We start from the raw sequence: 124,436 nt of genomic DNA, 5'->3' as shown, positions 1-124,436 counted from the left end.
TCTCCCACCTGCCCAAGTAAAGCCTCCAGGGCTTTGGTGAAGGCTCCAAAGGCTGAACGAGCCAATGCTATTGCTGGTTGCTGCAGGCGGTTGTACAGACCCCGTTCCTGGCAGACGTGGCATCATCTGCTCGTCTTCCCAGACACCAGGCTAGGGCTTGCGTTGGGTCAGCGTCAGAGAATTCTTAAAAACCCGGGAAGATAATTTTCTGGTGAACATCAGCCACTCAGAAGGTTATTCAGATCTTCCAGGTTCTTGCTGGGGTTTGAAAGGAGAAGATGACCTAAGAACCGTAGTGTATTATGAAGATCCCAAAGAAGTGTTGAAAGAGGATGTGATGTGCAAACACCCACTGGCTTCCCCGGTGCAGAGGGGAAGATGGAGTGAAGGAGCACAAAGAGGAGACACGGCATGGCTTCAATACTCCTGTGCTGTCTTTTCCACCTTGCTGCCTCCCATGAGATGGTGACAGAACTAAACCTTGTCCTCAGCAGGAGGCAACGGGTGGCATCTGGCTTCATGCCAGCGCGAGGCACCGGAGGGTTCGGCATGTTGGGGCCGGCTGAGCCAGCTCAGCTGGCTGACGAGATCAAACCCCAACTGAACACCCCCAGGGCTCGTCAGCAACCAAGAAATGCTTTGTAAAGGAGAGAAGCCAAGGCATGGGTAGCTCTTTTCCACCCATATCTTCTTCAGTCATTCTTGGGGGTTTGAGCTTCACCCCCCGCCCCTGCCTCAGTTTACCTACATGAAAAGCAGGTCCAGGCTGCTCAGGGAAGGAGAAGCTGAGGGTTCCTCTACCTTTTCCATCATGACGACCATCCCACAGCCCTCTGGTCACAGAAAGGGGCCTCTTAATTAGGAAAGTTAATTAAGAGTGCGACTGGTGCCAGCAGCACAGGGCTGTGTGTTTGGAGGGCTGACGTCTCTGTGAGATATTAATTAGGGCGAGTGACCATCCATATGCCATGGTCTGGTGGGTCAGGACAAGATGGCACAAGGTGAAAAAAGAAGGAGTAGACAAAGGGGAAACACAGAGCGGTTCCAAAGATACCTCTGCTGTGCTGAGATGCTGGGGAGCGATGCTCACCCCATAGCACCAGCCCCGGGGCCACCGCTCTGTGTGTGCTGGGTGACACAGAGTGCTGGCAGGACTCCACTAAGGACACAGGGCTGCTCCATGGCTTGAGTCCAGTTTCTCTCTGTTTAATGGGATACACGACCCTTGGGAAGCTGTTTGAGGAGCAAGGAGCACCACGCTTCTGCAGGGTGACACATCCCTCTCTGGGCTTTGCAACAGCTACTCAGCAGTAATGACACAGCGGAGAAAAAAATCCCAGGAGATAAACCAGGAAATCCTGGAGGGCAGATGGGGGAATGGCTGCTTCCAACTGATGCTTTCCAACAAGTGCATCTCAGCCCTGTCACCCACAGCAGGTTAACGCGGGTGGGCAGCCCTGCCCATAGAATGGTTTGGAAGGGACCTCAAAGCCCATCCAGTTCCACCCACCCCTGCCATGGGCAGGGACACCTCCCACTGGATCAGGGGCTTCAAGCCGCATCCAACCTGGCCTTGAACCCCTCCAGGGATGGGGCAGCCACCACTGCTCTGGGAAACCTGGGCCACGGCCTCTCCACTCTCACCATGAAGAATTTCTTCCTAGTATCTAATCTAATTCTTCCCCCTTCCAATTTAAAGCCATTCCCTGAGGGGAAAACTGAGTCACGGGTGGTGTCTGTGGTCACTCAGCAAGTGGGTGCCGGTGTGAGGACGTGTCCTGGCTCCCCTCCATGCTGGGTTGATGCCATGTTCACGAGGATTCATGCTCCTCTGGGTGGAGAGGCCAAGCCCTGCTCTGTGCCCTGCCAGATGCCAGCCAGGAGCCGCCTGCGGGCAGCTGGGCTGTAGCCGAGCCTCACCTTGGCACAGCAGGATGGGGCTTCTGCGCTTCCCTGGCTGGGAAGAACTGCTGAGCCATCACTTGATGGAAAGGAAAACACGTCCAATGCCTGGGCGAGCTCTGCGCCAGCGCTGTCCTTGGCACGCAGTGGGGTAGAGCAGAGGTCTGCCCTGCTCTTCGTCTCCGTGGTGCACTCGAGACTGCAGCGGGGTGCCAGCGTCCACCCCCGTGCCCCACTCCAAGCACTTTGCCTTTTCGCCGCAGCATCTTCCTCACCAAGCACCGGGTTTATTTTAATTGCAAGGGAGCCCCAGGAGTGTTATCGAGCCAGGCTGCTGGCCAAGAGTTATTCCTGCCCACTGCTTCAGCAGGCTCAGCAGTGCAGGATGGAGTGAAACCTCTCCCTCTCCACAAATCAATTTAGAGGGGGGTTAAAACCCTTTGCTCCCACTCCATCACCACCCCTTAAACAAATGAAGAGATTGTTAACCTCTCAATTTATTGAAGAAGCCCATGGAGAGGCAGGACGGTGCTTGCTACCTCCAGCCCCACGGGCACCCATGGGGAGGGGCAGGGAGGCTGGTGGTGTAAGCGCTCGGAAGCACGCAGCAGCGATGACAGATCTTTCTGGGGCAAAGACTCGTGTGAAACAGTGACTTCCCAGCAAAGGGGAAAAAAAAAGAGAGAGAGGAAAATGTAAAAGGAAAAACGTGGATTCTGCGAATTCTGGTTTGCTACAAGCAATGTATAGGGGGAACCACTTGCCTTGGTGGATTTCTGAGATGGTGTTGCCATTTTCTGACTGATCTTTGGGGAAATATTGGGGAGGGGTGATGAGCTGTGCCTGGAAGACTCCAATGCAAGCTCCAGATGTGGAGCTGCAGTGGCCTGGGGACAGCTGCTCTTACCCACCCTGTACTCGGTAGAGGAGGTGGAAGATGAGGATTTGGGGCAAAGGAGAAAGCAGGGAGTGCAGGAGTGACAGCAATGGGAGGGAAGCGGCTGAGTTGGGCCTGGCTGGTTTGGTGCTCCAGGAAGAAGCTGGTGAGGTGCCCCTCATGTGGTGCATAATGACAGCCACGTCCCCATGACTGCTGCTCCCAAAGGTTGTTTTTCTTCCTTCAGAAATATATTCTGCATTTCTATTTTAAACTTCTTCACATTTAGTTTCCAGTTGTCCCTCACTGCATCTTTTCCAGCTGCCTGGGCAGCTCTCGATTTCAGTAACAGGGTTTTTTTTCCCCACTCAAATGCTTGCAGATTGTAACCACATCACCAGTCTCCAGCGCAACGGCTCTTCTTCCATCTGATTCATGCAGCCTCCGAGCCCCACGCTCTGCTGCTGCCCAAATTATTTCCTCCCAACCAATTTAAACTGAAATGCTTTATTTCCAGAAATTAACCCAGGACAGAAATCCACTGGACAGGTCCTCTATGTTGTAGGAAAAGCTGCTTAATCCCTTCCCATGTGCCTAAACCTACAGATTCTTATTGAAGAGGTGGAAAATTCCTTATCAGTGAGTGGAATCTACCTCCAGCCCTGTTCCCCTTCTCCCCTTCCAGCTGGGATTGTTTCCCTGTGGCCCCAGAGCCGCACAAACATTACTCGAACCGTCTGAGCACCGGCAAAAACAGCCTCCCAGCCCTGGTCCCTGGGGGATGGCTTCTCCAGGACGGTGACGCTGCAGCAGGACATCTGACATTTTGCATTGCACAGAGCAACCCTGAGATGGTCAGCAGTGATATTCCCACAGCTGGCTACTTTCTTTGGGGACACACGATCAGAAGTTCCCTGCCACGAGCTCAGAGCGTATCAGCTTTGACAGACATGGAGACTGCTTCTCCTGCCTTTTCTCCCCTTGCTTCCATGGGTGGGGAGGATTTGTGGGGCAGGATCAAGCTTAGGGCTCATGCAGCCTCGTGGTGGGATGTCCTTGGATGAATCTGTGCCCTGGGAGGACCTTATTTGCCACAGTGATGCCCCATGGACCTGCTGCCACTGCAGGATGCTGCATGGCTCTGAGGCTTGGAGGTGATGGATAAGTGGGGACCCATCACTGAAGGTCCAGTGCTGCAGAAGTCAGTTGGCTGGCTGCAGCTTTTGGGGTGCCGAGAGCCCCCAGATGCTCTCCTAGCCCCATGGGGCAGGGCCTGGCAGGGAAGGCCCCCCCCTTGATGCAGACATTGCCTTGCTGGGAAAGGAGGGATGGGCCAGAAGAGCACCTGGCTGAAGAGCAGAGTCCTCTGATAGGTGTGGTGAAGGCAGCTGGATATGCAACCCTGAATTTCCTCTCCTGTCCCCCAGGAGCAGCCCTTTCCCATGAAAAGCCCTGGCCAAACTGATGTTTGCTGTCTGTGTCTGTCTCCTCCACCCAGGGTGTAGGTGCAAGGATGGAGCAGGGGAAGGAAGCTCTCCTCCATGTCACAGATCCATGTGTTTTCCTGCGAGGATGAAAGACGTTGAGACCCCATCTCAGGGTCCTGCTCAGCCTTCCCAAAATATTGCAGAGGCCAGGAGCTATGATGCTTTGTCTTTGTGTATTCCCTAGGGTTAGGGGGGAGCAGAAACCCAGCACAGCCACCAAAGAGGCACTGGAAAAGAAGAATCCAGCTCTAGCCCCAGGTGCACCCCAAAATCCCCTCCTGCCAAGGGACCTGCCAAGCCAAGCCCTAGGGGCAACTGGGGTTCCCAGTTTCAACTCCTTAAAAAATGCCCTTGAATATGTGGAGACCAATACGGATGCTGGTGGCCAAGGGGTTCTGCTCCTCCCCACCTATTTCACTCCTCAAAAATAAATAAATCCATGGGGCCAAAGGGACCAGATGTGACACAGGCTCCAGGTGAGAGCACCCTGTGAAGGAGAGAGGACACGGCTCCTGTAGGAGGAATAGAAAGGGTGGAAATGCTCAAAGCACATTCTTGTTCCTCTCCGTGGGGTGAAAGCCAAGCTGCTCCCCAAGAGACACTCAAGAGCAAGCGTGGCTGCTAGAGCTGAGGCCAAAAATCCCTTCTCCGGGAAGATTTCCCCTCCAGTGGAACATACAGATGCAAAGAAAATGCTTTCTGGGAAGTCCTCACGCTTCCCCAGAGCCTCCCCTCCCCGGATTGGGATGTTTTGGCCCAGACGATGAATGAGGGGACTGGGAGGGGGGCAGGAACTGGTGGAAGCCAAACCCCAGGACCTATTTTCAGCCCTTGGGCAGGAAAAACATCTGCTGGGGCCATTATGCCTTGGGGAAAAAACAAACCTCAAGATTTTCTCGCCGGGGAGTAGGAATTGAGTAGCTGGGCTCACCTGTGATGGGGAATTGGTGCTGGATAAGAGGGGGTCACCTCAAGCGTCTCCAGATCCCAATCCCCCTTCTCATCCCTGGTGCAAAGGGCTGAGTCAGCACCCTGGATCCTGCGGGGGAAGGGGGGGAAGGGGGAGGTGGTTCTTTCCCTCCACCCCAAACTGTTTTTAAAGGGTTCTGAGATGAATTGGCCTCTGTCTGGTGTGCTGCCCCAAATTCGGGCTCAGTGTACAGATCAGCGGGCTGCTGGTGCCCTCTCCCGTTGGCTGCACGGACACAGCGACTAGAGGAGCTGATGGTTTCTTCATCCCTTTGGGCAAAGAGCAGGGGACACTCAGTGACCTGGACAGGGAAGAGATGGATTATCGTCAGTCGTAACCCCAGGGGTCCAAAAATTTGCATTTTAAGGCATTTCTCCTCTCAGGCAGACAGGGTTTGCATTTGCTCAGTGATTGAAGTGGGCTAGAAAGAGCTCGACCCTCTGCGATGGGGTGTGGGGAGCCCCCCAAAAATGTCTACGCCTTTTCTGTTCCTTATATCAAAACCTACCAGACTTCCTCACCCCTCCCAGGTCTTCCTCATCCTCCTGGCTCTCATTTTCCCTGGCCAGGGTCCAGCTCCATCAGTTTGTCAGGTGTGGGACGTCCCAACGGTGGGTGGCCCGGGGACCCCCATGGGGTGAGCGCTGCCTGCTTGGCCCAGGGTCTCGCTGCTGTGGGGTCGGGATTGTCCTCCAGCTGCTTGACCGGTGCCGACAGCACGTGCCGGAGCCGCCGACAGCTAAGCACACGAGCGGAGTCAAGGTGTTGCTGAGGCAAGGCCCCTCCATGGGGCTGAACACGCCAGAAATGAGAAAACCATCCTGGGGAGGGGGCACCGTGCCTGGGTTGGGCTGAGCCAACAACCTCTGCCCCCACGGTGGGAATTTGCAGGGTGAGGCCACCCCAGAAGGGCTGGGGGCCCCTCCCTGGAACTGGCTTCTCCAGCATCGCTGCTGGCATGTCCTGGTGAGGGTCTGCTATCCCTTCTCCCCTTGACCACCCCACCCTGAAGCCACAGAATCCCCCCACCTTCCATCCCCAGCTCTCTGAGTTACCTCAGCAGTCACCGTCCTTGTGCTGGTATTTGCTGTCCCATAGGGTGGGGACAGAAAAATGCCGGAGTCACCTGTTGATGTCCTGAAAGTCCCACATCAGCATCACCAGCTCATTTTCCTCCTGTTCACTGGACCCTGATCCCATAGCCCTGATCCTGCTGGACGAGCCCCAGCAGGAACGTGTCCACCATGGGGACAAGATGATGGTCAAACACCCAGGAGACCTGGCTTGCAGCCACCCAGATCCCTCCCAGCCCCCTCCACCACCACGTGGCTCCAGGTGTCCCATCTCAGGGCTGTCCCCTGCCGAGGGACACTGCTGTCCCTGGGTCCCATCCCTGGGCCTTCTGCCATCCCCTGGCCCAGGCAGCTGTCCCTCTCAGGGGTCGAATGGCCACCATATGTTGCTGCTGAATCCCTTGCATTCATGGGTCTTCCTCCAAACCCCCACCTGTCCTCCAGCTTATCCGAGCCAGGCTCTCCCACTCCGAAGAAAACAGCCCCTTGTTGACAACTCGCTTCCCCCCTTGGTCTCTCCGTGACACATGTGGGGACAGCACAGCCCGTGCCACCATGCAGGGGAAGGAGGAGCAGCCTCTCACGTGCCGGGGATGCCACTGGCATGGGGGTCTCCAGATGGAAGAGCTCATGGCGGGTGTTGTGCTGGATGAATCCCTCCTCCCACTGCAATTTGGGGCTGGGGGCTGGAAAGGGGAAGGGCTGTGTCCAGGCCATGGGGTCATGGAGCAAAGGAGGCCATAGCAGAGCAGATTTAGTGCTGGCGGTGGGGCAGAGCACACCACGATGAGTGCGGGCAAGCAGGGACACCAGAGCCCCCCCGGATGGTCCCTGGACTGGGCTCCAGCTGACTAGTGTGTTGGGGTGCCTAGTTTGGTCCCCACACTGGGATCCAGTTGATTGATATGTTGTGACATCCAGTACTGTCCTCAGCCTGTTGAATGAGGGCTCATACCCTGCCCCCATCCCAGCTCAAACCTGTACAATCAAGACCCAAAATAAACCTCCACTCCAGCTAGACCTCCATCACTATCCCTGATTTCCTGATGGGGAAACAGAGGCATGGAGGGTGGTACCTGCGATGGTGGGGATGAGAGGGAAGGTGGGGGCCAGGTACACATGGGGACACGGTGCTACAGGAGCATGAGCAACCCCATCCCACCACCCTCCCAACCCGCCAGCAAACCCAAACTGGGCAAACTAGCACATAGGGGTGAGGAAGGTGTTGTTGGCTAGTCCTGCTACCACTACTCCCATCCCAGGTGGAGACAGACAGCAGGAGACCATCCCCCACTGTTCCCCAGGGGCTGGACTGAAAACCAACCCTGAACCCCAGAAGGCTGAGCGGTGGCTGGTGGGGATGGGGTAGAAGAGGCAGGCTCTGCCTTGGCCCCATCTCTGCTGAGCAGCTGTCACCATCCCAAATCTCCAGTGGACAGGCATGTCGGATATCCCGGGTGTCAGAGGAGAGGTCTGCTCTGCATTCCTCAGCCGGGAGTGGGGAGAGGGCCAAGCATCTCCCCGCCGCCTGCAGCTGCTCCCAAATATGTTATGACTTGTCACTGCGGAAGGAAGGGATGTCGGCAAGCCTGGAAAGCAAGAGGGGATGTGAGGCAGTGAAGTGCCCGGCAAGGTCAGGAAGGTGGGTCCTATTGCAAGTGACATTTTGCTGGGAACCCCTGTCCTGTGGGATCTCTTTGCTGAGTCCTGGCCACCCTCAGCTTCTCTTTCCCCACCAGTGGGATGGTGCTTTCACCCTAAGGGTGTAGAACATAGAATGATGGGATCATTAAGGTTGGAAAAGACCTCTAAGCTCATCCAGTCCAACCATCAGCCCAATCCACCCCACCATGCCCACTAAACCATGTCCCAAAGTGCTACAAGGTTTTTGAACCCCTCGAGGGATGGAGACTCCAGAACTGCCCTGGGCAGCTTCTGCCAGGGTTTCACCACTCTGCCAGTAAAGAAATTTTTCCCAATATCCAATCTAAACCTGCTCTGGCCCAACTTGAGACCATTTCCTCTCATCCTATCACCTGTCACTCAGTAGATGAGCCCAGCATCCACCTCACCACAATCGCCTTTCAGGAGCTGCAGAGAGCGATGAGGTGTCCCCTCAGGCTCCTCTTCTCCAGACTAAACAATTCCAGTTCCCTCAGCTGCTCCTCATAAGTCTTGTGCTCCAGCCCCTTCCCCAGCTCTGTTGTCCTCCTCTGGAAGAGGAATGCTGCCTCCACCGCCTAGTTTGCCTTGCCAGCCCCTAAAGTCTGCTGCTTTTCCTGTCCTTTCTGATGGAAGGAGCCAGCTGGCACCATCCTTCCTCCAGTGTGGGGACTGTGCAGCTCCATGTACCAAGCAGGGACATGAAAACAGTGTGTGCAGCTCTCAGCAACGAGCAGGGATGTGCTCTGGATGTGTTCATCTTGGAGCACTGAGCAGGAACGTGCACTGGTTAAGGATCTGCACATTGTGAGGTGTGTGCAGCTCCAAGCACCAGCCTGGGCTGCAACACCTCCGTGTGCTTCCCCAAAACTCAGCAAACCAAGACCATCAGCCATGGTGGGAAAGCAAAAGAAGCCGGTGCAGACCCTGAGCATCTCTTCATGACCCCATGCCATGGATCTGGCCACCAGTTTGGGAAGGTGCCCCGGAGGAGCAAGGACAAACCCTCCTTGCTGAGATTTTCTCAATGGACGGGTATTTTTAGCTCAGGGTGCATGGCTGCCCATCCCCTCCAGCTGTGACGGGGTGAGCTGTCCCTGTGAGGCCTCCGCCAGCCGGGGGAAGGTCACCCCATGACGGATCACAGCACGTTCTGCCCAGGGCTCACACAGCGTCGCCTTTGTGTGCCTCCCAGCCGCCACCATCCATCACGGGCTAACCTGACAGCCGGCAGCAGAGCCCTAATCCCTTGCCGGCTCCAAATTATCCAGGGCACAGCCTGCAGCCGCCATAGGCACCCATGGGACCCAGGAAAAGACTCCTTGCTCATCCACCCCCACCAGTCATCTTTGTGGGGTGCTCAGGGGGTGTGAGCAATGATGGGATCCCTGTGGTTGCCCAGACACCAGCATCCCTCAGCTATGGCTACTTGCCTGGTGGCTATAGTTATCCCTGATTGATATCTGGCTGGATGAGTCCACTGGGGCCACGGACTCCAGACGCCACTGTGTTCCCCAACCATGTCCAGGATTAGGGTCATATTTGGCAAAGAGGCTCTGATGGAGGAGCCAGCACAGCATTATGCTGGCTCCCCGTATCAGAGGCAGCCTGGATGAGATCATAGAATCGTGGAATGGTTTGGGTTGGAAGGAAACTCAAAACTCATCCAATTCCAATCCCCTGCCATGGGCAGGGACACCTCCCACTGGATCAGGGGCTCCAAGCCCCATGCATCCTGGTCTTGAACCCCTCCAGGGATGGGGCAGCCACCACTGCTCTGGGCAACCCGGGCCAGGGCCTCCTCACCCTCATCGTGAAGAATTCCTTTCTAATGTCTAGTCTAAATCTTCCCCCTTGCAATTCAAAGCCATTCCTGTCACTTGTCCTGTCACTCCAGGCCCTTGTAAAAAGCCCCTCCCCAGCTTTCCTGGAACCCCTTTCAGCACTGGAGGCTGCTCTGAGGTCTCCTCAGAGCCTTCTCTTCTCCAGGCTAAACAACACCAACTCTCTCAGCCTGTCCTCACAGCAGAGCTGCTCCAGCCCTCAGATCATCTCCATGGCCTCCTTTGGACTCGCTTCAACAGTTCCATGTCTTTCTTGTGTTGGGGATTCCAGAACTGGACACAGGACTCCAGGTGGGGTCTCACAAGAGCAGAGCAGAGGGGCGGAATCCCCTCCCTGGCCCTGCTGCCCACGCTGCTTTGGATCCAGCTCTTCATCTCTTTTGATGAGATCCCCAAAAAGGTTCTGGAGCAGGTGCTGGGCCTGCCCCTCAGATGTGGAGTCCCTCTTCCTCAGTCCCCATCCTGCACTGGCATTAGGTGTCCTTTCCTCCCTGAGTCCCTGGGCTGCCTCCTGCCTCTGCTGTCCCCTCGGCTGCGGGGACATGGTGGCCTTGGTCGCCTGTCAGAGCTGGCTTGACCTGTGTCCCTCCCTGTCCCTCTTCTGGCCAGGGAAAGGCCACCAGAGCAGCCAGCACCTGCTCTGCTGCTGCTGCTTCTCCTCTTTTATGAAGTGCTAAATACTTGGCTGCTCCAACGCACAGGTCGGCCACATGCCCCGTGGAGCCTCTTATGTCACCACCGGGTTCCTCAACCTCCAAACATCCTCTTGCAATTAAAAAAAGCCAACATTTATAAGGTAGAGCCAGGGTGGTCTGTCAGGCACCCCTGCCCTGGGACCTGGCTGCAGCTCGAGGGGATCATCAAGGTCACGTCCACCAGCAAGTTCCTCTCAGAACAGGCCCCATGAAAAAACAGCTCGATGTGATGATGGGAAGTTGATGTAAAGCCCTCGGGCTCAGATTATCTCCTCATAACAGCTTTGTGTCTGCCCCTGACTCCTCTGCAAACCCTCAGGGAAGAATCCTGCCCCTTCCTAACTCTTCTAGTGCTTTCACCTAACACTGAGGTCAAGCTGATGCTCTGATGCTCCTTCTTGAGTATTTTGAGGGTTCGCTTGACCCTGGGGAGCACAGGGGCTGTGCTGAGGGTGAACCTCGGGGCTCTGGGTCCTGCCTTCCTTACTGCAGATTTTTTTATAGATGCTAAAACCATAGGGTCAGCAAATCCCCAGGGCTGACAGCCTGTGAGAGCTGAAATCAGGGTGATCCTGAGTTACAAGGATCCTAACCCCTAAAAAATCCCTAGAAAGAGAGAAAAGCATCCTAGTGGGCTCCAAAAAAGCCAGAAATCAACACAAAGTGAGCAAGGGTGTTGGCAAAGGATGCAGGGAACGTGCTGTGATGCTGCCTCTCTGGGGAGGGGGAATTGGGGAAGGAAAATCCCAGCAGGGTTGGCCCTGCTCTTTACTGACATTCTTTCCACTGACCGATCCCTTGGCTGGAATCTGGCCCGGAGCAGGAATAGGAGGAGATGGGAGATGGGTTCTGACGTTCCCAATGGAAAGAAAATCCCCTTCTGAATTAAAGACAAAGCAGAAGGGATGTGGTTGAGCAGTTGGAGTCATGAGGGAAGGGCTGTGGGTGGATTGAAATCCTACCCACGCTGCTGCTTGTGCACGGTCTGTGATTGTGCCTCAGTTTCCCCGCTGGGGAGGTGGGAGCAATGCATCTTTGCTGGGAGAGGGGTGTAAAGGGGTGATGTTGGGGCTTTGGTTATCCACACGTACAGACGTTGGTACTTGAGAAGCCAGAGCCAGGGTGAGAGAAAATCCAGTCCAGCTTGAGCCAGGGTGTGGAGAGACACGGGAAGGGTATCCGTTGGGTTTGGTGCAAATGTGGATTTTGTGCCAAAACCACCATTCTGGGATAAAGGACTTAGCCAGGGACCTTCAGGAAGCCCATGGTGGTGGAAAGGCTGGGACTGGCACTGCCCTACCTGCTCTGTTCCGGTGGGACAGGCAGGAGGGACTGGGAACAGAGCACAGGGGTTGGCATTGGGGTGGGCTCAGTATGGCCAGGGGTGCCCGTGTGGAAGGGTTGGACCCCAGGGTGCTCCTTGCATCCAGACATCCCTCCAGGGGCTGGGTTCCTCTGCTTCTCAGCAGAAGCAGGATCAGGCCCTTACCCTGTGACAGGCAGTGGCAGGATGGGGCCATGCGAAATACGGGGGGGGAGTGGGAGCAGTGTGGGGCAGAGCAGGGTGGGAGGTGGGAAAGGCAGAGTGGCAGAGGATGCTGTGTTGGTGTCGAGTCCGCGTGCAGGGAAGACGCAGATCCAGGGTGCTGTGGGATCGAGGTGGGCAGTCACAAAGAGACAAGGGTGCCCTGGCCATGCAAGCTGGCCACGTGGCCACCATGGGCGCCCCCACCCCTGCTCTAACTGAAGGGACCAGATGATACAGGATCGGTGAGGAGAGCTGGCAGCCCCCTGCGTCACCAGTGCCACCCCTAGGCTCAAACAAAGCCCTTGTTCGTGGGGCGGCCGAGCTGCCCTCCCCTCTGTGCCAGCTCCCCCAGCCCCCCCGGCACGGCCGCCGTGCAGGCAGCGTAATCCCCACAGGGAGAGCACATGAAATCAGATGGACAAGTTTTGATGTGAGGCAGCAGCTTAGGGTGGGCTCAGGTTTCCCTTAGGTTTTCTATATTTATCTCCGTGATTTAATGCCAGCGCCGGGGTTTAAATGGCACCAAGCAGTTGGCGTGGGGAGAGGGAGCAGCCGACCCCAAGCCGCACACACGTCCCTGAGCTGCCCACACGTCCATGGAGCTCTTTGAGACCAACCCTTACTTTTTCCCAGACCAAAGGTTTTATGACGGGGAAAATTTCCTGGGGTCCCGCTTGCAGGGCTATGAGCCAGTGGCGTTCCCCGAGCGGCCCGAGGTGGCCCTGTGTCCAGAGGGCAGGGTGGCTTTGGAAGAGAAGGACTCAGCCCTGCCTGAGCATTGCCCTGGACAATGCCTGCCCTGGGCCTGCAAGGTTTGCAAGCGGAAAACTGTCTCCATCGACCGGCGGCGGGCAGCCACCCTGCGGGAGAAACGCAGGCTGAAGAAGGTGAACGAAGCCTTCGAGGCATTGAAACGCAGCACCCTGCTCAACCCCAACCAGCGGCTGCCCAAGGTGGAGATCCTGCGCAGCGCCATCCAGTACATTGAGCGCCTGCAGAGCTTGCTCAGCACCCTCAACCAGCAGGAGCGGGAACAGAGGGACCTACGCTTCCGTCCTGCTGCTCCCCAGCCTGGGGTAAGTGGCTCTGAGCAACCCCCGGGGCCTCCAGACCTCAACTGGGGACCAATGTGGGGGTGATGCTCCCTAAGGATGATGTCTATGGGGTGATGTTCTAAGGGGCGATGTTCTAAGGGGCTGGTGCATTATGGGGGTGATGTTCTATGGGGGTAATGATCTATGAGGATGTTGCCCTATGGAGATGATGCCCTGTGGGGTGATGCTCTATGTGGGTGATGTTCAATAGGGTTATGAGGATGGTGCCCTACAGAGATGATGCTCTATGAGGATGATAACCTGTGGGAGTGATGTTCTATGATGATAGTACCCTGTGGAGATGATGCCCTATGGAGATGATGCCCTATGGAGGTGATGCCCTATGGAGATGATGCCTTATGGGGGTGATGCTTTAAGGGGATGATGCCCTATAGGGGTGATCCTCAGGCAGAGGCATCACAGGCAGCTCTGGAGCAGTGTGGGAAGCAGGACACCCAGCCCTGGGCAAGGCAGATGCTGGTGAGTGCGTCCTGCATACAAGCTCCAGGTGGTGGTGACCCAGCCCCAGCTGTGTGACGTGCTGTTGCGGTTGCCGTGACACGCTGGGGCATGGGGACTTCTCCTGCTGCTCGTGTTGGCACAGCGCTCCTGGGCAGGGCACGAGGGGCTCGGTGCAGGGCCACCTCCAGTTTCTCAGACCAAAGGTGCCAATGTGAGAGGCAGGCAAGGATGCTTGCAGTGGCTGCATCTTGTCACAGCCTGGGGCAGAGCTGCTGCAAAGCCAGGCCCTGTTGGATCGCAGGGTTTTGATGGTTTAACCAAGTTTTTGGTTAAAACTCAGGTTTCTGGGGTGATCTCTGGGCATGCACTTCCCTTGTGCTCTGAGGCTTTGTATATCAAAATGTATGTAGATATATACACGTACAGATATATCGGCACTGGTATTGATAGAGATGATATAGATATGTGTGATATAGATGATAGAGATTAATGTGGGTATAGGTATTTCTTAGCTACCCACAGGTTTCTCAGTGGGGGATCTCTGAGCATGCACTTTCCTGGAGTTCTAAGGCTTTGTATATCGCAACATATATATATATATAAATAAAATACAGGTATCAGTATTGATATACACAATATAGATACAGATAATGTATTTATAGATGACAGAGAGAGATGTAGTTGGAGGTATAGGTATTGATGGCATAGATATTAGTGATATAGACACAGGTTTTATAGATAGAGAGCTGTAGATGTAGATGCTGTGGCCATGGCTATAGATACAAAAGGAGGTTATAAGAGGCACAGAAAAGTGGGATTCAGGGAGTTTCACCTCCTTTCAGACTCTGGGATTTAAGGACCAAACCTGCAGGTAGCCTAATGTAGTAAATTTAGAGGCTGAATGACTAAAAACAGTCTTACGGGCTCCATCCTAAATATTCTTGGGATTCCCGGTTCAAACCCAATGTATCTGGTGGGTTTGTGAGCAGACCCTGCAAAGCTGAGCTGGGTATCTTCTATGCCACTACTCCTCCAAGGTGTCCGTTCTCCAAGGCACAGCCAGGAGTTCACATATTGAATGCAAAATCCAGTATTTTTCAAGAAAAAAAAACAGATCTGTAAGAATTTCCTATTTTAGTGGGAAATAAATCCAAGGGTTATTAATTTGCTTGTGCTACTGCAAGCTCGTAGATCCACAGTGTCATTTCTAGGCTGCTGCAAATAGCTGGGTCCTTGGGGTTGCTCCTATAAATCTTATTTTGGGTTTAACCTGAGCCAGCATCCACTTCCAGATAAAGACACACACTCAGACGAGCTCATTCAGAGCTTTCCTGAGTGACGCTGTCCTTTGTCAGGCTGGCAGCTTCTTTCTCTGAAAGAGCCGTTCGGACTCAAATTCACAAATCAAGCTGCCAACAGATCTTCCCCAGAAACACTCTGAGACATCTTAGTGTGCCCAGTGCACCCGCTGGCTTTTAGGAGCCTGATCAAGCAATTTGCAGCAAAAAGCTTTTTTACCCAAGGACGTTGATCTGTCCTGGTCCTTTCTCATCCTCACTGGGTGCAGAGATACTTTTTTTTTACCTGCAGAGAGTGGGTGGTCCCATTTCTCTTGTGTGAAGAGCTCGTAAAGGGTTTTTTTCAGCATTTATGGTTCATGAAGCATCTGCTGGCTGAACATGAGCCAGCAGTGGCCCAGGTGGCCAAGAAGGCTGATCTCATCTTGGCTTGGACCAGCAAAGCGTGGTCAGCAGAAGCAGGGAAGGGATTGCACCCCTGGACTTGGCGCTGGTGAGGGTGCACATAGAATCCTGGGTTCAATGTTGAGCAAGAAAAACCTTGAGGGTCTGGAGCACGTCCAGAGAAGTGAACGGGAATGGGCTGGAAAACAAGGATTATGAGGAGTGGCTGAGGGACCTGGGGTTGTTTAGCCTAGAGAAAAGGAGGCTAAGGGGAGATCTCATCACAGTCTACAACTGCCTGAAAGAAGATTGTAGAGAGGTGGATGTTGGTCTCTTCTCCCAAGTGACAGGATGAGAGGGAATGGCCTCAGGCTGCTCCAGGGCAGGTTCAGATTGAACACTGGGAAAAATGTCTTCACTGAAAGGGTTCTCGGGCACAGGCAGAGGCTGTGCAGGGAGGTGGTGGAGTCCCCATCCCTGGAGGGGTTTAAAAGATGGGTGGATGAAGTGCTTATGGATCATGTTCAGTAGTGAACAAGTATGGTTAGGCTCGATGATGTTGACATCATGTTGTAGGTCTTTTCCAACCTACGGATTCAGTGATTCTATGATGTGTCCCTGATGAGTCCTGGGGATCTCGAATGCTGTTGGCCTCCCCAGCAGCTTTGTGGGAAGGACGTGCCCCTCTCTGCAGGGACCTTGTGCTGTGGTGTCTGGCCCCCGCTGGATGGGTTTGGGGTGGCTGGAGGGGTTTTGCTGGGGTGGAGGAGGTGAGACCCACGGGTGGCATCTTATCTCCTTGCAGGCAGCCAGCGAGTGTGGGTCCAGCAGCTCGTCCTGCAGCCCTGAGTGGAGCAGCCAGCTGGAGTTCGGCACCAGCACCGCGGGTAAGGTCCTCCTGACTCGCCCCATAGCCTGGGCTTGGGGGGAGGAAAGAGCATTGGGAGACACTGCAGCCCTGGGGCAGAGCAACCCCAAAAGAACAGCAGAATCTCAGAGAAGAAGACAAAGGGAGCCTTGTCCTCCTCTCCCCACCCTGCTGGTGCAGAGAAATGAGCTCACAAATCCTCCAGTGCTTCCTTGGCCCGACACTCAGTGAGTTCAGGTTTCTCCCACTGCCTGATTTCCCCGTGGTACCTGCTCCTGGTGTGACGAGGCTTTGGACTGCAGCAGCCCGGGGCCCCATCAGCTTGGTCCCCATCAAGGGTTCATCCCTTGGCTTGGCTTTGCCCACTGCGGCGCTGAGCATTGCTGAGCATCGCAGAGCATCTCTGCCCCTCCCCATGCCCCCTCTGCAGCTGCTATTTTTTTTTCCCATTATTGCAGTCACCTCCCCCCAAAATCCACCTGTTTCTTTCCCCAGAAACTTAAATCTCATTTTCCAAGAGAGAATAAAACTAAAAAAACATCAAGAAGTTTGGCTCCCTGTTGCCCTCTCCAGTAAATTGTCTCATCCCCACCAGGGTGGGAGCTGGGAGTTGGTCCCGGGTAACTCCAGACATGTGGGGGATCTTGAGGTCTCCCCTGTGTGGTGACAAGAGCCGTCCCAACCTCTGGTCCCTGTCCCCACCAAATCCACCTCCAGGAGCCTTCCAAAGACACTGGTCCCCATCCCCAGAAGCTGTCCCAAGACCCTGGTCACCATCCCCAGTTCTTGGTCCCTATCCCCAGCAGCGCCATCCCCAGGAACCGTTCCCAGCACCTGTTCCCTGTCCCCAACCCATGTCCCCATCCCCAGTTGAGCCAACCCCCTCCTTGCTCTCTGCAGATCACCTCCTGGCCGACGAGGCAGAGGACCGCAACCTCCACTCGCTCTCCTCCATCGTGGAGAGCATCGCCGTGGAGGACGTGGCTGTGACGTTCCAGGAGGAGCAGGTTCAAAACTGAGCTGGTGCAAACCCCAGCAGCTCTACAAGCTGGTAACTGGGTGGGAATAAGTTGCCAGAAGGAAAATCGTATTTACCCCTCTGGCATCGTGGACCGCATCGCTGAAACCATCGCCTCCTTTCCCACTCCTCGCAAAATGCTCCCGCTCAGTGAACGACGGGGAGCAGTGGGATTTGGGCAGCGCCGCGGCCCCGATTCCCACGAGGACGGCCACCCGGCGTCGGGCTCTGCTTTGCTCCCTGACTGGGGGCGATCGGTTTTTGGGGGCCAATGTGTGTGCTGGGTTCGCTTGCTGATTTTTGTCCAAGATGCTCTTTGACCAACGTCTCTCTCCAGACAGTGTCCCACAGGCGCTGAGCCCTGTGGAGCCTACTTTTTCCTTTTCTACTGAATGCTGTTTGGAGTTGCTATTTTTTTTTTTTAATGATTATTTTTGCTAACTTATTTGTTTGGGGTTTTTTTTGTTTTGTTTTGGTTTGTTTTTTTTTTTAAATAAAGGCATTCTTGTTTGAACGGCTCGGGGCTTCTCTGCACATCTCTCCCCTAATTCCACTTTGGGGATTTTTCCCTGTCAGAAAATCCAGCTGGACCTCAGTGTGGTCACTCAGCAGTGGGAACTGGGTGTCCCCCATTTAAATCAGCCCTGCAGAGAAGAGGGATTTCACTGGTTGGCAACCAGGACTCAGCCCTGTACTCCAAAAAACTCTCAGAGGACCTACAGACCAACACTATGGATGTTATCCAGAGGGACCTGGACAGGCTGGAGAAGAGGGGCTGTGAGAACCTCATGAGGTTCAACGAGGCCAAGCACAAGGACAAACTCCTGGGTTGGGGCAATCCCTGATTTCAGTACATGATGGGGGATGATGTGATTAAGAGCTGCCCTGCAGAGAAGGACTTGGACATGCTGGTTGATGAGAAGCTCAACATGAGCCAGCAATGTGCGCTCACAGCCCACAAGGCCAACTGTGTCCCGGGCTGCATCAAAAGAAGCGTGGCCAGCAGGGCGAGGGAGGGGATTCTGCCCCTCTATTCCTCTCTTGTGAAACCTCATCTGGAGTATTGTGTCCATTTCTGGAATCCTCAGCATGAGAAAGATATGGAGCTGTTGGAATGGATCCAGAGGAGTCTACAAAGATGATCTGAGGGCTGGAGCACCTCTACTATGAGGACAGGCTCAGAGAGTTAGGGTTGTTCAGCTTGGAGAAGAGAAGGCTCCAAGGAGACCTTGTAGCAACCTTCCAGTGCCTGAAGGTGCTCAAAGAAAGCTTGGGAGGAACTTTTTATAAATGCATAGAGTGATAGGACAAGGGAGAATGGTTTTAAATTGGAGAGGGGCAGATTTAGACTGGACATAAGGAGGAATTTGTTTACAATGAGGGTGGGGAGGCCCTGGCCCAGGTTGCCCAGGCTGCCCCATTCCTGGTTCAAGGCCAGGTTGGATGGGGCTTGGAGCCCCTGATCCAGTGGGAGGTGTCCCTGCCCATGGCAGGGGGGTTGGAATTAGATGGTCCCTTCCAACTCAGACCATTCTATGATTCTATGATTATGTCCTTAATTTGGGCTCTAGAAAGAAAGCTCAAGCCAGCACTGTTTTAAAATCCCGTTTATTGGAACACACATACATCCTTTCCTGACCCAATCCAGGGTTTGGAGTCCATGCAGTACCAATAATGTGATGAAAGAAATAGGGCATTGATATAAAGGGCTCACCGACTCTTCAAATTAAAAAAATATTTAATACTGTATTAGGCAAATAATACACCGAAAAGACATCGTGACTGTATAGCCTCTCAGATATTGCACTTCCAGACAGCACATGATAAGTATAAGGTCATTCCAGCCATCAATAAATATCACATCAGAAATAGGGGCCACACAAGGCAAACGTGGCATGAGGAGACAAAGAGATCCTACCCTACAGGGGAGATGTGGGAAGAGTTAAAAGCCTCCTGGATTGATCCCTGCCTGTAGCATGGAGGCAGGAGGGGAGAGCATCTCCCCTGCACCCAGAGAGGAAGGGATGGGCACATCCCAGGGTGGTGGGTGACCCTGCTGTCTCCCCCGTGCCCTGGGTGCCAGATACCGTCTTGGCCGTCAGCAAGCCAGATGGAACAGTTCTAGCCCTTCCCCACGCAACCCTTCATGGAGTCACCATGCAGGTGCAGCCTCCCCACACGTGGTGTCTGGTAGCACCCCAAAATTGCAGCACCCTGGCCAACAGCCACTCTCCTTTCCCCAGCACAACCAGTCCCTAATCCACCCTGTGCAGTGGTGACCCTGGCACTGACCCCAGCCCACCCTGGCGCAGCTCCTTCTTGCCCGGCCGCCCCAACGTGAGGATTTTCACGAGTTTGACTCATCCTTGGCTTCGAGTCCTGCGGGCAGCAGCAGTGTCCCTGACGCGTGAGACTTGGGCGAGTCAGTGCAGCAGCCCACAGCATATTGGCAACAAGAACCAGGCAGGAGAAAGGGTTCCACATCTCGCAGCCCACTTTCAGGGTGGCCCTGCTGGGTTGTACCACACTTCTGCCAGCGATGGAGTGAGCACCCAGTGAGAGCATCCACAGCCCTGCCAGCGTGGGGAGAAGTGGGTAGAGAAGCCACAGGCAAGAGCCATGGGGAACCGGGGGAAGCGGTGGGGGGCACAAGCAGAAGGGAGAAGATCCTTTTCGGTCCAGAGCAGCGCAACTGTAGCGTCTGTTGCTTTGAGCTGAGGAACAGGCGCAGGCTGGGCTCTTGTCCTGAAAGGCAGCCAGCACGTGGCTGTATGGAGAGTGGGGATGTGCTGAGAAATGAAGTGGGAAAGGCCTCATTAGGATGGCAGCTCACCTCTGCCCGTGCACCCACAGGCCAACAAACACAGACGGAATCTGTAAATGGCACGGGGTCCCAGGAGACTCTCTGAAATGCTTGACTATCCTTCCCTCATCCCAGTGGGAATCCCCATCTAGGATTGCATTCTTGGGTCCCCTGGAGGTGTCTGTCCAGGGAATGGACAAACTGGACATGGTTGGGATGCTGAGCATCCCTTCAACATCATCTTAGGGTCCTGTGAGCCTCAGGAAAGAGCGGGCTGTTCCCCCACCACCGAGGTCTCTGTGGTCCTCCATGGCAAGGCAAACCTTGATGAAGGCAGTACACCCTGCCTGGGTGATGCTGGGCAGAGGATGCTGGGCCTTGTGCTCTCCTCTCGGTCCCCATCCAGCTCCAAGGTCTCAATCCTCCTCTCACTTACCCAGGGCCTGGGCTGGTTCCTGTCACGCTGACCCTCAGCAGGAGTATGTCCGGACCGTGGAGGTCTCCAGCCTTGGTGACCCGGAAGTACCAACTGGAAGGGAGTCAAAGAGCAGAGTGTGCAATTAGGACTGCTCCAATTAGCCCTTGGCTTCCCACCAAAACATTTATTAGGTAGGACCTGTGCCCTAAAGCCACAGGAAGATGAGAATCAAATAAGGAGGAACGTTTGGCCAACTCATGCTTCCAAAGCTCTGGGGTAGTTGGAAAGTTGCCGCTTGCCATCGCGACTCTTGAGCAGGTAGTGCTCTGCTGCCCAGGTCTGGGTGCCATCAGACCTCGAGATATAGTTTCAGATTTCATTGTCCACAGCTGGGTGGGAACTGCAGCTTCCAGGGGTGGAGTGGAAATGGGGGAGCAAAAGCTTCACCCAAACCACTGGATGGAAAGCTGTGAAATTTCAGCAAACTTGGAGACAGGAGAAGAGCTGAACCTGGGGTTTGGAGCCAGAAGGTGAAAGCACAACTTTTTAATTCACATTCAGTCATTCCTGAGCCTGCTGAAGCCAGTTCTGATCAGTGATGCGGCAAGTGGCTTAGGACAGTGGCACCAAGGTACCTGAGCCAGGGGACAAACAGAGGTGACCTGGCTGGAGCTTGTGCAGCTTTGGAAGGGACAAAGACGACTTGTAGAAAGGAGCAGTGTGGTGTGGGGCAGAGCCCAGGAGGTGTGTGCTCAGTAAAACACACACGGCAGGCAGCAGCCGGGGCAGCGTCTCAGGACCCTGCCAGCCCTGGCAGAGCAGCTGCTCAACAGCGCTTGCCTGAATTGAGCTGGTTAAAGAGCCCCTTTGGGTACGGATTCCACAAGGCAGAGTGGACAAGCCTGGATCAGAATGGACTGGCTCTGACCTGGATGCCAAACCCAGGGTGGGTGACACATGTCCCCATTCCATGCCCCAAACCAGGCCTCCCCCTCATCCTGACAGCTGGAAACAAAGAAACAGCGACAACCCTCCTGAGAAAAACATTTACAGCAGACACTGGCTCAACTATCACACGGATTCAACATCACAAGTGAGCTTCTCTCGCTCTCCATTCCTGGTGGGACATTGTTCCCCATGCACCCCATACACGAGGTCTGAGCAGGGGTGGGAGAGCACCCCAGGGAGAAGAGGGTGACCTACCTTCTGGGGGCATTTTCTTGGCAGATGGAGGGGCGGACGGAGGGGGCAGGGGCACCAGGCTGGTGACACGGAAGCCAGCGGGCAGTGTCTCGGCCGAGCCGCTGAGCATGTTGATGCTGTGGACATCGCGGGGGCGGAAGCGCTTTCGCCAGGATGGGGTTCGACGGAAGGTTTTGTCGTCGCTCTGTGAGGGAAGAGCAGATTATGGGCCTGGCAGCAGTGGCAGCAGGACACTGCACTCCTAGCAGACACCAGCACTGCTTCCACCTACATAAGCGTGCACCTGTTCATGGAGACCAACTCAAACAGTGCAGAAGCGTGTGATCAAATTGGGCCAAGGACATAGGAGAACCCACCAGCATAACACAACATAGGCTTCATCCTTTGTAGCTTGCCTACTTCTTCTATCCAGGCTGCATGCAAAGGTGCCTTGGAGACACCAACACACAAGCCCCAGGAAAGACACCAAGGGATGCATCTAAGCTTGGAAAGATGATGGAATCTGGAAGTGCCTGCCTCTCCCTGTGCTCTAAAGAGAGCCCTGACCACCTCTGCTGTCAGATCTCAGGTAGGAAAGCCATTCATAGGAGAGATCTGGATGAATTTTCACCTTCACTGTCTCAACATGAACAGCCTTCTGGATGTGTAATGGGGTATCTCCAGCCCAACAGCTTTCCTTGCTGCAGATGCACCATGCCCAGAACATCTGTGACTCTAAAAAGTCAATATGGAAGCAACTGGCAAGGGAAAGTCAGGTGAGCCTACCTGAAATGCAGTGCAATAGGCAGGAAGATAGAAATCATAGAATTGCTCAGTTGGAAAAGACTTTGAGATCATCGAGTCCAGCCACACCTGTCCACTACCAAACTGGATCCCTAAGCACCTTGTCCACGCGTCTTTTAAACCCCTCCAGGGATGGGGACTCCATCACCTCCCTGCACAGCCTCTGACACTGCCCGAGAACCCTTTTGGGAAAAATATTTTTCCTGATGTCCAATCTGAACCTGCCCTGGTGCAACTTGAAGCCATTCCCTCTTGTCCTGTTGCCTGTCACTTGGGAGAAGAGCCCAGCACCCACCTCATTACAAACTCCTTTCAGGCAGTTGTAGACAGTGATGAGGTCTCCTCTCAGCCTCCTTTCCTCCAGGCTAAAATGATGCACAAGGCTCTTCCTCACCTTCCTCCACAGCCTGGCAGCAAGTTCCTTGGGGCCTTGTCTAACAGGTTTAGCTTATTCCACTGATTCTGCTCACGTGACCACTCTAGAGACCCTGCAATGGTCTCTAGAGACCCTATTTCACACCCCTGGAGAAGGAGGGAGAGAGCAGAGGTCCTGCCTCTCCTGTTTCTTGCACAAGAACAGGCACTCGGCATGATTTGAACATGGGAGAATATTGGTACTCACATCATCCAGCCTCCGATCTGTGCCCAAGGCCAGCAGGTTGTTGAACTCCCTCTCCAGCACTTGTCGAGCCTGAAAATAAAAAAAAAAAAAAAAAGAGTATTCCACATTGATGGAAACTGTTTTCAGCACAAACTCCCATCCCAGGATTGCCTGAGAGTGATCGAGAACCCATGCGCCATCTGAGGGCTCCCTTTGAAAGGCAGCACTGAGTTGGTGGCACTGGTGGAGTCACACCAGAGCCGTGTCCCACGCTGTCCACCCTCCTGCCGAATCCCCCAAGGCTGCTGCTCTTACCTGTGTGTTCTGCGTGGGGATTTGCAACACGAGCGCCAGGCTGTTGTGGTCAAAGTTTTCATCGAGGGCCAGGAGCGCCCCGTGCACGCCGCTCTCGACAAGGTTGTTTGCGTACTCGCGGAGCCCGATGGACTGGATCCAGTGAATGACTTGGTCGTTGGTCCACACCAAGACATCTGCAAAAGAGCAAGGGCACGTCTCAGGGCCAGCTCCAACCATACTCTTGGTTGCGTGGGGACCTGATGATGTCCTGAAGCTCCTCCTCACTGCCCCAGGCTGATCCTGGGACTCAACTTCCCAGGCCAGGAGCGATACTGGATCCCTGAGTGCCAGGAGGAGCTCGCTCCAATCAACCCAACTCAATGCCGCACTAACAGGCAGAAGACACCTGTGGAAATGTATCTAAAGAACCCACGGCTGCTGGTGTAATTAGGGGCATTATCTGTAATAAGATGTAACCTAAGCAGCCACCAGATGCACAGGGAATCTCAGGACAGCATACGAAGATGGGGAGGCTGAGAAAAATGGGCCATATCCTGAGCATCTGAAAGGGGTGGGAGAAGCCGATCTGATGCTTGGACTGGATCTTTGCTGTCTCAACACCCTCCTCCCTGCTCACACCAGCCTGGGGGAAGCTGCATGAAGCCCCTTGGAGTGATCTGTTGGGGAAACATTGCAGGGAGGGACCCTAGAGAACATCCTAAGGGCGTGGTTGCTCAGAAATTGTGATCTTCCCTAGGAAAATGGGGCATTAAAAAGAAGGGATAGGAGAGAGACCATCACTGGGCATCTATTGGGAGGTTTCTCATCTCCTTTCTGCCAGAGCTGGGTTGTGTGCACGGCTGCTGACCTTTGATTTCGTGTTGGGTCTCTTCTCGCCTCCTCTCGAGCTCTTTGCGGTCATAGTTGAGCCTCTTCAGGCACATGATGCCGTACTGCAGGCTGGTGCTGCAAGGACATGAGATGTCACCCAGCCCTCAGGAGGGCTCTGCACCACAGGGCAGGTGGCTTGGAGGTCCTGCCAAGGGACACACTTCCCTGCTTGCTCTCCATATCCCCAAAGGACGCTTCAGTTCAGGATTGGGCCAGGACAGACACAACCCAAAGGGAAGATCTTAGCTGGAAAATGGAGGAAGTCCCTCCCTTCTATGGTAATTCCCCACTCCACCAATTTTACCCAGTTTTGCCTGCACATGGATCCAAATGGCGACACTCCATGCTTGGTGGCTGGAGAGGGAAGGGAGAACCAGCCCATGGGGGCTGTTCCAGGCTGAAAAGTTCATCCGCAGGGCACAGATGGCCCTGACAGGCCCATGGACACAGCCTCATGCTTCAAGGTGGGTGGTGGTACCCCACGATGGGGCTGGCCACTGGTGCTTAAGCAAGGTGGTTGGAATGGCATAAGCCTTCTCCAAGTTGGGCTGATGGCAGATGACTGCTCTGCCTGCCAGTGGGGTACCAGGTGGAACAAGCCTCTATTTTTGTCTGTGGTTTGCTCCACAGCCAGGAGAAGGTGTGGTTCTCTGCAATTTTGCTGCAGGGAGTGTGCTGAAGGAGAACATCTGTGCACATGATCTGCCCCAGACTAGATGGTTGAGTTTACCCTAGAAGAGCCATCCTCCAACAACAGAGTAGGCCAAGGTAGGGGAGAATCTCTCAACCTTCCCCATCCTCTGCCCCATGTGCAGACACTGCATGCACCCCAGGGATCTCCTGAAGGAGGGGACTCACCGGTGGAAGCTGTCCACCATCTTCAAGTGCACCCTGAGATCTTTCTTGGTGAGGTGGTCCAGCATCCGTGCATCAACAAGACACTCCATGAAGTAGCTGCGATACTGTGGGAGACCCAAGCTGGGCAGCCACTCATTCCCAATCCACTCGTGGTTCATGTCCCCGTAGGCCAGTGTCTACAGAGAAGCAAACAGACAAGCTAGGAAGAAACCAGGGGTTGGTGGATCTACAGACTCCCAGGAGACCAGTGCTACAGCCTGGGGTCACAGTCCTGACCAAACCTGGGCCAGATGGGTTTAAACCTAGTTTGTACTGAAGGAGCTGGAGGGAACAGTCCTGCTGGCCATGGTCTGTGTCCTACTGCCATGCCCTAAGGAGACAGGACAGCAGCCAAGAAGCAAACACAAAGGACAGTTGAGCTTCATGACCAGCTTCTTCTGGAAAAAGCATATCCATGCAAGCAGAAAGAAATCAGTTTGGGTGCACTCCCAACTGATTTTAAGGAGCTTAGAAATCACAAAATATCTACTTTATGACTTCAAAATTAAACCAGAAGTCAGTTTGGGGCAGAAAAACATTCACTTTCACTGCGAGCTTATTCTAGGTCTGAAAATGAAATAAAATCCACCAGAAGTAAAGCATTTGATCACAAGTGATCAAACCCAGAACAGCTGGATCCAAGCAGGACTTCTTCCTCCCACCTTTTCAGTCCGTGAACATGGTCCAGATCCTGAACTTAGGGGTAAAATATGGTGAAAACTAAATATCTGTGCAGCTAAAAACCTGCATCCCATGCAGGGTGGCTGGTCACACTCACCTTGGGGTTTTAACCCAGGATCTGTGTCTCACATACAAAAAGCCACCCCGCCTGGTGCAGAGAGGGATGCTGCTTGATGCAAGGTCCCAGGAGGACCACCCCACGCTCGAGAGGGAGCTCAGAGGAGCAGTCACAGGATTCAGACTCACAACAAGTAGGACTTGGTCAATATGGATGCCCCACGCTCATCCACCGGGTGAGCCCAGCTCTCCCTCCCACAACCCCCTGTACCACCCACAGAAAAGGTGCATGCGGACCTCACCTGTGCCCAGCTGCCTTCCTCTGTGTCCTAAGAGTGACACATGCAGCATGTCAACAGAAAGGACAGGTAAAGTCAGTACCCGGTGGCCCACGAAAGTGTGTACCATGTTTGCTGAGCATGAGATCCCTCAGCACCGTGCGATCCGGAGGGGATGGGGTCGGTCTCATTGCTTGGAGAGCTCAGCCTTCTTGATAGGATGCTGGGGGCACCTCAGTCCTGCAGGCTGGGCTTCACCCCATCTCTCAGTCAAGTAAGGATACGGGATGAGGATTTTCCCATGGGCCTTGGTCTGGAGATGGCACTGACACTGGGGCTCCTACATCTTTCCTGGGAAATAGGGGCAGTTCTTGGGTCCCCCAAAGACAGATGGACACAGAGAGAAAGCTCAGCTTCAGCTCCCAAATGACAGGCGGTAGGACAAGAGGGAATGGCCTCAAGTAGCACCAAGGCAAGTTCAGATTGGACAACAGGAAAAATGTCTTCACTGAAAGGGTTCTTGGACCCTGGCAGAGGAGGTGTGCAGGGAGGTGGTGGAGTCCCCATCCCTGGAGGGGTTTAAGAGACAGGTGGGTGAGGTGTTCAGGGATCTGGTTTGGTAGTGGACAGGTATGGTTAGAGTCAATGATCTCAAAGGTCTTTTCAAACCTAGGGATTCTATTATTCTACGATTCATGGGTCACAGCTCCCAGAGGGACTGCTCACACCAGTCTGCCAATTTTCTACCTATTTCTTCTCCTGTCAACCTGTGCTGGTTTGGCTCAACTACATGAAACCACATCCTTCCCTAAATCTGAGCTTTCCATCCCCAGGAAACACCCACCAGTTATCGGTGCAATTTACCAGTCTGTGCTGCTCAACCAGCAGACACGAGCTTCATCACAACACCAAAAAGCCGCATCTACTCTGAGACATGGATGTGGGGTCCAGTTGCAGAGGGGCACATGGCTACATCTCTACAAAGGAGTCCGCGCTTTGGGGAGCAAGGCCACAAGGGGCCCAAGCTATCAGCCAATGTAGCAGGGACAGGCAAGGGGGGACAGTATTTGGGTGGCCAAATAGGCAAATAAGATCAGCAGTAGAATAGACAGTGATGCAAAGTTGGTGAAGGGTTTAGAGGGCAAGCCAGATGTTGAGCAGCTGAAGTCACTTGTCTGTTCAGCCTGGGGGAGGCTGCGGGGAGACCTCATTGTGGTCTACAGCTTCCTCACAAGGGGAGGAGGAGGATCATACACTGAGCTCTTCTCTCTGGTGACCAATGACAGGACGCGAGGGAATGGCAGGAAGATGTGCCAGAAGAGGGTTAGGTTGGACATTAGGAAAAGTTTCTTCACCCAGAGGGTGGTGGAGCACTGGAACAGCTCCCCAGGGAAGCAGCCACGGCACTGAGACTGACAATCTTCCAGCAGCATTTGGCCGGTGCCCCCAGCCATGTGGTGTGAATGTTGGGGTGCCCTGAGCAGGGACAGGGTTCAGGACATTCCATGATTCAGGTTGGATGGGGCCTTGAGCAGCCTGGTCCAGTGGGAGGTGTCTCTGCCCATGGCAGGGGTGTTGGAATAAGATGATCTTTAAGGTCCCTTCCAACCCAAACCATTCCACGATTTTGTGGCTTCTTTGGGTGAAGGATAACCAACGTGAGACTCAATCTCATGCATCTATCTATCTGAGATGTCTCCTGGTTTTCGACTTTCCTTTCTTTCCTCTGACTCACAACATCAAGCTACTCTAGAAAGCCAGCAAAACCCACAGGGGCTTGACAAAGGAAAATGTATCTGATGGTCTCTAAGGCAGTTTTAGAAATTGTTGGGATATTAAATGCTGAAAGATGGTTTCTAAACAGGTGCATGGTGCTGGCCAAGAGCTGACACACGAGACGCAGCAAAGATCCCTTTCCCTCATGGGGTTTAGCGCGTTAATGCGTGCCCGGAGCTCAGCTTGGCAACTGATTTGCTGGGCAGTGGCAGTGGGTCCAGCCAGCCTCACCGTTTTGGTGGAAGTCGCCATGTTCTCCATCTCCTCGTGGGTGACCCAGACGTTTCCGGAGGACTGCAGGGAAAAGAGCAGAGTGGTCAGGGTAAACCACAGAGCCATGGCTTTGGTTCACAACCATGCTGAAAACAAGCCCTCATGGAGGATCAAGCCACCTTTGCGCTTGGAGCTGTACTGGGGAGATCTCACAGTATCCTTGCAGCTTGGGTTGGCGGCACCCTGCTGCCCGCAGAGATCCTGTGCAGCCATTGAGAGCACAGCAAAAATCAGCAGTCCTGCAGTTGGCTTTATACTTTGGTGGTGTGCTCATGGAGCCTGCAGGGTTGTCTCTAACAGCTGTGATCCCACCATAGCCATCTGAGGGCACACAGCACCCTTGGGGCCTTTCTTCTTGCTGCCTGAACTTCTCCAGCTGTGTCTTGGCATTACGTGGGTACCAGTAAACTCTTGGGAGTTTAATAAGGACCAGCACAAGACACGATCTCCATCTGCTTCAAGTCCTACCCAGAGCAAGGCTGGGAGCTGCAGTTGCTTTGACTTCCTCCAGGAATTTCACATCGTCCCAGGAAAAGGCTCATATCGAAATGATGGAGGAAATGGCTGTGCATAACCAAGCTGGCCCTGTAAATCATGCACGTGCTGTCTGGGTGACATTTTTATCCTCTCCAGGGCAGCCAGTCACCACCCTTTGCTCTTTGCAGGTTGCTTGGCAGGGTCAGTCTCTTGGTGACAACCTCTGAGGGTGACAAGAGCGTCTGCTGTTGCCTCAAGACAGGAAAGTGCTTTGCACTCAATGGCAGTAAAGGGTGTTTGTGCCTGAGGACAAGCGTCTGGTGGTTTGATGGGTCCCTGAGGGAATGTCACACCCTGCACAGATGCTCTTGCCTGTGACACTGAGACTCCCTGGGGACTGACGGCCACCCAAGGAGTTGGGGGAAGTGGGGAAGCAAGTGTGTCCTGCCTTATGGAGATTCTGTCTGGGGGGAGAGTGGATCTGAGGCACTTACCGTCCGTGAGGTGGGTGGTGCCGAGGGGCTGGTGAGTGAGACCATCTCCTGGATGGCCAGACGCAGCTTCAGGCGATGCAGCGCGTTGCTGATGCCAATCTCCCTCTGGATCTCAGTGTCGGACAGGGCTGACATGATGGCTCCACTCTTCACGTTGGCTCGGCAAGCAGCAACGTACCAGGCTGGCATCCCCACCCAGAGCTGCCAAAATGGAACAAAGCAGTGACTGCCCAGCTGCCCTACCCTAACTCCCTCTAGCAGGATCAAGGCCGCCCCATTTGCAGCTCTCTATCAAAGCTGGATGCTCACATGGAATTCCATTTTTGTTTGTACCTTGCACAGATGGCCTGTGGGCAATTCAGAACATCTATATATGATGGACACAGCACAAGGAAAGAGCGTCCACTGAGCCTTTCAGCTCAAAGCTCTCCTCAAGTCACAGCTCTACAGAATCTGTGAGGGATCTGGGGATCTGCTCTGTTGCCCCAGGTTTTGCAACACCAACCATGGGCATGGATCAAGTGTGGTGGTGCTATAACAAGGTGCTATAACAAGCATTATGAGAAGTGGCTGGGGCACCTGGGGTTGTTTAGCCTGGAGAAAAGGAGGCTGAGGGGAGACCTCATCACTGTCTACAAATGCCTGAAATGCAGAGGCTGTCCAGGGAGGTGGTGGAGTCCCCATCCCTGGAGGGGTTTAAGAGACATGTGGATGAGGTGCTTAGGAATATGCTTTAGTAGTGGACAGGTACTGTTGGACTTGATGATCTCAAAGGTCTTTTCCAACCCAGGGATTCTATGATTCTCTATTGCTGCTGGGGAGGACACCAGGGGCTGGCAGCAAATGCAAAGCTGTTGGAGCATGGGGACAATGCATGGACACACTCTGCCTCACCTCCAGCCAGGAGACAACAGTGGGGCCATCCCAGTGAGCAAAGGGCAATCCTTTCCTCCGAGCTTCTTCCAAGAGTTCATGCCTGGAGGGAATAGAAAGAGAAGAGTGATTTATTGAGGGCTTGGGGACAAGGGAGCAACCCTGGAAAGGGAATAGATCATGGTCAGAAAGAACCAGCTGGCAGCAAAGCAATAAAGGAGCTAACGGGGCTAAAGAAACGGTGAGGAGGAGAAGACTTTCCAGTAGTTTCCAGTCCCATGCCATGGCTTCTCATTTTCTTGCTAGGGCAAGGAAGGAGGTTCACTCACTTCTTCCGCAGGCGCCGATCCTTCTCAGCCTGAGCACCCAGCTTGCCAAGTCCCAGAGGGTCCTGCATGCCCACCTCCACATCCGTCAGAATCACTGTTGGGCAAGCGAGACATCCAGTGGTCAGTGTGACATCCCCAGGGTGAGCATGACACCCCCAGGGTCGGTATGGGCACTGCCAGTCACCATGTCAGGGCGTTGGGGATGCTCAATCGCAGCACAGGAAGTGAAGGTTTCCATTTCCAACCCACCCCCAGTGCTCTCCTGCATCCCTGGGAAGCCCATGAGGATTCCCACCTGCCATCCCTCCCGTTTCAAGACAATCAACATTGAAGCAGAAAAGGATTTAGGAGGGGAAAAGCAGCTCCCACCAAGGGGCTGTGCAACCTCAAGAAGGTCCCATGGGGAGGGAAGCAGATTTGGGGACGTTAAGATGCAGTGATGAGGGTCACTGTCCTCGCTGCAGCTCTTGTAGAGCTTCCCGAAGGACACCACGCTCATGCCAGAAAGGGCTGCAAGGCCGAAAGCACCAGGACACGACTGCCCTGAAGTGCAGAGCCAGTGGCCACCGTGTTCCCAAACCAGCAGGGGTGTCCCTGCTCCTGTCACCCCCACAGCTCCCAGAAGCCTGACAGCGGCAGGGAGCGCGCAGAGAGCTTGGCCCGAGGGACGCCCGCCCGCCCCGATGGGATTGGGCTGCTCACGGACCCTGCCCCGTGGCCCCTTCTCTGCTCAGCTGAATCAAGCGACCCTTCTCTTTTTTCCCGAACAAGCGCCCGATGGAGGATTTGATCCCCTTCCTCTTGGAGCCCTTGTGCAGGGAGTCCTGGCTGCTGTTGCTGCTGGGGTTGCTGGCCTGCTCCTCCAGAGAGCTGGGGATGGAGGAGGGAGAGGAACAGCAAAGCCTTTAGGTTATTCCTGAGCAGCACCCAAGCCATGGCAAACCCCAGACCGTCCCCCAAGCCCGTGCTCGCCTCGGGTAAACCCTCAAACCAACGGAGCTGGGGTGGGATCCAAAAGCACTGCCCATACCTCTTCCCATCCTCCTGACTCAGCGCAGGGTGGCCCAGCTTCTCCAGCCGCAACGTCCTGGGTGAGGATGGAGGGGATGTCTCGCATTTGATGGTGGTTTTATCCTCTCGGCTTTCATCCCGAGCTGCAGGCGACTGAACAGGAAGAGATGCCATTAGGCTGGGAGGTCCACATCCAGCTCCATCCTTGCCCTGCCGCCTGCCTCTCTCTTGCTCAACAGAGGCATGGCTAAAAGAGCCACCAGGGCCCTGAGGCTTTGCCACGCTCCAGGATGAGCCTCAACTAGAGCTCTGGCAATGGCTCGAGATGCCCAAGCAGATGGGGACAATGTGGCCGTATGGCCAAGATCCTGGGAACAGGGAGGAGAGAGGATGCGGCCCCATAATCCAGGTCAGGGTGTGTGGACAGAAGCTGCTGGCTCTCAGCAGAAGGCTCCGAGGAGCACAGATGGGAAAGTTCCAAAGACACCCTGTCGCCAGAGGGGGCACACGATGTTTGAGGACCCAGTGGCTTTCTGAACCTCCCCATGTCCTGCTAGCCCACCCAGGCTGCCAGCCAGAACATCTCCAAGCACCTCAGGGGATCCCCACGATCCTCCTGCTGAATCCCTGGGGTCCCCAGCTCCATCCCACGCCTGCTGCACCCTGACCTGGTGTGGACAAAGCCAGGAGCAGGCTGGAAAGGGGGCTTGGACAAGACCCAATGGGATGGGAGCCACTCACTAGCAGTTTCCTCCGGTGCTTCCTCAAGTCGCTGGGCTGATTGCAAGGGGGAAAGCGAGAGAGACACAGAAAGGTGGGCAGTTAATGGAGAACCCCCCCGTAGAGCAGTCCCGGGGCCAGGTGTGCCAGGCTGGAGACAGCAAATGTGGGCATCCCCGTTCCACAGCCCTCTCCCGCATGCCCGTGTGGATGCTGAGCATCGCTCCCACCCCAGGCAGCCACGTGCACATCCTGTCCAGCCCCTCGTCCACCGTGAATCTCCTCACCAACGTCATGATCCCCATGCGGTCGAGGTCCTGAGCAGCACTGCGGGAGGAGAGCTTGGGTGTGGAGCGGCCACTGAGTGGTGGGGAGGAGCTGGCCAGGGACAGGGCCGTCAGCGAGGTGGGGATGGAAGCCCTTTTGCAGAGCTGGGTGAGGTTGAGGCCCTCCATGCTGCCGCTCGTCACACGCGTCTCTAGTTCTTCTGCGCGGAGCTCGGTAGACTCCTTCTCCTCTTGGATCATCCTGGGGGAGCAGCGGGACTCCTGGTTTCCCACCTTTTCAGGTGGGAAAGGATCAGGACTCCTGGTTTCCCACCTTCTGGGGAGTCACCTCACACCTCCCAGCTGAAGGATTTCCCTACCCTGGGAAATGCACCTTGGATGCTGTGATTGGAGCTCCCTATCTCCAGGAATGGCAGCAAGATCCATCAGGATCCACATAAACCAGTGCTCAGGGTGACTCTGATTTCTTTTAATATTCATCGCGGCTTTTTATTAAATTATGATCCTTTCCATGGGCCAGCACTGGTGCAGCTGAGAGACAGGGAGTCACATGCAGGAAAAGCCAATTTCCCTGGCTGAAACTGGACCAAGACCTCAATTTTTGGGCAGGAGAGACTTCTCCCACCACTGGTGGCAGCTCATTGACAGCCTCCCACCTCCTCTCCTGAACCGTTTCATAGCAAGGCAGTGGTGGGTTTTGCCCATGGCTGCTACCTGATCTCCTCATTGATGGCATCCAGCTGCTCCTGGAGCATCATAGCCAGCGTCTGGGCATCCGAGTGCCCACTGGGAGACAGCACATCCATGGAGCTGAAGAGCGTTTCACGGTCATCCTCGTCCACATCAGAGATCTCAGGGTCGCTATCGAAGGCGTGAGGCCCCGTGGCCAGGACACTTCCTGCCTGGGCCGGCTCCCAGTCCTGCGGGAACAAGGTGCACTGGTCCTACATAGCATCCCCATGACTCCAAAAGCCAAACTGCCCCATCCCTGGAGGTGTTCAAGGACAGGTTGGATGGGGCTTGGAGCCCCCTGATCCAGAGGGAGGTGTCCCTGCCCACGGCAGGGGGTAGAACTGGATGGGCTTTGAGGTCACTTCCAACCCAAACCGTTCCATGATTCTGTGAAACCAGAGATCTCCATGCAACAGTCACACCTCAACACAACCGCGATGGGGAAACCCTTCCTACCACGTAACCCCCCTCCATGCATCTGGCGAAGGAAACTGCCCTTTGTCCCCAAATCGAGGACGCATGAGACCTTCATGCATGGCAGGAGGAGCCGCCCCACCCCAACCCCGACCCCACGGATGAGTTACCTTGGCTGGCTCCTCTCGCCGGGGCGCGAAGCGGCCCTTCTGTGCCCGAGGCAGGCCTGGGGCTGTCCCGAAGGGCTCGGCGGGGGCATGGACCACGGCACTCAGTGGGAAGCGCAGGTCCGTGGTGCTACCCATATGGGACCTGGGGAGAAAGAGCCCTGGTGTGGACACGGCTCCTTGCAAGAAATCCACAGTCCCTAGGCTGCTCCGCTTGCAGCCCCGGGTAACTGGGCAGAGGAAGAGGAGGCCACAATGGGATGCCCGCCCCAGCGATGCTTGCCTGCTCCGCATGAGATGATGCAAACCCAGGCTCTGGAGAAAGGTGCCCCATTCTCCTGGCTCTGGCGCTGTGCGCTCACAGGCTGCAGGGAGCTCAGCCCTGCTGCTGCTCCCCTGGGACATGCAGCCAATTCTGGCCAAACCCACCCAGTGCAGCGGGGCTGCCGTGAAGCTGTGGGCCGAACAGCCCTCTCCTGGCCTCTCTTGTGAAGAGCTTGCATCTCCTACCATGTACAGCACGTTTTGTGCCTGTCTTCTCCATTCCCATGGTACAGAACAGGGGCAGCCAGGAAGCCTTCTCCTTTTTTTAATGTTTTCTTCAACATTCTCATGAAAAAAAACTCTGATGTGTAAAATCCTGTCTGAAACAGATCTGTCAGGTGTGGGGACATGAGCATTGTTTGGGATCTCCCAGCAGAAACCAACTGGGACTCCTCCAAGCTCAAGCCGGTGTTCGAGCACAAGTGCCCATGTTGGGCAGAGAACACAGTGGCTGCTGTTGGACACAAGGTCACCTTTTGCCACTCGTGGTACTCATTGCGTACCTCCCCATTGCCTGGTTGCTCCTCCTTGCCCTGAAGGCTCAGCCACACAGCTGAGAAAAGGGTTTTCCTGAACCCCAAGGTGGTTATCCCCAATGTGCATCACCACAGGAGACACAAGATGTTTGTAAGACTTTTCCAGAGCAGAGGTTTTCCACCATGGTGGACCTGGTCTCCAGTGCAGATACAGGCCTGGGCTCCTCACCCCAGCTTCCAACACACTCAGATGGAACTGCTAACATGAGCAGCTCAGCTTCCTATCAGCTTGGTGTCTGCAGATGAAGGCACAGCCCACGTTTCAAGGGGTTTTAAGATGTGGAGCTGCTGACAAGCAGCTGTAACTCAAATTTTCTGCTGAATTTCCCTCCAACGAATGAATAAAAAAATACAAATCACCCATCCTGTTGTTACGGACCCGTACAAGGAGGTCCCACACATGCTCTAGACACTCTTCCAGAAGTTGGCAATCCTTCATCCTCACAAACTCTTGCTTGCTCCCCCATTTCTTTTCTCAACAATGGATATGGGGCCACCAGGCCTTCTCCTCTCTGCCACAGCTGCTGGCAGGTTTGAAGCTGGTTGCCCTGGTTCCTTTCCATCTTGTCCAGACTTCCTGAGAGGTGAATTCCCCCACTGGTGGTAACCCCCAGCGAGCCCATGCTGGCTCTAACCCATGCGGCGAGTGCTCACGAGAGGACATGGTCTCCCAGGCAGGTGCAGTGACACAGTGGGGTCCACACCAGGCCAGCACCCTCCTTTTCTAACCCCCTGGTTTCTCGTGGTAGTGCTGGCACCCCAGGCTGGTGCCAGAGGCTGAGACCCAACGAACTCACGTTGCCTACTGGTGCTCTGAGCTGGGACTTCCCCATCTCCCATGACTTTAAATGAAAGGGTGCAGGAGGACCATGGTATCGAGGAGTGTGAGAACTATTCAGTCCATTCTCCTTTGCCTGCAACACCTCAAAAGCACCGTGGCAGAGCTGAGGACTATATTGGAGTCTGTGCCAATGGGTGTCATCATAGAAGAGGTTGCTCCTTCCTTACCAGCTCATTCCCAGGACGACAGAGGGAAAAAGGCATTTGGTGAGATCAAGTTTTCACAGGGACATAAGCCCTAAGACCTCTGTGCAGATAAAGAAACAATGCCCGGTGTTTTTTTACATCCCTAGAAGAGCAAATTTTGGGCCATTCAGCTGGGTTGGGATACTATCAACATTCTGCGTCCCACCCCAGGACAAATCCATGGTGAGAACAGCACAGCCAGAGCTGACCCTGCTGCCATGAAACTGAGGCTTGGTGAGACCATAAATGCCTGAGGCCAACAACATTCTGGGGCCTTAAAAGCAAAAAAGAATCACAGAATCATGGAATGATTTGGGTTGGAAGAGACCTCAAAACCCATCCGGTCTCACTCCCTGCCCCGGGCAGGGACACCTCCCACTGGATCAGGGGCTCCAAGCCCCATCCAACCTGGCCTTGAACCCCTCCAGGGATGGAGCAGCCACCGCTGCTCTGGGCAACCTGGGCCAGGGCCTCCTCACCCTCACAGGGAAACATTTCTCCCTAAGATCTCATCTCAATCTCCTCTCTTTCAGCTGAAAACCGTTCCCCTTCATCCTACCCCTGCACTTCCTGATGAAGAGTCCCTCCCCCAGCTCTCCTGGAGCCCCTTTCAGTACTTGAAGCTGCTCTAAGGTCTCTGTGGAGCCTTCTCTTCTCCAAGCTGAACAACCCCAACTCTCTCAGCTTGTCCTCATACGGGAGGTGCTCCAGCCCTCAGACCATCCCCATGGTCCCTCTGGATCCATGTCTTTCCTGTGCTCAGGACTCCAAAACTGGACATAGGGCTCCAGGTGGGTCTCACCAGAGTGGAGCAGAGGGGCAGAATCCCCTCCCTTGCCCTGCTGGTCCCATGGCTTTGGATGCAGCCCAGGACACGGTTGGTTTCTGGGCTATGAGTGCACGTTGCTGGCTCCTGCTGAGCTCCTCATCTCCCAGCAACCCAAGTCCTTCTCATCAGGGCTGCTCTCAAATCATTTTCCACACAGCCTGGATTTGTGCTTGGGACTGCCCCGCCCCGGGTGTAGGACCTTGCCCCCAAAGCCAGAGGTGCAGGATGCAAGTGGGGTGCGTGCAGTCTGGCAGGCAGCTCTTACCTTGCATGCACGCTCTCCACGAATGTCCCACTTCTGGTCTTGAGCTGATCGACCTCCAACCTCAGTTTGTCGATCTCATCAGACAACCGTCGCTGTTCAAGGCAAGACAAGTGATGGGCAGGGGTTGGTTTGGCTCTGAAGAGCAGCCAGGTTTGAGGCAATCTGCATCCTTAGCTATTTCCAGGTTTATATTCCCTTTAAAAATCCCCATCCCAGGTTCAAAGCACCTTTGCCACGTGGGTAAAGAAACAGCTCATGCAGGTGACAGTGGATGACGATGCCATGAAGGGAGGAGGAATCACAGGTCAGACAGACACGGGCATGCTCGACGTGATGCTGGTTTGAGATGAAGGACGATTGGTGCCACTAGGAGGCTCAGGTTTTGCTCTGGATCACACACGTGCACTTGTCTTTGCAAAGGGCTGGTAGTGAGGGACCTGCTGGCCAAATCTGACACTGGTCCAGTCCCTCCTGCTTCCAGCCCCAAGCTCATTGGGAAGCTGTGCCTGCACTACGTGGCCGTGCAGTCCTGAGGGAGATGTGCAGGGAGAGGCTGTGTGCAGCCAGAGAGGCAGGGGAGGTGGGATCCTCAAGGCACAGCAGGATCCAGTCCTGTGGGTAAACAGGTCGAGCCAGGGTGGGCAACATGCAGGCAGCATCACGCGAGTCTCAGAGCTCTGCCCCGAGCTGAGCAGCCCTGGCTGGGAAGCACAAGCAGTGCCTGCACATCCTCGCTGCAGGCAGGGAGCCCCCGTGAGAGCAAAGAGCCTGGGCAAGGGGGAAAGCAGCCCCCCTGATCCCCCCAAACATGCAGGAGACACGGAGCACATCCCAAAAGCTCCCATTGCTTCAAAAAGCTGCAACCCTCCAGCTCTCTAGAACAGCCCAATGTGGACTCCTGTTACAGACCCTTCCTAGATGCTTCTTCTGAGAGCAGGGGAGGTGCAGAGACCTCCAGGGCCTTCTGGAAGCTGGGCATGGATGAGATCTTTGCCCCAGTTTGAGTGAGGGGGTCCAGAAGGCCTCAGGCAGCGCTGGCCCTTGCAGCTGGGCTGCACCAAGGAGCACTGGGTTAAAACCTCCTCTAGGGACACAGGTGAAGCGACCCTGGCCTCACTGCTGTCCTCAGCAGGGGTCACGGATGGATGAGCGTGATAGAAATACAGAGATGGGACTGAACATGCCAGTTTGGGAACCAAACCAGGGGTCTCCGGGGAGGTGGGTGGCAGCTTCAATCCAGCCACTGCCTGAGTTAGTTTGTGGCCTCCTGCTGCTGGGCACTTTGGGATCCCAGCTCCTCTGAAACTGGGGCATCTGGGGAGGCGCAACCGCTACAAGCCAGAGATTAGGAGCAAGGAAGCGCAGTCACTAGGGCAGGCTCCCTGCAGCAGCATTTACCTTGTCGTGCTGGTGTTCCTCTATCTGCTTTTGGGTATTTTCCAGCTCTTGTAACAATGTGTTCTTTGAAAAAAATCAAACAAAAGAAAAGGGAACAAAAACAGGAAAGAAAAAAGAGAGATCGTTTAGAAAACAGCCGTGCAGGCTCCTGGGAATGGCCAGCACGGATTGTGGTGTGGATGGTGCAACAGACACCTGGCAGGACAGAGGGCAACTGATACAAGAAGTTCCTGTTACAAAAAGTGGAATATTCTGATTTAAGCTAAAGTAGAGTAAAGTTTCATCTAAGTAATTGTGTTCTTTGAAAGACAGACAGAATGTCCCTCTGAGAGCATGGTTTCTTTCCAACAGTGTTTTCCCAGACACTGTCCATTCTTTGGAGATGATAAGGTCTTGTGTTCAGCGTGATCTATGCCAAACAGAGGTGTCTTCTTCTGTAATCACCTCTGTTTGCAGTATTCCCTTTCTCAAATGCAAGGTCAGGCAGAACAAGAGCCAGCTCCAAATCAGCAAGAGTTTTAACTGTTGTGAAATTCATAATAACATTAAAATTAGACCTTGGAAAGTAATAGAATATGCATAAGATTTCTGGGAGACTTTATACTCATGCATGTAAAATATACATATATTCTGTCCCCAGCTCTTGTCTCGCTGCATGACTGATGGAGATCACTCCCACATGCAGCCCAGGCCTGATAAATAGTGCCTGCTGTCTAAAGCTCCAAAATGAGTCTTACAGAGTTTATCCGCTGGCATTTTCAGTCCCACGACAGCTCCCTGATCTGTTCCTCACCAACATGCCTGCAAGCTGGTCTTCTCTGCAAGCCTTCTGCGCCTCAAGCCCGGCTGCCACAGCTCAACTCCTGCCCCACCCCAGGGCTGGGACACATCCATGGTGGGTAAGCGGCAATTAGGGATTTGATGAGCAGGGCTTGAATATTAGGAATTGTGTCTGAGAGGAGATGAGCTTCTTGAGCAGCTGGATCGAGGACGAAAACGTCCCCTACGGCTAAACTAGGGAATGTGTAGGGGGAAAAGATGTGTTTGTAACTGCCCGATCTAGTGGGAGGTCAGTGATCTCTATTTTAGGAGGTGATAGCTGCCCAACAGGATTGTTGTTGCCTGTGGAACACCTGGAGAAACTCGAGGTAAGAACCAGGCTGGGGAGCAGACGATGTCCCTTTGCAAGGTGACACCGCTCTGGGCCATGTTGCTGGCTGGGGTGGGAATTTGGACTCAGTCCCCTGTGCTGGGTCCTGCTCTTTATCCAGAGCCACTCAGACCTCTCCACTGAACGACTGGCCACGCTGGCACAGCTGGAGCTGCTTGGGCAGAGGAGATGCAGGACAGGCAGACCCAGTCCTGGAGGCATCACCTGGGGCTCACAACCCTTCTGTGCTCTGACTCACTAAGGGGACCCTGGTCCCTGCAGAACCTAAACAGAGGTGGATCCTCAAGGTCTGACCTCCTGCTGGCACTGTGAGGTTGATCCTTGCTTGGAGATGCCTGTTCTCCCAGGCAATTGCACGCAGCAGCAATGCCCGCCACCCAGTTCCCCAGGAGGAGCAGGGTGGGAGCTGGTAGGCTGCTCATGGACTCTGCCTTGGCTTGGAGAAGGCAGATCAGCCCAGGTTTGGAAGACAGGAAGGTTTTAAGACACCACATGTATGGGATGGACAGCTGGGAGTGGACGAAGGCTGCATTTTCTTCTGCAAAATGCAGATGGGTTTTGCTCCGACAGCCAGGCGCAGGCTCAAATCGAGGCTGCGCCAGAAGAGATACAGGGAAGTGAAGGAATGAAGCAGGACAAATCCTGCTGCTGTTGGAGCTGAAAGGTCATGGGGAGTGAGTCTTACAGGGCAAGGGCCAGCTGAAGGCGAGGGTGAGATGCAGAGCACGCTTCCCTGCACTCCCACCAGCCCCAGCACCCAGCTGGCATCCTGCATGTGCCCATTTCTCCATCCCTACAGAGGTACTTCCAGACCCCTGCACTTTGTATGGGTGAAGCTCCATGCTGGAGGGCTGCATACCCCTCAGCCCTCTTCCCAGCTCCCCAGACACCCCACTGCTCTCCAGCTTCTACCTTCTCCTCCAAGGCTGCCATCCTTTCCTTGAGGTGCAGCTGCAGCCGCTCGTTGGACTCACTCAGCAGTCGATCCACAGTGTCCGAGAGCCGCTTGTTGTGCTCCTCATTCATCTTCTCCCGTTGGCGGGCCTGCAACGGCAAACAGTGAGTGGCTACGTGGGATCCAGAGGATCTGCTCCTCGTGCCATGAGGGGCTCAGTGCCCCCCTGCCAGCCCGTGCCTGCTGGTGGGGACAGAGCTGAGCCAGCAGGCTCAGCTTTTGGGGACAAATCAACCCCTTCGAGCACAGATTGGACCCTATGATGTGGCTCTGCTGGTCTCTGCCATTTCACAGCCAGTGACAAAGAGGAAAGAGGACAGAATCCAAAGAGATGCTGCCTGTCTGCTCCTCAAGAGACCTTCACCTCCACAACCGCCAGGGGCAGCCACACTGGGGGCACGATCCACACCCCAAAGGCTGCTGATGCTCTGGGTTTGCAAAGGTCTCTCCAAATCTCTGCCCTAGGCCAAAATGACCAGTAATGCCATCTAGGCAACTCACAAAATGGCATCACAACCTCCTGCATGGACATCCCAGCCACTGTGTCCCGTGACACACTGGCCACATCCCTTTCTTTTTGAGGGGGAGCTTCCTTCGCTCTCGGCACCCATCTGTCTTGCCCTGCTGCTGACCCAAGCTGGGGAAAAGAATGCCTGGAACTTCCTCCTCCACGCTGCGTTTGGCATCCAAGCTTTCCGCAGGAGGTGATGCTTGGAGAGGATTAGATAATGCACGCTAAGAGCAAGACTTGGATGCCTGGGAGAGGGGGAAAAAACATAGCAGAGTGTCAGGAGCTCCTAGGTGGCTCTAGCTGAAGAGATCCTGGATGGGGAAGTATTAGCCAGGCGCCTACTCCCATCCTGCTTCAGAGATACTAGCGAGCCCACCCTTCATGCTGGGGAAGGGGCTGGAGAACAAGTCCTCTGAGGAGCAGGTGAGGGATCGGGGGGAGAAGAGGAGGCTGAGGAGAGATCTCAGCACTCTCTGCATCTCCCAGAAAGGAGGTTGTAGTGAGGTGGGTGTTGGTCTCTCCTCCCAAGGGACAGGTAAAAGGATGAGAGGGAATGGCCTCAAGTTGCACCAGGGCAGGTTCAGATTGGACATCAGGAAAAATGTCTTCACCAAAAGGGTGAAGATCAGGACCCACAAGGAATCCTTGGTTCAGGCTAAGCAGCACTTACCCTGGCCAGCTCCTGGTTCTTCTCCTCTAGCTGGCTCTCCAGCTGCCGGAGGTGCTCCTCGATGCTCCCATGCCTCTCTTCTGCCTGGGAAAAGCAGAGCAGCCCTCTTGGAAGACACCCCCTAAAACCATGTAGGTCCTCTTCCACCCCTGCATCTGCAACCTTCCCCGGGAGGCTACCTGAATTCCCACTACAGCTCACTGCGTGCTGTGAGCCCAATCCAGCCCTGTCAGCAAGGTGAGGGGAGGTGAAGGGGCTCTTTGAGCAACTTGGGACCTATGCCAGCACTCAGGAAGGGGAGAGCTGGCTGCTTCCGCACCTTCCTCCAGGCCTGCACCTTCCCAGATCCAGCCTGAGTTCTTTCTCTTCCTCCTCCTCATTTTGCACAGACAAGTCGTGACTGCCCCATCCCTGGACATTTTCCAGGCCAGTCTGGATAGGGATTGGAGTTCAGTGGGAAATGTTCCTGCCCATGAGGGCAGGTGCCTTCCAACTCAAACCATTCCACGATTCTATGATCCAAACACAAGTCAAAGATCACCCACACCAAGAAAGCCATTTTTGCCTTGGAGAAAGGAGCTGTGGAAAGTGAGCAAACTGCATGTGTGCAGGACATACTGGAAGCTTTAGAAACTCTGCATTGTCCCTGCAGCCATGGAGGAGGCAGAGGGCAGCAAAGCTCAGGGTTTGAGAATGACAGCAGGGTTCCTTGAGCCTGCCAGGGGCTCCATCACTGGAGGGGTCGGCCAAACCTGCCTCTTCCTTAGAGGAATTCTGTCTGGTTCCCCTGTTCCAGCTGTCTCAGAGCACCTCGCTCACTTGCCTTGGTGAGGGCAGCAATGCGCTGGGCCAGCTCCGCTTCCACCTCGGGCAGCGTCTCCGCCTTCCGCATCGTCTGCTGCAGCTTCTGCTCCGCCAGCTCTAGCAGCTCCTGCAGATGCCGGGCTTTCTCCTCACACTGAGGGACAGGGCAGGATGAGTGCCTGGCATCAAGACTTACCTTCCTGTCCCATCCCCAGCACTTGCTTCTCCCTCCCCAGGTCCCCGGGGTGGTGAGGAGTCTTTGGGTCTGAGCTTCGGTACCTGGCGGTGCAGGGACTCCTTGTTGGCCAACTCGCTTTCCAGCTTGTCGTTGAGGTCATGGATGGAGGTGGCTTCTCGCTGGGCTGCCAGATAGCGTTTCTCCAGTGTAGTGATCCTCTCCTCCATGTCCTCTTTCTGAGCCAGTGCCTGGGGAAGCGATAGGGCTGTCACATGCTAACCAGTGACCACCAGCTGGACCCCCCAGCTCCTGTGAGACAACCCCGAGACTAAGCATGCAATGAAAACCCTGCTCTGCAAGGGAATGAGGGACAGCAGAGCTGGAGATGAATAAAGGGAGAGTCAGGCAATCACAGAAAAAACTTCTAGCATGGACCCAACTCACTGCTCCGGGTGTGCAGCACCTGGGTACCTTGGTGTCTGCTTATAACCGCAGGGAAGTCCTGCTGATGGACCTGAGGACAACCTCCCAAAGGCCTCTTTTGGGGAACACTGGCCTTCACTCTGCACACATGGATTACAATCCCTTCCCAGCCCAGAGCACATGGAAGCTGCTGTGAATGTTTCTGCAACTGCAACAGGCTTGGCAGCATGAGAGGGCAGTGTCTAACCTCCCGGAGGTCCCTCTGGTACTTGCTGCTCATCTCTTCCGATTTGATAAGATCCTTCCTGGCGGTGCCCAAATCCTCTTCCAGCTCGGCGACACTGGCAGCCAACGCAGAGATGCGCTCCTTGGCCTGGACCACTTCGAAATTCTGCTTCTCCAGGAGCTCCTGCAGCTCCACCACCCGCCCTGCCTCATCATCCGGGTGGACGGAGCCGTTGGAGAGCCGCTGCAAGGCAGCAGAGAGGGAGGCAGATGTAGGGCTGCCCAAAGCACGGGCTGGCACTGCCTGCAGCCACCCAAAGGGGGAACTGGGACCCAGTGAGGGGGTGGGGAGCGGACACACAGGACTCTGGGACCCCCCCATCAACATCACTGCTAGTCAGGGCATGGCTTCTCATGAGCAAGGTAGAAATAGGATGGCTGAGGGTTTCCTAGAGCCCCTAGGAGCATCCGAGCGGGAGCACAAATTCCCTTCCGCTCAGGAATGCCCTGTATCCACCAAGAAGGGCTTTTCCCACAAGGTTGGAGCAAGGGGAGAGGGGAAAAAGCTTTCAGCCCCCTGGAGTGAGTAACAAGGGGGTTGGAGAAACAACAGCCTCAGCGAGCATGGTCAGAGCAGGGGTTTCTGGGGTGCTCACCTTCCAGGGAAGCTTCTGTGCTGGCTCCTTTGGCTCCCTCTCGTCCCGCTCTCCGGCTGGGGCCTCCCGCGTGGCACCTTGCTGCAGAGCTGCCACCTGCATGACAACAGGGCTTAATTAATGACAGAAAGGAGATGAGACCAACGAGTCTGGGTGTGGGTGAGGCCAGGGCTGGTGCATCCAGGTCTGCAAGCAGCCACCTGCTGGCTCGCTCTGGTGTCACATACAGCTGGAGTCTAGGGATGGGGAGGAACTGGAGGGACAAGGTGAAGAAGAGAGGGGAAGCAGGGATGCTGTGGAAGGGGAAAGCCTTCCCAGCTTGCATGGACAGGGCAGTGCTCACTACAGGTGTGCAGAGAGTCATGTTTTTCTGGTAAGCACTTGGTGACTGGAGCCCTGCATCCCTCCTAACTCATTTCATACTCCATTTCTAACTCATTTCATAGAATCATAGAATAGAATCACAGAATAGTTTGGGTTGGAAGGGACCTTAAAGATCATTCAGTTCCAATCCCCCTGCGATGGGCAGGGACACCTCTCACTGGACCAGGGTATTCAAGGCCCCATTCAACCTGGCCTTGAACACCTTCAGGGACGGGGCATCCACCACTTCCCTGGGCAACCTGGGCCAGGGCCTCCCCACCTTCATTGGGAAGAAATTCCTCCTTATGCCTAGTCTAAATCTGCCCCTCTCCAGTTTAAAGCCATTAGCCCTAGTCCTGTCACTCCATGCCTTTGTAAAAAGTCCCTCCCCAGCTTTCTGTAGCCCCTTTGGGTACTGGAAGGTCACTATAAGGTTTCCTCAGAGCCTTCTCTTCTCCAGGCTGAACAAGCCCAACTCCCTCAGCCTGCCCTCATATGGGAGGTGCTCCAGCCCTTGGATCATCTTTGTAGCCTCCTCTGGACTCGTTCCAACAGCTTCCTCTTAACTCCTTCTTATGCTGAGGATTCCAGAACTGGACACAACACTCCAGATGAGTTCTCACAGAGAGGAGTAGGGGAGCAGAATCACCTTCCTTGCCCTGCTGGCCACGCTTCTTTTGATGCAGCCCAGAATATGGTTTGTTTCTGGGCTGCGAGCGTACATTGCACCCCAAGTCCTTCTCCTCAGGGCTGCTCTCAAACACATCTTTCCCCATCGTGTACTGAAACCACAGATTGCCCCGACCCAGGTGTAGGAACTTGCCCTTGTTGAACCTCATGAGGATCTCACAGCCCCACTTCTCCAGCCTGTCCAGGTCCCTCTGGATGACATCCCGTCCTTCTGGTGTGGCAACTGCACCACTCAGTTTCAATAGATTGCAGCCAGAGAGCCTCCAAAACCAGCACAGACCCAGCCAGCAGGAGCAGGGGGAGGATGGGGAACAGTACCTGCAAGGTGACCAAATGCTGGGCATGGCCTCCCCGCTGAGCCTGGAGAAGGATGGTGAGACACTGGGACCCTCACTCCAAGAAGGACATTGAGGGGCTAGAGAACGTCCAGAGAATGGGAACAGAGCTGGGGAAGGGTCTGGAGCCCAGGGGTTCTGGGAGTGGCTGAAATACCTGGGGTGGTTTAGCCTGGAGAAGAGGAGGCTGAGGGGAGACCTCATCGCTCTCTGCAGCTGCCAGAAAGCAGGTTGTGGTGAGGTGGGTGCTGGGCTCTTCTCCCAAGTGACAAGGGATGGGACGAGGAAATGGCCTCGAGTTGCACCAGGGGTGGTTTATATTGGATACTGGGAAACATTCCTTCCCTGACGGATTGATGAAAACCTAGCAGAGGCTGCCCAGGGCAGTGGTGGAGTCTCCATCCCTGGAGGAGTTAAAAAACTGTGTGGCCATGGCTCTTCATGACATGGTTTAGTAGGTACAGTGTCATTGGGCTGACGGTTGGACTGGATGAGCTTAGAAGTCTTTTCCAACCTTAATGATTCCATGATTCTATACATCCTGGGAACTGGAAAGAGGAGCAAAATTTGGCTGGGCAGGGGTTATAACGGTGTCTCTTCCCTTTTGGCAGTGGTGGCTGAGCACAAACTTCAGGAAGGAAAGCCTGCTTCACCATCTCCAAGATGAACAGAGATAAGTGTTGGGGACAGAGAAGTCCCCGGGCCAGGGCCCGAGCAGGGAAGGGAATGGGGGATGCAAGGAGGGGGTGCTCGGAGCAGCGAAGTTTGGGTCTCTGCTGAGGCAGGGGAAGAGCCAGAAAGCAAAGTCACTCTCAGCCCCCTCAACTGATTGGAGTTCAAGTTGCTTTTGTCAGCATAATGAGCATCAGACTGCAAAACAACACAGGGAACCTTGCCTGGGAGACAAAAAGTTTCACAATATTTACAAGGTTTTCTTAAATCCAGGCAAGGTTTCATGTAAACAGGAATTTTAGCCTTTATTTTTAAAAATGTCCAAAAGCTGCTTCTCCAACCTGCACCATCGTTTGAGAGGGGTATTTCAGCAAATTCAATGTGAATTCAAAACCATAACATGGAGCAGTCCCAGCCCCTCCGGCACTCCAGCAAGGACCCAGACTGCCAAACACCTCTTACCTGCCGATGGGCGTCCACCAGCTGCTCCTCCAAGGTTGCCACTCGCTCCAAAGCTGCTCGCAGGCGTTCCCTGACCTGTGGCCACAGAAGATAAGAGAGAATGCCATTATTTATCTGTGACGAGGGTGCCCAGGCAAACTCCCAGCCCCATTTGTCCACCTGAGAGCCAGGCTCAAGTGGATTCACATCCAGGACATAGGTTCAGGGATGCTCCAACCCTTTTTTCTGGGAGAGCAAAAGCACATTGGAGAGGAACACCCTGGACAAAACTGATTGTTGCAGGAGAACCATGGCTAGGGTAGCTTGAAGATGTTTTTCAGCAGAGCAAGGAGCTGCTCAAGGTAAAGGAATCGGGAGGAACAATAGGAGTTGTAACATAGACTGAACCATGGTGGCCAAATGCCAGCGCTCACCACAAGAGTGACCCAGGGAAGCAAGATTCCCATCCCTGACAGCTTCAAACCCACAGCATCCACCCAGCAGCCCCACCAGCTCTGCAGCTTTCGGATACCCAAGACCTTCCTCCTGAGGGACCCTGTGTCATCACTCAGCTTAATGAAGAATGGCATCCGGTGGGAGGGCTGGGAGAAGGTCAATTCTGAGCCAGAGATGCTCATGGAGTGCACCAGGGAAGAGGTCCCAGCAGCCTGTCTCACCTTTTCATCTAGCGCCTTGTGATGCTCAAAGAGTGACTTGAGCGCCTTGAGCACCTCGACCTCACTGGAAACCCCGGACGGTGACTGGGCCTGACGCTTGACCACGGTCATCCTCAGGGACCGCTCATGCCTCGACACCAGGCACTCCAGGTGCTCCAGCAAGAGCTGCAAGAGGGCAAGCATGAGGCTCTCGCCACCCCAAGGGCTGGTGAAGCCGGTATCGGCTCAGCAGCCTGTGGGGTCCCATGTCCATGGGGACTGAAAGCCAGAGAGCAGGTTTTACATGCTTACCCGGGTGTTATTGCGCTCGGCTTTCAGCTCCGAGATCTCCTCTTCCCTCTCCAGGAGTTGCTCCCGGCATGCGCTGAGCTCCCGTGTCAGCGTTGCAAACTCCTGCAGAAATCCAGGCACAGCCGTGAGCAGGGAGCACAGGATGGAGATGGAGCCAGCATCCCAGCCCCACTCCCAGGATCTCCAACACTTCCCATCTGAACCCAACCAGTGAGAGATGGGGACACCAAGGGCAACACTGAGAAATTGGTGGAGAAGCACAGCCAGACTTAGAGATGATCTATTCCTGGTTTACTTAAATGCTTTGGAGACCAGAGAATGCAGCATCCCAAAACTTTTCCATTTGGCTTGATGTCCAATGAAACAAGAAGCTGCTCTACAACTTCAGAGGTGCTTGATGGCATTTAAAGCATCCCAGCCATGGCCACCAGCATGCTCCCACCTCCACTATCCCCTGGATGCAGCCAGCAGAGCACACACCTTGGAGCAACCCGTCAGGCTAAAACTCACTGCCACAGCCAGCCAGGATGGGTGCCCTGGCTCCAAGCCAGTCTTTGCCATGGCCTCAGGACCTGCCATCATCCAAAATCTCCTTCCAAAGCAGAGTGAAATATGCCCCAGTCCAGCACGGGAGGCACCATCCAAGCTTCTTATGAGGCACCCTCAAGCCCCAAATCCCAGCAGAGAGAGATGGGGCACACCAGGAGATGGAGCCAGCAGTCCTTGCTCTGTTCACCAACAGCAGCAAGGAAAGCAGCCGGTCAGGAGCAGTGTCCCCAGGGCTCAGTGTTGGGGCCAGTCTTGTTCAATATCTCTATCCATGATCTGGATGAGGGGATCGAGTGTTTCCCCAGTCAGTTTGCACACAACACCAAATTGGGCAGGAGTGTCGATCTGCTGGTGGGCAGGGAGGCTCTGCAGGGGGATCTGGACAGGCTGGATCCATGGGCTGAGGCCAACAGGATGATTTTCAACAAGGCCAAGTGCCAGGTCCTGCACTTTGGTCACAACAACTCCATGCAGTGCTTCAGGCTTGGGGAAGAGCAACTGGAAAGCTGTCCAGATGAAAAGGACCTGGGGGTGCTGGTTGACAGTGGCTGAACATAAGCCAGCAGTGGCCCAGATTGCCAAGAAGGCCAACAGCATCCTGGCTTGGATCAGCCACGGTGTGGCCAGCAGGAGTAGGGAATGGATCATCCTTCTGGTCTCGGCATTGGTGAGGGCGCACCTCAAATACTGGGTTCAGTTTTGGGTCCCTCACTCTAAGAAGGATATTGAGGGGCTGGAGAATGTCCAGAGAATGGGAGCAGAGCTGGGGAACGGCTGGAGAACAAGCGTTCTCAGAGCAGCTGAGGGACCTGGGGCTGTTTAGTCTGGAGAAGTGGAGGCTGAGGGGAGACCTCATCACTCTCTGCAGCTCGTGAAAGGAGGATGTGGTGGGGTGAGTGCTGGGCTCTTCTCCCAAGTGACAAGGGATGGGACAAAAGGAAACGGCCTCAAGTTGCACCAGGGTAAGTTTATATTGGATATTGGGAAATTTTTTTCCCATGACAGAGTGGTGAAGCCCTGGCAGAGGCTGCCCAGGGCAGTGGAGGAGTCTCCATCCCTGGAGGGGTTCAAAAACTGTGTGGCCACGGCACTCTGGGACACGGTTTAGTGGGCTCAGTGGGGCTGGGCTGATGGTTGGTCTTTTCCAACATTAACGACTTCATGATTCCATGGTTCCATGAAGAGCCGTGCCCAGAGCGACGCTGAAACAGAGCTGCAAAGCCAGCACATCCTTTAAGATGGGATGGGCTCCTCAGAAAAAGCACAATCACACTTGTGATTGTGTTGGACAGGACAGAAAACACACTGCGAAATTCTTAGGATGTAGGAGAGTTCATTTTCCCTTAAAAAATGAAACCAAGGCACCAAGTGTAGCCCAGGAGACCTCTCTTATTGCTCCCAGTTGTTCTTTCAGTTGCCAAGCGGTGCCAGGAATAAGTCACACATTGCAGCTGGGATTTTTAGGGTGAAAAATGCAAATGTGGGCATGCTTCATGAATTTATACCAGTTTCACAGGGCTGTTGAGAAAAACTTAAAAAGGAAAAAGGTTTCAGAAGAAGCTGAGAATGATTTGATTGAGCATTAACAAACCAAATTTGAACTGGGGGCTGAGAGCGGTTTTACAGCATGAAATTCTCTTGCACTCAATTTTCAAGTTAAATAAATAAAATCCCCTTCAAACTGAAGCAAAATATTTAAGCTCAGGTTGAATCAAATGCTCTGCTCAGCTCAAAGCAAAACGTCTTGCAAAAGATGACATCCAGCCAAGAAATCCAGAGCTTTATAATCTGTTTGTCCCAATTGGATTTTCTTTCTCTCTTCCCATCTCAAACCGCTCCCCCAGTGTGGTTTTCAGCCTGGGTTGGTGGGCACAGAGGTGTCACTGGGGATGCTGGACTGAGTCCAGCCATGGAGATGATCCGAGGGCTGGAGCACCTCCTGTATGAGGACAGGCTGAGAGAGTTGGGCTTCTTCAGCCTGGAGAAGAGAAGGCTCCACAGAGACCTTAGAGCAGCTTCCAGTGCTGAAAGGGGCTCCAGGAAAGCTGGGGAGGGACTCTTGATCAGGGAGTGTAGGGATAGGATGAGGTGGAACGGTTTTCATCTGAAAGAGGGGAGGTTGACATAAGATCTTAGGGAGAAATGTTTCCCTGTGAGGGTGAGGAGGCCCTGGCCCAGGTTGCCCAGAGCAGAAGTGGCTGCCCAATCCCTGGAGGTGTCCAAGGCCAGGTTGGATGGGGCTGGGAGCCCCTGATCCAGTGGGAGGTGACCCTGCCCATGGCAGGAGGTGGAACTGGATGGGCTTTGAGGTCCCTTCCAACCCAAACCATTCCATGATTCTATGCTGAGACCCCATCACATGACAGGACCGGAGTATGTGGAGGACGAGCAATCACAGCAGTGAAGTCAGTTCTCTGCCCATCACCACACCTCAGGGCAGCTTCACCCAACATCCTCACCCCAACTACGTCCTAGGGCCCAAGCCCCCAGTTCCTTTCCAGCCCCACTCCTGCCCCATTGCTTCTCCAGGGACCAGTTCTACCCTGGCATCACCTCCATCCCTCAAATGGGTCACAGCACCCAAAACCCCCATCATTAACCCCTGCCATTCCCAGGCACCACCCCACACTTGCTCTTGCGTCATCTCAGAGCCCCCCCAAAGCACAGGGAACCCCACTGCAGAGCAGCTTCTCTGGGAGATCGCTGCTCCAGCCAAGCCTCTCCCAGAGCTGTGCTCTCCCGGCCAGTGGGGATTACGGCTCGGTGCCGCCCAGCGGCTCACGCATGTGCATACGCACCGCTGGGTTATGCAAGTGCTGTGTGCAGGAGCGAGCAGCCCAGGAGCATCCCCATGGATTACGCCAGGGCCGGGAATGCCAGGGAGTGGAAAGCATGCGAGAGTGGGAGCTATAGGTACCAGATCAGCCGCCCACACACTGCTGGCTGCTTCAGATTTAGGAAGATCTCGCTCCCCTCACCCCTCGATAGACCCAGGGAGGTGGTGGAGTCCCCATCCCTGGAGGGGTTTAAAAGATGGGCAGAGGAGGTGCTCAGTTATGGTTGGACTTGATCTCAAATGTCTTTTCCAACCAAGTGATTCTATGATTCTATGATTCTACGAAGGAGTTCAGCAAAAGTATCCTCACAGCTGTGCTGGACTCAGGGAGGTCTTTCAGCAGCCCAAACAATACGGGTGATGGACTCTTTCAATTGTTGGGGCGTGGACCCTGTGGATCCAACATCCCCAGAGCTGCAAAGGGTGGATGGAAACCTCCTGCTCTGCCCCGTGGCCGTCAGGGAAGCCGGGGCTGTGTTCTCCCTGGTGGAGTGAACAGGGCTACATTCAGCACGGAATGGAATGAGACAAGGCATCGGAGGCAGCCCGGGAAGGGGGATGTCAGGCTGGGGACAGGGATGGGCAGCGCTCAGCCCTCTGCACCCCGCATTGCCAGGCTGGCCAAACTGTACAGATTGCACTCGCAATCAGGCTTTCATCGCGAAAGGCCAGGAGATTAAAAGAGAGAGAAAATCCGGTGGAAAGGGACAGGCAGCCCCCACTCTGGCCAGCCCGATGCAATCCACGGGTCAGCAGGGCAAAGCACGGTGATGGCTCCACTTTCAGGCACAGCATGAAGCCCCCACTGCCCCCACCCCATTGGGGTGCTCCTCTCCGAGCCTTCCACCTCGCCAGGAAGGGCTGGGCAGATCCCGTGCTGGCCCCCCCGGCGAGGCTGCCAGGCCTGGAGAATCCCATGGGAAATAAAAGAGCCCGCGATACGTGTCCTTCCTTGGGGAAAGGCTGCAAAACGAGAGCTTTAGCCACCAAAAATAGCAAGATGCCTGCAGCGAGACGGGAGAGCAGTAGGGGTTAACTGAGCACACAGGGGCTGGGTGCACTTGCAAGACTGACTTTGATGCTTTGGGAATAAAAATATAGGAATAAATCCATCCAGCCCCAGCCTGGAGCTACCTCCATCAGCCCCAGCCATATGCCCTAGCAGGGCCACCTTGCTTTGGGGCCACCAGACGACACTAGGCAAGGTCAGGGACCATGAGGACAAACTCTCCCCAGGCCCCAGCTGCAGGGTCACACCACGGAGCACAGCTACACAGCTCTGCCATCGCCCCAAGTCCCAGTGAAGTGGGGATAAAGAGGATCTGAGTGATTTTCGTCTGCCCTGGCCATGGACAGGACCCTTCCAGGAGCTGCAGAGGCACCTGACCCAGCTCCAATAATATCTTGGACTAAGCAGAGACACCTATAAATGGATTAGAAAGTGAAGGAGAGGTTCCTGATCTTCAATCAAAGCATGGATGATGAGACACAGCCCTGGGAGTCCTCAGGAGCCCTGAGGGAAGCCCAGCAGTGTGGGAAGTGGCTAATTTGGATTAAAACCAAGCCACCCAAAGCGTGACTGGCTGGGCTCAGCCCCAAGCCGTGGAGGAGGAGGGAACAGGGTGGACGGGTGCAATTTTCACTGTCAGAGCAGGAAGAGAGACCTGGAGCATCACACAAGGTATTGAAATGGGGCACTGTGGCTTGGGACTCCACTCTTTGGTCAGATCCGGGCACGTTCAGGGTTCAGGGTCTTCCCCTTGACTGCATCCTTGGAGAAGGCAGAGGTAAGAGCTGTAGGGAGGCCAGAAACCAGCTACATGGAGACAGCTGAGAAAGCAATGAGAGCTTTAGGAAGCTCAAGGAGAAGGCTCATAGCATGAAAAAGCTGAAACAGAGAAGTCCTCCGCCCAGAGCCATCTTCTGCCTTTCCCTGTGCCGTCTGCAGCACAAAGACGCAATAAGATTGTACCAAATTGAGTAAAATTCCCCATTCATGGCAGGAGCGCGGCTGCCACTCAAACACATCAAAGCCTTGGGAACAAACTGGCTCCAGCTGTGAGATGAATGGCATTTTAGAGCCCCTAATTGATGTGATTGCTCCTGATGGGCCAGGTGTGTGCTGGAGGGTGATGTGGCAGGGATGCCGGAGCTGGGAAATCAGCACTGCTGAGTGAGCATGTGAGGGATGGAGCCCACTCCATCCATCTGTCTGCTCTAGGAGTTGGCAGACCCATCCCCTCAGTTTCTCCTTGCTGTCCCAGGAGCAGCCCAAGTTACAGTCGAGGGGATAAACACAACCCCAGCAGTGTGCAGCATGGGATTATGAAGATTAAACCCTGCCAGGTCAACCCAGGTTCTCAACCATCACCCACCCTTGGCACCAAGCAAAGCAATGGCACAGCCTGGATCTGTTGGCCACAGCACTGTGGCTTTGCAGGGACCTCCCATGGGGAATTGTGTCTTCTCACCTCAACACGTGGTCACAGCATGTACTCCCACCCACATGGAGGAGCATCGTGCAGTCAAGCAAGCAGGAATCCAATGTCTCAGTGCCCTGTTCTTGTTGGATTGCGACCAGCTCCAATGGCTCAAGGTTGAGCCGCCAGATCCCTCCATCCTTCCCCAAAGTCTCGAGACACTTTAAAGGTCTCACACAGTGGTGCTTTCCCCTCACTTGGGGATGCCATGGTTCCCATTTTCACGCTGCTTTTTGCGAGCTTTTTAAGTAAAACTGGAGGAATCAGGGGTCATTTGATGCGAGGAGCTTTCCTAGCTCCTCAGGGACCTCCAAGGAGCTCAGGAAGTCTTTGGGAGCCTGTCCACCCCCAAAGGCCCAGGTCTCAGGTCTCCAGGAAACCTCAAGAAGTGGCGAAGGTGCAGTAGAGCGGGGCCTGGATGGAAGAACTGCTGGAGGATTCCACAGCATCAGTAGCCTTCAGCAACTGCTCTCCTCCTGACAGAGCTGGAGACACGGAATCCTGCCAAACCCCATGCCCTGGCAGGGTAGGGAGCAGTGCCATCCCTTGCAGGACCCCACTCCAGAATGCATCTGGAAACACCAGATGGGCTGCAGCCAAAAGGATGAGGTTCAACCAGGCCAAGTGCTGAGTCCTGCACTTGGGACACAAGAACCCCGTCCAGCTCCAGGCTTGGGGAAGAGTGACTGGAAGCTGCCTGGTGGAAAAGGACCTGGGGGTGCTGGTTGACAGTGACTGAACATGAGGCAGCAGTGGCCTAGGTGGCCAAGAAGGTCACAGAATCACAGAATCACAGAATAACCAGGTTGGAAGAGACCCACCAGATCATCGAGTCCAACCGTTCCTATCAAACACTAAACCATGTCCCTCAGCACCTCGTCCACCCGTGCCTTAAACACCTCCAGGGAAGGTGACTCAACCACCTCCCTGGGCAGCCTCTGCCACTGCCCAATGACCCTTTCTGTAAAGAATTTTTTCCTAACGTCTAGCCTAAACCTCCCCTGGCGGAGCTTGAGGCCATTGCCCCTTGTCCTGTCCCCTGTCACTTGGAAGAAGAGGCCAGCACCCTCCTCTCTACAACCTCCTTTCAGGGAGTTGGAGAGAGCAATGAGGTCACCCCTCAGCCTCCTCTTCTCCAGGCTAAACAACCCCAGCTCTCTTAGCTGCTCCTCATAAGGCCTGTTCCACAGCATCCTGGCATGTATTAGAAATGGCACGGCCAGCAGGAACAGGGCACGGAGCATCCCCCCTGTTCCCAGCACTGGTGAGGCCGCAACTCAAATCCTGGGTTCAGTTTTGGGTCCCTCACTACAAGGACATTGAGGGGCTGGAGCGTGTCCAGAGAAGAGCAATGAAGCTGGTGGAGGGGCTGGAGAACAAGGGTTATGAGGAGTAGCTGAGGGACCTGGAGTTGTTTAGCCTGGAGAAGAGGAGGCTGAGGGGAGACCTCATCATTGTCTACAACTGCCTGAGAGGAGGTTGTAGAAAGGTGGGTGCTGGGCTCTTCTCCCAAGTGACAGGTGATAGGAGAGAGGGAATGGTCAACTTGCACCAGGACAGGTTCAGATTGGGCATCAGAAAAAATGTCTTCACCGACTGGCAGAGGCTGGCCGGGGAGGTGGTGGAGTCCCCATCCCTGGAGGGGTTTAAAAGATGGGTGGATGAGGTGCGCAGGGATCTGGTTTAGTAGTGGACAGGTACGGTTGGGCTTAATGATCTCACAGGTCTTTTCCAGCCTAGTGATTCCATGATTCTGTGACCTGGAGCACTGCACAACCCATCCTCGAGTGGCACCAACACCCAGGAGAGCTGGGGGGTGCTGAGCCGAGTTGGCTAGGCAGGAGGGAGCTGGCAGCTGTGTCAGGGCTCCGGGGGCTGCTGAGAGCACCCAAACCCTGGCCAGGGCCCGGTGCTGAGCCGCACGCCCCAGAGCAAGCAGGGAAAGCAGAGGGATTGGAGCTGAGAGCTTTCAGACCGATTAAGTCGCATTCAGCACTCCCATATGAATAAATAAATCATGTAAGAAGCATTAAAGCAGCTTAGGCTCCCCAGGAAATTGCCCTGGAGTTCGGCCTTTTGGGGGCTGAGGGATGTCCCCATGGATTAGGGGGGAGGCAGCTTGGCCATGTGGCAACCAAGCCCCACACAGGCAAGGCAGAATGGGAGGTACGGGAAGGAGCATCCTTGGAGCATCTCTGCCTGCTCCATGCAGGGTTTTGCCCCAAACACACTCCTGCCTGCTCCATGCAGGGTTTGCCCCAAACAAACACACTCTTGCCCTGGACACATTCCCTCCCTGCCCCACGCATGGGCTGGTGCCAGACACACATTCCCTGTCCGGCTCTGCTGGCTGGAATCCTTGCTGACACAGTAGCATCTGCCACTATGCCCTGAAATGATGCAAATGCCACGTCCCCAGGCTCCATCCATCCAACCCTCCCCAGGCAAGAAATCCTCCCCACAGCCCTCTCCCTGACTCATCGGTGATGCAAAGGAAGGGCTGTCAGCCTCACGGAGGATCCTGGATGCCAAGCCCTGTCCCAAAGGGTTTCTTCAAGTAATCCACCTTGGATCCCATCCCAATGGGGTCTGACACGTTGCCGTAAGCTCCTTGGCAAAAGGGTTCACCGAGGAGGAGGAAGAGCGTGCGACGGGTGCGTGGAATGACCCCACGCAGTGCCCTGGGGAAGAGACCCAGCGCGCCCCGCTTACCTGGTACATGCACATGCTGGGATTAATCCCATTGGGCAGGTGAGCACCTTTGGGTTTGCTCCCCGTGTTCATGCCGAGCCCTCATCTCCCTCGAGGGCAACCAGCACAGCCCCACGGGCAAGCATCACGGTGGGCGCCGGGGGCTGCCGGGTGCGGACGCAGAGCCCCCCTGCCCACGCAGGGGCAGCGGGAGCCAGCGGGAGCTCAGGGCAATTCCCCATCTGCTGCCCACCCAGATCGCATCCCTCGGCACAGTGCAGGGAGCAGAGGTAGCCCTGGGCGCCCGGCGGGATCGTGGGTGCAGGCGCTGCCACCGAGTCCCTTTGCGCTGACCCAGTTTGCTGCGTCTGCACGCTGCCCGTGCCGCGGCACCGAGGACCCTTTATTGGAGCAGGAACAGAGACTAAATCCGCACAGTCTCCTAATCCGAGGCGGCTGCAGCGGGGCGGGCAGCGTGCGCTCAGGGTGACCTGGCTTGCTCTCTCCGGTGTGCGCTGGCTGGACAGCCCGGAGCAGAGGGAACGCGAGCACCTGGCACATGGAAGGTGGTGGTGGCCCTGCCTGCACCCAGCACTCGGGCAACCTCAGCACATCTCTGAGGACAGGGAGAAATTGGGGTGCTGATGAATTAGAAGATCAACGTGAGCCAGCAATGTGCACTTGCAGCCCAGACGGACAACTGTGTCCTGGGCTGCATCAAACGCAGCGTGGCCAGCAGAGCGAGGGAGGGGATTCTGCCCCTCTGCTCTGCTCCTGCGGGACAGCACCTGGAGTATCATGTCCAGTTTTGGAACCCTCAACATAAGAAGGAGATAGGACTATTGGAACAGGTCCAGAGGAGGCTAAGGAGATGACTGGAGAGCTGGAGCACCTGCCATCCATGGACAGGCTGCAGGAGTTGGAGTTGCGGTGAAGAGAAGGCTCTGGGGAGACCTTAGAACAGCTTCCAGAACTGAAAGGGGCTCCAGAAAAGCTGGGAAAGACTCTTTACAAGAGCGTGTACTGGTAGAACAAAGGAGAATGGCTTTAAATTGGAAGGACGAAGATTTAGACTTGGCATGAGGAAGAAATTCTTCATGATGAGAGTGGGAAGGCCCTGGCCCAGGTTGCCCAGAAAAGTAGTGGCTGCCCCATCCCTGAAGGTGTTCAAGGCCAGGTTGGATCAAGCTTTGAGCAACCTGATCCAGTGGGAGGTGTCCCTGCCCATGGCAGGGGGTAGTACGGGACGGGCTTTGAGGTCCCTTCCTTTTTGTGATTCTTTGATTCTATAGTAATTCATCCCCGGGGACCCCAGGAGCCCCCAGGAAGCAGTGCCAGGGGTTTTGCTCTGAGACGCCTGGGCAGAGCCAGGACCAGCCAGCTCCATGCACAAGGACATGTCTGGCTGCCTCCTGAACTGCTTTTCCACTTCCAGAGTGGAAGAGGGATGCAGAGAGCTGGCTGGCCACTAGCCCAAGTTCTATCCTGGCTTGAGCCACTAGTTTTGATCCATCGGTCACTTCCCATCTTGCTAGGATGCCCCAAACCTCAGCATCCAGGCAAGGGCACTGCAATTCTCAGCACCAGCACAGTCGGAGCAGGTAGAGATGTTCGAAACCTCCTGCTTCTCCTGGCTGCTGCGCTCCTCTCCACATCAACACCTACAATGGAGCAGTGCAGAACCCCCCAGACACTGCTTCCCACAGGTGTGGGCCCCGGGACAGCGCCTGCTGCCCCACAGGGAAGGTGGGCAGCTCACACCCACCCCGTGCAGCCCCGCGAGGCTGATCCATCCCAGCCAATTCCAACCTGAGCATCTTTGCTTGTGGCTGTCAAGCTGATGTCCAGGTCCCCAGAGGACCTGGAGCGGTTCCTGCAGGTGAGAGCAGAGCAGAGCAACACCAGAAACCTCATCAGAGTCACGACAAGCCCCAGTTCCCCCATGCCCTGGGCTGTTCCCTCAGCACAGACCCCTGGCAGCCTCCCTGCCTGCTGTCCTTCTGCTCCGTCTTAGGGAATAAATGGACCCATTGCAGTGTTCCAGTCCCTACTCTGCACCCAGCTCTGCCACCAGCGTCCCCTCTTAGGACCAAGCTCAAGACAAAGAAAGTTCCATCACCCCACTACGTTGATGGAAAGGAGCTCTTCCGTCAAAGGAAGAAGCAGGGAGCAGGGGCTTCCCTGCAGGGAAAGGAACCTTCTTAATGTCCCCATCTGGGGACTCTCTAAGTGCCAGTGTGGTCTCTGTCTCTGCCTCGCTGTCGCCCTGGTGCGGCCTCAGGAAGGTTTTGCCCCTTCTCCATACCCGTTCCCCAGTGAAGCAGGGACTGCAGTCCTGCACCTCCCTGCACGGACTCACAGACCACTGGGGGTACCGAGTGGGTGTTGGTCTCTTCTCCCAAGTGACAGGACGAGAGGGAATGGCCTGAAGTTGCACCAGGGCAGGTTCAGATTGGACATTAGGAAAAATTTCTTCACTGAAAGGGTTCTCAGACACTGGCAGAGGCTGCAAAGGGAGGTGGTGGAGTCCCCATCCCTGGAGGGGTTTAAAAGATGGGTGAATGAGGTGCTGGACAGGTATGGTTGGATTAGATGATCTCAAAGGTCTTTTCCAACCAAATGATTCCATGATTCTATAAGAAGGAGAGATAATCAAGGTCACATGGCTTGGGAGAACCTACAGCTTTTATTGGGTTGAGGTGCAACACCCCTGGCAGCATCACCGCTATCACACCACGTTGACCTTCCTAAAGGCAGGAGCTAAAAATCACACCCAAGCAGCCAATCATCCTCATAGGTCTCGATGAAGGCTCCTGCTCATCCCAGGGCCAGATCCTTACCTGTGGGAGGGCCGAGTTGAGTTGCCTCTGGAGCTGGTCACGTTCCCGTAGGGTCTCCTGCAAGCGGCTCTGGGTGACAGAGAGCGTCTCCCTGGTCTCCCGCAGGGTGTCCAGCAGCTTGTCCCTCTCATCCAGCATGTTCACCATCAGCTGCTCAAAGTCGGCGTCCGCCTCAGAGCCCTGGGGGGGACCCAGAGGGTCCCCCTCGCTGATGGTGGGCATCACCTCGCACATCATGGCGAGGAGCAACAGGCGGGCAAGGGTCCTGGAAGTGCTGGAGGGGGGCAGGCAGTGGGTGCTGTCGAGCCGCGGGGCCCTGATCACATTGCTATGGGCTCAGCGGAGCCAGCACAGGAGGGGACAATGGGGTGGGGAAGGTGGGGGGGGGATACCCCATCCCTTCTTCTTGAGTGCTAAACAGAAGCTGGCATCACTCTGGCAGGGACAGAGGATCGTCCTTGGCACCGACAAGGCCTTCACAGTCTTGTATCCCCCGGCTTGGCTGCTTGTCACTGCCAGGGTCCCTTGTGTCACCTCTCTGATCTTTCAGAGGTGCTGGAGCATCAACAAGCCATGGGGATGTTCAGAAGGGGACAAAGCAGCTCTCAGGGATTCATCATGATGGGGAGCCCAAGCTGGCAGCAGCACAGGGAGGGTCCGGGGGATATTTGGGCTGCCCAGGCATGCTGAGGGGTCTGGTGACGGTGGGCTGCTCTCCCCAAGGCTGGATGAGATGCTCACTGCTGGAACAGGAATGTGTCTTTGTTTGGCACCACAAATCTTCAAAGACGTGGCAGTGACCTAGAGGAGAAAGGACAGTGATCAGATCCTTCCTGCTGTCCCTAAAATGCCCAGGGCACCTGCCCAGCACCCTCAGCCCCACATCAAACCCTGGGCAGCTGTAAAAGGTGAGCTCAGCCCCCCAGGAATGGGCTGTGTCAGGCTGTCCCACCTTGCACCCATGTGGTCACTACACTGCATCCAGGATGGCACCAAGGTGCAGCAGCCCACACAGCCCCACATCATGCAATTGTCTTTGGCTTCACTCAGCCCGGGTCAGGATCCTGTCCTCTCCATGGAGTGCCTGGTGCCCCAGGGACCCATGGCCCAAGTATCCTCCAGCAACACAAACCCTCTGTTTGCTTAAAACCGGGCTCAGATCTAGGTTTGGCCCAAACCTGGCATGAAGTCACAGCAACAAATCATAGAATCATAGAAACATGTAATGGTTTGGGTTTGAAGGGACCTCAAAACCCATCCAGTTCCACACCCTGCCATGGGCAGGGACACCTCCCACTGGATCAGGGGCTCCAAGCCCCATCCAACCTGGCCTTGAACCCCTCCAGGGATGGGGCAGCCACCCCTGCTCTGGGCAACCCAGGCCAGGGCCTCCCCACCCTCACAGAAAACATTTCTCCCTAAGATTCCATCTCAATATCCCCTCTTTCAGCTGAAAACCGTTCCCTTTGTCCCATCCCTGCACTCCCTGATCAAGAGCCCCTCCCCAGCTTTCCTGGAGCCCCTTTCAGTACTGGGAGACAGAGATGAACAACCAGATTAATGCTGATCTCTCCCTGCGGCACAAATGGGGACGAGTCCAGCAGGACTGGCTACTCTGTGTTAACTGAACTACAGCACATCCTCTGTTGGGGAAACCTCTGCGCAGGGGATGGAGGCAGCAGCATCCCCGAATCACTGCCCAAGCACAAGCACCGCTCCCCAGCCAGGGCCAGGGATGACAACCTGGAGGGCAGAGGCACAGCCGCCAGTTTGGGCAGCAGGTGGGATCTAGGCTGGATTAAAGCATGACTCAAATGGACACTTGGATACAGGGTTAATGCTGGTACCTGCAGCCTCACTTCCACTTCTGCAGCCCAATCCCACCTGGATGAGAGGCTGGGGGTGTTTAGCCTGGAAAAGAGGAGGTTGAGGGGAGACGTCATCAACTGTCTGAAAGGAGGCTGTAGAGAGATTGGTGCTGGGCTCTTCTTGCAAGTGACAGGTGATAGGATGAAAGGCAACGGCCTCAAATTGCACCAGGGCAGGTTCAGACTGGACATCAGGAAAAATTTCTTCCCCAAAACGCTTCTCAGGCACTGGCAGAGGCTGCCCTGGGAGGTGGGGGAGTCCCCGTCCCTGGAGGGGTTTAAAAGATGGGTGGATGAGGTACTTAGGGATCTGGTTTAGTAGTGGGCAGGTATGGTTGGACTTGATGATCTCAAAGGTCTTTTCCAACCAAACGATTCCATAAGGTGCCAGACAGGGTTTTCCACTGACATGGCCCTTTGCGTGAGCTTCATCCACCACAAATGTACAGGGGTCCCCAGCACCGGGGGTTAGTGTCACCCCTGGGACCTGCCTACCCTGGACTGCCATCTCTGCCAGGCTCTGTCCAAGAGGAGACTTCCATGCGAGGTCTGCTTATCTAACACTGGTTATGGGATGTTCCCCCTGAACTTAGCGAAGTTTTAAATCTTATCAACAGATGAAATGCCTGAGGCTAGGTCTGAAGATCCCTGCATTATTCTGTTTTCAAGCCAACATACGCACATGGACTAAAAGGACCTGCATGCACTCACGGGCTGGATCAGCTCGTTCTGGCCCTTTGCACAGCTTTCTCAAACAGCTCGGCAGCATGGCAGGGCACATCTCCCCGTTCAAAGCCATCATGGTAAGGAGATGCTTTTTTGTGCACCCAGATTCACAGACACACGCTGCCAGGGCTGGGGCTGTAGCTCTGCTCTTGAGATGACATTGGCTCCTCAGCTGATGGGAAGTTTGACACAGAAACCCTCTAAAAATAGAGAAGCTCTAGCAAAAGCAGCAGCCCCTCAATGTGCATCCAGCGCCTTGTGCTGGAAGCTGCTCTCTGTACGCTGGGTATGTGGGACAGGGTGTCCCACAAGTGTCTGTTCCACCTCCTCCTCCCGGGCAGATTGAATTTGTGTTCCTCAAGTGGGATAAAACCTGTTATGAGCATGTAATGCTTTTCTGAACCTTCAAGGCTTGGTCACGCTCCTTCCTGGCCACTGGGAGATGGATGATGGGATAACGGTGACTGATATCCTATGCCCAGAGCATCCCTGCAAAAAGGAGGCTGGTAGAGGAAAAGCACAGAGTGAGGGACCACTCCATCTTCCTCTTTCCTTGGGCTGAGTTGGACATGAGACTCCTCCCCATAATTAAGCAGGTAAAGTGTTTTCTAGTCCTCCTTCCCCTAATTAGCAGATCCAGGGGTGCCCACAGACGAGCACAGCCTCGCTGCCTGCCACCCCAGAGGGCAGAAGCCCCAGGCTCTAGGGGGAAGAGAAGAAATCAACCTTAACCCAGGGCTGAGCCCTAGTAACTTGGGTGCAAACCCTGAAAGAGGTGACTCCCATGCCTCTTCTTGCTCCTCTGCCTCTGTGGGACGAGCACGGAGAACGCGTGTCTGTGCTGCCAAAGCCAGACGGCCCCACAAGAATAATGTGAATGGCAAAATCAGCCACGTCCCCAGCTCAGCTCCGGTGAGGAACTGGATGAATTAGCAGGTGAGTTAAGAGAGATCAATCAAGGCATGGATGGGAGAGCCCTGCAGGCCCTCAGGGAGGGGAAATGCTGCTGGGAACGGCCAAGACATAAATCTGACGTGAGCAATAATGAGATGGAAATTTATCCCAGCTGCAAAGGAGAGACTCGCTTACCACGAGGAGGCTCTGCAGAGTCCCAGTGGGGCCATGGTGGCTCCCCACACCCCGTGGAGGTGATCCAAGGGGCCAGACGCACATGGCACAGGAGGAGGCACAGGTTTACCCCATGCATCACCCAAGGGATAATTTTCTTTTTGCTTCCCCCTGGTTTGGGCTCATGCATGGGTGGCTGGAGCAGTCTGGGTAAGTCTATGCACTGCTGCACTTCACCTGTCTCGCTGGTCCCTGAAAGCATCTGTGGGCAGCCCTCCTAACACCACAAAGAGCAGCCAAAGCCCCCCAGGTCCTGTCCTGAAGCCTCCAGGAAGGTGGTGGGCAGCTGACCCAGGGCTTCCAGGGCTTTGCACACTCCCCATGACTTCACTGTACCATGAGCATCCCTCTGCCAGAGGATCCCTGGCAGGTAAATCCAGGCTGACTCTCTGCCACCTCCCAGTGTGGCTCTGGAAACAATTCAGCCACAGATGCTCACCTCCTGCCTGAAACCAGGGCAGACCCCAGGAGTGGAAAAGTCCCCACACTACGGAGTCACTGGTCACACCCATAAATGCTACCGACAGGCAATGAGCTGCCTTCAGTGTCCCTGAACACAAAACCACAGCAAGAGCAAACCCACAAGCTCCAGGAGCAGCTCAGCTCATGGGAATGACTGTGATCTGGGGTCAGGGTGGTTGCAAAGGTTGTATTTTTTGATGCTAAGTGAAAAAGCCAGGAGCAAGCTGGGTTTGCTACCTGCTGTCTTCAAGCCCTTCAAGCCAAGACACGTATTTGGTGAGCACAGGCACAGGGGATTGTGCAGGGCTGTGTGCACACACCGGGACGTCGGAAGTGTTCAAGCCCAGGTTGGACGGGGTCTTGAGCAGCCTTGTCCAGTGGGAGGTGTCCCTGCTCACGGCAGGGGGTGGAACTGGGTGGGCTTTGAGGTCCCTTCCAACCCAAACCATTCCATGATGCTACGAAATCCACATTTTTCTGCTCTCCAGGCATGGTCAGGAGCTAACCGTGTATATAACTCACATTCCTGACTATACCTCTCTCTCAGTGTTTCTTAGAATCATAGAATCACCAGATTGGAAGAGACCCACAGGATCATAGAGTCCAACCATTCCTATCAAACACTAAACCATGTCCCTCAGCACCTCATCCACCCGTCCCTTAAAGCCCTCCAGGGAAGGTGAATCAACCCCCTCCCTGGGCAGCCTCTGCCACTGCCCAATGACCCTTTCTGTGAAAATTTTTTTCCTGATGTCCTGCCTGAACCTCCCCTGGTGGAGCTTGAGGCCATTCCCTCTCGTCCTGTCCCCTGTCACTTGGGAGAAGAGCCCAGCTCCCTCCTCTCCACAACCTCCTTTCAGGGAGTTGGAGAGAGCAATGAGGTCTCCCCTCAGCCTCCTCTTCTCCAGGCTAAACACCCCCAGCTCTCTCAGCCGTTCCTCATAAGGCCTGTTCTCCAGCCCCCTCACCAGCTTCGTTGCTCTTCTCTGGACTCGCTCCAGAGCCTCAACATCCTTCTTGTGGTGAGGGGCCCAGAACTGAACACAGGATTCGAGGAGCGGTCTCACCAGTGCCGAGTCCAGAGGGAGAAGAACCTCCCTGGCCCTGCTGGCCACGCCGTTTCTGATCCAAGCCAAGATGCCATTGGCCTTCTTGGCCACCTGGGCCACTGCTGGCTCATGGTCAGTCGCTGTCAACCAACACCCCCAGGTCCTTCTCCTCCAGGCAGTTTCCAGCCAGACTTCTCCTAGTCTGTAGCTGCCCAGGGTTGTTGTGCCCCAAGTGCAGGACCCGCCATTTGGCCTTGTTAAACCTCATGCCATTGGACTCAGCCCATGGATCCAGCCTGTTCAGATCCCTTTGGAGTCTCCCTACCCTCCAGCAGATCCACACTTCCACCCAGCTTAGTGTCGTCTGCAAACTTGCTAAGGGTGCACTCGATGCCTTCATCCAGGTCATTGATAAAGACATTGAACAGGGCTGGACCCAGCCCTGAGCCCTGGGGACACCACTTGGAACTGGCCTCCAGCTGGATTTGATGCCATTTCCCATCAGTCTCTGGGCCCAGCCATCCAACCAGTTTTCCACACACATTAAAAGCATTGACCCAGTGGGAGGTGTCCCTGCCCATGGCAGGGGGTGGAACTGGATCATCTTTAAGGCATCTTCCAACCCAAACCATTCAGTGACACGCACGCATGCAGCAAACATCATGCATGCAGGGATGTGCATCCCAGTTCACGCAACAGAAAAACACACAGACATGTGCAGGAAGTTCCAGCTCCCTGTGACATGAGCATCCCTTCATTTCCGTGCCACCCCAAACCTTGGGATTTTCTCCACTCCCCAAAAGCAAGTATCACTCATTCCCACAGCCTTCTCCCCCAGGTGCCCAGCTGGCGGGTGCAGACCCAAGATCCATCCCTGCGGCATTTCTTAGGCAGACTTGCACACCCAAGCAGTCACTTTGAAGGACCTTGGGGATGTCTGTGTGAAGGACAGCCTGAATGCATCCCACACTTCGCTGGTGACTTCAGCAGCAGTGAGGGCAGAGCAGAACACCTCTTCAGCACTGGATGTCGGAGGAGGCTGAGCCTGCCCGCAATTAGAAGCAGAACGTTGGCTCTGAATCCCAACCTTTCAACACGATCTGGTAAAACTAAGGAAATGCTGCTGCCCAGGTTTCGAGGGCCTTAACTGATGACATAATCATTGGGTAGAGGAGATAGGATGCGAAGAGACAGCTGGTGAGCTGCGAAAACAGGCATTGCACAGCTCTAGCCCTTTGCTGGGTATTTTTAGTCCCATGGGGCTGCCAGGCACAGACTTGCTGGAAGCAGGTTTGTCGCCAGTGAAAATGCGCTTGCTTTACTATCCCTTCCCCGCCCCCCGCCAGCCAAAATGATGCTTTCCTCTGTCTTTGGGATGGAAAACAGCACTGTGCTTGGAGAGTCCAGCTTGCAGTGATGCTGCCCAGATGTGGAGCAACCTATGGAGAGCAGAGCAGGGTTTTTTTCGCTTTTGGGAAAATTATTTGCTCGGTGTGACTCTGTATGGAGTCAATCTGCCTCCAGGATGCTCAGTTTGTGGTGCACAGCACAGCCAGCACCCAGCACCCAGTGAGCACCTTGGCTTTCCCATATCCCCCAGGGTGAGAAGCACACATGACGTTTATCCACACACAAACCCTCCCATGTGCACCAAGGCAGAGACAGGCTGGTGATTTTTCACTGAGCAGCTTCCCTCTCGTCTCAGCCCTGACAGGAGAAAGAAAAAAACTCCCCAGCTCTGTCAGCAAGATCATCGCCCCAGCAGGCAGCTGGCAAAGAGGGTTTAACGTGCACCTCGGAGGCAACAAGCTCACAGAGATTGATCATCCCATAAAAACGTCAGTTTGATCTTTCCCGCTCCTAGAAAATCCTCATCAGCTGCCCAACCTGGCCACAAAACAGCAGCACAGCTAGGGCAGCTGAGACCACAGCAACGGCCGTGGGTCACAGCTCAGCGGTGCAAGGATGGTTTCTACTCCGTGGAACCAGAGAATGGGGTCCCAGCATCCCGCACTGACCCTTTCCCAGTCAGACTTGGAAGGAAGAAGGGAAGTGATGCCCTTGTCATAGAATCATAGAGCCACTTGGTTGGAAAAGACCTTTGAGATCATCAAACCCAACTGTACCTGCCCACTACTAAACCAGATCCCTGAGCACCCCATCCACATGTCTTTTAAACCTCTCCAGGGACGGGGACTACACTATCTCCCTGGGAAGCCTCTGCCAGTGCCTGAGAACTCTTTCCATGAAGTTTTTTCTGATGTCCAATCTGAACCTGTCCTAGTGTAACTTGAGGCCGTTCCCTCTCATCCTATCACCTGTCACTTGGGAGAAGATGCCAGCACCCACCTCTCTGCAACCTCCTTTCCGGGAGATACAGAGAGCAATAAGATCTCCTCTCAGCCTCCTCTTCTCCAGGCTAAACAACCCCAAGTCCATCAGCTGCTCCTCGTAAGACTTGTTCTCCAGCCCCTTCACCAGCTTCTCTGGACACCCTCCAGGACCTCAATGTCTTTCTTGTAGAATGGTTTGTGTTGGAAGGGACCTCAAAGCCCATCCAGCTCCAACCCCCCCTGCCATGGGCAGGGACACCTCCTACTGAATCAGGTTTTTCCTTGCAGCATTTCTTTTTTCACTTTTTCCTTGTGACGCTGTGTTAAACAGGATTGCACGGACAGGCTGCTAAAGGTGGCATCCTCACATTTCTAGCAAGCTCATCCCTGTTGCTGTTCCTGCAGATGGTCTCATATCCCAGCACAAGTCCTTCCCACCCTTGCTGAAGTCAGACCCCGCTTTGGAGCAGCCAGGACAAACTCAGTCTGCGTCCCCCCCATCTGCTGCATGGAAGGTTGGTCTTGACCCACTGAGCCGTGGGATGGGTGGCAGAGCAGGAACATCCTCAACATCTCCGTCAACCCAAAGAGCCAGTTTTCTGTTTTATCCTCAGCATGAGACACGGTGATTAAAGACTGAGAAAATTGAAATTATTCCTGTGCACAAGACAATGATGCTGAATTGCCCTGGCTCAGCAGTGGGAATTGCTGTTTGAAGCACAGAGCCTGGAATGGAACTCTTCATCCACAGCAGGTCCCTCAAACACTTTTGCCACATGCTTGTGCAGGCCACAGCCTGAGATGTCACCTCCCAAGCCAGTTCTGCCCTGAGACCACAAGAGAGCTGCTGCTGGTGCCACAGCATCCATATGTGGTTTGTCTGCATCAGAGACAGCCAGCTGAGCTCCACGTATGCCAGGAGCTCCTTGCATTCCTCTCTACAGCTCCACAGATCCCTCCTCACCCTTCCTTTCCTCAGCCCACCCCCATGCTTGGCCACAGACCCTCTCTATATGCTCCACAGATTTCTTAGTTTTACAAGCCTACACCTGAGCCATCCCCTCTACAACCTCAAACACCATGGCTTCTCCATCCAAGGTGATCCACAAGGAAAAAGCTGCATTTCAATAAGAAAACCAATCAGCAGATACAGACTCATCCCAGCATCTCTCCCGAATCCTCATATTTACTCCTGGGATGCTCTGTGGCCTCTGGAGACCTCCAGCCCCCTGAGAAGGCCAAAGAAGAGCCAATTTACCATGGGGCCCATATGGTGATGGTGATCCACATTCCATTAGGAGCCCCGCCGACAGCAGGGGACCACGCAGATGGTACCTGGCTGCTGCCAGGGACAGCCCGTGGCCAGGACACCCAGGGATAATAAGGGAAATGAAGCATTCTGGCTAGAAATAAGGTGCCAGTTTTTAGCAGCAAAGGATTAGATTCACATGCTAAAGGGGGAGATGGATTCACAGAGGGAGTCGCCGCTGTGAAGATCTGCACTATGGATGTGATTGATACCTGAGAAAAGATGTGGCAGTGCCTCCTCTCCCATCCAGGCCCGTGAAGTCAGCTGGGGTCCCCCCACCTGCAGCAACAGCTCCCCAGGGGACAATGCCCACCGTGTCTCGGAATCACACTATGGCTTGAGATGGATGGGACCTTAGAGATTATCTAATTCCAAAACCCCTGCCATGGGCAGGGACACCTCCCACTCAATCAGGGGCTCCAAGCCTCATCCAACCTGGCCTTGAACCCCTCCAGGGACGGGGCAGCCACCACTGCTTCCCCACCCTCACTGGGAAGAAATTCTCCCTTACGTCTAGTCTAAATCTTCCCCTTCAATTTAAAGCCATATCTCCTCATCCTGTCACTCCAAGCCTTTGTAAAAAGTCCCTCCCCAGCTTTCCTGTAGCCCCTTCAGGCACTGGAAGATCATTATAAGGTCTCCTCGGAGCCTTCTCTTCTCCAGGCTGAACAATCCCAACTCACTCAGCCTGTCCTCATATGGAAGGTGCTCCAACTCTCGGATCATCCTTGTAGCCTCCTCTGGACCTTTTCCAACAGTTCCATATCCTTCTTACGTTGAGGATTCCAGAACTGGGCACCGGACACCAGGTGGGAGTCTCACAAGAGCAGAGCAGAATCACAGAATGTCCTGAGTTGGAAGGGACTCCCAAGCATCATCGAGTCCATGAGTCCAAGTCCTCTCCCTGCACAAGACAATTCCAACATTCACACTGTGGGGCTGAGAGCGTTGGCTAAATGCCAATCGTCAGGAATATTGCCAGGCTCAGCACCATGACTGCTTACCTGTGGAGCTGTGCCAGTGCTCCACCACCCTCTGGGTGAAGAACCATCCCCTAATGTCCAGCCTAGCACTCCTGGCACATCTTCCTGCTATTCCCTCAGGTCCCTTGATGAAGAAACAACCCTGGCAAGATCGGACATTTGGGCAGCGTCTCTAGGATTTAGACCTGTCACAAAGGTGGCAGGAAAGTAGCGGGTACCCCTAAAGCATGGGGACAGAGGACACTGCAAGCGAGAAGAGACACCTCCTCTCAATATCTTACCTTAATGGGCACATTTCTGCCCCAAAGGCTTGCTCCGAAAACCAGAAAGTGGTTCCCATCCTCAGCCCTTGCTCGCTCCAAGCCGCTAAGCCAGAGGAGAAACCAGGAGGAAAAATGTCCAGATCTGGCTGTTTCTTTGCAAGGAGAAGTAAGTGTTAGTATTCATCCGGTATTTATAGTTCCCAGTGGGAGGGGAGGCATTACACACAACTTCCAGTGGTATTTTCAGAAAGCCACCTGCTCCTTTGCCATTGTGCAGAAACACAATTGTTCTGCAACAAAACGCTCATCAGACCACGAGCAGAAATCCCTGCTGTGTCCTCGGGACAGAATGGGGTGCACAGTGCGGAGGGCGGTGAACACCCCTGACAGGGGTGGCACCTACACTCCGATTACAGGTCCATGTTACCCCTTGGAGAGTGCTGTATTGGTCATGTTATGGTTCCTGACTCAGTTTCCCTGTATCTGACACCGTCCTGACTTGGATCAGCCACGGTGTGGCCAGCAGGAGCAGTGAAGGGATTGTCCCCCTGCACTCAGCACTGGTGAGGCTGCACCTTGAATCCTGGTTTCAGTTTTGGGCCCCTCACTACAAGAAGGGCATTGAGAGGCTGGAGTGTGTCCAGAGAAGTGAACAGAGCTGGGGAAGAGGCTGGAGAACAAGGGTTATGAGGAGCAGCTGAGGGACCTGTTTAGCTTGGAGAAAAGGAGGCTGAGGGGAGACCTCATCGCTCTCCTGGAAAGGAGATTGTAGCAAGATGGGTGCTGGGCTCTTCGCCCAAGTGACAAGCAATAGAACAAGAAGAAATGGCATAAAGTTGCACCAGGGCAGGTTTAGATTGGATATTGGGAAAAATTTCTTCCCCGACAGAGTGGTGAAGCGCTGGCAGAGGCTGCCCAGGGCAGTGGTGGAGCCTCCACTTCTGGAAGGGCTGTGTGGCTTTGGGACACAGTTTAGTGGGCACAGTGGGGTTGGGCTGACAGCTGGATTGGATGAGCTTAAGAGGTTTTTTCCAACCTTAAGGATTGCATGATTCTACGATTCTATCCAATACGGGCTACGTGTCCTCAGCTGACCCCAGAGAAAGGTGCAATGTCAGTTTATTGCAAGGAAGAATCCACCACAGGAAGGGACTGCTGGGGTAGGGCCACACCAACATGCAACCTTTCTGCCTTTACACGTCGGAGTGAGATGACAAACAGGAATGAGCCTTGGAGGGGCTCCAAGCTGGGTGACCCCTCTGACAAGTGAGATCCCAAAGCCCAGCCAAGAGACTCAGCAAATCCAGACTCACCTTCAGACTTCTCTGGGTTTGCAACAGTCAGAAACATGACTGAAGGGAGACAGGACAACGTGTCTGAGGCTCCTGCTAAATCCAGGAGGATCCCAGGGTGGTCAGGAGCTCATGTGGGTGCCCAGCAAGCATGCTGGTGACGCAAGGGTGCACAGTCTCCATCAGAAGCCCACGGGCTGGGTTTCCTCCTGTTGCAGATCTCCTCCAGCAGGCAGAAGTGGTTACCCAGAGCCATTAGAAACTTGAACCGGATCCTCCAAATCCCATCACCACAATCCCACTCCAGTCACCTACACCAATAATGTGGAGCATATTTCCACAAAAACCTGGCAGTGTCACTCAATGGGACTGGTAGCACCGCTGGAGAACACGGGCTCCGCCAATGGCTGAGAGATTGGGAAACCACTCTGTGCTGTGAGCAGGACTCCCTGGAAGGGAGGAGAAGGATGAGCCTGAGGCACAACATCAAGCTTGCATCTCTCTTCCCGGATGCGGTTTCCACTCAGATCCATCTACAGAGACAAGGACGGCATTAACAGCAACCGACCCAACACAGAAAAGCTACAAGGCTGGTTACAACTACTTCCTTACACCGTCGCTGGTCCACCTGCTGTCCTCCTGCATGCACGGGGCTCTTGCATCCTTTTCTCCTTCAGCTTTGCAACCAAACCCTACGTCCTCTGCTCCGTCAGGACAAAGCCTTGGACTCCTGCTTCATTCAAGGTGAGTTTAAACAAGCAGCAGAGGGAAATGCAATCACCGCAGCCACCCTAGAAGCAGCACATTGAGGTGAACCAGCTCCTAGATGAATCCACAAGTGAAGGTGAGGCTTCACCTGGCAGTGGGGCTGGTTTCCAGGTTGATACAGCCTCTTTGAGAGGGAATAAGGCACAGGGAAGCAGTCTACAACCATGGGGAGAAAAATCCTGTGCTCATCACAGAGGCCGCATCACAGCAAAACTCCCCTCACCATTGGGAAAGAGAGGCTTTGTGCCTCAGTTTCCCCACTAGCAGGGTGTAACTACAACCGTTGCTGAGACTCAAAGGGCTGGCTGGTGATTTTCCATGATTTCACTTGAGGTTTTGCCACGGGTACATCCCTCCCGCCCCCTCGACACTTCTGATGAGGAGTTATTTCATCTGGGAGCCTGACGCCCCAGAGCTGGGGGCCCTCCTCCTCCCTGCCAAACCAGCCCCTGCCCTGTTTTAGTCACACACCTCGAGCACTTGCTGGTGCTAATTTATTCAGCGATGGGGGAAGAATCACCAGCACAGGGGGATGCTGAAATCTGTGCCGCAGGGGCACCTGAGCTCCATGAAAAGCTGCAGAGATGCCTTTCACCCACCCAGCCCCTGGTACCCAAACTACAGCCTGCAGCTCAGGCTTCTGTGCCCAGCCCATGGCAAATGGGAGGCTCCTGCTTGTAAAGAAACCTCGTGGCAAACACTGTGTGCATCCTAATGCAGTGGCCACTGACCCTAAGGAGCTTACATGTCCCATCTGCCCAAGGTCCAGGTTTCCACCATGTTAGCCAGCTCACTCATGGCTCTTCCACATCCAAGAGCATCATCTGCACCCTGATCATGGATCTCCGTGCAATGAGCCTCAGCAGTAATGGTGAGGACAGCTCTACAACACTCACTGGATAAGAGCTCCAGACGTAGAATCATGGAATGGTTTGGGGTCGAAGGGACCTCAAAGCCTATCCAGTTCCAGCCCCCTGCCATGGGCAGGGACACTTCCCACTGGATCAGGGGCTCCAAGCCCCATCCAACCTGGCCTTGAACCCCTCCAGGGATGGGGCAGCCACCACTGCTCTGGGCAACGTGGGCCAGGGCCTCCCTACCTTCGCAGCAAAGCACTTCTCCCTAAGATTTCATCTCAATCTCCCCTCTTTCAGCTCAAAGCCATTGCCCCGTACTTTGTCCCTGCACTCCCTGATCAAAAGCCCCTCCCCATCTTTCCTGGAGCCCCTTTCAGCACTGGAAGCTGCTCTAAGGTCTCTGCAGAGCCTTCTTTTCTCCAGGCTGAAGAAGCCCATCTCTCAGACCTTCTTTTCTCCAGGTTGAAGAAGCCCAACTCTCTCACCCTGTCTTCATATGGGAGGTGCTCCAGCCCTTGGATTATCCCCATGGCCTCCACTAGACTCAAGATACACACCCCATGCATCTCAGCCCCTCCTGGGACAGATGGGTGGATGGGATCTCAGCGCTGTGGTTGCTCAACTTTGTGTAAGGGCAAGGCAGGATTGTGGGGCTAAATCCCCACCACCTGGCTGAAAACTCCCAAGCCTCCTCATGTCAGGGATAACCACGACCTTCCCTGGCCAAGTTGCGTTCCTTTGATATCACGGCCATTCCCCTACATAGTTTGGAAGGGGTGGATGAAGCCAGCAGAGGAGTGTAGAAGGCAGGACTGGTCCCAGAAGCAAACTGCAGCCTGGCCCTCGGGAGGCCCCAGCCCAGGCTGGAATAACCCTGCAGTCACTCCCACGGTGCCCGTGCCCGCCAGCGCGCGGCAGCCGGGTGTCACCTCCCACCGTCTCATTCCTCCGGTTCATGGCAAGTGACAGGACACGGCATGGCCACGGCAGAAGCAGCCGCGTGGGAACATCTGAGGACAGCGACATTTAAAAGGCAGTCGGGGGCAAGGCACAGACACCGAGCTCTGTCTGCTTCCGTCTAAGCCACACCGAGCAAGTCCGCAGCTTCAACCCACGCTCTTAATTATGCAAAATTAGCCCACAGATGAAGCTCGCTCGGCTCGCAGCCTCCAGCCACAGCAGCAGGAAAGTGCCAAGTGCCAGCCTCGGCTGAACGGTGCCGCAGAAAGGCTTCTCCTGCACTTGTCTGGCATTTTAAGCTTTGTTTCTTGGAAGAAGGTAGTTTTGGTGGTGACTCTGCCCCTGCATGTCCCTAAACATCAACATGAGCCAGCAGTGACCCAGGTGGCCAAGAAGGCCGACAGTACCCGGCTCAGATCAGCCACGGTGTGGCCAGCAGGAGCAGGGACAGGATTGTCCCCCAGCACTTGGCGCTGGTGAGGCCACACCTTGAATCTTGGGTTCAGTTTGGTCCCTTCAGTGTAATAAAGACCTTGAGGGGCTGGAGAGCATCCAGAGAAGGGAATGGAGCGGCTGAGGGACCTGGGGCTGTTTAGCCTGGAGAAGAGTAGGCTGAGGAGAGACCTCATCACTCTCTGCAGCTCCCAGAAAGGAGGTTGTGGTGAGGTGGGTGCTAGGCTCTTCAACCAAGTGACAGGTGATAGGATGAGAGGAAATGGCCTCAACTTGTGCCAGGGGAGGTTTAGATTGGATATGGGGAAAATTTCATTTACAGAAAGAGTGGGGAAGCCCTGTCAGAGGTTGCCCAGGGCAGTGGTGAAGTCCCTGTTCCTGGAGGGGTTCAAACACCATGTGGCCGTGGCACTTGGGGACATGGTTTAGTGGACTGATAGTAGTTGGGCTGATGGTTAGACTGGAAGAACTTAAAGGTCCTTTCCAACCTTGATGATTCTGTGATTCTATGATTCAAACACCGTGAAGCAGATGCCTGTGTTCCCAGCTCTGTTCCTCTGGTTCAGGGGATTTGGTAAAACAGCACAAGCTTCAGCTTGACAGAACACAAACCTGCTCCGCAAAGTGTGGGGAGCACCATGGTTTGCAATGGGGTGGCAGCTCTTCTCTGTGTCAACAGAGCTTTCAATGGAGCTTTTATCATCACAAAAAGCAGCACTGGGCATTAGTTCAGCTCAATTTCCAACTCATTCCCTCTTAAAATGTCAGCTCTGTGGAGCTCAGCTAATGCAGTGAGCTCTGCGTCCTTGCCGCCAGCACCCAGCGCACCCTGGGCAGAGCCTGGCACCGACAGCCCAACGAGTTTCTGCCCTTGTTCCCACTGTGGTTTTCCACAAGGTCTCATGGCTGTGCCCAGCTCACCCAAGAAGACTTCAAAGGTGGTGGCCCCAACCATGCCATCATTGAACCTGGCCTGTGTTTATGTCTGCTATTCCCAGAAGGTGTCCAAGAAGCATCCACCCCGTTACACTCATCGGCATAAAGCCCTTGGTGCAGCACTGTGCTGCTGTCCCATCTAGTGAAGGGATTCTGCACACACTGAGTTGGGGCAGATAGCTCCACGGCACCAGGGATGATCACTGGAACCACCCTAGGAGGAGCTGAGAGCAGGATTTGGCTGATCCATGTGAGACTTAACCAGGACAGGGATGAACCACATCTGCAACTCAGCAAGCTTTTAAAGAAATTAAATGTAGGTAATTGTGCACAATAGGCTGGAAGAGATGCAGGTGAGGTGGGGTTCATCCTGGTGCCTCCATTTGAACAGAGCTCCTGCAAGCACTGAAAAGCATGGTGACCAGGAAAACCAATAAGTTGGCAACACATCTGCTGCCTGTTGCCATAGAACCATAGAATCATGGAATCATGGAACGGTTTGGGATGGAAGGGATCTTGAAGTTCATCCAGTTCCAACCCCCTGCCATGGGAAGGGACATCTCCCCCTAGATCAGGAGCTCCAAGCCCCATCCAACCTGGCCTTGAACACCTCCAGGGATGGGGCAGCCACCACTGCTCTGGGCAACCTGGGCCAGGGCCTCCCCATCCTCATCGTGAAGAATTTCTTCCTAATGTCTAATCGAAATCTTCCCCCTTCAAATTTAAAGCCATTCCCTCTCCTCCTATCACTCCATGCCCTTATAAAAAGTTCCTCCTGGAGCCCCTTTCAGCACTGGAAGCTGCTCTAAGGTCTCCCCAGAGCCTTCTCTTCTCCAGGCTGAGCAACCCCAACTCTCTCAGCCTGTCCTCACAGCAGAGGTGCTCCAGCCCTTGGATCGTCTCCGTGGCCTCCACTGAACCAGTTCCAGCAGTTCCATATCCTTATGTTGAGTATTCCAGAACTGGACACAGGGCTCTAGATGAGGTCTGACCAGAGCAAAGCAGAAGGTGATAGCAACATTGTGCACCCTTTTAATAGTAAAAGCAAGCAGCACATTAAAGCTCATGAGCTGACAGGATGCACACAGAGCTGGGAGCAAGCACAGAGGCCAAGCCAAGCTTGCTTAGAAGGTTTGGTGACCATTTTTGCAGGCAGCTTTAAACTCCTGGCTTCTTTATGGCACAATTTTGGACTCTGGGCATCCCACAATCCATCCTACAGCTCCACCGGCACTGGCTGAGGGATGGTTCAACCCCACCACATCACCGTCGCAGTGCCAGCACTGTGCTGCTGCAATGCTGCAGTCCCTCCAGGGCAATGTAGGAGAAAAAAAACCAACATGTGTCAGGGGTTGTTGGGATGCTCACCCGAGCAGAAGTGGCTCCCATGCTGTACCCTCCTCCACCTTCCCAAGCTCAGATGCTGCCTGCAGCCACCAGCCCACCTGAGATGACCTTTACCTGCCAAGCCGATGCAGGGGTGTTCACCCAGGCGATGCTCGGGACGTGCACACCTGATAGAGCTCTCTGACCTTGTCTCCACTAGGGAAATGCACTGATTTATCTTAACGAATTCTGGGAAGGTTTGGACGGCTGCAAGCCCTTCCCTGCTGAAATACCATAATTCATGGCCAGTTGTCAGAAGTGATGCTTGCTGCTGGGATTCACCTTACTACCACCCACGTTAGGACCGTCAGTCTGTGCAGACAGAGCAGCAACACCTCCCTGATGCAGAAATCCACCCAGGGTAGGAGCTCAAAAGGGTTGAATTCACCCTGGACCCAGCATCCTGAAATCCTTCGCAAAGAGCTTGGCCCTGCTGCGGGACGTGGTGGACTTCAGGCTTGGCTGGCCTCCTCTCCAACCTCACAACCACAGCTGCTGGTCACCATGTTGCAGCTCAGCAGAGCCACCTCCACCTATCTGAACCTGCTCAGAGCTGACACCCCAGGGTAAGTCAAGGGTTGGGCTCATATCCAGCAATGCACTGTATCCTTACAGGTGATGCAGCACACAAATATTTTCCAGGGTGCTCCCATCCCAGACATGGAGTCAACTTGAACAAGACTCGTCTCTCCCTGCAGCCAAACCCACCTTTTTTCTCAGGCACTGGGTCCCTGTGGCACCTTTGTAGGTCCAAATCATTCCACGCATGGAGCAGGCATAGATATAAACCCACCTTGCTCCTAGATCTCAAGGGATTTCCAAAGTCCATTGGCCAAGCCTGAGGTCTGTAAGAAGGTAAGGACCTTCCAGCGATATGGAGGAATCTAATTCCTGGGGCCCAAGAACCAAATACTCTCACAGATTGGGCCTCATCATCTCCTCTGCCCTTTGTGAAGCATATGGCCACCATCTAGCTGTGTCTGGTCAGGGGAACACGGGACAGGACAAGAAAAGAGGCCTTCTGGGTCAATCTTGGTCTCATGAGAGGGAACAGATGGGTTTTCTGGTGGTGGGACTGATGTTCTGAAAAGCAATTACACATGAAGACATCCCCAACAGACTATGCTGTGCTCTGGCCCAGGGCCCAAGTCATCCTGGGTTTGGATTTTAATTAGCACCGTTTGGGTATCTGTTCTCTACTTCCCTACAGATAATGATTTAATTATTACAGACATGTCTTCAAATTAGCAGCTTCCTCAGTGGATTATTCAGCTGGGACCTCCTCAATTAGAGAGCCCATCTCACCACCATCAAAAGACAGGCTAGAGAGAACAAAGGAAAACCAAAACCCTTCCTAGAAAGAGAAACCATACAAGCACCAATATGCTGAGCAGGGGCCACTGATGAGCCATGCTCCTATCTTCATCCATGTCTCACAACTGGTTAAGAAATCTCACTCCGAAACATACCCCAAACATCTGCATCATGCATGGCCATAGTGGCATCAAGGTTGGTCTTTTCTCCCCACCATCAAGCCTTCTTACCCAGTAGACCACAAGGAGGTGGAAAGGCCAAGCAAGGTGAAAGGGATGCACCACGAGCTGGGCCGTAAGAGCTATGGCTGTGCACCCCTCCTAATGGGCTTCTTCCTACCAAGGAGAAGAAAGCCCACGGGGACCTGGTGAGGAATTCACCTTTTGCTAGGCTACAAGTGCCCTCGTGCTCTCTGCAGGGTTGGCGCTACCAGAGAGCCTCCCATGCCAGGAAGGACCATAGGGCAGAGGGGAAGGCAGGTGCCTGGTGGGACCAGGCAGAGAACAAGACACGGCACCATCTCCTTCTCCGGCAGTGGGACCATAGGGCAGGGGCTATGGTGAGGTTCAACACGGCTCCAAGCCTGAAGGACAAAAGCAGCAGAACAGATTGCCCCAAAGAAATAACAGATGTACATACAAAGTGAAGAACATGGCACAGTGAGGCTGAAACCTTTAGAGTGCAGCTCTACAAGAAGATTTGGTGTCAATGAGTCGTAACTCACCTACAGCAAAGCGAAGTCCCCAGCTAAATTGCCAAGCAGACAGGTTGGTTCCCCAGTGCAAGACTTGGGCAGAGCATCTCCATGCTGTAGGGCTTCAGCAAACCCTCCTTGCCAGCCTGGCATGATTCCTCTCCCGAGGCTACACTGGGAAAGGAGGGGATGTGCTCATAGAATCATAGAATCCCTAGAGTGGAAAACATCTTTGAGATCATCGAGTCCAGCCATAGCTGTCCACTACTAAACCAGATCCCTGAGCACCTCATCCACCCGTCTTTTAAATCCCCCCAAGGAATGGGGACCGGGACTCCACCACCTTCCTGGGCAGCCTCTGCCAGTGCCTGAGAACCCTTTCGGTGAAGACATTTTTCCTGATGTCCAATCTGAACCTGCCCTGGTGCAGCTTGAGGCCATTCTCTGTCATCCTATCGTCTGTCACTTGCAAGAAGAGACCAAGTCTCACCTCTCTACAACCTCCTTTCAGGCAGTTGCAGACAGTGATGAGGTCTCCCCTCAGCCTCCTCTTCTCCAGGCTAAACAGCCCCAGGTCCCTCAGCTGCCTCTCATAACACTTGTTCTCCAGACCCTTCACCTGCTCCGTTCCCTCTGTTCCCCTTCTCTGGATGCTGTTCAACCCCTCAATGTTCTTCTTGTAGTGAGGGGCCCAAAACTGAAGCCAGGTGAGGTGTGGCCTCACCAGTGCTGAGTACAAGGGCACAATCACTTCCCTCATCACCCCATTCCCTCATGAGGTACCCCACGCCTTGTTGCAAAGTGCGATGAGCTCCAAGGACACACCAAGGCGCATTTTGGTCCTTTATCATCAACGCACTTGAACAACCAGCCCCACACTGTGCTTCTCCCAGGACCCCTACGATTTCCCTCACCAGCAGTGTTACAATCCCTGTGCTACTGCCAGGGAACCAGTTTTGCAGCAGCCACTGGAAAACCTCTACCGTCTCTCCCTGCTGTAGTACAGAGAGCAGTGGAAAATCTCCACTGGCTCCTCTGTCACCACAGTTCACACTTGAGCAGATCAGCTGAAACCAGCTGCAGCTCCTGCTGCTGCAGGAAGAGCCCTCTAGCAGAGCCACGCACGAGTCTGCAGCTGAAAACACAATCCAGGTCTCTCAAAACCCAGACTAATGCTCCATTTGTGAGGCTACGACAACTCTCCTCTTCTGATTCCCTTCCTGAACCCAAGAAAAGCAGCAGGCAGCAAAACCAGCCAGGCAATACTGCCCGTTATCCCAGCTCATCATAGACTCATGGGATGGCTTGGGTTGAAAAGGACCTCAAAGCCCATCCAGTTCCAACCCCCTGCCATGGGTAGGGACATCTCTTTCTGGATCAAGGGGCTCAAAGCCCCATCAGCCTGGCCTTGAACAGCTCCAGGGATGGGGCAGCCACTACTGCTCTGGGCAACCTGGGCCTCCCCACCCTCATCGTGATGAATCTCTTCCTAGTGTCCAGTCTAAATCTTCCTCCCTCAATTTAAAGCCATTCTCCCTCATCCTATCACTCCATGCCCTTGTAAAAAGTCCCTCCCTAGCTTTTTTGTAGCCCCCTTCAGGTACTGGATACAGCCCCAGTGCCCCTCATGCTCCTGGTGGGATCCACAGCCCAGTTCTCTGGGAATGAGCCCCAGCCTGCTCCACCACCACTGGCCCCTTGCACTGGAGCATCACCAGGCTCTGCCCTCCCCACCAGCCATCACAACGCCTCAAGCATTCCAGACGCTTCACCTCATCAGATTTGCAAAGAGACCAACACATTCAAGAGCGAGTAGGGGGAGAGAAAAACACATGATGACACAAGCCCTTTAGTTTCATTTCCTTAAGAACCAGGCTAAAGAAGATGGGATTGGAAGCAACACACAGGAGAAAGAGGGAAGGATTTTCATTAACTCGATCAAACCTCCTGGAATATGATAACAGAGGTGATAACAGACACCTCCCCTCAGGCTGAGGACAAAGAATGGCTTCGAGTTATAAAGAGGAGGAAGAAAATTGGAGTAGAAGAAAGGAAATTACTCAAAAACGGCTGAAATGTCAGATGTTATTAAAAAGCCTTCTCCTAGAGAGAAATAATGACTGATGAGGAAAGGGATGTGGGGAGGGAAGCCAAACAGCTGGAGAACAAGCAGGATATGGACCGAGGACCTGAGAATGGCTTGGCTCACCCTTGAAAGCCATCCTGGCACCTCCAGTGGAGGGCTGACTTCTGCGGGTGTGCTTGGGGCAACCTGTGAGAAATGTGGGGTGCTGAGCCGCCGTGCTAGAGAGGAGGGTGACAGCGGCTGCTAGAAATGGCAGTCCCAGGGGAGCCTCACCCCACTGCAGACCAGCGAGTCCCCAAGGAGTCCGGGTTAAACTCCTCTGTATTTTGAAGCATCCTTTCTAGAGGGTCGTCCTGCTCTCCTGCCAGCCCTGGGCTATGCTGCCACTGTCCCACATCACAGTGTCTCTGTTCTGCCTGCCTGAGGAGAGGAGCAAGGATGCTGCCTCGTCTTCTCAAGGTACTTGTGGTGCCATCAGCATGGCCGGGAGCCCATCTGACAGAAACCTGTGCGGAAAAGCAAATAGAGCAGTCCCTCTGGCATCCCTGTGAGCACCACCTGTGAGGGGACACCCACATCTCTGACCCACCCAGAGACCAGCGCACCTTCAGAGGAGCTGAGCCAGAGCATCTACATCTCCAACACACCCAGGGACCAGCCCACCTTCAGAGGAGCTGAGCCAGAGCATCCACAGCCAGGGTCACTCAGGGACCAGCCCACCTTCAGAGGAGCTGAGCCAGAGCATCCACATCTCTGACCCACTCAGGGACCAGCGCACCTTCAGAGGAGCTGAGCCAGAGCACCCACAGCCAGGGTCACTCAGCGCCGTGGCCACGGGTTGTAGCCAGCAGCAGTTGGTGCCTCTGTTAGGCAAGCGTGGCCTCGCAAGGCCCTGGCTCTTTCAGGCTGCGGTGGTGGCGGCCGCGGAGAGGAGCGTCTGGGCTGTACCAGTGTCATGCAGCATTGCAGGCCTTGCTGCCTCCCGCTCCAGAGCAAAGGCAGCTCCATCGCAGCCCAGGAGGTTGAGCTGATGTCACGCCGCTCTTGCTTTTCCAGTGCTGACACAAAGCCCCCTCCCTGTTCCCACAAAGCCGCTTTCCTTCTTGCAGCGCGGGGACGAGCTGGCCCTCCCCAGCCATTCTGCCTCTCCGGCGTAAGCAGCGGCGCAATGAGTTTTGCAGGCAGGAGCGACTCAGACTCCCTGCAGCAGCCTCTCCTCTCGGCATCTCTCCCCACCACTTCCCCGGCATCCATGAGCTGCATTTGCAGATCCTGTCCCTCCAAACCTCCCCCTCAGCGTGCACATACACGGCTCCCACCCTGCTGTCTGCGGAAGCAGACACGTGCCCAGCCTTTGGCTCCACATTTACATGCACAAAATACGGCCAGAGGAGCTCTGAATCTGACAATATTCATTCTTCGGAAAACAACAAGAAGTGAGAACCAAACTGAACACATTTCCCTGCCAGAGCATGGTCGAGGCTGGCAGGGAGCTGGGAGCCACGACTGCACCAAGGCTGGACTCTTTCAAACCCAGCCCATCATCTTCAGAAGAAGATACAGAGGCAATAAAGCTGTAACAGTGGCCACCATCACCTCCTTAGCAGCATCCTTCCACCATCACCAGTTCAGCCTGTGCTGGTTACTGGTGTTATTGCACCCATCCTGTAGCTGCGAGTCCTCACCAATTTACAGAAGCTTTGGGTACCACCAAAGTTGCCTCAAAGCTGATCAGCCTCAGCCTAAGCCAACGAGGGTGGAGAAGGGCAAAAGGAGACCATGAAGGGGCTTTGAGCCCCTCATCCAGTGGGAGGTGTCCCTGTCCATGGCAGGGGTGGAACTGGATGGGCTTTAAGGTCCCTTCCAACCCAAGCTATTCTATGATTCTATAGTCCAGCTGCCCCAGGGCCCAGTTGACCCGGCTGCTCATAAGCACCTCCCAACCATTTGGGGCTAAGTCCCGCATCATCTCATGATTTTAGGAGAATGAGCTCAGGCAAACCTCTAGCTCGCCAGCAACTCCTCGAGTGCTGAGCCATGGTTGGGCTCCTTGTGTACTCACCTGCCCTGAAGCAAAGAGGGAAACAAAATTCAGGGTGAAGGCAGCAGCCTGGGAAGACCCTTCCTCCCATGCAACAGGTTTTTGGCTTTTTTAAGGCACACAAGGCTAGACCGTGTGATGAAGGACATGTCACAACTTGGTTTCACAGACCAGAGTGGCTCTTCCTGGGTCACTACACTGGTCCCCACCCCGGGGCAGTGCAGCACCTCCCTGGCATCTTCAGTGGCTGGATTTCCTCCTATTTGAAGTCGAAAGAGGAGAAAACCAAGCAGCCTGTGTCTGTCAGCTCCATGGGGTTGGTGGCTGGTTTCCTCACCTTTTCATCCTCTAAAATATACATTTACAGCTCAGAAACCACCACCCCCAGCAGTGTCTGGGTTCACTGCACATAGATGGAAAAAAGAAAATCCAAATACCTTCAATCCAAAGTCTCCTAAAGAAACACACCTACTTGGAACATCATTCATGTTTTATAGACTCAGCACCTCCCAGGTGCGCTGAACTTCAATTTTCACATCCATCGCACCCAGCACTGTGCCAAAATCCCCTGGTCAATGCCACAAAGCCAGTAAACCAGGTTGCTGCTTCACTTCAAGATCACAGCACATGACATTAGACCTTGGCTTCATTCATAGACCAACTGACGAGCTCTCCCTGCCCTGCCATAAAGGTCAAGAGGCTGAAATCTGCTGGAGAAAAGCCTGCTTGAACCTGCCGAACACACCAGTCTGTCCAGTGCCCTGTATGAACTGAAAACACCAGCATGTCCTCTGCATTCACCCATTAATCAGGCTGGGGGACAAAGGATTGAGAGCAGCCCTATGGATATGGGCTTGGGGGTACTGATGGATGAAAAGCAACCTGCACTCACAGCCCAGGAAGCCAACGGTGTCCTGGGGGAAGGAGATGATTCTGCCCCACTGGTCCATTCTCGTGAGGCCCCAGCTGGAGCCCTGTGTTCAGCTCTGGAGCCCTCAGCATAGGAAGGACATGGATCTGTTGGAGTGAGTCCGGAGGAGGCCACAGAGATGATTCAAGGGCTGGAGCACCTCCCATAAGAGGAAAGGCTGCAAGAGTTGGGGTTGTTCAGCCTGGAGAAGAGAAGCCTCTGAGAAGAGCTTAGAGAAGCTTCCAGTACTGAAAGAGGTTGCTAAGAAGATGGGCACAGACTTTTTTTGCAGGGCCTGCAGGGACAGGACAAGGGGTAATGGCTTTAAATTAAAAGAGGGGAGATTCAGATTGGATGTAAGAAATCTTTTCCTGTGAGTGTGGGGAGGCCCTGGCCCAGGCTGCCCCAACCCTGGAGGTGTTCAAGGCCAGGTTGGATGGGGCTTTGAGCAACCTGATCTGGTTTAAGATGTCCCTGCTCCTGCAGGGGCGTTGATCTGAATGACCTTGGCCCCATACAACTCAAACCACTCTGATTCCAGATTATAGAGACCTGGCTGCTCAAATCAAAGCAAAACCCTTCCCTGTATTGCACCTCTCAAGGCCAGACACAGAAATGTAAACAACACCTTTACTGCACAGAGAAGGAACAGACGCACGGGACAAACAAGGCGTGAGCACAGTATCCTGCCTTTTCCAATAGCTTCCAAAACATGCAGCTATTTGGAAACAAGAGCATCCCTGTCGGTACCATTGGTCAAATGGGCTGTTGACCTCTCTGCGCACTACGGGGACAACCCAGTGGCTGGAAGGGCTCCCGCGATGGGCTGGAAGGGAGTTTGGAAGTGCCTTTCCCATACTCAGTCCTGAGATGGGAAATATTCTTGCGGGCCACTGCCAACCCTTCCCTGAGAAGGTACCCAGCAATGACAGCATTTTCTTTGATTGAGGGTCCACCTCTTTGGTGAAAGGATGAGTTTTGGGGACTATTTTGCCTGATGCCACATCAGAGATGAGTTTCTTCTCTTACACCCTCCTTCCCTGAATATCCATGACGAATACACTTTGCAGCATGGAGAGTTAGAGTAATAAATGTTTGTTTAATCCAAAGATCGACCCAGCCTCTGCGTTAGTTAAGGACCAGATCTTAAAGACCCAGCCGTTGCGTTACTTAAAGACTGGGCATACGGGAAAGCTGGGGAGGGACTTTCTGCAAGAGCTTGTAGCGATGGGATGAAGGGAACGGCTTTCAGTTGGAAGGGGGAAGGTTTAGAGTAGACATTAGGAAGAAATTCTTCACAATGAGGGTGGGGAGGCCCTGGCCCAGGTTGCCCAGAGCAGTGGGGGCTGCCCCATCCCTGGAGGGGTTCAAGGCCAGGTTGGATGGGGCTTTGAGCCCCTGATCCAGTGGGAGGTGTCCCTGCCCATGGCAGGGGTGGAACTGGATGAGCTTTGATGTCCCTTCCATCCCAAACCATTCCATAATTCTATGGTTCTGTGATCTCAGGAGCAGAATTTCACTCTTTGAGTGTTAAAAGATGTCCTGCACCAAGCCATGCAGAAAGATTTAAATAAGAAACAGTGGCTGTACAATAGCCAAGTCATTTGAGAATTAAAACACCGGTATTTTTAGGCATTGGGAGGACGTGTGGGAGAGATCTCAAAGTGCAGGCTGATGCCATTTGCTGCAGGGCAGTTTGAATTAGATGTATTGACGATGTGTGACTTGAAAGCGACACCAGGCCTCACGAAGAGCCATGCAGCGATCAGCAATGCTGGGGCTTACTGCAACCTCATTTGAAGAGACAACATTTCTTTATACATGTGTAAACACAAAGGTCATGCAAAATGCAAGCCATTTCTGCATGCAGAGATGCTCTGATTGCCATCTCCAAAAACGGGCAGTGCAAAAGTCTTGTAATTAAATTAACTGGAATCAAAAGGGAGAGCAAAATGCTCTCTTTTTAATATGGCAGCCCAAATTGTTGGCAATAAACAAATGCCTGTCATCCAGGTTTTGATGCTGGGAATGATGAAAGAGAAGTCTCTCTCCATCAAACACCAGCTGCTCTCTGGGTGGCACACCTGGATACAAGACAGGTAAGATCAGCAAAACAAACCTTTGCTGGATTTGGGCTTGAGGAAAAGCCAGCTCGGATCAGAACAGATGAGCCTTCTGGCTGCAATTAAACACTTAATGGATCAAAATGATTTAAGTCATGTGATTCTGCACAGGGTGACTGGAGAGTGCAAGCCCCTAGAAGGGTTCAAGGAGGCATCTCTCTGAGGCATGCTGACAGTGACCTTAGAGATTCCACTCTGTCCTCTGCATCCCTAGGAAGCTCATGGGCATCCAGGGGCTGTGATGCTAGGGGAAATGGCGGCTGTAGCAGGTAGATGGGAATCTCCAGGACTTCCACCCATTGCTGTCCTGCACAACCAGGTTTTCTCAACGGCAAAGCAGCAGCCAGCATTGGTTTGCTCAGCACCTCCACAGGTCCTTCAAAGGCTTGGGTTCACAGCCCCTCTGCCCCACAAAGCCTCCCGCAATCTGCCCCAGCCTGCCTTGGCTCAAATACTCATTTGATTTCACCATGCAGACCTGGTCCTGCCTGCCTCCTCACTGCAGGGGATGCAGGGATCACATTCCCCTGCCTCCACACCAGCACTGCGTCCATGGTTGGACATCACTACCACCCCAGCTCCACAGCAACTATGAGGGTGGCAGGGGGCTGGGATCTCCACTGCAAGCAGCACCTCTGCAGAGGGATGCAGCTGATGGTGATGCCATACCCATTTGGGGTGGGAAACACATAATGGGATGGCAAAGGCACCAACAGCACCATGTCCTGGTGGTGTCCACCCTGGCTGACCCCCACTAGCTCAGGCCAGAAACAAGCCGCAGCGACACTGGAAAGCTCCACAGAAAAAAATTCCTGTATAGACACAGGAGAAAAGCAGGATTTGGCTGTGCCACTCTGACAGTTCATTCCCAGCACCCCTGCCCTAGAGCCGGGAGCCGAGCTTCACAGCATGCCAGGGAAATCAAACACAGGGAGATGTTCAGCAGCATCACAGCTACCTCCTCCTGCAGAAAAACCAGCCAAGACATCACAGCACTTCCCAAGACCTGAGAAGAAGCCATGCCCAAATGAGCCTGGGAACACCACCCTGCACTCCCCAAACTCACATCTCACCCAGAGAGAATCACAGAACGGTTTGGGTTAGAAGGACTTCAAAGCCCATCCAGTTCTACCTCCTGCCATGGGCAGGGACACCTCCCACTGGACCAGGGTCTCCAAGCCCCATCCAACCTGGCCTTGAACCCCTCCAGGGATGGGGCAGCCACCACTGCTCTGGGCAACCTGGGCCAGGGCCTCATCACCCTCATCGTGAAGAATTCCTTCTTAATGTACAATCTAAATCTCCCCCCCTCCGATTTAGAGCCGTTTCCTCTTGTCCTGTCATTCCAGGCCCTTGTAAAAAGCCCCTCCCCAGCTTTCCTGGAGCCCCTTTCAGTACTGGAAGCTGCTCTAAGGTCTCCCCAGAGCCTTCTCTTCTCTAGGCTGAACAACCCCAACTCTCTCAGCCTGTCCTCACAGCAGAGGTGCTCCAGCCCTCAGATCATCTCTGTGGCCTCTGGAGTCACTCCAACAGATCCATGGTCTTCTTATGTTGGTGATTCCAGACCTAGATGCAGAACTCCAGCTGGAGGCTCACAAGAGCAGAGCGGAGGGGCAGAATCACCTCCCTAGCCCTGCTGGCATGACCCACAATCTAGCTGGTTGCTCCCTCGGATGGAGCAGGAATTTCAAGGTGTGATGCTCTCCACCACCCCAGGGCCACAAAGCTCAGGTCTTTGCCCCACAAACCAAGGACAGGAGAACACAGAGCCTGTATTCCCTGGCTGTGGGGCTCCTGCCTGCCTGGAGCTCTCCAAGCGGAAAACAGAGCAATGAGCCATCAAGGTGCGTTATGAGAGTTCTTTCCCCAAAACGATAATGTCATCTCACAACCTTGCCTGGAGAAATCACACTCGCACAAGGTACTTGTGTGCTATGTGGGACAGTTTGGGACCAGAATAACTTCCTCTCCTGGCTGATCAGTGTGCGAATAAATCAGCCACAGCCAAAAATAACCTCTGCACCCCTTTTAACTTCTTCCTGCAAGCCAGTTTGGGGGTGATGCTAGAAAGAGGCCAAGATCTTGCTAGTACAGCTGCCAGGCACTGAATTACAGGGCAGATTAACTGGATTATTGAGGCTGTAAACTTTGTACGAGCCCATCCTACCCCCTCCTGCCCACAGCCCCTGGCACCATGAGTTTCTGCACGGGAAAGGCAGTAGGATCAGGTTTATGACACCTGTGTTCATGCCACAGCAAGGCTATAAACACCCTGCCTGGTTTTGGAAGCCAGAAAGGCCAGGCTCTGGCAGGATCCATTTACAGACACCCTGTACTAACAAGATTTCCAGAAAGTTGAGTGTTGTGCTGACAGTGAGGCTGAACAATCCCCTTTCCCCAGGCTCTGGCCATCCAACGCACAGCCCAGCTCCAAACACTTGGCTTTCAAACCCCCAGGGTACCACGCGGCTGCCAGCCCCCCAGCAGCTGATTTCTTCTGTCCCAGCGCATCAGCCGCATCGCGAACGATGCTCACTGGGAAGGTAAAACCCATCTGCAATCATAGAGAGAAATCATTGCTACAAAGAAAGGGTGGAAATGAGAGCTGAGAGAGTTGGGGTTGTTCAGCCTGGAGAAGAGAAGGCTCTAGGGAGACCTTAAGGCAGCTTCCAGTGCTGAAAGGGCTCCAGGAAATCTGGGGAGGGGCTATTTACAAGGTCCTGGAGTGACAGGACAAGAGGGAACAGCTCTAAATCAGAGGGAGGAAGATTTAGATTGTACATTAGGAAGAAAATCTTCATGATGAGGGTGGGGAGGCTCTGGTCCAGGTTGCCCAGAGCAGTGGTGTCTGCCCCATCCCTGGAGGTGTTCAAGGCCAGGCTGGATGGGGCTTGGAGCCCCTGATCCAGTGGGAGGTGTCCCTGCCCATGGCAGGGGTGGAGCTGGATGGGCTTTGAGGTCCCTTCAAACCCAAACCATTGCATTATTCTATGATTCTATGAATGTGCCTGCTGGGTGGGCAGTGATTTTGGGAGGGGGGCCTTCCTCTCCAATGCGTTCCTGCCCTGGTGAGGGATCCTTTCCTCTCTGGGAGGCTGGATAGAGAGTCCAGGCAGGAGGAGCATCCCTCCCTGCTGCACATCCACAGCACTCGCTATTTAAAGAAATCGGCCATACGCTGTCACCATCTCACCTCCCTGTGGAGGAGCTGGGACCAAGCCCCAGCATTTTCCAGTGACAGTGACCACCAGCATCGCTGGCTCGGAGCAGGGAGAAAGGCATCATGCACGAGCATGAAAAAACCCTAGGAACTGCCCTCTCCTGGAAATCGCTTGCAAAGGACAGGAGGATGGGGGAAATGAGCTCTCATCTGCCACTTGTTTTCTTCTCCTTTTTTTTTTATTGGATGCAATTAAAGGCAGCCACCCAGCCAGTATCTCCTCGTGCTTGTGAAGAGAAGTGTGGCAGAAACTGAAAACCATGGAGCTGAAAAAAAAAAAAAGAATCTGCATTTCAGATAAATTCCACCCTTGTCAGCCCTGCAGGATTACAGTGCTGGAGACAGCGACCCGTGAGCTGATTTCAAACACTAGGGTGCAGATTCAAGAAAGGAAGGGCAACTCAGAGGACACAGGGTCAGCACATCCTGGCCAGCAGCTTTCGGCCCTGGCTCTTGGAGAAGGTTTGGCATCCAGCTCCAAGATCCCTCCACACCCCTGCTGTGGGATGGGAATCGCTGCACTGCTCAAGGGCTGAGGGCAGGCAGGGCTGCTCCATCCATGGCTTTGCACTACAGAGATCATAGAATCATGGAATGGTTTGGGTTATAAGGGACCTCAAAGCCCATCCAGTTCCGCTCCCCTGCCGTGGACAGGGACACCTCCCACTGGATCAGGGGCTCCAAGCCCCATCCAGCCTGGTCTTGAACCCCTCCAGGGATGGGGCAGCCATCACTGCTCTGGGCAACCTGGGCCACGGCCTCCCCACCCTTATGATGAAGAATTTTGCTCTAATGCCTAGTCTAAATCTTCCCCCTTTCAATTTAAAGCCATTAAACACCCACTTCATCCCTTAGGTTCCCCTCACCATGCAGATTAAACAGAGGGCTTTATGATGTCTCCACCTGCTTGAATACAGCGCAAACAGAAGTAAAATCCAATCATATCAGCACAACCCTTTTTTTTTTATCAGCAAAGGGTCTTGAATCATTTTTCCCTACTCCTGCTCCAGATGGGCCCAAACACAGACCTGCCCCCCAATGCTGCAGTTGTTCCATGTGATATTTTCCCTTCCTCTCTCCCAAATGCCAGCTCGTGTGAGCACACCCACACGTGCACCCACCTCCAAGCCTTTCGGCATCGTTTGCTCACAGATAAGCCCTTTCAGCCCTGGAAATCCCAGCCATGTCCCTCAGGAGCCTGATCAGGGCTTGGACCCACCTGCAGAGCCCAGACCAGAGCCCTCACCCTGGGTCCCTTCTGACCATCACGTGGTGTTCAACATTTCACAGAAAGCATCTGTAACATGGGGTGGTTGTTACCATTTTTAATACCTCACAGGGAAGAAAGTCAGGTGAAGGATCCATTAACAGCCCAGAGACCTCCCAGCTCACGTTTGGGAATTGTCTGGGAAACCCCAGACTCAATAAAGCATTTTTAGGAATAAATTAATTGTATAATAAAGTTTCAGGATTTGCTAAAGAATCCAGGACCTTCCTGCTTTGATAGAAAATATGAAATGGCACCACCCAGGCAGTGGACAGACACTCGTGTCAAAGTTTCTCCTTGTCCCCAGAGAGTGGAGACCTCTGGGAGCATTTCCAGTTGGGTCCCAGTTTGGGTTCAGCATCCTCTGATGTTCCAGGGCTGCCTGCCCCAGCTTCAGCACCAACCTCCACCTCCTACACCATGCCGAGCTCTTCCCAGGCACTGATTCACGTCCAGGATCTCCCCACCCAGCAAACTACAACACCATCACCCACCCAACTCACACTCGCTCAGCCTCCTCCTCCTCACAGCACCAGCCTCATCCCTGTCTCCATCCCCCTGCACCCAAGCAGGGGCTGCTTGAAAGAGTGAGGCTTGCAAAAAGAGCCCTCAAAACATACAGACAGGGAGGTTTTCAGGGTGGTTTTTACTCCCAGCACCTTTGAGACACTTGAGACAGGCAGCATCTGCATTTCACCTGCTGGTGAGCACTGAGGGGACCAAGCCACAGGTCCAGAGTGAAACCCGCTTGCCCTCACCACAAAGCCACAAAGCTACACAGAGACGGATGAGTCTTTTAGTCCCTCAACTGCCAAACCACAGCTGAGGTGACCACCTCAGGAAATCTCATCCCTTAGTCTCACCCCCTGTGTCTCAGGAACCTCCCAGATGGTGGCTCCCCCCTACCCTCCTGCTGGTAATAATGGTCCTGGACAACCTCCAGTCTGTCTCCTGGTAAAGGGATGTCAGGAGGAGCCTACACCAAAGCCAGTGAGTCATCCACAAACCTGAGCACCTCTGGGCATCGTGGGACAGCACCAGTGACTTGTGCTGGTGGATCCCTGACAAATCTCCAGGGAATTCCCCAGAGATCAATCCTGTTTCCCAACCAGCATCGCCCTGAGACACCACGCAGGGAGCAGCATATCTTCAACGGTACAGACACTCAAGACTTTCAGGCCATCAGAGCTAAGACAACACCAACTTTCCACCTCCTCTAAAGCCCTGGCAGCACTGCAACCAAGAATCTCCCGAACCACACGGACACTTTCATCCAGGAACCAAACACCAGCTCACACCTTGCCTCTGTGTCAGCTTGCAATTGCAAAGTGGCCTGGTGGTGTCAAACCCACCAGGAGAACCTCATTCCAGCGTTTGAGCAGATGGTGGCAAACGAGCTTAAATGAATGGTTTGCCAACCCTGACTTGGCCAAAACCAGGGCATCCCCACAAGGTTTTGCAGAGCTTTAACAAAACCCAGCCTCCTAAGCCAATTGCTGTTATAATGATGCAATTTAGAGGATAAAGGAGTCCTTAAAGGGCTGGTGTTATTCAGGAGAAAATAATGGTGTCTGGACCCAGCTTATGAGGCTGTGACTAGATGGCACCAGCAGACAGAGGATGGGAACCAATGTGAGCACAGCTGGAGCTGGCCAAGCTGGACAGATGCTCACTGGCCTGGTCCAGCCCTGAGCACAGTGGGCATCCACCCAGTGCCAACATCCAGGCTGGACCAGCTTGGTGGGCATCTGTCCAGTGCCAACCTCCGACCTGAACCAGCCCCACAACGATCTGCCCAGGGAGCATCCCCATGAGCCGGTCCAACCTGGAGCTTGGTGCCAGGCAGATGCTGACCAGGGCTGATCCAGCCCAGAGCTCGGTGCTGGATGGATGCTCATAGGGTGGATGCTCATGGGACTGATCCAGCCCAGAGCTCGGTGCTGGGCGGATGCTTGCGGGCTGTAGACAGTACGGAGGGAGGCAGGAGGATGTGGCAATGGGAAAAATCAGAGCAGCAGGAGAAGTCCATGGTAGGACCAGTCTCACCAGGATGCCCGCCCTCCCCTCAGAATCAGCTGGAAGCGTGGGGCAGGGAGGGTGAAAAGGGGCAGCTCGGGACCATATTCGGGGGCTGCCAGGGACACAAAGCCCCTGAAAATCAATGAATGTCCCTCCCCACTCCTGGGTCACAGGAGTCGCTGCCCACCCCGCCCCCAGCATGCAGCCTCCAGGCGGTGAATGTGCCTCCCCTTCACCTCTCCTGCCCCCACACACTGCGGGGATGGGGCAGCACACCCACTGCTCAGGCGCAGCCCCCAGCCTGGGGACAGCGATGTGGGGTGCAAAGCAGCCCCCCGGCTCAGATGCCAGCATATCCCCCACAACCCAATCCGGGGGTAAGGATGACACCTCCCAGCTCAGACCCAACCCAAGGCAAACTAGATAGCTCATCACCACCCCCTCCCAACTCAGATACCACCTCCAAGGGGGAACAGGGAGGGAGACAAAGCACCCCCGGACCGAGCAACCTGCTCCCAGGGAGCTGAGCATCCCCAGCCCGGCCCCACCCGGGAGCAACGGGGCGCAAAGCCACACTGGCCCAGCCCCACGGGGGAACGGAGCATCCTTTGGGGGCAGCGAAGCATCCTTAGAGGGAGCAGAGCATCCCGGGGGCAGCAGAGCATCGCCGGGAGGAGGCAGAAAGGGCAGATACCTTGAGTCCAGCCCATGGGGGGAGCAGAGCATCCTTGTGGGCAGCAAAAAGGGCAGAGCCCCTCCAGTCCAGCCCCCCCCCACAACCCCCCACGGGGAATAAAGCATCACTGGGGGTAGCAAAGCATCCCTAGGAGGAGCAGAGCATCCTTGGGGGCGCAGAGCATCCTCGGTGGGGAGGCAAAAAGGGCAGAGCCCTCGGAGTCCAGCCCCACGGGGGGAAGAGAGCATCCCTGGGGGGAGCAGAGCATCCTGGGCGGGGGGAGCAGAGCATCGCCGGGGGGGAGCAGAGCATCACTGGGGGGGAGCAGAGCATCGCCGGGGGGGAGCAGAGCATCCTTGGGGGCGAGCAGCATATCCTTGGGGGGGAGCAGCACATCCTTGGGGGGAGCAGAGCATCCTTAGGGGGAGGCCAGGCGGGCAGACCCCTCGAGTGCAGCCCCGGGGGAGGCCGAGCATCCCCTCCCGGGCGCCCCCCGCCCGGCCCCGCCCGCACTCACCGCCCGCCGAAGCCGCTGGAAGCCGCCGCTGCCGCCCGGCCCCGCCCACTGCGTCACCGTCCCCGCCTGGCCACGCCCACCGGCCACGCCCTGTCCCCCCTGGCCACGCCCCCCGCCGCGTTGGCCACGCCCCCACCTGGCCACGCCCGGGGGGGGCCGGGGGGCAGGGCAGCACCTAGGGGACAGGAACCCCCTTGGGGGACAGGAACCTTGGTGTGGAGGGCACGAACCCCCCTGGGAGGGGCAGAAAGCTTGGGGCGGGGGCAGAGAACTCTCTTGAGGGGCAAGAACACCCCTTGGGCGACGGAAAACTCGGAGAGGGGTCGGGAATCCCCACCCGGGCAGCGAAGAACTCAGAGGGACAGCAAGAAACCACCTTGGGTGACACAGTAACCGGGGAGGGGCAGGAATCCCCCTAAGGGAGCAGAGAACTCTCTAGGGGGCAAATGCCTCCCCACCCTCATCAGGAAGAATTTCTTCCTGATGTCTAATCTAAATCTCCCCCCTCCAATTTAAAGTCATTCTCCCTCTTTCATAGAATCATAGAATCACCAGGTTGGAAAAGACCCACCAGATCATCGAGTCCAACCATCCCCAGCAATCACTAAACCATGTCCCTCAGCACCTCACCCACCCGTCCCTTAAACCCCTCCAGGGAAGGTGACTCAACCCCCTCCCTGGGCAGCCTCTGCCAGTGCCCAATGACCCTTTCCATGAAAATTTTTTTTCTGATGTCCAGCCTGACCCTCCCCTGGTGGAGCTTGAGGCCATTCCCTCTCATCCTGTCCCCTGTCACTTGGGAGAAGAGCCCAGCTCCCTCCTCTCCACAACCTCCTTTCAGGTAGTTGTAGAGAGCAATGAGGTCTCCCCTCAGCCTCCTCTTCTCCAGCCTAAACACCCCCAGCTCTCTCAGCCGTTCCTCATCAGGCCTGTTCTCCAGCCCCCTCACCAGCTTTGTTGCTCTTCTCTGGACTCGCTCCAGAGCCTCAACATCCTTCTTGTGGTGAGGGGCCAGAACTGAACACAGGATTCAAGGAGCGGTTTCCTCCATGCCCATGTAAAAAGCCCCTCCACAGCTTTCCTTTCAGTACTGGAAGCTGCTCTAAGGTCTCCCCAGAGCTTTTTCCAGGCTGAACAACCCCAAATCTCTCAGAATAGCATAGATGTTCTACTCATAGCAGCGGTTCTCCAGCCCTCAGATCACCTTCGTGGTCTCCTCTGGACCTGTTTCAACAGTTCCATCTCCTTCTTACATTGGGGATTCCAGAACATGACACAAGGCTCCAGGTGGGGTCTCACCAGAGTGGGGCAGAATCCCCTCCCTCGCCCTGCTGGCCACGCTACTTTGGATCCAGCCCAGGACACGGCTGGTTTCTGGGCTGTGAGTGCACGTTGCCAGCTCCTGTTGGGCTTCTCATCAACCAGCACCCCAAGTCGTTCTCTGCAGGGCAGCTCTCAATCACATCATCCCCCAGCCTGGATGGAAATCGGGGATTGCCCCAACCCTGGTGTAGGGCCTTGCACTTTGCCTTGTTGAATCTCATGAGGTTCTCACACCCCCACTTCTCCAGCCTGTCCAGGTCCCTCTGGATGACATCCCATCCTTCTGGTGTGACAACCGCACCTCTCAGCTTGATGTCATCTGCAAACCTGATGAGGATGCACTCATAGCAAATGCACAATTAATCTGGGGCCCCTAGAACCACAAGATGCTGCTCTGACCCTCCCATAGCCATCAGCATCCATGGGCATCCCCCCCCAGGCCATCACTCAAGAGGCTTCTCAGTCATGAAGCCGGGAGCAAGCGGGGTCACTGCTGTCACTGGCGAGCAGCACCACTCCTGCCTCTCACCAGTTTTCTTGTGGACATGCAGGTAATCCCTCAGCATTTTGGATGGAGGGTTTTTTCTCCCCAGTCCGCTGAGGGAGCGAGTGTGCTGGATCCAAATGCCAGATAGACTGGGATACAACTGCCTTCATGTTGTTTTTGTCACATCCTGGTAAAATTTCCATTTTCCATGTTTTCCAAGCCAAATCGACCTCTACTTTTTAAAAATAATACTGTTTTACTGATGGATGAGGAGCTCCACATGAGCCGGCAACGTGCGCTCGCAGCCCAGAAACCACCCATGTCCTGGGCTGCATCCAGAGCAGTGGGACCAGCAGGGAGGGAGGGGATTCTGCCCCTCTGCTCCGCCCTGGTGAGACCCACCTGGAGCCTTGTGTCCAGTTCTGGAGTCCTCAGCACAGGAAGGATGCAGATCTGTTGGAGCGAGGCCAGAGGAGGCCAGAGATAATGAGAGGGCTAGAGTACCTCCTGTACAAGGACAGGCTGAGAGAGTTTGTGTTGTCTCGCCTGGAGAAGAGAAGGCTCCAGGGGCACCTCAGAGCAGCTTCCAGTATAGAAAGGGGCTCCAGCAAAGCTGGAGAGGGGCTCTCGATCAGGGAGTGCAGGGATGGGATGAGGGAGGACAGTTTTTCAGCTGTAAGAGGGGAGATTGGGATCAGATCTTAGGAAGAAATGTTTTCCTGTGAGGGTGGGGAGGCCCTGGCTCAGGTTGCCCAGAGCAGTGGTGACTGCCCCATCCCTGGAGGTGTTCAAGGCCAGGTTGGATGGGGCTTGGAGCCCCTGATCCAGTGGGAGGTGTCCCTGCCCATGGCAGGGGGTAGAACTGGATGTGTTTTGAGGTCCCTTCTAACCCAAACTATTCCATGATTCTATGATACAGTTCTCAAGTAACACCGATGAATGGCATTTTCCAAGGAAAATATGATTTCAGGGACTGAAGATGTCTGTAAGGCCGTCGGCACCACGATTGGGCTGCATGACCTACCCTGAATACCTGTTAATTGTTTTAAAAACAGATGAATTAGAAATAACATTTCTGTCAAGGAACAGCCTTTCCTCTCTGGGACGATCAAAACTCTTTTCAATCATCAGATATTTTTTTTGCTGAAAAAAATGCTCTTAACGTACGTTAAGAAACACTGAGAGAGAAAGGTACAGTCAGGAACATGAGTTATATACAATGTCAGCTCCTGACCATGCCTGGAGAGCGGAAGAAATGTGGATTTCATAGCATCATGGAATGGTTTGGGTTGGAAAGGACCTCAGAGCCCATCCAGTTCCACCCCCTGTCATGGGCAGGGACACCTCCCACTGGATCCTGTTGCTCCAAGCCCCATCCAACCTGGCCTTGAACCCCTCCAGGGATGGGGCAGCCTCTCATTACTGGGACGACTAGGGAGACTGGAGGGGCACAGGTGCCTCAGAGCCCCTCGCTACTGGGAAGACTGGGAGGTGCACAAGTGACTCATGGTGCCTTTGATACTGGGAGGACTAGGGAGAGGGGCAGGAGTGTGTCAGAGCCCCTTATTACTGGGAAGACTGGGAGAGGGGCACGAGTGCCTCAGAGCCTCTGGATACTAGGAGGACTGGGAGGGGCAAGCACCTTGAAGCTCAATGTTACTGGAAGGACTGGGAGGGGTACACAGTGTCTCAGGCCCCCTCACTACTGCGAGGAGAGGCACAAGTGCCTCAGAGCCCCTGGGTACTGGGAGGACTGGAATTGGGGTACAAGTGCCTCAGAGCCCCTCCTTACTGGGAGGACTTGGGGGGGGGGGTACGAGTGCCTGAGAGCTCCTGGATTCTGGGAGGACTGGGAGGGGCAACCACCTTGAAGCTCAACGTTACTGGGAGGCGTACACAATTGCTTTGGAGATCCTTGTTACTGGGAGGACTGGGAGGGGGGCACCAGTGCCTCAGAACCCCTCATTACTGGGAGGACTGAGGGGCACAACCACTTTGAAGCTCAATGTTACTGGGAGGACTGGAAGGGGTACACAATCTCTCAGGACCCCTTGTTACTGGGAGGACTGGGATTGGGGCACGAGTGCCTCGGAGCTGCTCCTTGCTGAGAGGACTAGGAGGTGCAAGCACATCAAATATCAACGTCTCTGGGAGGACTGGGAGGGTTGCATGATGTCTCAGGTCCCCTTGTTACTGGGATGGGGGCACAAGTGCCTTGGAGACCCTGGATACTGGGAGGACTGGGAGGGGGGTACAAGTGCCTCGGAGCCCTTGCAGCTTGGAGGACTCAGAGAGGAGCATGAGTGCCTCAGAGACCTTGGATACTGGGAGGACTAGGAAGGGCAACTACCTGGAAGCTCAATGTTACTGGGAGGACTGGGAGGGGTACACAGTGTCTCAGGGCCCCTCACTACTGGGAAGACTGGGAAAGGGGCATGAGTGCCTCAGAGCCCCTTGCGACTGGGAGGACTGGTATTGGGGTACAAGTGCCTCAGAGCCCCTCCTTAACTGGGGGGACTCGGGGGGCACGAGTGCCTCAGAGCTCCTGGATTCTGGGAGGAGCAGCCACCTCGAATCTCAACGATACTGGGAGGAGTACACAAGTGTTTTGGAACCCCTTGTTACTGGGAGGACTGTGAGGGAAGCACCAGTGCCTCAGAACCCCTCATCACTGGGAGGACTGGGGGGAAAAAACACCTCAAAGCTAAATGTTACTGGGAGGACTGGAAGGGATACACAACGTCTCAGAGCCCCTCATTACTGGGAGGGGGGCACGAGTGCCTCGGAGCCCCTTGCAGCTTGGAGGACTCAGAGAGGAGCATGAGTGCCTCAGAGAACTTGGGTACTGGGAGGACTGGGAAGGGCAACTACCTTGAAGCTCAATGTTACTGGGAGGACTGGGAGGGGTACACAGTGTCTCGGGGCCCCTCACTACTGGGAAGACTGGGAAAGGGGCATGAGTCCCTCAGAGAACTTGGATACTGGGAGGACTGGGAAGTGCAACTACCTTGAAGCTCAATGTTACTGGGAGGGGTACGCAAGTGCTTTGGAGACCCTTGTTACTGGGAGGGCTGGGAGATGGGCATAAGTGCCTTGGAGCCCCTCGTTACTGGGCCGCTGGGAGCGCTGGGAGCGCAGCACAATGTCTCAAGGCCCCCGGTTACCGGGAGCGCGACCCTCGCGATGGGGAGAGCTGGCGGCGCGCGGAGGGAGGGGCGGGGTGTCTGCCGCCTCCGTGACGTCATCCCTCCGCGCGGTCGCGCTGCGGTGACGTCATGGCGCGGGGCGGCGCCGTCCCCGCTGTCCCCGCGGCGCCGCTGCGGCCCGGGCGGGACATGGCCCCTCGCGGCCGGCCCGCCGCCGCCGCCATGCCCAAGCGGGGCGCCCGCAAGCGCCTCAAGTTCCGCGCGGACGACGTGTGCTCCGAGCGAGGTGAGGGGCGGATGCGGGAGGGGAGCGGGGGCGGCAGGCCCGGGGCCTCCCGCGGGGTGGGGGGGGAGCTGGGCCTTAGGGAGCGCGGCTCGGGGACAGCGGGGCCGGGTTGTCCCGGGGAAGCGAGGCCGGGGCTCGCGGGGGAACCCAGGCGTCCCAGGGGGAGAGGGGCCGGGGTTGATGCAAGAAATACTTCGGTATCAGGGTTTCCGGGGGAGGGGGGTGTGTGTGAAGCGGGGTTGGGGCCTGAGGGACGGAATGGCCTTGCCCTGGGCTTGGCCCGGGGAAACGGGGAGCGGCCTGGGGGAATGGGCCCCGCCCGGGTGTGTGGAGGCAGAGCTGCCTCGGGTGCCAGGGGTTCCAGCCTGGTGCGGGAGTGGCGAGTGAGCCAGGGGGAGCCTGGGCTTGGGGAAGCAGTCACACCCAAGTCAGGCTGAGCGTGAGGGGTGCGGGGGCTGCTGTGGGCTGAGATGGAGAGAGCCAGGTGGGCTGAGCAGAGGATGCCCTGGGCCCGGTAGCCTGATTGGCCAGAGGCTTGTGCTTGTGCACCTGCAGCAGGAGCCTCTGTTCTAGGGAGTGTGGTGGCTCTTAGCCCTTCTGTCCCCTCCCCTGTAATCCATAATCCCACTGACGCTGTGTCTCCTGAATCTCCTGCAGTGACGGTGGCAGATTATGCTAACTCAGACCCAGCTGTTGTGAAATCTGGGCGTGTGAAAAAAGCTGTGGCCAATGCAGTTCAGCAGGAAGGTGAGTGTCCCGGGGAGCTGACTCTTCCTGCCAGCTTCTGCAGGACCTGGGAAACTCTTTTTCTGTGGCCTGGGAGAATCTCTATCATCTGGTGCCTGAAAATGAGTCTGTGTTCCTCTAGAACTGGGTTTTTAAGATCTTAGGAGGTTTTGCAGAAAGCCTGTTGGAAGTCCAGTAAGAATTGCTGAGTCTTTGTTAGTGTGTAAAATGGAAGGTGTTTTTCCATTTAGTATTGGGTGTAATCTTCTGCTCAAAGCAGAAAATAAAGTGATGGCTCTTTATTATCCCATATAAAATGGTAGACAACTTTATTAAGAGGTAAAATTCTTTGCGGTTCGAATAAGGCGATGGTAGTTCTGTCCATTGTGTCCCCTCTGTTCTGCAAGGTCTTCTGAGGGTGGTGTTATTCTCTGGGTGATCTCTGTAAACAAGCGGTTTCTTGGAAAGGTGCTGCAATATTTTATCTACTTCCTCCTTGTGTTTAGTTCTGAACTTGCACACTCTGTTTGCTCCAGCAGTGTTAATCTTTAGACCTCCACTCTTCACTACAGCTGGTCACACTTGTGGGGGGTGTATGTTATTGCACTGGCAGTGACAACTGGACCCTTCATGTAGGAAAACTTGTTAACCTTGCTGAAATCTCCCAAGTTTAAAGGAAATGTTCTTCTTGCCTGAGTGCCTCTCATGGGCAAATTGCAGTGATGGTGGTTGGTATCCTTTTTAGCTGCTACTTCTTAGGCTTTTAAGATTGAGGCGCCTCCCTCTTTTGCCTTCTCTTTTGCCTCCTTTGCAATAGGCTGGGAGCTTCCCTTCCCCAATTCGCTCTCCTGTTCCCCCTTCTGTATGCTCTCTCTTTGAGGCACTGCTGCAAAGTACCTGGAAAACTGTTTATTGTCTTTTCCCTCACCCCACCCTGAGTCCTTCCTTGCTTCCAGCATCACCTGCTTTGTCCGATTTAACCCCTCCCCTTAAATCCTGCCTTATCTCATTGCTATCCAGGTGACTCCAGGTCACAGCAGATCCCTGCCCACACCTTCCTCAGGTCTTTGCAGTGCGGAGTCACTGAGTCTTTCCCCTCCTTACAGGGGGATCCTCGGGATCTCTTCTCAGCTCCAGGGCTGCGCCACAGCCTTATCTGGTGTGGTTATGACGTGTGCTACAGCCTTATCTGCTGCAGCGTGCAGGGCATGAGGACAGCAGGCAGCCTCTGCCCGGGGAACTCGAGCCTTTGGCCTCGCTCACTTCCTCTCTTTTGGCTCCAAGTAAACATTGCTATGCTCTGCAGAGGCCAGGTGGATGTCATAACTTACTGCCGTTCCTATTGCCATCTTTTTGTCTCTCTTCTTGCTTGTGAAAGGTCACATAGAGAGGGCAGTACCATCTGGCAGTGTAGGATACCGCTATAGTGAATGCATGCAGCTTACGGAGTCAGCTGCAAAGCGAGATAGAACTGGTGTGACAAATGTCTGACAGTGTCTCTAGTCAGGGGGTGTGGTCTGGCTCTGCCCAAAGCCTCTTTCCGTCGGCTGTATGACCATTCCAAAGCCACCTTCTGTGATTAGAAATGAGAACGTCTCACCTAAATTTATTTACGTTCAGTTCCTGATCTTCCCCATCCCCCTCTACTCTCTCCCTTTAATTCAGGTAGCATCTTTTGGTGACCGTAATGGTGATGTGGATCCTGGGCTTCAGTCTGTGCTAGGCTAGAAAAGCTTGAGCAGTGCAATCCTGGTGTGGTCAGGTTCCTCCTGGTAGAAGTACTTTTCTTCTTCCGAGGACATTAGATTGAAATTTGGCTTTCTGGAGTGAGTTTTCCAGACTACTTGCAAGGTGTTTGCAGTGCTGTTACCATGCCGGTCTCTTTGACAGTGCCCCGTGCAGCTGTAATGTAGGACTGCACCTTTCTTTTTCAAGGCTGTCATTACTGCCTCACAGGTGAATTTTTCTGCCCTGATGAGCCCTCAGTTTACAGATCAAGTTTTAAATAGAACTTTTCCTATGAGGGATGTGTTTGAATGTCTCCCTAGAGGCAGCAAAAACCCCTGAAACACCCCATGCCCCTCCAAAGAATCATCCAAAACAACACCTGACCCGACTTGCTGTTTTCCTCGTTAGGTCAGAGTCTTTCCCTTCACTAAATTCTAGGATAGATGGAGTTTGGCACCGAGATCTATTGCTGGTGGATTGTGTGCAGTCAGCAACAGGATCTCTTTATCATCCTGAGAAGGGAGTGCATCTTCTCTGTTGGCAGCACCATCGCAGAGTAGGTGCAGGCTCTGTACAGCGGGCAGGGCAGTCATGCGAGGCAGCTCTGGTATGTGGGGGAACCAGTCGGCACTGTAGGAAAAGAGCTGGCTTTGTTCAGAATTGTCAACAGCTTCAGCTAAACCAATGGCATCTTCCGCATAATGTGCTGGTAACGATCCTCATTGTTTGCTCTTTGAAAACAAGCAGCTGAATAATTCTGTTTCCAGTTCATTCACCCTAATCGGTCTCTGACAAGGTGAATCTCTGACAAGGTGAATCTCTGACAAGGTGAATCTCTGACAAGGTGAATCTCTGACAAGGTGAATCTCTGACAAGGTGAATCTCTGACAAGGTGAATCTCGGCCATGGATTTACTCGCCTTAGTCACTCACCAGGAAGCCTTAATGCAGTTTGTTCTTAGCAGTGGCTGTGTCAGGCTTCCACTAAAGTATGCTCTGAACTTGGATCACCTTTTTCTCTCTACTGCGATACTTACTGTGTGGTTGCTTGTCGTTCTAGTAAAATCCCTCTGTGGTTTGGAAGCTTCCTGTGTTCCCGCTGAGGAAGTTCTCTCCGTATCGGGAGAGTCTTGTGACAGCAGCGATGAAATGGATACAAAGGAAAGTGTCAACGGGCGAACTGCATCCAGAAAAAAGAAAAGCAAAAGGCACAAAGGTATCATCCCAGCCTCTCCTGGGGGCTCTCGTGGGCTGCTTCTGCATCTTGGGTGGGTGGCCTTAATGATTGCTATTCACAGGCCAGTCGTGGCTCTTGGGGCATCTTGTAACTTGTATGTACACAAAGAAATGCCAAAGGTCAAATTGCTTTTAAACCTGCTGGGACTCTTCAGAGGTGTTGACTTTTCACAAAGGCAGAGCCTTGGGCTCAGAACCAAGGCCTGAGAGCTTATTGCTTTCAGTAAACTTCTCTCAGCCTTTGGAAACAAATGGAGCTCTTGGAAAGAGTTGTAAAACTTTGCCACTGGAGGTGTTACTTCATTGAAAACAGGTTGGTGAAAGCAGGGTTTGCTTTGGGACAAAAATAGAGCTGTTGTCTGTGATGCATTTATTGGGAAAACCCAGGCTCTGTTTTCGGGACGTTTCCAGGGCTGTGGTTTGTTACAAATGAGTTCAGAGGGCTCTTTCCAGCAAGCAAGTGAATCTGGCCCTAGTGGCATCGTAGTAGGTTGCTTCCAGCATTTACACTGTGTGCAATTCCACAGAAAGCAATTTGCAACGCAGTGTAAATGCGAGACTGTTCTCCTGCCCTGTGGAATCCCACAGGAGATTCAAATGGCAAGTTGCTTTCAGCTTGAGAAACACATTCTAAACTTGAAGTTTTTTGAACTTCAGAAAATCATAACTTTATTAATACTGATACCAGTTTGTGTAACACATGACCCTCCACTATGGATGCTCAGTGCTCCTCTAGGACAGGAGGGTAATCCCTTTTTAAGTTATCCCTGTGACTTCTGGGAAAATAAGAATATGTGAGTGGCTTGGGTTATGGGAGTTACAAGCCTGGACAGACAGCGTTCTGTCCTACCACAACCTTCTCTTATTTCTGTGATGCGTTTAGGGAAGAAAAAATGAGAACAGACTGATGGTACTTCTGGCTGTGAAGTGAGGATTTTGATGGCTTCTTGAGCCAGAGCTGAAGCAGCAGCGTGGATGTTGCAGCCCATTGTGGGTGTGCCTGCCATCACTCTATGGTGGTGCAGGGAAACGATCATCACATCCAGAGCTTTCCTTGGCAGTGAACGTGGCAATTATCACATGAGGAGAAAGCACCAGCCTTTGTTATTAACCTGCTGTCTCATAGTTAGTTCTGGCGCCCTCCAGTTCTGAAATGCCTCCTTTATGCCACTTGTTCATAAACCTCATAGCACTTTTCTCTGTCAGTGCTGTGTACCAGGTCTGTGCTTTTTTTCTCTTTTCTAGGCATTCCCACTGCTTGGTATTTAGCTCTTTATGTTGGAGCAGTGTCCGTGGAACTCAAAACCACTGTTAAACAACACTGCAGGAATGAAAGGAATTTCTGAACCTCCAGTTCTGGTTGAGCAGTTCTGACACCACTGAGAGGAGGAATAGGTCATTCTGTTGTTCATCTATCAATTGCATTAAAAGTTTACCATCCAAGAATCTTTTACAAAATTACAGATTTAAGAAAAGCAGGTGCTTAGGCAGTTGCCAGAGAGGATTGCCTGCCTTCCCTAGCAGAGCTACAAAAATATTGTGGCCATTTGAACAAAGAATTGACAAGCTGGACAATATCTTAATGTTAAGGGACTCCTAGTGTAAAGCATATTTTGATGACCCGTTAAATGAGCAGTTTTGGTAAAAATATCAGCTTGGCCCTCATTTATATAAAGTTACCTCTGTATTTGGTGTCCAGTTTTTATTTCTCCCCTTAAGTGTTATTTTTCAGCTGTGAAAGGGTCAAACATTGAAACAGGATCCAGAAATGCTGTGGGGTTTCCATCATTGGATGGAGTCAGAACTTGGACAAGGTCCTGAACAAACCAATCCAATTCAGCCGGCCTCGAGCGGGGCTGTTCATACCAGAGACCTCCAGAGAACACTTTCAGCCCCAATTAATTCTCTGAATCTGCCATTCTGCATATTTGGGCAGAGAGAGCAGCAGGGATAACTGATGGCACGTGTCCAGGGAAGGAAAGGAGTGTGCTATGGCTGTGCTGATGGGTGGGTGCGTGCTGGTGGAACCCGGTCGCAGGAATAAAGCAGTCGTGCTAACTCAGGCTTGTTTGGATGGCGCTGTGTGTGTGTGTTTTTCGGCTGCATAGCCATTGCTACCAGTAGTAAAGCACAGGCCTCTGGATGTGACCTGATAAAGAGGTGATTTACTGTGCTAATGTACTTTCATTGCCTTTAGAAGATCCTGATGGGGGTGATGGAGAAGAATATCCCATTGATATCTGGCTGCTGCTGGCTTCCTACATTCGCCCTGAAGACATCGTCCGGTTTTCTTTGATTTGCAAGAAAGCCTGGACTGTTACTTGCACTGCTGCCTTCTGGACCAGGCTCTACAGAAGGTGAGACTAACGAATGCTTAAACTGTTTGCATGAGGCTTCACCAGGGACCAGTTCTCTGTGGAGCTGTAAATAAATGAATATTTCCCTGTAGGACAGGGACCTAAAGTATTTGTGTATTGACATGGTGGTCAGTGTTTGGCAAGGGGTTGCGATATGTCACATCTACTTTGGATCTTTAGCATATTCCCATATGCCCCATATAAAATCTCAAAGCATCGTGTGCTTCCCTGCTTGCCATGGCTTACACAATCCCGTTAGTAACAATGTGGAAAGCCCTCAGAGTGCTTACAGTAAGATTGGTGCCATTACCTGCCTGAAAGACAGGCAAACTTCACTGAAAGAAAACTTGCCCTGCCTCAGGCTTTGGTCACAGTCACCTTTCTGTAATCAAGGTGGCATGAAAGAAACTGAGGCCTTCTGGAGCACTCTCAGTAGCTGAAGTAAATTAGAAATGAAGTACAAGAAGAGGAGCAAAGGGGAGGTGAAAACTTGAAACAGATCTTCTGTCCTGGTGCACATCACTTTGTCTTCCCTTCAGGGCAGAGCATTTTCCTTATGTTTTTATATCTGTTGCCCAGGAGGTGCAAGCAGCAGGAGTACAGAGCAGATAGCACCTGTGGGCACCTTTCCTCCTTGATTTAGCTTGCAGTTCCCTAGCAAAGGCTCCTTTGGTGTCTGATCAGAGTAACCCTTGAGCAGAGGCATTCAGGTTGCTCAGGCAGCTGTCTGCAAGCATACAGGCAAGCCCAGCTAGGGTGAGTCCTCAAGAAGCTGCTGGAATTCACAGCCGTTTGTGCATCCTGCAGCTAAAACACCACCTGATCTCTCTGGGCTAACTGTCCACGAGGGATTGTTGGGGAATTGTAGTGTGATATGCTTGTCATTGAACGGAATCACAGAACTATTAAGGTTGGAAAAGGCTTCTAAGCTCAACTGTCAGTGCAACTCTACTGTGCCCACTAAACCGTGTCCCAAAGTGCCACATGGTTTTTGAACTGCCCCCAGGGATGGAGACCACCCAACTGCCCTGGGCAGCTTCTGCCAGGGCTTCACCACTCAGTCAGGGAAGGAATTTTTCCTAATATTCAATCTAAACCTTCCCTGGCACAACTTGAGGTCATTGCCTCTCATTCCATCCCTTCTTACTTGGGAGAAGAGACCAGCACCCGCCTCACTACAACCTTCTTTCAGGTGGTTGTAAAGAGAGATGAGGTCTCCCCTCAGCCTCCTCCAGGCTAAACAACCCCAGTTCCCTCAGCTGCTTCCAGAAACTAGGCTCCAGTGCTGTTCCCCTTTTCCGAATGCACTCCAGCTCCTCAATGTCCTTGGAGCAAGGGACCTAAACTGAATCCAGGACGTGAGGTGCAGCCTCACCAGTGCCAATTCCAGGGGATAATTCCTTCACTGCTCCTGGTGTTCCTTTCCTTGGCCACACCATGACTGATCCAAGCCCGGATACTGTTGGCTGCCTTGGCTGTTTGGGCCTCTGCTGCCTCATGTTCAGCTGCTGTCAAACGACGCCCCCAGGTCCTTCTCTGCCAGGCAGCTTTCCAGCTGCTCTTCACCATGCCTAGAGCTGCACAGGGTTGTTGTGACCAAAGTGCAGGACCTGGCACTTGGCCTTCTTGAAAATCATCCTGTTGGCCTCAGCCCATGCATCCAGCCTGTCCAGGTCCCTCTGCAGAGCCTTCCTGCCCACCAGCAGATCGACACTTCTGCCCAATTTTGTGTCATGTCCAAACTGACTGAGGGAGCACTTGATCCCCTCATCCAGATCATTGACAGATCCTCCGTGTATGCTGGGAACCTGTCTGAAGCACAAGTCTTTGAGCCTGGGATGTGGTTTTACGTAGAGCAGCACCAAACCCTGCAACACTAAGAGCTGATCTAAGGTCCTCTGATCAATCAGATGTTCAGTTTTCTCTATGTTGGTCTCTTCATAGCTCTCTTCTCCCCGTCTCTGGCATTCTGACCCTGCAGTGTGTTGGGTTTGTGGTTGGCTTTGCAGGCACTACAGTCTAGGTGCGTACCTGCCTCTCCGCTTGCGGCCAGAGTCCATGGAGAAGCTGCACTGTCTCCGTGCGTGTGTCATCCGATCGCTGTACCACATGTATGAGCCTTTTGCCTCTCGAGTCTCCAGGAATCCAGCTATTCCAGACAGTACTCCCAGCACTTTAAAAAATTCCAGAGTAAGTAGAATCACTAAGGAGGTTGGATATGTCTGAGATGTTGCTCTTTCCGGTTTTTTGTTCCTTCTCTAGAAGGAAAATATATGATGTTTAGATGGTGGCCAGTGAAATCTTAGTGTAGGGTGATTACTAACTGGACAGTGATTTTTAAAAGCATGCTGGTTACTTGTGTCTGTGGAGTTGCAGAGTGTTCTCATTACTCTTCAGGGTAGCTTCTGTCTAAGCCCTACCACAACACCTTCGTGATCAGCAAAAACGCCCTTGCTTCACTCAGTGTCAGAATTGCTAGGGAGGTTTCCAGCTCTCACCTCCTCTGTTGCAAATCTGTTGCTGAAAGAAAGTTGCAGTAGGATCAGCTTTTACACCTTCTGCTTTGTTCTGAAGCTGTTTGCCAGAATACATCTTTCCTCTGTAGCAGGCAGCTGGAGAGATGAGGATTGACACTGACAGCCTCTGAAAGGGAGTCACTTCATCCTGCGTCCCTGTAGGTCATCGATCATCTTTGGTGTCTGGGCAAGGGAGGGCAGTGAGGCTGTGAGCATGGCAAGCGTGCAGAGTAATTGTTGCTTTGGGACTGGGGCTGCAGTTGAGTTGGGTCATAAAGGGTTTGTTTCTGGTGTGGGTAGGCAATTCCCTTTGCTGTCCCAGCTTGGAACACTTGCATATCTATTCCTCTTTAACTGCTGTTGGCCATTAACTCTGAAATGTCTCCGTGTCTCTTGTTTGGTTTTAGCTTGCAACTGGCTGATACTCTGTGAGCAGCTTAACCAACAATGTGAATTCTCCATCCTCCAAATCTAAAGTCAGAAGCTGTTGAATAGCTTTTCTGGAGACAAACCGAACTGAAGCGGGTTTGGTTCTAGAGTTGTACTTTCTCATGCAAAATAGAGCAACCTCCTCTATCTATCTGTATGTGACATCCCTCCTTTCTTTCTTCCTTCCTCTCCCTCGGTGGATACTGGAAAAGTAGCACTGCTTTGGGGAGGATCCAGCAGTTTCACAAGCAGGTGGTGCTGCAGAGCAGGAGGACAGCCCACAGTTCTGTGTGTACTCCTGTCTGTGCATGCAGAGCTTTTCATTCTCCTCCTGGGTTAGCAGCTGGGGTAATGTCTTTCTTAAAAAAACAAAAAAGCAAAACATTTCTTGGAAATTCTAACTTAATCCTAGCCCTGCTGAGCCTGATTTCCTACTGCTGCTCGCATCTGGGAGCGTAACTGGTAGCAGAAACCCCGAGACGCTACTGGCAGAGTTGGCAGTTTGGAAGCATTCACGTTGACATCATAACGGCTTTGGTGCCCACTGCTAGTGCTTCTGTACTAACGGTTTGAGGAAGATTCTTGAAGTGCAGTCTCTTACGATTCAGCTTTTTAAAAAGGAAATTAAACGGTGTTGAGGCTTTGCTAGGACTGTCGAGGTTTAACCTAACCCCTTGGAGCACAGAAGAGCCACATTGAGTCACATCTTGCTGCACTACTGTGCTGCAAGACTCTGAGCTCCACTCTTGTTACTGTGCATGAAAATGCCTCGGCACAGTGGTTATGGAGGAGGATCTAACGTTGCCTCCCCACGTTCTTGCTTTGATTATGCCTTTATGGGTTGTTGAAACTAATGGCAAGTGCCTACACAAACTGCATGTGGCCAGAGGAGACCCCAGTCCTGGCTGTTATCAAATCCAGCTTTACCTCTTTAATTTCCTTTTTTCTTTCCCTAGCCTAGCTTGTGTGGGACACTGGAGCCGTTATGGTGTCAGCAGAAGTGTTTGCCCTTTAAAGACACCCCCATTATTTTTGGTGGAGCGGCAGGCCGTACGGCGCGTCTGAAGGGCAGGACGGCTGACCCGCGGACGACATCCTCTGCCCCTTAGGAGGTACTGACCGTTTTGTGCTTCACTACTTGCCATCACCAAAGCTGCTAGCCCAGGCTGGCTCTGCAGGTGAACCACAGATGCCACTAGTGGTGGAGTTAAACTCCGCAGCATCTTCTGGGTCAAAAAGTGCTGGAAACCATTTTTATTGGTAAAAAATGAGGGCTCCTCCCAGGTGAGGGTTACTTGGTACATGTTTCTGAGCATAACTCCACATAGCTTTGTTGTTCCCCTCATGAAAGTCGTGGAGGTAAAGGTCCTTTAAGGACTCCGTTGATGGAGATGGAGTTGACTCGTGTTGCCTGGAGTCTCCAATTACAGAGCTCTTGTGGTCAAGGCCGGCTCCGGCTTTGTTTCATTTGTGATCACAGTATACTGGGATTAAATGGAACGTGTGCTTCACCTGGCAACCCAGCCAAGCCTTCTCTTGGCATGGGGGAGGCTGTGTATGGGTCTTGAGGAGCTGTCCTTGTTACTTGTATCATCCTCCTACTGACAGTATTAAAAGATAAGACCGGCTGTGGTGAGCTGGCATCTGTGGTGTGGAAACATTCCGTGATGGCGGGGCTGATTTGCAATTCTTTTCCGAGCTGTTGAAGGCAAGTTGCTTCTACTCACTGGTTTAACTGCTACATTAACATAGAAGTGCTGCTGAGACTCCTGCCCTAGAATGAAGCTGCGTGCTGGGATGGATAATGTGGACCACACAGTGATAACTGGATTAAATTGGAGGACTCTCAGTATGTGTTTGCACGGGAGGGCAGTGCTGGTTCTCTCTGACTGTTTCAGGCCCCTTTCTCAATTTAATTTAAAGCAGGGACAGTAGGTTGGTTGAGCTCTGCTAACTTGGCAGAGTTTTCATACTCTGCCATATGACAGTCAGCGCTTCGTGCTATCAGGACCTTCTTTTGACACCAAAGTAGCTTAGGAACTCTCATCCATCACCTTATAGCTCACGCATCAGTCTTTGCGTTTCCCTCTGGATTCTCTCCTTCTCAATCTTCGTTCTATTTTCAGTTGTTCCTTGCTAGTTTGGAGTCCAATTTAATGCGAGTTCTCAGTGGGCAGGGGAAAATAGAGCTGAGTTTGTACCTCTCTGCCCTATGAGAGGGACAAACTGTGCAAGGGATTATTCTGCTGGGTATATCAGTGGCTGTGTTGTGTCATCCAGTTGCATGATGACTTGGCCAGCTGGAGACTGGGAGACATAAACTGTTGAGTGTGTTCTTTGGACATAATTAATTTAAATAAATGACTCCTAATGGCTCCTATGTAGTTGTGTTTGTAATTGGAAACTCTTATGCTCTGCTAAAGGTTATTTAAAGCGGTGCCTCTAAGGGTTTCATAATTTTATGCTTCTTTTTTTGTTTCCCACCTCAGTGTCTGCTTTTCTGGTGCAAAAAGATTGAAGGGAACAGACAAGAAGCGATGTGGGAATTCAACTTCAAGTTCAAAAAGCAGGTACGAAAGAACCAGAATGACTGGGGCTTTTTCTTTGAAGCTGTAATGACTTTTCTGAGTGATAGAAAGAGAGATGCAAGTCTTTATGCATTCAGGCAATAAATGGAAGCTCTGACTCCCTTGACAAACTAAAGCACACTCTGAAACCACACTCAGCTTTCAGTCTGTGTTGCCAAGACATTTAGAATCCTACATTTTTATTACCTCATGTTGTAGTCTTTCTCCACTTTAAGATGTGGATCATTTGTTACCCCAAATCTTTGGGACTTTGCTAAGGATTACTACCATAAACCAGAATATTTGACTATAATGGTCAAAACACAGATCAAAATCTGAAACTTCTGGTTTTGTCACTTCCCAGAGAAGTGAAAAAGCCGGCACTGCCAGTGGGAACCTCCAGTAATGGGTCTTGGGAGAAGCAAGTAGCTTCAGGCAACCTTGGGCATTGTGCAGTTTTCCACTCTAAGGAAACAGTCCTGCAAATTGCATGTCCTGAGCGATGGCTTCTTTGTTGTTCATGGCACACAGGAACGTGGTGAGAAGCTGCTAGTCAGCACTGGTGGGAAGCTGCCAAGCTCTCTTCATAGGTTTCTGCTTAGCTGAGTAAGTCTCTCTTTCTTTCAAGGCTCCCAGATTTAAGAGCAAGTGTTGCAAAGGTCTTCAGCCCCCAATTCAGTATGAAGAAGTCCATACAAATCCGGATCAGGATTGCTGTCTGCTGCAGATCACCACCTTCAACTTCATTTTCGTGCCAATTGTCATGGGCATGACATTTACCTTGGTAAGTGTTGAGAAATCTGCCAATTTCTGTAAGGTGATGGAGAGGACACTGCTTTGGTGTTGTGTGAACCACACTGCTGTGCCAACAAACCAACTCTGCTAATCTGACATTTGATCAGAGGAAATGAGCCAGCAGTGGCCCAGGTGGCCAAGAAGGCCAATGGCATCTTGGCTTGTATCAGAAACAGTGTGACCAGCAGGTCCAGGGAGGTTCTTCTCCCTCTGGACTCAGCACTGGTGAGACCGCTCCTCAAATCCTGTGTTCAGTTGTGGCCCCTCACCACAAGAAGGATGTTGAGGCTCTGGAGCGAGTCCAGAGAAGAGCAACAAAGCTGGTGAGGGGCCTGGAGAACAGGCCTGTTGAGGAGCGGCTGAGAGAGCTGGGGGTGTTTAGCCTGGAGAAGAGGAGGCTGAGGGGAGACCTCATTGCTCTCTCCAACTACCTGAAAGGAGGTTGTGGAGAGGAGGGAGCTGACCTCTTGTCCTGTCACCAGCCACTTGGGAGAAGAGGGAATGGCCTCAAGCTCCACCAGGGGAGGTTCAGGCTTGACATCAGAAAAAAAATTTCTCACGGAAAGGGTCATTGGGCATTGGAACAGACTGTCCAGGAAGGGGGTTGAGTCACCTGCCCTGGAGGTGTTTAAGGGACGGGTGGATGAGGTGCTGAGGGGTATGGTTTATTGATTGATAGGAACGGTTGGACTCTATGATCCTGTGGGTCTCTTCCAACCTACTGATTCTGTGAAATGCTGAGCATCTCCTCAGTTCAGCTTCTGCCTTTCCATCAGCTCTTCCGTATTTGGAATGGGTCCAGAGGAGGGCTCCAAAGATGATCTGAGGGCTGGGGCACCTCATACAAGGACAGGCTGAGAGAGCTGGGGTTGTTCAGCCTGGAGAAGAGGAAGTTCTGAGGAGACCTTATAGCGACCTTCTAGTACTGAAGGGGGCTACAGAAAAGCTGGGAGGGATTTTCTACAAAGGCATGGAGTGACAGGACAAGGAGGAATGGCTTTAAACTGGAGAGGGGCAGATTTATGCTACACGTATGGAGGAAATTCTTCACAGTGAGGGTGGGAATTGGAACAGGTTGCCCAGGGAAATTGTGGCTGCCCCCCATCCCTGGAGGTGTTCAAGCCAGGTTGGATGGGGCTTTGAGCACCCTGATCCAGAGGGAGGTGTCCCTGCCCATGGCAGGGGAGTGGAACTGAATGATCTTTAAGGTCCCTTCCAACTCAAACCATTCTATGATTCTGTTTGGTGCAGCAGGTACAGATGATGAATTTGTGAGAAGCTGTGGTTGTGCAGCAGTTAGAGCAGAACAGCAGGGTTCAGGAGGTAGGGATGTTGGAGAAAAAGAATCTTCTGCCCCTCAAGTGAATCTCTCCTTATTTCAGGGCAATAAATTCTGAGAGCACAAACCTCTGTGAGCAAACTCTTGCAATATGTTTGCATTCCCTGAGTGCTGGGAGAAAGGGCTGTTTTTGAGCCAGCTTCCACAAACTCTTCTCCAGTCTGCAACAGAGGAGGCGTGTGTAGGCATGAGTGGTAGTAAAGCGTGGGGCAGCATGTGTGGCAGTATTTGTGAGCCAGGGTTTCAGAAGGGATCTGGCGTCACTTACGAGTAGGGCAGTGAGTTCCAGCCTTCCTCTGAGAGCTGCTTGCTTTCAGGTCCATTCCTGGCATTACTGGTTTGCCGGCCAGAGAGAACTGGTTTGGATGCAGTGAATCTAGATTCAGAGCGTAATTTTTCACCTGAAATCTGTTAGATTTTTACAATTTAGAAGAACTTATTCATCGTGTTGATTTTCTGAAGCACTCCTTGTCTCTGTCCTTGCAGTTCACCATCAATGTGAGCACAGACATGAGGCATCATCGCGTGCGCCTGGTGTTCCAGGACGCTCCGGTTCGCAATGGCAAGAAACCTCGCCTTGAGCAAGGGGTGCAGGTTGTGCTGGATCCTGTGCACAGCGTGCGGCTCCTGGACTGGTGGCACCCACAGTACCCCTTCTCGCCGAAAGCTTAGCGTTCTCTCGAGTCAGCAGCAGCCAACGGGTGACTGGATCTGGCAGCCTGAAGAGAATCGCTAGGAACCAGGAAATCCCATTTTTATTTCTTAAATAAATTCTCCGGTCTCGTTGCAAGTGGTTGCAGCTGCTGCGCTAGTCTGTATGTATATAACTCCGGTCAGTGACAGGCAGAGCTGAGTGCAAAGCAGAAACTATTTGTAAACACACTTTTATGTAAAATTTTATGATTTGAAAGGAGCTCCCTGGGACTGTTCATTTAAAATCTTTTTGGTGCTAACGAAAGTGGTCCTGTTTTCTGTTCGGGAAGAAGCAGGAGGTTTTGCTTTCCAGCTTTTATATGGCCAGAAACAATTTACACGCACTCTGCCCCGTGTTGGTTTTCCAGCTGCGCGATTGCATTTGCACAGTGTGGTGTTTCGGTGTCTGAGCTGCAGTGAGCAAAGCAGCAGTGCTCAATTGTAATGCTAATTCACAGGTAGGAGTTTAAGAAAAGCATACATGATCAAATGAAGGAATTATTTCAAAGAGGATTTGTAAGGCAAAACTCTTTCTTGAATGTAGAGATGCTCAAAGTTCTCACAGTGATGTTTCCTTTTTGAAAAGAAGATCCAAACCTTTGAAGCCAGAAAGTGCTTTTCAGAGAAGATAAACGAAGGGAGAGGAGATGGAGGGGATGAACTGAAATAACTGGAGCAATGAAGGACTTTGTCTCCTCTGAGAGTGGCAATGTTGGCCTGTTGCCACTGGAGGCCTAGAAGCGATCAATGATCTGGTGCTTGACTACACGCATTGATTTCTGTGAGGAAGGAGCAGCACTGAATTTTTCTGGGGCTTGGAATTGATTGAGAAGGGGTGGCACAGAGGTGGGGCCTGTCTGTTGTGTCCAGAATGAGCCGGGCTGGAAATTTAACTTTACGAGTGCATGTGCTGCGGATAGACGGGAGCTCGTGGAGGAGCGGTGGGAGGCAGAGCAGGTGCTGGAGTGCAGGGGAAGCAGTGACCCTGGGCTGAGTTTGGCTGCCTGTTGGTGATGAGCTCCTCAGTCCTGTTCCATATCACATCATGACTCGGGCAGGAGTAGTAGTACTTTTCCAACTGTAATGTTTAGTGGAGCTGCTGGAAAGAGGGAGTTCTGTCATCTCAGCTTGAAATTTAACATGCGACTACCCCACAGTTCCTGTGTAGTCGCTGCCTGTGTGGAGTTCTGTGCCTGAGCTGCTCCGTAAGCCACCGCCAAGGACACCTACCCCAAACCTCGATCTGTCAGAGGCTCCGTGATGCTGACTTCAAACAAACATTTGGGAAAATGCCTTGCGCTTCCACTTTTCCCTGCTGCTGCACACGTGTTGATGCCAACAGGTATGTTTTGAAACTGGCAAAGCAGAGATAGAGGACAAGAAAAAGGTGCTGTAGCTGCCGTGGTGCTGGAGCCTGTTCTGAGCTTCACACGCTGCTAGTCCGGTGCTTGCCACCCTGCCCTTCCCCTCCTGCACCACAAAGGCAACCGCGGTTGCCTTTGTGGTGCAGGAGGGGAAGGGCAGGGTGGCAAGCACCGGACTAGCAGCGTGTGAAGGCTGCAGCTCCATCCGAGGGCTGTGCCATGCGGCAGCAGAAGGACGCTGATCCAGGGTAACAGGTGAATAACGCTCTTGGTGGCTGGGTGACGCGTCCCCAGTGCGTTTGTGGGGGAGCTTTCACCCTGGGGTTCAGCAAGGAGAACATGGTCAGCGTGACCTGTTGTCTTGGGTGGGGGCTCTCGGCTGGTGCACACTCTCAGTCGGAGCCTGTTTTCCAGGCACTCCCAGGTGCTCTGAAGCTGCACTTTTCCACTACGTACCTTAAACTCTCTCTTTTGCGAAATGATGCTAGTGTCGTGTGTGTGCCTGGTGATTACTGCTTGTGATATGGAGGGTGGGGACACAGATGTTGGGTTCCTTGCTGAGAGCTGGCTGACAGGAGGACAGGGCACACTGTCCTCTGTCTCAAGCTCTGCCCTTGCCTCCGGATAGCTGATCCGGCTAAGTGGGGATGGGAATACCACCTCTTGCTCCTGTGAACAAATACAGAACAAAGTGTAGGGCTGTGTGTTTCTGAGATCTGTGGAAGCAGGGATGTGCTCCAATCAGGCGTATGGTACGTCTGGGATGTGCTCCATGTTCTGGGGCAAGAGCTATTCTAGCAGCAGGTACTAAGGATGCCGGTCCTCGAATGATGCAGCTGGAGGGGGCTGGAAGGGCAGGAAGCAAGGCAATGGGATGGTTCCTGCTGCCAACAGACTTGCTGGTTTCAAATCATAGAATCATGGGATGGTTTGCTTTGGAAAAGACCTTAAAGATCATCCAGTTCCACCCTCCTCCCATGGGCAGGGACACCTCCCACTGGACCAGGCTGCTCCAAACCCCATCCAACCTGGCCTTGAGCACCTCCAGGGATGGAGCAGCCACCACTGCTTGGGGCAACCTGGGCCAGGGCCTTCTCACTCTCATCTTGAAGAATTTTTTCCTCATGTCCCATCTAAATCTTCCCGCTTCCAATTTAAAGCCATTCCCCCTTGTCCTATTACTCCAGGCCCTTGTAAAAAGTCCCTCCCCAGCTTTCCTGGAGCCTCTTTCAGTACTGGAAGCTGCTTTAATGACTCTCTGGAACCTTTTCTTCTCCAGCCTGAACAACCCCAACTCTCTCGGCCTGTCCTCATAGCAGAGGTGCTCCAGCCCTCAAATTGTTTTTGTGGCTTCTCCTGGACCCATTCCAACAGTTCCCTCTCCTCATTATGTTGTGGATGACATGAGGATATTAAGGAAATATATTAATTAAGGACAGATGCTCCTAACCCAACAAGGTGCCCTCCCGTGCCAGTGTTTTTCAAGCCTGAAATGTGTAAAGCATTGAATGATTTTCAGTCTTCTCCTTTGCAGGAAGCAGACACGACTCCAGCGACAGAGCGGTGCCAATCAGCAGTGTCAGCAGGTACCAGGGACCTGCTGTGATCCACCTGGGGAGGCCAGTGAGGTGGCAGCGATGCTGGGAAGGTTGGGCTCTGCTTCCCCACATGCAGAGCTGCAGGGGACTGTGTTTTCCCCTTCCTCCCTTACCCGGTTTGAGGGAAGGCTGCGTCGAGGTTTGCTCAGTGATGTGTGTGACCCCTGGCCGGTCTCAGCCCCACGTGGGGGGTTTTCACCCTCTGTGCCCCAAACCCAACCTCCCTTGAAGGCTCCTTGCCAAAGCACCCTTTGTGTTCTCCAGCGATGCCGTCCCTGCCAGGGCTCCAGGCTGTGGTGTGGTGTCACTTTTTCCTGTGGGATGTGACTAAAGGGACCCTGGTGGTATGGAAATGGAGCCCCAGCTCAGCACCGCGATGGCTGGAGCCCTGGTGCATTCTCTGTGCTGCGTGGGGCCACGTTTTACCTCTGCTTTGTCCTGCTCCACCTCCTGAATAATGGAAGAGCTGTAAGCAGATCCAGCCCGGCTCTCCGATTTCCCTGCGGGAAAGACAGAGCCTTGGACACCACGCTGGCCTCGCCCTGTCCCTCTCCTTGCTGGGGATCAGGTGTCGGAGGGAGCTGAGCTGGGCAGGGTGAGGGCTGGGTGCTGCGGGGAGGTGGCCGGTGCCTGTGTGGGTCCCCTTGGTCTGTCCCACCCCAGAGCTCAGCGCCAGCCCCAGCTGGGGGTACTGGGTCTCCCTGGACCCAGAGCTGGGGCTGTTCCCCTCTCAGAACAGCCTTTATACCAGGGGTGTCTTTCTCTTCTCCTGTTTATTCCAAGAACAAGCAAGAGTAGAACACGATATTTCAGTTGGAAGGGACAAAACTGTGCCTTCTAGACCCATTTCTTCACAAGGCTATGAAGATGATCTGGGGGCTGGTGCAGCTCTGCTGGGAGGACAGGCTGAGAGAGTTGGGGTTGTTCAGCCTAGAGAAGAGAAGTCTTCAGGGAGAAATTAAAGCTGCTTCCAGTGCAGAAAGGGGCTCCAGGAGAGCTGGGGAGGGACTCTTTACAAGGGAATGGAGTAACAGGACAAGGGGGAATGGATTTAAATTGGAAGGGGGAAGATTTAGATGGGACATTAAGAAGAAATTCTTCAAGGTGAGGGTGAGGAGGCCCTGGCCCAGGTTGCCCCAAGCAGTGGTGGCTGCCCCATCCCTGGAGGTGCTCAAGGCCAGGTTGGATGGAGCTTGGAGCCCCTGATCCATGGGAGGGGTCCCTGTCCATGGCAGGGGTGGAGCTGGATGGGCTTTGAGGTTCCTCTGACCCAAACCGCTCCACGATTCTACAAAATTCTGCCCTGTGCCCACAGATGGCGGGTGGGGCCCAGCGGGGGGTTGATGGTTCTGCTCTGCCCTAAGCAGTGCTGCATGTTCCCCAAAAGGCATGATCCCACGGCAGGGCTACTGGCTGCCCGCAGGAGCGCTGGGGACCCAAGGGCTACGTGGGACGTCACAGCCCTGCCCTCCCCTCCCTTCCGTCCTGTGGGGGCAGGAAGGGCCCCAGTTCCTTCCTGTGCAGGAATGGGAGTGATGGGTGACTGCGGTGAGAAAGGCCCCCCCCATCTGCAGCTGCTGCCGGTTGTTTTGGCACCTCGTGTGAGCCCCTGCACCCCACATCCCTCCCATGCCCCCACGTGCAATCAAACAGCTTATCTCTGTTGGGTTGCACCATCTCATCTCCCTTGGCCCCTCTGGCGTGTTCTAGTCCTGTGCAGGTGCCAATTTCCCCTCCGATGCAGGTGTCCCCACTGAGCTCCTTGTGGGGACAGAGCCACTGGCATCCTGTGATTGGAATTTAGGATTTAAAAATCAAACAGCGAGAGGAAAGTGAAAGCCAGCAGATCCAGGAGCCTGGTTCCTGCCCTACATTATCTCTCCATGGTCACCTTGTCCTCCCAGATGTATCCAAGTGTGACGGTTCCTTCTGAACCCACAGCAGCAGCCGACACTGCGGGCGATTTGTAGAAGACAGGGCCTGAGAAGAGTTGTTGAGGTGTTTGCAAAGGTAGAAGAGATTCAGGACAGCAAGGAGAGGAGGGAAATGGGGTCAGGAGGATGGGGTGGAGGGGATGCTGCAGGTGAGCTGCTGTGTCAGAAGGAGATGATCCCAGCTCCAAGCAATGATGTTGGGTGACTTGTGGGCGCTCCACGGCTCCAGGTCTGGAGCAAGGTAGCGGTGGGGGAGAAGTGAGGCTTGGAGAGTGCAGGAGCTGGGGCCAACCCAGGCCCTGGGAAGGGCCCCACGTTGGCTCATGGGGATGGAAGAGTTCCACATTTCCATAGGCAGTGTCAGAGGCTGCTGCACAGAGGTGGTGGAGTCCCCATCCCTGGAAGGGTTTAAAAAGACAGGTGGATGAGGTGCTCAGGGATCTAGTTTAGTAGTGGACAGGTATGATTGGGCTTGATGATCTTAAAGGTCTTTTCTGAAGTGGCTTAGTCCCCAGCCAGGGCTGCGATACCCAGCGTCCTAGGCTGTGTGGGGAACCTTGTGTGGGGGTGCAGTTCTGGCACTGAAGGGTTCTGCTGTGTATGAGAGTTTGACGTGATGGGGCTTGATGAGAGCCCCCAAGGGGTCTGAGACTGCTGGGGGGCCTGGGGCTGCCGACAGGGATGGTGGGAAGCAGCCTGTGCCATCGTGGGACGCCCCACAGCAGGGCTGCGGGTCCTTCGCCCCATCCCACCCAGGGTCCCCACCAGCCCATCCAGTTCACCCAGCACTCACTGGACTGGGGCAGAGGACGCCGGCAGACGCTCCTCCTCTGTGAGAGGCAGGCGAGGACTCGGGGTGGGGCTTTGCCGAGCAAGAAACCACAGTCCTGCCAGCCCTGGGGAAGCTGCCAGGGCTGAGCACCCCGGCGAGACAGCGAGGCTGCCACCTCCGTGCACCCACACACCGGGCTGCCCGTAAGTTCCTGTTGCCTCACTGAATGCGTCCCGAGCGGTGCTGGGCATGAGCCATCACACCGGTGTCATGGGTTGGGGCGACACGGGAAAGGGACGCCAGGGTCACCTAGGGACTGGGGGGTGTGGGCAGGGCAGTGCAATGGGGGTCCCCACGCTGTCGGCATCAGGGCCTGGGTTAGAGCCGAGACCCCTGTGTGCCGTGGGGCTGTAGGACACCTGGGTTGACCTAAGGCTTTGGCTCCCAGAGTACTGTGCTGCTCAAAAGTGGCTTTTCCCCTCCTTCCTCCCTGCAGGGTAACATTTGGAGCAGAGGCACCTACAGCACTGGGGCTGGACCCCAGACTGGCTCTGGAGAGGTGGCCACGATCACCCTGCCCACACAGCCCTGAATGGCCACCATTTGCCCATCAGGGCCACTGTGGTGCCAGTTTGCCTCGTCCTCCCCTGAGCCAGCGGCAAATTGTGGTGCTGGCTCAGATCCTGCCCCTCTCTGTCCTGGGGATGCCGTGGGGGGGTGGTGGTGGGCACTGACCTTTGACTCCAACCTGCTGCTTCCCCCTGGGTGACACACGGTCTTTCCCGTGCCTCAGTTTCCCACCACACGACAAGGCGCTCTGGGCAGTGGGACAGCGAGCCCAGTTGTTCCCCTCCTGCCCAGGCAACCAGCCCCGCTCTCCCCTGTGCTGGAGGAAGCAGCGGGGCTGCCTGCACACAGGAAGCATCTGGCCCATCCTCGTGGCCTCGTGGGACCGAGGCTGCGTATTTACTCGTCCTCCTTCCACTCCGCTGCTGGACTGAGTCACGGCTGCTGCGTCACGCAGCCCACTCGGCCGGGAGGCTCTGAACAGAGCGGATGGTTTGCTCTGCCTCCAGGTGAGGGGCTCTCAGCAGCCCCTGGCCCAGTGTCCCAGTGAGGGTGGCTTTTGGAGGGGCCTCCAGCAGATGCTGAGCTGCGGGGAAGGTGCATGAGGGGCTGGGGCAGGAGTGGGGACAGGGATGCTCCATGGAGACACCTGGAACCAGAGCAGGAGGCAGCAGGAGGAGGCTGCATCCCAGGCTGGGCTGTGGACCCTGCTTGTTTCTCCATGGAGGGAAACCCCAAAACTGCAATTAGGGCACTGATCATGGGGTGGTGTTTGTAACCTTCGGTTCTATTAAGCCTGTGAGGCTGGCTGGGCGAGGGGCATGTGACTCCCCATTCCCCGCAGCGTCTGAGGACAAAGTCCCTGGCTGTGGGAACTGGGTGTGCTGAGCAGCACCTTGGTTTCCACCCAGGACGGGCCTCTGGCAGCCAGATGCTCTCCTGGCAGCTTGGAAAACCTTTGCCCCCCACAGTGTAAATACCCCCAGCCCACTGAGGGCTGGATGCCAAACCAGCTCGCCCCATGGACTCGTGATGCATCACGGTCATGGAGATCTGGGTTTGGAAACCCCCGATGTGTCCTCAAGGTGTGACATCCCCGTGGCTTGGGATGGCTCCCTAAAACTGCTCCCTGCCTGTGCTCCATGGCTGGCGAGGAAAGGCTGGGGCTGGCCCAGAGCAGGAAGCACCCCCAGTTCTCCCAGCTCTGCTGGGACCTGGACAGATTTGAAGCAGGTCCAGGAGCTCGTTGTCTCTGATTACTTTGAGGAACCAGAGCTCAGCCCCTACTGAGTTGGCAGCTCCTCTGCTCTCCTTGGGTGAGCCGTAGCTCAGCGCAAGCTTCCCTGGGAGAGAGCAGCTTGCTCTGTTTTAATTGCTTATCTTGGAGTAACAAGTACTGTTCCTGGGTGAGGTCAGCACAGCAAGGACCATGCTGGCTGCTGCTGTGGTGGGTCCTTCTCTGCACTGGCCCCTTCAGATGCTGACAAACCCCAAAGGACTTTTGGCCAGGAAAACAGAGGGTTTCTCCTTAACATAAGCTCAGCCCCTGCTCCAGGGTGGCAACAGCAGAGGAACTGCTTCAACCCCTGCCCTTCAGCACTGCAGGTGGGCTGGGAGCATCCACTGCACAGCAGGAGTTGATCATAGAGTCATGGAATGGTTTGGGTTGGAAGGGATCTCAAAGCCCATCCAATTCCACCACCTGCCACCAGCGGGGACACCTCCCACTGGATCAGGGGCTCCAAGCCCCATCCAACCTGGCCTTGAACCCCTCCAGGGATGGGGCAGCCACCACTGCTCTGGACAACCTGGGCCAGGGCCTCCCTACACTCATTGTGAAAAATTTCTTCCTAATGTCTAATCAAAATCTTCCCCCTTCCAATTTAAAACCACCCTGCCTTGTCCCATCACTCCATTCCCTTGGGAAAAAGCCCCTCCCCAGCTCTCCTGGAGCCGCTTTCTGTACTGAAAGCTGCTCTAAATTCTCCCTGGAGTCTTCTCTTCTCTAGGCTGAGCAACCCCAACTCTCTCAGCCTGTCCTTGTATCATCTCCGTGGCCTCCTCTGGCAGTGATGGATTAGAGAAGTCCTGGGCAAAGCTGTTCAGGAACACTGGCAGCTTTCCCAGCATGTTATTACACGGCTGGGAAGGGCTTGTGCTCCGTGGATTTGCCTTCAAAGATGTTTTCACCCAAACAAGCCGAGGTGCTGTGAGCAGTTGGGCCAGCCTGGTTGCCACTTTCCTCTCTTCCAGGGCAGCCCTGGTTGTATTTATGATGGAAAAACCCCAGAAAAACACAGGAGCCTTTTAGCCTCCTGCCACGCCTCTGCTACAAGGTAAAATATCTCAAGGGCAGCGTAAATTCCTTGAAGGTGACACTTTGTCCACTTGGGCATGGCTTTCTTGTCCTACCAAGCAAGGGACGTGGTGAGAACAGGGTGATTGTGGCTGCCCGGAGCACGGTGGGGCAGGAGGGGCTGCGGGAGCTGCTTCATCCTTGCAATGCTGGAATAGCAGCCTGGGCTCCTTTGAGTGCATCCCAGGGCTTGGTGCCTGTTCCTGAGCTGCCACCCTGACGTGAAAGCCTTTGCCAAGGTGTGTGTCGCCTTTGTTTCTTCCACCTCCAGCCCCAAGGCTGCCACTCAAGGTGTTGGCAGGGGTGGATTTTGCCCCTGGCAGATCTTTCCTGGTTGGGTTGGGGTGTCCTGCCCAAAGGGGATGGTGCCTGGGTGCTTCCTGGTGCCCCACAGCCACCCCTGGGTGCGGAGGGCTCAGCCCCCAGGATGGAGCAGCCAGGTGCTGGTCCCTAAGCTGTGCCCTGACCTGATGGGCCCCTTCCTCCTGCAGGCTTCGGCGTGTGAGCCTGGTGCTATGCGATGCTCCCCAAAGCGCTCCCTCACCGCTGCGCTTGTGGCCACCTCCCTCCTCCTCCTCCTCCTCTTCCTCCACGGAGGCAGCCGGCAGGAACATGAGCCCCCGGAGGTGAGTCCCCAGCAATGATGTCCTGCTGGAGGAGCCACTGGAGCGTCCTTTATCCCCACCTTCCCCACACAGACCCTGACCCCAGCTCTGCTCCTTCCCTGTCCCGTGTCACCCCCAAATTCTTGCTCTGCCTCCTCCTCTCCCTGGGCTTGTCCTGTGCACATGGACCTCCCCTGATCCCAGAGCTGGGAGGGCAGGACAAGGGCTCCCCATCATCACTGGGTCCCCCCTTGCACACCTGTCCATGGTGCTCCAGGGTCTGACCTGGCTGCCTGCGGTTCCCATCCAGCTGGATCTCAGGGGTTTGGTCCCAGAGATGGTGCTGCAGCCAGAAGGAGCCCTGCGCATCCTCAGGGACACAGATGACCTCTCTGTGCTCGACAATATCTCCTACCACCTCCTCGCTGGCTCCCTGTCGCCCCAGAAAAGTGAGTGGCTCTGGGACCCCACACCAGACAGGAATTGGGGTGAGATGGAGGGGTGGAAGAAGGTCAGCGTGCTCCAACATGGTCCTTGCTTCTGCACCTTGGGACTGAGGTGACTGCAGGCATTGCGGGTTTCCTGGATCTGTTGGGAGGGTGGCTGAGACCCTGTCTCTGTAGGGTTGAGTTTACTGCTCTCCAGTCAAGAAAGTGGAGATGGTGGGGCTGGATCATGGGGAGAACTGCTTAATGTCAGAGATGTGGGTTAAGCTCTTGGAGAGATGCAGGCAAAGCAATTCACCTTCAAACAGCATGGCAAGTTGCTCAGGGTGGCCCCACGCCAGCCTGTGCTGAAGCCAGAGCTCTGGTGTGTGCACGGCGGGGCAGAGCCTGCAGCAAAACTGCAGCAACGCCGGACAAACGCAGCCCCCGCTGGGCTGTGGGGAGGGCAGGTGGATCATCATCCCAGTGCAGTTGCATCTCCGTCAGGTTCAGAGTAAGGTCCTGCTTCCAGGATGTGCAGTTGTGCCATGAAGCCATCCCTTCCCTGTGGACCATCTCTGCACTCTTCCTTCCCCAGGTTTGGCTTTTTTAAAGGTATTTTTACCAAATAATTCTTCTTTGGAGAAGCCCTTGGCTTCTCATCATGGCCTCTCCCTGCCCTTTGGGCCAGGTTTGGGCATCACCTGAGATGCTGGGGGCTTCACCTTTAGGAAGGACCTTTGATACAAATAGCAAGTAAACAGCAAGATATTTGGGTTGGCCATGCAGAGGGCTTTTTGGAGCCCCCTCCTTGCAGCTTGCAGTGAAACCCCTCACCATGGTGCGTGTCAGGTCACCCTCAGCCTGCCATAATGTCTTTCCTTTGGCTTGCAGAATTCTTGGCAGTGGGGCTGGCGTCAGTGCGGCGGCCGCGTGGCTACTACCTCCCTGCCACACTCCAGTCCCTCTTCACACAGTCAACAGAGGAGGAGCTGCAGGAGATGGTGGTGGTGGTGCATCTGGCTGATAAAGACCCCAGCTGGAATGTGCGCGTGGCTGCTGATCTCACCCACAAATTTGCTCACCACATCCACCTGGGCCGTCTCCTGCTCATCCACGTGCCCCATGAGTTTTACCCCACCCTCGAGGGCCTCAAGAGAAACTACAACGACCCAGAGGAGCGAGTGAGGTTCCGGTCCAAGCAGAACGTGGACTACGCCTTCCTCCTTGCCTTCGCCGCCAACCTCTCCTCCTACTACTTGATGATTGAGGATGATGTGTGGTGTGCCAAGTCCTTCTTGATGGCCATCCGCAAGGCACTGGCTTCCCGGGAAGGCTCCAGCTGGGCCACCCTCGAGTTCTCCAAGCTGGGCTACATTGGTAAGCTCTACCACTCCAGCGACCTTCCACGCCTGGCTCGCTTCCTCCTCCTCTTCTACCAGGAGATGCCGTGTGACTGGCTGCTGGTCCACTTCCGCCTCCTGCTCACCCAAAAGGACGTCATCCGCTTCAAGCCCTCCCTCTTCCAGCACATGGGTCTCTACTCCTCCTTCCAGGGCACCATCAACCGGTTGGAGGACGATGAGTTCCAGGCTGATGCTTTGGACCTTCCAGACAACCCACCAGCGGCTTTGTTCACCAGCATGTCCATCTTTGAGAACTACGAGCCCATCAAGGCTTATAGCACAGCTGAGGGGTATTTCTGGGGGAAAGACCCAGCAGCCGGCAGCACCTTCTCCATCGTCTTCCAGCAGCCGTCTCACGTCACCCGTGTCCGGGTGCACACGGGCTCCAAGGAGCGCCAGAGGGATTTCCTACACTCAGGAGTGTTGGAGCTAGGCCGGCGGCGTCGGGCTGACGGCAGGGACTGCGCTACCTACACCATGGTTGGCACCTTTGTGAAGGGGACGCTGGAGCGGCGGGGGCTGGAGAGGGGCATGCCCGGCCCCGTGGAGTGCGTGAGGATCCGGGTGACCCGCGACCAGAGCGAGTGGCTCATCATCCAGAGCATCGACATCTGGACCACAGACACCTGACCGGGAATGGGGTGCCTGGATTTGGTACCGAGGGGTCTTTGGTTTTTTTTTCACTCCCTGTTTTGATAAGAAATTAAATTATTGCTTCTTGCTGGTGCTGCTTCCTGACTCCGGAGGGGTGGCAGGAGCTGCTGAGGGATGGGAGCAGGGCCCACCAGGCTGGGGCTGCCTGGGGAATGTGGGAGGAATAGAGGCTGGGCTGCAGCAAACATTTTCTCCGTGGCTGGATGGTGCACAGGACAGAGCCAGTCAGCTAATACACAAATCAAATCATCTGAACTTGATGACCTTTAAGTTTCCTGTGGGTAGCTAAGGCCCGGCGGTCGGAAGATCTCGCGATGTACGGAAAGGTACAGCAGGTCCAGGAGGGCACCATCCCTTGTTGGTTCATTCACCAACTGTGCAAGGAAGTTGTCTTCCACGCACTCCAGGAACCTCCTAGACTGCTTCCTTTCTGCTCTGTTGTACTCCCAGCAGATATCAGGCAGATTGAAGTTCCTGATATCAGAAGCCATTCCTGAACCAGGTCGCCACGCCTCCGAAGGCAACAGTTTCCTTCCACCCCAGCCCATTCTATGAAATCATTAACGAGGCAGTGGCATTTTTGCAGCCTCTCCACACCACCCTCTCCCCATTTGTTTCTGAACCCACCGATTCTTTGTTTCTAACTTGTGTTTTTTCCCCTCCCCAATCCCATTTTCAAGCTGTTCCTGGGAGAGGCCAAGGAAAGACCTGGGGGTGCTGCTGGCCAAGGCCCTCGCCCTCCAGGATCCGGGATACAGGGATGTGGTGGCTGGGAGCAGGACCCCCACCGCTGGTTCCTCGGTGCCGATTGGAGGGACACGGCCACCAGATGGACCCATCGCACCGGCTCCATCCTCTCTGGCTGCTCCCATCCAGCCACTGTCTGTCCAGATCCTTCAAATGGATCTTCCCCTCTTGGAGGCTACAGTTCCCAAGGACCCACACTCCGTGTCCAGGAGGGATTCACCCTGAGAGGGAAGGACAGGGGAAGGTGACGTCCAATGATTGAGGACCACGGACAAGGGAAA

The 124,436-nt window shown here is 54.2% G+C and overlaps 4 protein-coding genes across 14 annotated transcripts; 3 read left to right on the top strand and 1 right to left on the bottom strand.

Annotated features, from left to right (window-relative positions):
• Nucleotides 1–12,582: 12,582 nt before the first annotated feature.
• On the top strand, nt 12,583–17,676 carry MYOG (myogenin). Its single transcript, XM_069875657.1, has 3 exons — nt 12,583–13,114; nt 16,082–16,163; nt 17,045–17,676. Exons 1-3 carry the CDS (start codon nt 12,635–12,637, stop codon nt 17,161–17,163), a joined length of 681 nt encoding a protein of 226 aa, XP_069731758.1. The 5' UTR covers nt 12,583–12,634; the 3' UTR covers nt 17,164–17,676.
• A 1,094-nt stretch (nt 17,677–18,770) lies between these two features.
• Nucleotides 18,771–92,177, bottom strand: PPFIA4 (PTPRF interacting protein alpha 4). Of its 4 annotated transcripts, XM_069875622.1 has the most exons (31): nt 92,101–92,177; nt 58,461–59,261; nt 47,065–47,166; nt 46,774–46,938; nt 46,118–46,192; nt 43,596–43,691; nt 42,962–43,183; nt 42,393–42,539; nt 42,129–42,267; nt 41,310–41,389; nt 40,086–40,217; nt 38,003–38,065; nt 36,605–36,696; nt 33,628–33,769; nt 33,026–33,231; nt 32,312–32,552; nt 32,046–32,081; nt 31,324–31,457; nt 31,000–31,163; nt 30,294–30,387; nt 29,986–30,067; nt 29,092–29,292; nt 28,079–28,141; nt 26,096–26,122; nt 25,017–25,192; nt 24,136–24,233; nt 23,286–23,461; nt 22,992–23,060; nt 21,587–21,770; nt 20,402–20,494; nt 18,771–19,951 (listed from the first exon to the last, which is right to left on the bottom strand). In XM_069875622.1, the coding sequence occupies exons 2-30, from the start codon at nt 58,695–58,697 to the stop codon at nt 20,436–20,438; spliced, it is 3,702 nt and encodes a 1,233-aa protein (XP_069731723.1). In that variant the 5' UTR covers nt 58,698–59,261; nt 92,101–92,177; the 3' UTR covers nt 18,771–19,951; nt 20,402–20,435. The 4 variants fall into 4 exon arrangements, with proteins under 4 accessions (XP_069731723.1, XP_069731724.1, XP_069731725.1 ...); XM_069875623.1 differs by lacking the exon at nt 32,046–32,081; XM_069875624.1 differs by lacking the exon at nt 38,003–38,065.
• A 4,999-nt stretch (nt 92,178–97,176) lies between these two features.
• On the top strand, nt 97,177–111,947 carry TMEM183A (transmembrane protein 183A). Of its 3 annotated transcripts, none has more exons than XM_069875646.1 (8): nt 97,177–97,342; nt 98,000–98,089; nt 100,856–101,011; nt 103,232–103,388; nt 105,398–105,578; nt 108,823–108,903; nt 109,529–109,684; nt 111,521–111,947. In XM_069875646.1, exons 1-8 carry the CDS (start codon nt 97,186–97,188, stop codon nt 111,704–111,706), a joined length of 1,164 nt encoding a protein of 387 aa, XP_069731747.1. In that variant the 5' UTR covers nt 97,177–97,185; the 3' UTR covers nt 111,707–111,947. The 3 variants fall into 3 exon arrangements, with proteins under 3 accessions (XP_069731747.1, XP_069731748.1, XP_069731746.1); XM_069875645.1 differs by having other exon boundaries at nt 97,178–97,342; nt 103,229–103,388; XM_069875647.1 differs by lacking the exon at nt 100,856–101,011 and having other exon boundaries at nt 103,229–103,388.
• Nucleotides 111,948–117,473: 5,526 nt separating this feature from the next.
• Nucleotides 117,474–123,475, top strand: LOC138730454 (alpha-1,6-mannosyl-glycoprotein 4-beta-N-acetylglucosaminyltransferase-like). 6 transcript variants are annotated; one of them, XM_069875635.1, is made up of 5 exons: nt 117,546–117,598; nt 120,216–120,298; nt 120,810–120,944; nt 121,234–121,372; nt 122,243–123,475. In XM_069875635.1, exons 3-5 carry the CDS (start codon nt 120,834–120,836, stop codon nt 123,382–123,384), a joined length of 1,392 nt encoding a protein of 463 aa, XP_069731736.1. In that variant the 5' UTR covers nt 117,546–117,598; nt 120,216–120,298; nt 120,810–120,833; the 3' UTR covers nt 123,385–123,475. The 6 variants fall into 6 exon arrangements, with proteins under 6 accessions (XP_069731739.1, XP_069731737.1, XP_069731736.1 ...); XM_069875636.1 differs by lacking the exon at nt 120,216–120,298 and having other exon boundaries at nt 117,537–117,598; XM_069875634.1 differs by lacking the exons at nt 117,546–117,598; nt 120,216–120,298 and adding an exon at nt 120,539–120,557.
• The last annotated feature ends 961 nt before the right edge of the window (nt 123,476–124,436 follow it).

The sequence above is a fragment of the Phaenicophaeus curvirostris genome, chromosome 24 (assembly GCF_032191515.1).
Source record: "Phaenicophaeus curvirostris isolate KB17595 chromosome 24, BPBGC_Pcur_1.0, whole genome shotgun sequence".
In the NCBI taxonomy this organism is placed as follows: Eukaryota; Metazoa; Chordata; class Aves; order Cuculiformes; family Cuculidae; genus Phaenicophaeus; species Phaenicophaeus curvirostris.
Note: the sequence above shows the minus strand (reverse complement) of the source record. Positions and strands in the feature narration are given on the sequence as shown.

What these genes read in the sequence shown, in the direction of transcription:
- MYOG (XM_069875657.1), top strand. Translation starts at nt 12,635, where the DNA reads ATGGAGCTCTTTGAGACCAACCCTTACTTTTTCCCAGACCAAAGGTTT. An exon ending in CTGCTGCTCCCCAGCCTGGG is followed by an intron (nt 13,115 to 16,081) that starts GTAAGTGGCTCT and finishes ATCTCCTTGCAG; the next exon opens with GCAGCCAGCGAGTGTGGGTC. An exon ending in GTTCGGCACCAGCACCGCGG is followed by an intron (nt 16,164 to 17,044) that starts GTAAGGTCCTCC and finishes TGCTCTCTGCAG; the next exon opens with ATCACCTCCTGGCCGACGAG.
- PPFIA4 (XM_069875622.1), bottom strand. Translation starts at nt 58,697, where the DNA reads ATGATGTGCGAGGTGATGCCCACCATCAGCGAGGGGGACCCTCTGGGT. An exon ending in AGGAGTCCCTGCACCGCCAG is followed by an intron (nt 42,268 to 42,392) that starts GTACCGAAGCTC and finishes CCTGTCCCTCAG; the next exon opens with TGTGAGGAGAAAGCCCGGCA. An exon ending in TGGCGACTTCCACCAAAACG is followed by an intron (nt 26,123 to 28,078) that starts GTGAGGCTGGCT and finishes TGTCACTCTTAG; the next exon opens with GACACAGAGGAAGGCAGCTG.
- TMEM183A (XM_069875645.1), top strand. Translation starts at nt 97,186, where the DNA reads ATGGCGCGGGGCGGCGCCGTCCCCGCTGTCCCCGCGGCGCCGCTGCGG. An exon ending in CGACGTGTGCTCCGAGCGAG is followed by an intron (nt 97,343 to 97,999) that starts GTGAGGGGCGGA and finishes AATCTCCTGCAG; the next exon opens with TGACGGTGGCAGATTATGCT. An exon ending in TGGACCAGGCTCTACAGAAG is followed by an intron (nt 103,389 to 105,397) that starts GTGAGACTAACG and finishes TTGGCTTTGCAG; the next exon opens with GCACTACAGTCTAGGTGCGT.
- LOC138730454 (XM_069875633.1), top strand. Translation starts at nt 120,681, where the DNA reads ATGGTGCCTGGGTGCTTCCTGGTGCCCCACAGCCACCCCTGGGTGCGG. An exon ending in AGGAACATGAGCCCCCGGAG is followed by an intron (nt 120,945 to 121,233) that starts GTGAGTCCCCAG and finishes GTTCCCATCCAG; the next exon opens with CTGGATCTCAGGGGTTTGGT. An exon ending in CTCCCTGTCGCCCCAGAAAA is followed by an intron (nt 121,373 to 122,242) that starts GTGAGTGGCTCT and finishes TTTGGCTTGCAG; the next exon opens with AATTCTTGGCAGTGGGGCTG.